At 37.4% G+C, this 144,179-nt stretch overlaps 1 protein-coding gene and 1 pseudogene across 3 annotated transcripts; one reads left to right on the top strand and one right to left on the bottom strand.

Annotated features, from left to right (window-relative positions):
* Positions 1 to 468: 468 nt before the first annotated feature.
* LOC137241830 (uncharacterized) lies at positions 469 to 1,807 on the bottom strand (annotated as a pseudogene).
* Positions 1,808 to 36,490: 34,683 nt separating this feature from the next.
* Positions 36,491 to 124,317, top strand: LOC137240747 (alpha-tocopherol transfer protein-like). 3 transcript variants are annotated; one of them, XM_067767421.1, is made up of 8 exons: positions 36,491 to 36,734; positions 117,831 to 118,063; positions 118,116 to 118,207; positions 120,097 to 120,250; positions 120,304 to 120,362; positions 120,442 to 120,687; positions 121,679 to 121,829; positions 123,828 to 124,317. In XM_067767421.1, the coding sequence occupies exons 2-8, from the start codon at positions 117,877 to 117,879 to the stop codon at positions 123,872 to 123,874; spliced, it is 936 nt and encodes a 311-aa protein (XP_067623522.1). In that variant the 5' UTR covers positions 36,491 to 36,734; positions 117,831 to 117,876; the 3' UTR covers positions 123,875 to 124,317. The 3 variants fall into 3 exon arrangements, with proteins under 3 accessions (XP_067623522.1, XP_067623520.1, XP_067623521.1); XM_067767419.1 differs by having other exon boundaries at positions 36,493 to 37,160; XM_067767420.1 differs by lacking the exon at positions 36,491 to 36,734 and adding an exon at positions 90,248 to 90,380.
* Positions 124,318 to 144,179: the final 19,862 nt, after the last annotated feature.

Genomic DNA, 144,179 nt, shown 5'->3' with positions numbered 1-144,179 from the left:
AAGCCACCGGATCCTTAAAATTAACCCTTTTAAAACTTAGATCCAAGATAGTGGATGCAGCTAAGAGGAAAGACTGTTCTATGGTCGCAAATCTTTTATCAAATTGCTTTAAAATTTCTTGTGTCAGTTTTTGTGCTGCTGGTTGATATGGGTGAATTTCCGAAATTTGCTCATGACCGCAATGAACTAGAGGTATTATTTGGCTGAGAGTTCCTTGTCGTTCGCCACTTATCTGCACTGTCATGACCTCTAAAGGTCTTAAAAATGTGCATATTTCCATTAGTTCATCCTTTTCTCTTGACGTTATCATGGGCGGAGAATCCGGGTAATTTAACAAAATTTGGCTGACGTAGGCGCTAAGTTTGATGAACCGTTCGATCATATAATACGTGGAATACTAAAAGTTTCAAAAATTTACCCTCTAGTACGCCAGCGGCTGCTCGCACATTTCGCATGTCGTCATTGGCTTTAACGCTGCGTTTGAACCATTTCACAATTGTTTTGCATTTTAAAATAATGCCTTGTAGCGCAGAAATATCTAATGAATTCGAACAAACCAAATTCAGCGTATGGGAGGAAACATGGAATATGACGCTTTTTTCCGAATGGTTCATATATTGCATTGACAATATTGCTTGCATTGTCTGTGACAACAGCCTTAAAGTTATCTTCCTGAATAGAACAATTTTTCATTGCATCGGACAAAATCTCAGATATATGGGAAGCTGTATGGGACTCACTCAATTCATACACACCATTAAATGGCTTTGTTTCAAGCAACCCATGAACGGTTATTCCCAACATGCTTTTCATGTCTATATTAGCCCATATATCAGTGGTCAGGGTTACACAATGCAGATTTGAAAGCAATGACACACATTTTTCTCCTCTTCATACGGTTTATCAATTTCAGCCTTTATCGTGTTCCTTGTTGGGACTTTGTAAAGTGGGAAATTTTGCTTCATAAAGTCTACCGTGGTGTGATGGTAGCGTGCTCCGCCTACCACACCGTATGCCCTGGGTTCACACCCCGGGCAAAGCAACATCAAAATTTTAGAAATAAGGTTTTTCAAATAGAAGAAAATTTGTGTAAGCGGGATCGCCCCTCGGCAGTGTTTGGCAAGCGCTCCGATTGTAATTCTGCCATGAAAACTCTCAGTGAAAACTCATCTGCCTTGCAGATTCCGTTAGGAGTCGGCATAAAACTTCTAGGTCCCGCCCGTCCAATTTGTAGGGAAAATCAAAAGGAGCACGACGCAAATTGGAAGAGCAGCTCGGCCTTAGATCTTTTCGGAGGTTATCGCGCCTTACATTTATTTTTTTTAAGTCTAAGAAACCAGCACGTTTAATAAAAGTTAAATTTCTTAGAAAAAAATAATATAATAATTAATGAACACAAAACATAACTCGGACAAAGGTAAACGGCAAATTATCTTTGACGATCATGTGCATGTTTCCATGTGTAATTTTCTTGTTTTTTGTACCGGAGAAATAGCTTTGAATGTTGGTAAATGCTTTTAAAATTAATGGCTAACTGACGGTGCTACTCAACTGACTTGGCCGGCTACTTTGCTGACTGGCGCTACTACTCGGCATTTCATCTGCGCTACCTTCGCATTCATTTGTCATATCGACCACAGTATACACATTATTTTTATCAATGGTTTCACTGTCATCGTCGTTTGTTTTGGAATCATGCTATAAAATAATACATTACGCACCCATTCTTTGAAGGAAATTAACTATTTTATCTTACCTTAAACTTATCAACTTCAGCTGCATGTTTCAATTTTAAATGCTGGAACATGTTTGATTTGTTGTTTGAAAATTTTAACTTTTTGTTACAAAAATTATACACAACCAGGTTGTTTTTTTTTCTTTAATAAAATATTTCAACGCTTTACTTTTGATGGGAGCCATTTTGCGCAATGTTAGTGAAGAAGAATCTTAGTGATGTAAGAAAGAACAAAGAAACAACGCTGCCAAGCACAGATAAAAAATACCAAAAATATTAAAAAAAAAGATTATTTTTCCAATAAATCGATGAAAATTGCAATTAATTTAAAGAAAGTCTACGATACAATTAAATCGTTGCTCAAAATTATTCGATTATTTCAACCTTTCCGATTAATCATGCCATTTCTATATATTGCACATACTGTTTTCTAACACAATCATAGAGATTGGTCTATATATAGCATATATCCCATACAACCCACTCTTCAGATAAGCTGCTTTTCGTGATTTCTGTCCAACTATAACAGTTAGACGCCGCAAATATCACCAAATGCTTACGTTAAATAATTACGTATATGGCATAATTTACTGTCCAAACAAATCATATAGATCGGTTGTTTATATAGCATGTATTCCATACAAACCGATTGCTCAGATTAGAAGCTTTTCGTAATTTCTGCCCCATTTTCGCAGCTAAATGCTTCAAGTTTCACCAAATGCTTACGCATATGACATACATTGTTGTTTGAAAAAGCCGTATAGATCGGTTGTATATATTGTAACGAATTTACTTGCAAATCGTCTTATTTGCAACCTTCTGTTAAGTTCGAATCACTAAACTGTTGAATAAATAACTCCAATATTTAATAATGCAAAATGGCCTTTATTAAAGTACTTCACAACAAATAACTCTACTATTGCCCGACAGATTGCGGGCTTAATCAAAACTGATTGTAGCGCCTCTACCGTTGAGGCCTTTTATACTCTTTGATTTCCTCGTTGCATCTTCTAGGCGCTTCTGTTCTAGAATCTACTAGTTGGTTATCTGTTATAATTATAACTACAGATGTATGTGTATAGCTCTCATATGCGTATGTGTTTGTGAGCGACACTTCCACAATTATAATTGCATATCTCAGATAAGATATCTGCATGTGTTTGTGCGTTGCTTCCCCGCTGCGTGCACGCACATATGTGTAGACACAATGATTGAATTATTGATGTGCATTCACGTCACCGCTCAGCATCGGCCTAGAGATGACAGTACCCCTTAGTGTTGCTAATATTCGTTACAATATATAGCTATATCGCATACAACCGATTCATAAGATAAGAAGCTTTTCGTAATATCTGTCCCATTTAACAGCTGGTAACTCCAACTTTTACCAAATATTTACGTATTGACCATATTTTCTTGTCTGAAAAAATTGTAGAGATCGGTTGTATATACAAATAGTATATTTCACATACAAACTATTATTCAGATAAGATAATAATGGTTATAGCTATCTCATGAATACAACAACGAACGTAAAACTTTGATGTTTATCGAAAATGTCTGTATGTCATTCTGCACATTTCAACTGTAGACCTGTAGTGGAATTCACTTATAACGATGCGATTTGTCGAGATTTTATTTAACGATTTTGTTGCTTGCCTTATCGATTGTACCATTCACTAACTTAGTTTTAACGACTCAAAATAGTTGACATTTAAATTTCGTTTCAATTGTAAGCATACATTTATATTGGGTACCAGGGTATAGATGGGAATAAAAAAGCGGATGACCTGGCTAAAAAGGGCGCATCGCTTTAAGCTTGCTCCGTAGACGACCCAATTAGATTGGGCCAGATTAAGAGAAGGCGAGATGTGCATATGATCGACCAAGCGGAAAAGGCGTGGGTCCAAGCGCAATGCTGTAAAGTCTCGAAGTGTAGCTCTTACAACCTTAGACTAACAAAGTTGCGTCTATTATTAAAAAGAGATGACTTTAAACCCATGACGGGTATTCTGACGTCGTATGCCTTTAAATTAGGCTTGATCAGTGAGAGCAGATGTAGGAAGTGCGGGTTGGAGGAGGCAACGATCGAGCACGTTTTGTGCTAATGCCCTATGCTTGCCAGGCTAAGACTCCTGCTATTGGGACTGACACAGCTGTCAGAAGCATCAAATGGCATAAGTCCTAGAAGGCTTCTAGTATTTGCCAATAGTAAGGAGTTATTTTAAAACATAGGTCCTGGTTTTTGATAGGGATTTTCCGTTTGGTCGTAAAATAAACTTATGGTAACACTACGGACCCATTCAGTCTATGTGAGGGCCTAATGGACCATCCAGTTCAACCTAACCTTACCTATCGAAAATGTGACTTACGCTCATTTGTTCTATATACATACATATGTACATATATTACTCCTGTTATACAGCCGATTAATCGGATATTACGATTGGGATATGATTATTGATCAGCTCCAATCATGAAAGGTATGAAGCCTTCGACACAGCAGAAGACAGTTCCGCTCTTACTTGTTGTTTTGTATTTTTAGGTATTCGATTACACAGTCTCAATATCTTCCATTGTTGTGTGTTTATATTTATATACTATATCAATGTACATTTGTACGTAGAAATATTGTTTGGATCATTAAAAATATTGCTGATAAGAAAGGGTGTAAAGTACGACATGTGTTGAAATAAATTAACTTTCAAAGGCTACTTAAAATTTGTAATTTCATTCTTTAGAGAATATTTCATATCGAAACAACAAATAAAACAACAGAATAATAAAAATTTGAGCCGCCACGGAACGCCTGGCACATGGGAAACAACGATTTGGTAAAAGTAATATGAAGAAAAGAACTGATTGCGATAGGAACCAAATATAACATAATGATAAAATAAAGTATTACGGCTTTATTTCGAAGAGATCCCCAAATGACCACTGGAGGATCCCGAGGAAGAATCCAAAATCATACCGAAATGATTCACAAAAGACGCCGAGAGAGTCCTTGAAATGACCACTAACGACCTCGAAGTTATTCCCAAATGATCCTGTAACGACCCCGAGAGCGTCCCCAAAATTATACCGCAATGCCGCTCTAATGGCCCCGAGACGACTCCAAGAGAGCCCCCCAAATCCTCCCGAAAGATCCCACAAATTACCCCATAAGGACCCTGAAGATGAGTCCCCAAGGTCGAATCGAAAGTACACCAATTACCTCGAGAGTATCTCGATTGGATTTCCTCAGTGCAGCCTTAGACCTAGTAAATATTCCGACCAGATTCTTAAGTGCTGTCCTACCACACCGGACATAATAGCTTCGATTCCTGAGAAAAGCAACATAAACTACTGAAGAAAACATTTTCTAAACAGAGCGCCTCTCGGCAGTGTATTGGCAAACTTTTCAATGATATTTATACCGTTGTTCGAGTAATCTCGTGATCGTTCTCTCAACTGTCACCGACTACCGGTCAACCTACAAAAGAGCAATCTCCGACTTTACTCTGGCCGTTCCAAACCAATAATCCAAGTCTCCTCGCTCTCTATACATAAACATTATAAACTTTGCACGGGACTTAAATTCATACATAGCAGATCCTTTTAGCGCGGTCAAAACCCGCCTTTAAGTTGATACGTTGGTGCGTATATTTTCTGTTATTGTAAGTCTTCTCCAGGATATGGCATAACGTGAAGATCTGTATTGTTTTTCAACTCTTATCTTAATCGCTATATTAGCGAATCGATAACTAAACTGATTTCGATATTCAGTTTTTTAACGCTATTCCTTAATCTACGACCAGTAGGCGAGGTTGCTAACTTTAACGATGAGTCTTGTCGAAATTTTAACCAACGGTTTTTTACTAGCCATAACGACTGTGCTACTCACTAACTCAATTTCGTAACCACAATTGTTATCGTAAGCGAAAAATCGTTAGTTAAAATCTCGACAAATCGTAACGTCAAAAATTAGTGAACTCCACTAACTATCATTATTGAAAATCGAATTTGTTATATTTATCGATTCGTTATATAGCTAATGAGAATGTCGTTATAAAAGTTAAAGAATTGCTAACTTTAAATGATGCGGCTTGTCGATAATTAACTAATGGGTTTTCACGTGTCATCACAGCTGCGCTATTCACTAACTCAATTTCGATATCGATAACGTGTTAACAATTTAATTGAGTTTAAATGAAGGTGAAATGGCTTCATAGCTAATTCCGTTAAACAAATTTAAATATTCTTCTTTTATTTACTGTCAATAGCCGAGTAAATTAACGAATATCGATAAAAATTTGTTAATCAAAATCGAAATCGTTATGTTTACAGATTCGTTATATAGCGGTGGCAAATGTCGTTAAAAAGTTAGAGAATTCCACCACTGATCGATAGTCTATTTACCAGCACTGGAATTGAATAACTTTTATCGATGCGATTTGTAAACATTTTAAAAACCAATTTAGCATCCGATAACGACTGTTCTACTTAGTTTTTACATCACTAAGTTTTTACATCACGAAGTTTAAATGAGAGCAAATTGGCATCACCTTTCTTTTTAAGGCCCTTGCATTCTAGGTCTATGCCCTAAAATCACAGTTCATAAAACGTGTTCCAGAATAATCATCCACCGATTGTCTTTGCTTTTACTTGGAAGTGATTTTTTCATAGCGCGTCCCTATCAAAGGGAATCACCCAAGGGCGGGATTGGATACTACACATTCATATAGCTAAACGATTGCTACAAGACAGATAACCGCTAGCAGCGCCACCTCATGGTCATGGCATAGTGAGCCCTTAAGTCGAGCTTTTCTGTGTGACCTCCAGAGATTCACTTGATTTTCCAGAAATTTCGTGGATTTTTACTTCTACAACTTTTTTTTTGCATGCCAGTCTAATGTACATATATTTTAAATATAATTATATTTTACTACTCTTATCGATAATTCATTTAATGAACATCAACAGTACTTATTTTATAATAGAATGTAAAAAACTTGCATTTAAATGAAAAATAGAGATTAGAAAATCATTTAGCAGAAGACTTGCCGAGTATCCTGCCGTCAGATTCTAGATTAAGTTTCTATTCAACGACGTTTTTTCCCCCACATGTAATGACTGACAGAGTTAAGAATCATCGCTCATATTTATATTACTTCGGATTGCCTTGTACCCTCAAACCGCTAATCGTTAAGTCAGGTGATCTTGGCTGCGACGAATAGTGATCTAATTCTTTTTGAGGTCGTCGGTTCGTACGCGCATCTAAAACCCTGAAAGTATGTCGCGCGTCTTTCATCACATAATGGAAGTGTGTTTTTCGATTGGAGGACGGTAGTGTTACTAGTACCTCGTTCTGGAGTTGAACATGTTTTAGGCACCAGAGAAGTCACAATTCACTAGGCGACGTCTCGATGTGCACGCTGAAATTTCCTTGCCGGTCATTCGCATATCTAAGATGATTTTGATAAGACCGGGAAGAGTCACTGCCCTTAAATCAAAACCTACTCATTTAAAAGCTACTCATTCATTAAAAACTCCCACTTTTCAATTTCCATGCTAGTGAATACTTTAGTTCCAACTAGTCGCTGGGAAATTAACCTTGAGTCGTTCTATTTTGAAACTCCAACTCGTTTACCCCTTTATCAGTAAGCATCACTCTTTGAGCAGAATGTATTGATAATTACTTTAATGAGTACATCACTAAGCAATAGCTGAAGATTGGACGTTGTGCTATGAGTGTTAGAATGAAAAGTTTGCAAAAAAACGTATTATTTATATGATAGATATTCGTATATCGAACGGATACTGAACTTTCATATACTCATACAGGCGTACATGTACTATATTAGGGCGGGTCGATAAAATATTAAATGATATTCCTGTCAGATGATCGCTGCTTTGCCTGTAATTAAAATCGTGTTTGGTACTTGCAAGGATAGCGTGTCGTGGAGTATATCTTCTGAAAGCAAATTTGGTAAGATTTTAGCAATGTTAAAAAAATGCACAACCAAATATTTTGCGGCTTAAAAGGATATTGACGGTTGAGTGAAATACCACCTCGTTTGACATTCTTTTATCTAGGAATTCTGAGATATATAGGAGTTTGCCAAGCAGGCGCCGGTATAGGGTGCTTTTCCATTTATTACATTAGGGTGATTCGCTTTGTCTTAGGTGCACGGATTGCATGCACTGTTTATACGACAAAGTATGCAATACTACGAGAGCACCACCCCATTGCTAAGTTATAGCTTGCATCAGTACGAAGCGTCAAAAAATTGGCACATAAATAATAAAGTATGACGAAAAAATATAAAAACAACTACCCAATCTTTTCGTGAGCGAAATGAGAGGATTGATAGTGTAACGAGTTTAGTGAAATTCCGCTTATTTGCAACCTTCTACTAACGTTGGTATCGCTAAACTGTTGAATAAATAAATCCAATATTCAACAATGCTTTTATACACTCCGCTGTCTTGTTCGCATACTTCTAGGCGTTTCTTCTGCTAGAATTTACTACTTAGTTACCAGTTATAAACTTACTAGCTATAAACTACAGATGCCCGTTTATAGCCTCTCGCATAGCCATATGCGCGTGGATATGTGAGTAATACTTCCACCGATGATTGCATACTTTTGTGAGTATCTCAGATATATGCACGTGAATTTGTTTATAGCCTCTCGGATAGCCATATGCGTGTGTATATGTGAGAACTACTTTGCTGATGATTGCATACTTTTGTGAGTATCTCTCCGCTGCTTGTATGTACATATGTGTATACATAATGATTGATTGCTTTATGTACATACAAGTGACTGCTTAGTATCGGCTTAGAGATGACAGTATCCCTTAGTGTTGCTAATATTCGTCACAATAGGAATACCGTTGAAGCTGGGTTGATTTTCATTTCCTACCATTCGTCGCACGAAAATATACGTAGGTTTGAGCATACTGGGATGGCATATAATTTTTTGCGTGTATTTTGTTGTAGTGACTCTACAATGTGGCCAATCCGTGCACAATTTGCAAGATAAAGCGAACCTCTTTATATGCGAAGTTGGCGTTTTAATAATGTGGAAGAACGCCTTATTTCAACAGTTAGTTGGAAAACACTATATCTTAAAACTTGTTTTAGGAAACCCCTAGCCCAGATTTTCTATTTAAAAATTAGCACCATACTTTAGCAAAGTTTTCCAGAATCTTATTCGGAATATTATTGAACACCGCACTATTTATAAAGTAATTAGGATTAGGGCTGTTTATTTGGTACTCCTCAACTGAGTTTTAAGATATTTCGTTATTCGATATACTTTTGAGATAAGATATTTTCGAAAGATTCTGAGATAGGGCGTTCTTCAAATACCAGCATTTATTTCTTTCGCAACATTTTTTTTTACTCAGCTTTTGATTCTTGAAACTTTTTCCTCCAGGATCAGATATTGCATTTAACGGTTTACCAGAAAAAGCAATTCGATTCATCACAAATAACAACCGATTCCTAAGCACAAAAAAGGACCTTCTCAGTGAGATGTTTCTTTTTTACTTATTTTTTTTCGGTTTTTATAGCGATTAATAAATTAATCAAATGTTTTCCCACCATCCCTGAGATCGTTTAGTGTGATTTATTGCTAATTAGTTTTTTAAAATGTTATTTTGCGATCGAAATAGGTTTTAGGCATGGTAAACCAGAGAAATCAGACTAAGTCCCGATCGTATAGTTATGTGGGAATGTGTGTTCTGGAATATTTGGGTATAGTTCGAGGCTTCTTTGTAGTAATGCCGGAATTATTCCGGTAGTATTTTGAGATTATTTCGGGACTATTTTGAGTTTTTGCCGTATCGTTTTAGGTACATACAAATATACTGGGAAAGTGTTAGAGAACATTTCGGGCTCAACTGGAATAACTTCGGCATTTAATATTTGGCAGGTTTCGGAAAAATCCATTAATGAGCTTAGAAAGTTGTTGGGCTGTTATTATTATTGGCTTGTTATTGATAACAACTGTTACTAAAGAGTACAACATACAATTATCGACGTGTTATCGGCTTATTATCGAAAAGCTAACGATTTCTCATCGAAAAGATAACGATTTGTTATAGAAAAGTCGAACAAATATCGATTTATTTTCGAAAAGTTATGGATTTTTTTTTCGAAAAAATTTTGTTATCGACTAATTATCAGTTTTTGTAAAAAAAAATTATCGATTTATTATCGAAAAGTAAAACAATTTATAGGAAACCTATCGATTTGTCAGCGGAAAACATTAACTTGTTATCGAAATGTTATCGGTTTCAATAAATTTTCGATAAAATCGATAACTTGTTTATAGCTCGTCAATAACAAATTTATAATGTGCCGATAAGAATCCATTAACAATTTGATAACTAACCGATAACACACCGTCTGCTTTCCGTTTTGGCTTTTCATCTTTCCCTTTCTTTTCCCATTTTCTATTTGCATTACCTCATCTTTTCTATCCTTTCGTTTTGTATAATAAAATGCATGCCGTATTGACGCACGCATATATGCGTATATATATCTTAATATATAAAAATCACGTGTCACTATGTTTGGCGCAAATGGACTCCTAAACTACTGAACCGATTTTGAATTTGTTTTGCACCCCATATGTAGTTTGATCTAACTTGAAAAACAGGAGAGGTTATTTCTCAGTTTATAGTGCAATATTATTTTATTGCAATTTTTTTATATGTTTATACGTAATAATAAAATTTTACGTATACGCACCGGCACTCACATTTTCAGGGGTGCGGATATACTTCCGTGTAATTGGTTGGTGTTTAATTAAACAACGTGCTTATCAATAAAAATATTATAGCGAATGATATCAAGTATAGCATATCACCAGCCCCGCCGAGAGGGTGGGTGGAGGGGGGAGGGGATTAGCCCCGGGCCCGGGGTTTCTGAGGGGGCCCGCGATTTAGAGGTACTATGACATTTTTTTTAATTCAGGTGAGTCTTTAGTTGTTCCATGTGCAATTTTTAAGCCGAATTTCAAAAGCAACGAAAATCTGCATTTCGTATTAATATTATAGTAAAGTGTAAAAAATAAAAATCTGTATATATATAAAGAAAGGCTAAAATGTGTGTTAGTTGGTCGCCGGTGTTTGAAGAGATGCGTTGGTCAATTTTGTTCAAACTTTCACACAAGTTGCGTAAACCTCACGCGGTGGTTACTGCATAGGTTTGGTTGCGTTCGATGTACAGGGTCTCGAGATATAGGCCGAAACGTGGACCCGGGGTACTCAGAATGTGTTTATAGAATATCGATAACAAATGAAAGTTGTTGATGAGTGCTTTAGTAGGGGGTAATTTTCATACCCCTGAGTGACTAGGGTTCGAGATATAGGCCAAAACGTGGGCCAGTGAATGCCTAGACGGTTTTTATACAATATGGATATCAAATGAAAGCTGTTGATGAGTGCTTTAGTACAGAGTAATATATTATCCAAAGACGGACTGGGACTGGGATTAGGACTAGGACTGGGACTGAGACTCGGAGTGGGAATGGGACTGAGACTAGGAGTTGGACTGGGACTGGGACTGGAATAAAATATATACAACCCTCTGGGACAGCCAATAAGGGATGCAGAAGAATGAAAAGGAATTGAGAGAAGAGAAAAGAAGGAAGGAGATTGAGAAAGAGATAGAATGAGACGAAGATGGAGATAGATGAAGCGAAAAAGACGGAGGGAGGAGTGAATAAAAGGATTAGGAAAAGTTGAAGAGGGGGGAGGGCAGAGTCAGATGGAAAAAGCTTATTAAAATGTATGCAGATAGGCCAAATTTAGGGCAGGACAACGTCTGCCGGGTCTTCTAGTATATATATATAACTAAATCTCAGGTACCTTATTCGTTGCTGTTGTTGTTGTAGCGATTAAGAGACTCCCCGAAAATTTGGGGAGTGTTATCGATGTCGATGATTCTTTGCTTGATAGAGATACAGTACATTCCAGTAACAAGCACCGTGAAGGTATAAGCCTGAAATTTCGGGAACGATTTGATATGACCACATGGAACCTTCTGGACCATCCCGCGAATCATTTCTTTGACGCTCGCTAATTTACATATGGAAGTTACGTATTTACCGCTGAAAATAATTGGTTTACTATTTCAATAAAAATATGAATAATATAGTAAAGTACATATTTTTTAATAAAGTAATGCAACAATAATAGCAGCAAATCAGAACTATGAAACATACTGACAAAACAACAAAGACATATTGGCGTAATCGATAATGACAAAAGTTCGTAAGGTGCTTGCATTCGTATTGCAGAATATTACGTACGTATTTACTTGAAAAAATTACAAAAACAATGCCGTGACAACAACATTTAATTAAATATAACAATTTAACACGTTCGTTAAATTCAGAATACAAAAATGTGAAAGAAAAATGTTCATTCGATAAGAACAGTCAAAGGAGTCATAATAGGCCAAAGGGTATATAATGTTTATCGATAATATATTTATTGATTAATGTATTGGTTGTACCCAGCGAGTCATTGTACTAAAAACTCGATCGATAATAGATAGTAAGATCGTTAATCAAGGAATTCAAGCAGATTTTATAGACGAGGTTAGGTAAGTTTGAACTGGCCTCCCCTAACGACTTCGTCATATGACATGAAAATCCATCTGAAATAAACTTATTAAATCCTAAGGTAGTAAATTGGAACCCAACATTATATGGTGCATGGATCGTTTCTATGCTCAGGAGTAGGGTCGTCGAAGCAACGGATCTGGCTCAGTAGGTAAAATGTCTACCAGAGGCATCCCCAGCGCTGCGTGCTAGCGCCTCTTCTATAGATACTGGTAGTTTATAAAATCATACAAAGCTTCGGGGCAGAAGGAACGAGGGTACTCGCATACGCTGACGAATTTGCGATTCTGATCACAGCTTAATTCCTGAAATAATACTTTGCGGCATCGAACAGAGTTCTAACAGTATACTACACATGCAAAAGGACTATCGGGAGGAACTGGGGACATATCATCCATGGCATGTACAACAAAGTCATTCGACCGATACTAGCGAAGGTGCTATTTATTGTGTGGTGGAAAGCGCTAGACAAAATGTGCAATAAAACGAGGGTAGTGAAGGTGCCAAGGCTAGCATGCCTGAGAATATAATTCTATGCATCTCAGGAACGCTTAAACGTAATTTTTCACTTGTTGTCACTCATGCAGGGATTGGTCGCGAAAGGTGCTTTATGACTTAGAAAATCTAACATGGTGAAATCAACCAAATACAAGTACGCGACGCTATTAGTTGATATTGAAAGACGAGATTAAAGCGGTTGTTAATTTGCAAGTACAGACAATAAAAAATATTCTTTGAGAGAGGAATGAGAAGAAGACCCAGACAGTGGTAGTGGTATTACAAACTACACAGATGGCTTGAAAATAGAAAAAGGAATTGGAGCTGCGCTATACTCAAAGCAAAGCGACTTCCTGACCCATGCAGTGTTTTCCAGGCGGAGGTCTATGCTATTGTGCGAGCAGCCAGACTGCTCCAGGACAGCATGGTTTCAGACAGGCATGTGGCGATCTTTGTCGAGCTTCGCTGGAATGCGTGAGACATCTCAATATCTCCTTTTGCTGAGTCCCTGGGCATAGCGATATTGAAGAGAATGAATTTGCGGATGAAATGACCAGGAAAGGTTGTAAAATAAACATAAGCGAGACGGACAGCTTTGTACGGCCACAGATCGATTATATTATGAGGAAAATCGATGAATATAAGATAATGACAACGGACATTCTGTGAGCCAAACGGGATGATTGCAAGGTCTCAAGATTCTTATAACCATGTTTGGATATTAAAGCAACTGGCGCCCTTCTCAAGCTAAACCAAACTTCAGCGCTATTGCACCGATGCTCCGAAGGTGGGGCACACCAAAAAGCTCCCTTTGCAAAAACTGTCAGGATGAGGAGGAAAAGAACTCAATTCATCACCCGTTTTTTATCGTCGAGAAAACTAGTTTTTTTTGTCTCACCACTGAAAACGTTGCGTATAAAAGCTCTCTCTAAGAATTTCAATAAGGTGCCGTATGGACATCATCTAAAACTCACATTTTACACATATCATTCTACTTACCTATCGGTAGATTTATAAAATGCATATGCAAATGGGAGTACATATGCACACACAGATAACCTTTTATAGGATTTGTTATTCCTTGTGCCAAAATATTTGAGGTTCAAAGTATATATTAATAAAAATTAATTTCAAGCTATTAAAAATTAACTTTAAAGACAGTGCAAAGAGATAAGAATATGCTAATAATTTCGGCATTGTTTACTGCAATTTCGCGTCATCTATTCAAAATTGTTTGAATTGAGTTCGGTGCTATTAAGGGACCACTTTAAGCTATTTTCGGATTAACTTTGGTGCTGTTTTGAGACTACCTTGGCATTTATTCGCTAGTACTTTCTAATAGGGTTAAATATTAAGGACTATTTTGGACAAGAAAAACAACAAAGCCGCGGGCGCAGATGGATTGCCTGCGCAGCTATTCAAATATGGCGGCAATGAATCAGCTTCTTCGCAAAATATGCCCGACGATTGGAATCTAAGTGTTCTTTGTCTAGTCCACAGGAAGGGGGATACTGCAAACTGCACCAACTATCGCGGAAGCAACCTTCTTAATATTGCATATAAGGTTCTGTCAAGTGTATTGTGCGAAAGATTGAAGCCAACTGTGAATCGGCTGATTGGATCTTATCAGTGCGGCTTCACACCTGGTAAATCTACCATTGACCAGATTTTCACAATGCGCCAAATCTTGGGAAAACCCCGCGAAAAAAGAATCGACACACATTACCTACTCATCGATTTTAAATCCGCCTTCGACAGCACAAAAAGGAGCTGCCTATTTGCCTCTATGTCTGAATTTGGTTTCCCCGCAAAACTTATACGGCTGTGCAAATGACGTTGAGTAACACCATCAGCTCAGTCAGAATTTTGAAAGACCTCTCCGAGTCGTTCGACACTAAACGAGGTTTCAGACAAGGTGAACGCCGATCCTGCGATTTCTTTAACTTGATGCTGGAGAAAATTAAACTAGCTGCAGAACTTAACCGCTCTGGAACAATATTCTATAAAAGCGTGCAATTACTGGCATATGCTGATGACATTGATATCATCGTCCTAAACAGCCGCGCCGTAAGTTCTGCTTACTCCAAACTGGAAAAAGAAGCGGTAAAGATGGGTCTGATTGATGGTGAATGAGGTCAAAACGAAGTACCTGCTGCCATCGAACAAAGAGTCAGCTCATATGCGCCTTGGCAACTGCGCTACTGTTGGCAACTGCGCTACTGTTGGCAGCCATAATTTCGAAATAGTAAAAGACTTCGTTTATTTGGGAACCAGAATCAACACTAGCAACAACATCAGCTCTGAAATCCAGTGCAGAATCACTCTTGCCAATAAATGCTACTTTGCACTAGGTAGGAAATTGAAAAGTAAAGTCCTCTCTCGGCAAACGAAAGTCATACTCTACAAGTCACTTAACGTTCCCGTCCTGCTATATGGTGCAGAAGCATGGCCCATGACAACATCAGATGAAGTGGCTCTGGGAGTATTCGATAGAAAAGTTCTTCCAAAGATTTATGGACCTCTACGCGTTGGCGAGTACCGAAGAAGATTTAACGACGAGCTGTACGAGCTCAACGCAGAAATCAACATAGTACAGAGAATTAAAACGCAGCGGTAGCGCTGGCTAGGCCATGTTATGCGAATGAAAGAGTGAGAAGTGTTTCTATCGGAACCCACCTATGGAAGCAGAGGTAGAGGGCGGCCCCCACTCCGCTGGAAGGACCAGGTGGAAAACGATTTAAAGTCCCTTGCTGTGACCGATTGGCGCCGGTTGGTAAATAGAAGGAGCGACTGGCGCGCCTTGTTGGACGGCCATTACCGTTTAAATGGTTAAGCGCCAATTAAGGAAGGAAGGATTTTGGACAAGAAAATTTCCTCGAGACCAAATGTAGACGAAAGGCAGCTTTCGCCAAGAGTAGTACACTGGTTTCATGAGATGGTAGTCAAGCTGATTCTGTTCTATGGAGTGCTGGTCTTGTGGAATGCATTGGACACGGCGAACACCACTAAAATATTTGTGTCAGTACAACGGACGACGGTGATTGGTATAAACGGCGCACTTACAACCACACCTACCTTGGCATTAAATGTCATGCTGAACATACATTCAGTAGATATTGCGGAAAAGGCGGCCACGCCACCATTGGAGATAACGTTTCGTGATATGGGTTATGGGCTTTTTGACTTTGGTCACTCTAGCCTTCTTATCAGATTCGACTTTATCCCTGGCAGAATGGACTATTGTATGCCGATAACTGGTCCATGTGCAACCTTCACCCCAGTTATTCCCCCGGGAATACGGAAAGGGAGCAGTTAACTTGTTCATGGATGGGTCGAAGCTGGACGGAAAGGTTGGTGAGAGGGTCTTTTGTCAAGAGCTAAATGTAAGCCGCAAGTTTAAGTTGGCTGATCACTGCAGCGTCTTACAAGCGGAAGTTGCTGCGATTAAGGATGCGGCGGATCAAATGCTTTCTAGTGTTACTACGGCTAGGGAATTTAACATCTACTCTGATGGCCAAGCGGCTATCACGGCCAAGCGAGGGAGGCCTGGGAGTGCCTGACCTCGCTTGCGATTGCATCGAAATATTTTATGATTAAGATTATCTGGGTCCCGGGCCATAGTGATAAGCGGATCTTATTGCGTGCATCGCTACATTTTAACCGGATGAATATGGCTGTAGGGATTTCAAGACTCCGCTGTCCACCTGTGGTCTGCTCCTGCACAAACGGGCTTCGAGTCAGCTCAGCAAGCGTTGGGCGGACAAAACCTCTTGCAAGCTAGCACGATCCTGCCGAAATGATTGGGTTCTATCAATGGTCATTGGGACTTTGACAGGGCACTCTCCAATGAGAATCCATGCGGTACATCTCAATATACTGGAAACCCCATCCTGCTGCAGCTGTATGGAGGATGATGAGGTGGAATCATAGAGTCACTTTATGCTTGATTGCCAAGCTTCTGCCAGAACTAGCCGAAATTATGTATTTCGGTCGCGACTCACTTGGATTTCCGGAGGATTTATCCAAGGTTGAGATCGGTCTCAATAGAAACTATATAGTTGCTAGCAACGATTCTCTGAGTAACTATATCTACGTCACCGTTATATTTTATGTGATATCACAACGGACCATCATGCTGTCGAAGTGAGCTCCTATAGCAGGAAAGCTACCAGCTAACCAAATTTCACTTATTGTAAATACTTTATTAGTACGCTGAGTCTATATCCGATTTCAGAACTTTTAAATGGTTCCATTTTTCGAGATATTTTTACCTGAAAGTGCTAAAATCATGTTTTTTTGCTAAATTCACTACTCTTTCTCGTCACGAAAACTTCTTTTTATTAAAAGATAAAATATATAATTTTAAAGTGCAACTTTTTTCTATGAAAATGTTTTAAAAGGCTGCCTTTACGATTTGAATATTAGCTGTGTTTTTTTTTACATCTATAGACGTTTACGCTTAAACTTTATATGGACTGCTAAGCGTCAAACTTTAAATATAGCTCTGAAATTGCAGCGCATAAAATTAGTACTACTAATTTTTAATACGCATTATACTCAGATGTAACTGAAATATGTGTCTATGTTTTACCTCAACACTAATTCTATGTTCCACCTCTAAAAATAGTGTGTATCCACAATTCATCGCAACCGATTCAGCTATATGTTATATATTAAGGCCAACAGAGGTTTGTGTCTCCGATTTTAGGTACACCCTGTTCTGTAGCTAGTTATTTAACACTGCCGCTAGATGGGTGTCCTATCCATTATCTAAGCGAGGATAAGCGTTTTTTTAAGCGTAAACGTATACGCGTGTAAAAAAAAAACACGGCTAATATCGGCTTCTGCATCAACAAAGCCTGCCTGAAAGTATGCTACAAATATTGTGTAATAGTCCATGATCTTGAGGCTAGCAACAGTTTTTTGCAGATGGCTTATTTAAAATATAAAAACACCTACTGTTGATTTTTTAACTAGTGAAAATCTAGCTTCTATCGAGCTAGTTGTTATTTGGTAGATAAGGTCTAGCTCTATACCAGAAGTTTCTATCACCGTTTACTGGCCATGGGGAAAGGTACTATCAGATTACCAAATTCAACACAGACTGATCCGTATAATCGTTTAAGGTAAAGATGTGATAGAAACTGAAAATGAAATTCGAGCTGTGTAGAAGGTGGTCATTTTATCGCGTTTTATGAATTGTTTGAGATCTAGATATGAGCAAAATTAAGTTCGTAATAGATCCACCGTTTTATATATTTTTAGCGATGGAATTTTAGCGTTAGCGCAGGCTGGAACTTGGGTGCTGGTACCCCGTACTTTTTTTACGTTAAAAAGTTAATGAATTCCACTACTGTGGTGGAATTTTCTAACTTTTAACGATGCGATTTTTTATATAACGACTAGAAGACCCGGCAGACGTTGTCCTGCCCTAAATTTGGCTTATCTGCATACATTTTAATAAGCTTTTTCCGTCTGACTCTGCCCTCCCCCCTCTTCACTTTTTCCTAATACTTTTATTCACTCCTCCCTCCGTCTTTTTCGCTTCATCTATCTCCATCTTCGTCTCATTCTATCTCTTTCTCAATCTCCTTCTACTTATCTCTTTTCTCTTCAATCAATTCCTTCTCATTCTTCTGCATCCCTTATTGCCTGTCCCAGAGCGTGGTACGTATTTTATTCGAGTCCCACTCCGAGTCTCAGTCCCAGTCCCACTCCGAGCCTCAGTCCCAGTCTTTGTCCTAATCCCAGTCCCAGTCCGTCCTTGGATAATATATTACTCTGTACTAAAGCACTCATCAACAGCTTTCATTTGATATCCATATTGCATAAACACTGTCTAGGCATTCACTGGCCCACGTTTGGGCCTATATATCGAGACCCTGGTCACCCAGGGGTATGAAAATTACCCTCTACTAAAGCACACATCAACAGCTTTCATTTGTTATCCATATTCTATAAACACATTCGAGGGGTACTCAGGTCCACGTTTCGGCCTATATCTCGAGGCCCTGTACGTCTATCGCAACCAAACCTATGTAGTAACCACCGCGTGAGGTTTACGCTACTTGTTTGAACAAAATCGACCGACGTATCTCTTCAAACACCGGCGACCAACTAACACACATTTTAGCCTTTCTTTTTATATATATAGATTTTTATTTTTCACACTTCACTATAATATTAAAACGAAATGCAGACTTTCGTTGCTTTTGAAAGTCGGCTTAAAAATTGCACATGGAACAACTAAAGACTCCCCTGAATTAAAAAACATTTCATAGTACCACTAAATCGCGGGCCCCCTCAGGGGTATATCCTGATTCTTATAGCGCATAATCTTTCTCCGCATATCGATCCTGATGTCATGGTCAACTAAAAAGTCCACTCCCAATATGACTTCATCAACAATCTCCGCCACAATGAATTTGTGTAGAACCATGACCTTTCCAATTAATACCTCACATACCACTTCTCCTTGGACTTGGTTATACTCGCCAGTGACCTACGCAACCTTGCTCCAGGTAACTTTTTTACTCTCCTGTTGGCCAAGTCAGATCGAATTAAGGAATGAGATGCGCCCGTATCTACAGTCAGTACACGCTCCTTGCCATCCAGCTTTCCTTCGACGGCAATACTGCTCGATTTTCTTCCAATTTGCTACACAGATATCACAGGACATTCAATAGCTGGGGCAAGTTTTAGTTCTTTACATCTGACACGCTCTTGCTCATCTCCTTCAGCTTTGCGTTTACGGCCACCCACATTGTTGGAAATACTAGGATCAAGATCGCAATGACGTGCAATGTCACCGGACTTCCCGCATTTGAAGCATTTGATAACTTTTTCACTCCGCTTTTGCGATCCCGTCAGCGCCTCCAATATTGCGTCTACCCACTCTGGCCTTTCTACTTCCACACGGCGTGCTTTAAAAACTGGCTTACACAGAAGCGACGCTGTTTCCTGAATCAGAGCTTGTGACACCGTTTCTGCGAATGTTGGCTTTGGGTTTGCGTATGTAGCTCGCTTTGTTTCGACGTCCCGTATGCCATTTATAAATCTCTGAATCTTTAACCTTTCAGTGTATTCCACGGGTGCGTCCGCATTCGCTAAATGTGCTAGCCTTTCAATATCCGACGCAAACTCTTGCAATGTTTCAGCAGGCCTCTGGAAGCGGATCAGCAACTCCATTTGGTATATCTGTCTCCTATGCTCAGTTCCGTATCGTCTCTCTAGAGCACCCATCAATGCTTCATAACAGTTCCGTTCGCCCTCTGGAATGGTTTGTAAAATCTCAGTTGCAGGCCCTTTCAATGCGATGAACAGTTCAGCAACTTTATCTTCAGCATTCCAGTTGTTCACTGTTACGAACTTCTCGAATTGTAGCTTAAAGACCTGGAAAGGAACAGACCCGTCAAAGGATGGTGTTTTTATTCTTGGATTACTCGTTGAAACTGCTGGGCGATTTAGGTGCAACTCCTGTATACGATCTTTCAAAGCATCCATCTCGGCCTCCATTTTATCTTGTCGTTCACTAAAAGCCTCCAGCCGCGATGAGACTTTTGTTTTCTGTGCCTCCAGCTTCGTTGAGATACGCTCTTTCTGGGCTTCGAGTTGTAATATTATGCGTGCCTCTTGCTCTTTTAATTGTTCTGCAATTTGTGACGCCATGTGTGTTTTCTGTTCATCCAATTGTGCTTCAATCTTCGCTGTTAGATGTTTCTTCTGCGATTCCAGCTGAGATGACATTTGCGACGACATTTCGGATATACGTGTCTCCTGTGCTTCAATCTTGGATGTTATACTGTTCTCCTGGGATTCTAGTTGGGATGCCATATTTGTGGATATTTGTGATGACATTTCTGTTATGCGTGTTTCTTGGGTTTCCATTTTTGCCGATATCTGTGATAACAAAGCCAATATCGCATTATTCTCGCCGCTTGCGACTGGACTCGGACTTCCGTTCTTCAATTTTTGTTGTTGTCTCGTCCCCATCAGGATAAAAGACTTACTCACCCACATCAATTCCTTGCGACTCCATTACCTCTCGTAGCCGTGCTTGAAGTTCGATCGTATTGCCGGTTGTATTCAATCCACGGCTCTCCAACTCCTTCTTCAGTTGCTGGATCCTCAACTCACTCAACTTTGCCATGTCCAAGTTGTATTCGCAATCTTCGGAATTTATTCAACAATTCCTCTTTTGACACCAATTGTAATGAATTTGCTGCAATTCCCCTTATTTGCAATTTTCTGCCAACGTTCGTATCGCTAAACTGTTGAATAAATAACTCCAATATTGAATAATGGAAAAATGGCCTTTATTAAAGTACTTCACAATAACACTTATACTTTGCAACGAATAGCTTGCTTAATAACCAAACTGCTTGATAGCTCAAATGAAACTGATTTTCAAAATAATACTGCTATTGCTCACTAGATAGCGTCTTAATCGAAACTGCCCATAGCGCCTCTACCGCTGATACTTTCATACTCTGTGATTTCCTCGTGGCATCTTCTAGGCGCTTCCAGAATTTGTTTAGCTATAAATTTCTCAGCTACAACACAGATGTATACTTTTTATAGCTTCTCTCATACCCCATGCGCTTGTGTGAGCGACACTTCCGCAATCACAATTGCACACCTTTAGGAGCATTTCAGATAAGATATCTGCATGTGCTTGCGCGTTGCTCTCAGCTGCGTGTATCTACATACATATGTGTAGACATAATGATTGATTCGTTTCTGTAGATACATAAGATTGATCTATGGATGTTCATGCAAGGCGCTGCTTAGCATCGGCTTAGAGATGGCAGCACCCCTTAGTTTTGCTAATATTCGTAACAGTATAAACAAATAAAAAATTTGAAATAAAATAATATTGCGACTATAAATTGAGATATATCCTATCCTATATTTCAAGTTAGATCAAACTACACACGGGGTGCAAAATAAATTCAAAATCGGTTCAGTAGTTTAGGAGTCCATCGCGGCCAAAGATTGTGACACGTGTTTTTTATTTATTAAGGTTTTTCGCTTAAGATGCCAATTTTGCTATTCACTAACTCAACTTTAACATGGCTAACGAGTTGAACTTTATTATTAGTTTAAATGGAAGAATAATCCAGCTAATGCCTTGGATAATCCTAATATTATCTTTTGTAATTTAGCGAAATCAGCTAATGATACTTTAACGAATATCGATAAAAAGTGGTTAATGAATATCAAAATCTTTATAGTTACCGATTTCGAAAATCTTCAAAAAAGTTAGGGATTTCCACTGATGGATTTCCATTTAAAATAATAATATCAGTCACCTTATTAGCCGTGTTCAAACTGAGTTAGTGGATAGCACAATCGTTATCGTAAGCGAAACATCTTTAACTAAAATCTTAAAAAATCGCATCGTTAAAAGTTAGTAAATTTCAACGCAGTTATTGTTGCTAAATATTAGAAAAATGTTGTTATTTTTTTTAACGGATTAGCGGATGACGTCGAAACTGAGTTACTGAAAAATGAAGTCGTTATGTACATAAGTGAAAAATCGTTAGTTAAAATGACGACAAATCTTATATTTAAAACTTAGTGAATACCGCTACTCAAAAATTTATTAATGGTATCGCTGATGTACGACAGTTCCAATGGGATAAATCTAATATATGTTTCTAATACATATTTATCTTATCAATATATCAAGAATGTCATAAATTGCTGATCAAAGTTCAGTAATGATTTCACTAGCCAAATTTGTTCACTTCATCCGTCAACCTACAACTAGTGATGAGAGTGATAAAAGCAAATCGATTAATTTGTTTACTCGATGCTAATGATATTTTCAAATGAGCTAAATATGACTCACTTACTTTTGCCGTTTCTTCGATTGAAAGATTTATTAACTTCTTTTTACAGTACTTGTTAAGTATTTATTAAATGTGAGGAAAAGTGGTATCTCTGGTAATGAAATGTCAAAATTTCGAAAAGGCCAAAAGTAATTGAACAAAATCAACTAATTACTTTTAGGGTCACACATTTTGTGCAGGATTCAGCAAAGCTAAATAGTTTTGATATTATTTGAACATTTAAATAGCGGAACCATATAATAAAAATTCCTTTTGCTTTTTTTATAAATCGTTGGACTAATATCAAATTCGTACGGCGCCGGAAGTTGAAGTGACAAATTGTATTAAAAAGTACCAATCAGCTGATTTCCGGCAGTTAATTGTTAAATTGCCAATTGGCCAATCGATAACGACCTATTTGGTCGAGTTTGGGGTTGACAAAAGTTAATGAATAGCAGAATGGTTGAAATTATTGTTGAGCTAATTTACAGTTGTTAAATGTTGTTAAAAAAGTTATTGAATATTGCAACTGCTTTCGCTTTGTTTTGAAGTACTCCATTAGGTAAAATTTTGAGATTTTTTGAGAAGTACTTCTATGTAGGGTTGAGTCATTTTGAAATGAAACAAATCAATATAAAAAATAAAAAATTATTCATCATTTTAAATTTTCTTATTGATGAATAAAAAGTTATTTTTTATTCAAGCATTTCTTGAATAATGAATAACATTTTATTCATCAATAAGAAAATTTAAACTGACTGGTAATGAAATGTCAAAATTTCGAAAAGGCCAAAAGTAATTGAACAAAATCAACTAATTACTTTTAGGGTCACACATTTTGTGCAGGATTCAGCAAAGCTAAATAGTTTTGATATTATTTGAACATTTAAATAGCGGAACCATATAATAAAAATTCCTTGTGCTTTTTTTATAAATCGTTGGACTAATATCAAATTCGTACGGCGCCGGAAGTTGAAGTGACAAATTGTATTAAAAAGTACCAATCAGCTGATTTCCGGCAGTTAATTGTTAAATTGCCAATTGGCCAATCGATAACGACCTATTTGGTCGAGTTTGGGGTTGACAAAAGTTAATGAATAGCAGAATGGTTGAAATTATTGTTGAGCTAATTTACAGTTGTTAAATGTTGTTAAAAAAGTTATTGAATATTGCAACTGCTTTCGCTTTGTTTTGAAGTACTCCATTAGGTAAAATTTTGAGATTTTTTGAGAAGTACTTCTATGTAGGGTTGAGTCATTTTGAAATGAAACAAATCAATATAAAAAATAAAAAATTATTCATCATTTTAAATTTTCTTATTGATGAATAAAAAGTTATTTTTTATTCAAGCATTTCTTGAATAATGAATAACATTTTCTCGTTATTCAAAATATTCTAATTGATGATAACCGCCAATTCTTATTTTAGCAAATTTTAAATAAAGAGTTGAGTTATTATTCAATATTTACAAAATATGGAATAACAATAAAATTTTAGTTTTTATTCAGTTATTCAAAAATAAAAGAAATAAACCATCGAGATGCCCTGAAAATATACCCATATGCGTAGCCAGTTCGCGTGTAGTTCTGAAGCTTCTTAGGGTAATATTGAGATGATTTTGGGGAGTATTCGCGGGTTTTTTGGGGGCCGTTTGGGGGTAATTTCTGGGACACCTTGGGGATCCTCCCGGGGCCTATTGGGGTTCATTTTAAAAGAAGGTAATTTAGAAGTTTTGCAAGCTGTAATTTGGCAGTCGTTGAAAATATCATAATGAAATTTGGCAGGAACGTTACTCTTATTACTATATGTCTGCTTAATAAAAATTAGCAAAATAGGATAACGACCACGCCCACTTTTTAAAAAATTTTTTTTAAATTCAAATTTTAAAAGAAAAGTTAATATCTTTACAGTATAAAAGTAAATTATGCCAACATTCAACTCCAGTAATGATATGGTGCAACAAAATACAAAAATAAAAGAAAATTTCAAAATGGGCGTGGCTCCTACCTTTTTCATTTAATTCGTCTAGGATACTTTTAATGCCATAAGTCGAACAAAAATTTACCAATCCTTGTGAAATTTGGTAGAGGCTTAGATTCTAGGACGATAACTGTTTTCTGTGAAAAAGGGCGAAATCGGTTGAAGTCACGCCCAGTTTTTATACACAGTCGACCATCTGTCCTTCCGCTCGGCCGTTAACACGATAACTTGAGCAAAAATCGATATATCTTTACTAAACTCAGTTCACGTACTTATGTTTTTGTAAGGTTGGTGTAAAAAATGGGCGAAATCCGACTATGACCACGCCCACTTTTACGATATCGAAAATTACGAAAAATTAAAAAAAATGCCATAATTATATACCAAATACGAAAAAAGGGATGAAACATGGTAATTGTATTGGTCTATTGACGCAAAATATAACTTTAGAAAAAAAATTTGTAAAATGGGTGTGACACTTACCATATTAAGTAGAAAAAAATGAAAAAATTTTGCAGGGCGAAATCAAAAGCCCTTGGAATCTTGGAAGGAATACTGTTCGTGGTATTACATATATGAATAAATTAGCGGTACCCGACAGATGATGTTCTGGATCACCCTGGTCCACATTTTGGCCAATATCTCGAAAACGCCTTCACATATACAACTAAGGGCCACTCCCTTTTAAAACCCTCATTAATAACTTTAATTTGATACCCATATCGTACAAACAAATTCTAGAGTCACCCCTGGTCCACCTTTATGGCGATATCTCGAAAAGACGTCCACCTATAGAACTAAGGTCCACGCCCTTCTAAAATACTCATTAGAACCTTTCATTTTATACCCATATCGTACAAACAAATTCTAGAGTCACCCCTGGTCCACCTTTATGGCGATATCTCGAAAAGGCGTCCACCTATAGAACTAAGGCCTACTCCCTTTTAAAACACTTATTAACACCTTTCGTTTGATACCCATATTGTACAAACGCATTCTAGAGTCACCCCTGGTCCACGTTTATGGCGATATCCCGAAAAGGCGTCCACCCATAGAACTAAGGCCCACTCCCTTTTAAAACACTTATTAACACCTTTCGTTTGATACCCATATTGTACAAACGCATTCTAGAGTCAACCCTGGTCCACTTTTATAACGATATTCCGAAAAGGCGTCCACCTATAGAACTAAGGCCCACTCCCTTTTAAAATACTCATTAACACATTTCATTTGATACCCATATAGTACAAACAAATTCTAGAGTCACCCCTGGTCCACCTTTATGGCGATATCTCGAAAAGGCGTCCACATATGGAACTAAGGCCCACGCCCTCTTAAAATACTCATTAACACCTTTCATTTGATACTCATATCGTACAAACAAATTCTAGAGTCAACCCTGGTCCATCTTTATGGCGATATCTCGAAAAGGCGTCCATCTATAGAACTTAGGCCCCCGTCCTTTTAAAATACTCATTAATACCATTCATTTGATACACATGTACACATGTCATACAAACACATTCCAGGGTTACCCTAGGTTCTTTTTACAACAAGGTGATTTTCCCTTACTTTGTCACCACAGCTCTCAACTGAGTATGTAATGTTCGGTTACACCCGAACTTAGCCTTCCTTACTTGTTTTCAATGAAACCGTTTAACTAAAAAATTTTTTTTAATTATTTTATTTGTGATAATTACATGAATTGCAAATACATTTCTTGCCACCTCTTCGATTTATGCTCTAATCTGCAGCTTATGATGACCCATAATAACAGGATTCTCATTAAAACAGAAAAGCTTTATTTTAAAGTATCGATTGATTGGGTTATCGATAGTTTTAAAGCTCTAATCGGCACTGAAATGCGAGGGAACAAAATGAGCACAATTTTTAATTTTTTAATCTTGCTGCTTTGCTAAGTAATTGCTTATCAATAAAATGCTGAATTATTTGTAAAAAAAAAAGTGTATGCGGTACACAAATCATACATAAAATTTGTATTGACTTTTTTTCTCTGTGATAACGACACTGCAAGCGTACAAATGTCACAAAATGTGGAGCAACGACCAGACGATAATGAAGCAAAAAATAAATGGTGATTTGAGTGGGCAACAAGGAATCGAGAAGAGTTGTGTGATAAGCATACTGCTCATTATATTATAATTTTTAATATAAACAGTTGTATGTAATAACGACAATGAACCCGGTTGTCTCCTATAACAAAAAAAAACCGTGTAGCCACTGCATGACTACTACGCCTAAAAGTAGTCAATGCTTTAAATATAGAGATCGTTAAGTACCAAGGATACCATACCTAATATTTCTTAGAGACCAAAATTGTTTTGGAAAATTACCAAACTAGTTATATAAATGGTCGGCAGTAAAAATGGGGATTTTTCGAGTGAAATAAAGCGAAACTTATGAACTTATACGTAAAAGTGCGGTAAAATAAAAAAAGGCGGTAAAAACGTGAGTTATCGGGTTTTCCCATTAAAATGAGGATGCTTCGATTCTTACAATAAAACTGCGTCTCGAATTCTTTTTTTTATACTCAGCTGAGCAGAGCTCACAGAGTATATTAACTCTGTTCGCATAACGGTAATCCGTAACGGCATAAACTAATCGAGATAGATATAGACGTCTATATATCAAAATGATCTGGGTGAAAAAAGAAATTAATTTAGTCATGTAACCACGATAACTTGAGTAAATTTTAAAGTATCTTGATGAAATTTGGTATGTAGGTTCCTGGGCGCTCATCTCAGATCGCTATTTAAAATGAACGAAATCGGACTACAACCACGCCCACTTTTTCGATATCGAAAATTTAGAAAAACCGAAAAAGTGCGATAATTCATTACCAAAGACGGATAAAGCGATGAAACTTGGTGTGTTGACCTTATGACGCAAAATAGAAAATTAGAAAAATTTTGGACAATGGGCGTGGCCACGTCCACTTTTAAAAGAAGGTAATTTAAAAGTTTTGCAAGCTGTAATTTGGCAGTCGTTGAAGATATCATGATGAAATTTGGTAGGCACGTTACTCCTATTACTATATGTGTGCTAAATAAAAATTAGCGAAATCGGAAGACGAACACGCCCACTTTAAACACATTTTTTTTTTAAGTCAAATTTTAACAAAAAAATGTATATCTTTACAGTATAAAAGTAAATTCTGTCAACATTCGACTCCAGTAATGATATGGTGCAACAAAATACAAAGATAAAAGAAAATTTCAAAATGGGCGTTGATCCGCCCTTTTTCATTTAATTCGTCTAGAATACTTTTAATGCCATAAGTCGAACAAAAATTTACCAATACTTGTGAAATTTGGTAGCGATATAGATTCTATGACGATAACTGTTTTCTGTGAAAATGGGCGAAATTGGTTGAAGCCACGCCCAGTTTTTATACACAGTCGATCGTCTGTCCTTCCGCTCGGCCGTTAACACGATAACTTGCGCAAATACGATATATCTTAACTAAACTTAGTTCACGTACTTATCTGAAGTCACTTTATCTTGGTATAAAATATGACCGAAACCCGAATATGACCACACCCACTTTTCCGATATCGAAAATAATGAAAAATGAAAAAAATGCCATAATTCTATACCAAGTACGAAAAGAGGGATGAAACATGGTAATTGGATTGGTTTATTGACGCAAAATATAACTTTAGAAAAAACTTTTTAAAATGGGTGTGACATCTACCATATTAAGTAGAAGAAAATGAAAAAGTTCTGCAGGGCGACATCAAAAGCCCTTGGAATCTTGGCAGGAATACTGTTCGTGGTATGACATATATAAGTAAATTATCGGTACCAGACAGAAGATGTTCTGGGTCACCCTGGTCCACATTTTGGTCGATATCTCGACAACGCCTTCAAATATACAACTAAGGGCTACCTTTTAGAACCCTCATTAATACTTTTAATTTGATACCCATATCGTACAAACACATTCCAGAGTCACCCCTGGCCCACCCTTATCGCGATATCTCGAAACGGCGTCCACCTATAGAACTAAGGCACACTACGTTTTAAATAATCATTAACACCTTTCATTTGTTACACATGTTATACAAACACATTCCAGGGTTACCCTAGGTTCATTTTGCTAAATGGTGATTTTGCCTTATTTTGTCTCCAAAGGTCTCAGCTGAGTATGTAATGTTTGGTTACACCCGAACTTAGCTTTCCTTACTTGTTTTCATAAAAATACGACATACCAGTTCATTCAATTAAAAGTGGCACATCATGTTATTCAGCAAAGGGAAGAGCCCATGCATATCAATTTATACAGAGCCAAGTGCCACCTTTGTTCATACGTGACAGATTGGCGGACTAACACCAAATTAAGAAGCGTATGGAATTGTAATGCACATTCTTGGACCATTTTGTGAATACTTCGGGACTATTTCGTGAACTTTGCGGAATGACACCAGGCACACTTAGGGATTATTTTAACAATCCTTACGAAACTATTCCGACGCAAGCTTGTGGCAATTACAAGATCACTTCTAGATTATTTGTGGAATTAATTCGAGACTCTTTCGGGAATGATTTGGAACAATTTGAGGATCTCTTCGGTACTATTTTGGGATCCATTCGGGAGTATTTTGAAACCATTTTTTCATTTTGTGATCATTTTTGGAATCATTTCGAAACCACTTCGGGACCAATTTGGAGCATTTCATTTCAATTTATATTATTTTAGGTATCATTTCTGGACAATTTATGGATTATCTCGAATTCGTTTCGTTGCAGTTGGAGGAACGGGTCCGGATTATTTTTGGAGTCATTTTGAAATTGTTTCGCAATAAATTTGGGACAACTTTAGAATAGCATCGGGATTATTTTAAGTATCACTTTGAGGCTATTTTGGTACCAGTTTGGAACAATTCCAGGATCACTTCAGGATTATTTCACGTTCATTTAATTTTGTTTCGAATTGTTCATTTGTAGTAACTTTACTTTAGGTAATTAATAAACCGGGTTAATTCTCACTGAACGTATCTGGATTCAATAACACTTTCATATATTTTTTACTTTTCAAACCTTGTTTCATTTGACATTTATCTTGTCACCACTTTAAACAAAATAAACAAATGAGGCAAAATCCCTTAACATAAAAAAAAGTTCGTGACGGCGTGCGCCCGCAAAACATAAAAAATCTAGGAACTACTTATACCGAAAATATCTCATAAACAATCTTGAAGTGATCCAAAAACTGTTCTAAAACTGTCCGGAAATAATCTCGAAGACATATTGTAGTTGTCTCGAGATGAGTTTACAATAGTCTCGAAATGATTCCGAAGAATCACTTCTGCCAATAAATACTACTTTGGACTATGTAGTTAGGCAAATGAGTGAGAAAGTAAAGACATCCCTCGGCAAGCGGAAATCATGCTCTGCAAATCACGTATCCGTTCTGCTATATGGTTCAGAAGCATTGCCCACGACAACATCAGATGAAGCGACTCTGGGAGTGTTGGAGAGAGAAGTTCTTCGAAGGATTTACAAACCTCTATGCGTTGGCGAAGGCGAATACCGAAGAAGATTTAATGATGAGCTGTACCAGCTTTTCGCAGTCATCAACATAGTCCAGCGAATTAAAACGCAGCGGCTTCGCTGGCTAGGCCATGTTATAAGAATGAAAGATGACGCTCCGGCTAAGAAAGTGTTTCAGGCTGTTTAGAGGGCGGTGGAGGAAGCTAGAAGAAGCAGATAATAAACGATTTAAATTTCCTCGATGTAACCAATTGGCGCACAGCGAAGAAGCGACTGGTATGTCTTGCTAGACGGCCATAACCGTTTAAAAGGTTAAGCGTAAATTAAGCAAGTAACTAAAACTCCGAAAATGGTGCCGAAGTGAACAGTCCTAAAATGGTTTCGAAATAAGTCCCGAAAAGATCCTGAATCCTGAATTATCCCTAAGTGTTCCGAATTGGTTCCGAAACAGCCCTCAAACGATTCCGAAAATAATCCAGAAGAAATCCTAAAATTGCGGCAAAATTGCATCGAAATAGTTTCAAAATTGTTTTTAAAATAATCCCGAAGTGTTCCTGAAACCATCCCGAAATGTTCAGCATCCGAATTTTGTTGAAATGACGAACATATAAAGGGGCGGTGACACTCCCATTTTTCAAAAACTTTCAATCCTTGTTGGCAACCTCACAGTTAGTCTAAATAAAAAATTTAAACGAATTAGCTCCATTTATCACTTATCTAGGAAGAGCCAAAATTTGAGCGCTGTAACTCAGATATGGTTGAACCCACGAAAAGGTACTTCAGGCTGAACTTATAAAGAATTCCATCATGTTCAACTTGCTGCCTTTGACCTCTAGCACCTGTCCCAAGACGCTAACACGCGATTTATTGTGACTTTTAATGTCTCCCTTTGCAAAGCCAAAATAAAGGCATACGAAAGTTTTCAGCTTTGTATCACAAAATCTGAGGTGATCTTTCTAATATGACTGGAGTATGAGACAAAACATGGCCAAGAAGTCGGTTTTCGTATAGAATCAGCTCTGTGACTCGTTCCAGTCAGAGCAATGAGTAGATGCGCTCTGGGAGAAGTGATCTCACAATTGAGTTTGCTATCGAATCTAGTTCGAATGGCCCCAGCTCATTCATGTGAGCATAACAAGGTCTCTTTGAAGGTACTCAAATAATCTTAGAAAGCGATAACGATATTATTAGATTCTATTAACGGATTAACTAACACCTGCAATAATTTAGCACAAAGGCATAAACTTAATCATGAAATTAGGTTTTTTTTTATAGAATGGAACTAGTTATCAATCCGAACAAAGTATTTTTTTCGATGCATCAGACTTCAGGTTCGATATTCATTGCATTTTTCATAAACTTTGCTTTGTCGCAGTAGCTGCAGTTTCAGCTTTGATAAAGTCGTAAGATAGTATACTTTCAATACAAGCCGATATACCCGCTATTGCCAAACAAGTTTTTGGGGTTTGTCCGAGTGTGTTCCTGTCATAAAAATGCAAATATGTTTTTGCTGTTATTGTACTAGCCCGACTACCTCGACAGGCATTCCTACAGCAGGAATATTCTAAGCTCCTTAACCCACTGGGGTGCTCCTCCAACCATATTCATCCGTAGTACAAGCTAGCTGGCTGTCTCTTGATCGAAAATCGAAACGAAAACGAAATCGCTCGCTTGATAGTTCCGGCTGTTTGCACTACCCTAGATGACAATATCAAATACCACGTAGTAGGTAGTATGACGCGAAGTCGTCTTGCGCTTGAGCAAGAAACAGCTGATAGATGCAGCCGGCTCCCAACCTGCAACAGAAGTATATTTCTTAATCAATCCCTGTCGCTGATACGGAGGTGAAATAATAACAGTTAGCCTACAGACGACAAAATATAAGCCTTGGCAAGCTTCCATTGGACCTTCCAGTTCTGTATAACTGTAACTAGACTAAGAGAGAGAGTCAACGTACTGGAAAGGGAAATAGTGAACAGACTACTTTTCGCTCCCACTGGATTTCGGGAAAAACGACAATTCCACCAGGCCTCGATGCACTGCGGCCTTTATTAAGATCCATTGTGATTTTGGAGGTAGTTCAGGTGTTCGGCTCTAAACTCATTCCACAGAGATGGGTTCAAAATACACTGCGTTATGGCAGCTGATTGCTTATCTTAAAAACAAAAGTCTTCCCCTCCGCCCGTCTTTTGTATGGCCTTTATGTTTCTGCGAGCTTATGTGCGTGAAAATGCATCTGCCTTGTGGCAACCGTTCGGAACTACATAAGACCTGTAGGAGAAATTAAAAAGAAGCACGACGCAAATTGAAAGATGAGTCAGCCTAAATCCCCACATAGGCTTCAGTTTATTGCCTGTTTTTTTTTTCAGAGATTTCAGTGGAGGACAGAGGGGGATAAAAGAACTTCGGTATATGGCTAAGTATCTTAAAATCGAGATGTTTTGGCAGTGCAATATGAATTGCCGCTAGACGAAGCACAAACACTTTTTAAGTTTTAGGTCTTTAGGTGCTCTATCCACTGCGTTCTCCCGAATTGCACTTATGTTTTCTTTAGTTAGGATCCGTATAAAGAGAAAAAAGTGGCTAAATGAGCTCACGAAACTCTTGTTCCAAGAATTACCTCCTGGGGTATCGAAGGATGTCTGTGTAAGTTCTGGAAGACAGAACGAATGCAGGTAGGGCTAAAGATAGCAATAAAGGTTGAAGAAGAGGTAGGTTAGGTTGAAATGGCTGGTCAATAAAGACCTCGCATAGTATGTCCATAGTGTTACCAGAATTTGTTTAACGACCAAACGGATAACCCCCAATCAAGTGCCAGGAGTTATGTTATAAAATCACTCCGTTCACTTGGCAAATACTCGAGATCTGGCAACTCTGCCGCCCCTAATAGCTGGAGCCTTGACCTGGCGAGCGCAAGATACGAACACAGAACGTGTTCTACCATTTTTTCCTACACCTGATGAGACCTAACTTATAAGCAGAGTGCAGTGTCCAGTTAGTATGCAGCTGTGATAACAGCACCAAGCTGCGAGCTGGCACAGCTAAAATTAAACCAGGTCATGCGTAATGTAAATATGTGGATGGCTGAGCACGGTCTCCAGTTAACAACAGTAAACACGGAGATCGTCATCCTCACAAAGAGACGTATTCCCACTACCAGGAACATGATGGTTGGGGACCAGCCAATGGAAACACTCGCTTCAACGAAACATCTGGGAGTGAGGTTAGACAGCAAAATCAACTTCTCGGATCACATAAAAGGAGCCTGCGAAAAAGCTGCGCGCACAAAAGTGCATTTGAGTAGATTAATGGCAAACACAGGTGGCCCAAAGCCATGTACAAGGAAGTTGCTTGCATCAGCCTCGGATTCTATACTCTTATATGGTGCAGAAATCTGGGCGAACGCAATGAAATACCGGAAGAACCGAGTCGCCCTCACCTCGGTCCGACGCAGAGGGGCGCTGCGAATATCTTCGGCTCAACGCACGGTATCGGCTGAAGCTGTCCTGGTCGTTGCGGAAACCATACCGATATATCTTCTCGCTGAGGAGAGAAAAGCAATATACGACAACGAATCGCAAGCAAGTAGAGCTTCTGTTGCCATGCAGGCGCGAGAAGAATCGATCCGACGCTCGCAAGATCAGTGGAGCAACAGCATTGTAGGAAAGTGGACTAGGGAACTAATCCCTGAACTGAATCCATGGTTGAAGCGACCACACGGAGAGGTAGACTTTTACCTGACCCAGTTTCTAACGGGACACGGTTACTTCCGCAAATAGCTACACAGAATGGGTAAGGTTGATACCCGAGCTGCCTGTAATGTGGGAAAATAGATGATGTACGCCACACCTTCTTCGAATGCAGGCACTTCTCCGATTAGCGAAGGAGGGTAGAAGAGGTACTTGGTGACCTATCCCCGGGCAGTGTCATTAATAACATGTCAGCACATATGTGAGGCATATACTTATCAGTAAACGAGAAGACGAATGCCTAGCCCATTAGTGTGAGAGTAGCCGTAGAGCTCACATAGCGCGCACCCGTACCCGAAGTAATGCTAAACGCGGTCCCAGGTACGGGGATTTGCGCGGACCGTGGGAGGTTAGGTTTTAGTGGGTAGGCCTTCATGGAAGAAGGGAGACCTACACTCGGAGAGTCTCGCAGTGAGGCTTAAATATCCCGGTCAGTGCATCCTCCTTCCACGAAACACAGAAAAAAAAAGTTAGTATGCCCATTAACCTGGGTCGATTTGTATTTTTGTAAAAACGCTGGCGATAACAGTTTTTGACCATTTCGCCATTTTTTTTCGCAGGCTCGAAAATTATTTTTTTGGGAATGCGTAGTAAAACTTTTTTCCTGAGCCCAAATCCTATCGAAAAATCGATGGCGCGATATCGGTTAATAAATCGACCCAGTCTAATGCCCATCGTGAGCCTTAAGTCTTTTCTTTTCAGAGATATGAGCCAGTTGTGAGGATTTGAACATAATCTTAGAAATATTGCAGCTCCGAGCTTTTGCCCACGCCTTTCCAGCTTTATGGATCAAAATGCAACTCTTATCTCTTTTGATTTCTTCCAAATGGATAGGGACATCTATTATCGTTTGCCAACGCATCGACCTTTTCGTTACCTATTATCCTTTTATGACCAGGAACCCTACATAGATGTGTGGTCGGTCTGAACGAAGTTTTTCCAATGCTTCTTTCTACATTCTAGAGCACTTCTTGATGAAGTACTGTGTCAGATTATTGAATTAAGCGCCGACTGACTATCAATATATACATATATATATGGGGTATTCCATCCCATTTCGACCAATTTTGAACCCGACCCCTTTAGAATTGGCTGAAAGTTTTTCTTCTTTTTCTAGCTTACGAAAGACGTTTTTTCAAATTTTTTCAAATTTTTTCATCCAACTCAAAAAAAGTTATGAATTTAAAAAAAAACACCGTTTTTGTTTTCAAAATGCTATAACTTTTTCAAAAATTTACCGTTTGAGAACTTTTTTTTTTTTAAATTTGTTTTTAAATGTACTTTTCGGAAAAAATACAAAAAAATTTTTAAAGTTTTTGTTTTTTTCAATTAAACAAAAAAAAAAAAAAAAAAAATCGGCCCACTCCGGGATTAGTGGGGATGATTGCAGAATTGATTGAAGTTTTTTATGAGAAAAAAAATGGCGAAATTCAAAAAATCTCGAAAAAAAATTACAAAAAAAAACTTTAAAATTTTTTTGTATTTTTTCCGAAAAGTGCATTGAAAAAAAAAACTAAAAAAAAAAAGATCCCAAACGGTCAATTTTTGAAAAAGTTATAGCATTTTGAAAACAAAAACGGTGTTTTTTTTTAAATTCATAACTTTTTTTGAGTTGGATGAAAAAATTTGAAAAAATTCTCAAAAACGTCTTTCGTAAGCTAGAAAAAGGAGAAAAACGTTCAGCCAATTCTAAAGGGGTCGGGTTCAAAATTGGTCGAAATGGGATGGAATACCCCATATATATATATTATTGACACGACTGCAGTTCAAGCACGCTTCCTCCAGAATTTCTGCTGCTTTCTTCACAGCTATAATTTCCGCCTGAAAGACCTGCAGTCATCTGGCAGCCAGTAGCATATAATTATTTCTGGATCGTCACAGTAAACAGAAGACCCGACCCCTCCCGTTAACTTGAAGCCAACGGTATACACGTCAATTATATATTATGTAATTTCTGCACCCTGGCGCCAACCCTCCAGCTTAATTGTGGCCCCAAGAACTCTTTCGAAGCTCAGGTACGGGACCATTAGGCACATTAATAAATAACTAAATATAAATATTGGCTTGATTTGGATATACAAAAATACTAACAACAGTCGACCCTAACCTTAACTTAATAATTTAGCTTTTACATGGAAGAGTTATGTTGTGTAAGTGAAGAAAAAAAAGCTCTTCAAAGCTTAACGCCTGCAGATCCACCGCGATCATCGTAGGGCATGACAACTTAAGCTCAGCTTCAAAGCTGCAACTCAAGCAATACTTTTAAAACCCAATCAAAACAGAAAGCTTTGGGCATACGCTCAAACATATATTTTACTCAAATGTCAAAAGTATAAAAAAAACCCAAACAAAAAGCCTGCACTGTCGAACGGCGCGAGCGCTAACTCGAGCTTAACTGAGGCTTCTTTCATATCTAAATGTGCTCCCACAAACTTCAAGCGCTCAAATTGTTATGTGACGCTGATGCATATGAAGGTTGGATACGTGAGTTTGTGTGTTAGTGTATATGGCAAGTAGCCCACAGAGCAGAACCCAACAAAAAGCCAAAGCACGGAGTATTTCGCCACACAAGTAACGCTGCGCCATCGCATTCTATTAGTACAGCGAGGAGGCACTCGCACATGATATTACAGGCCACATTTCGGCTACTACTTAGTTGAATTTGTGCCAGCGGTCAAATACCAGTTAGCAGCGTACAATTGAAGTGAATACAACGTAACGAACTCAGTGATCTCGACGACGATGGGGTGTAGCTAAAGCAATAAAACTATAAAAAAAGGGGATATCAATTAAAATAAAAGGTAGAGAGATTAATTGTAAATCTAAAGCAGTCAGTCGCATAAATAAAAAATTGCAGATAAACGAAATTTGAGAATTTGCAAGGTTTAAAAAAATTTAGGGAGCTTGTAAGTGTTGACGATTTCATTGCCGGTGCAAATTCGTAGAAAAATAAAAAAAATTGTGCAAGTTTTGCAAATTAATTTTTGCAAAGTGTAAAGAAAAACGTTTTGTTTATAATATATATATATGTATATATTGTTATAAATTTGCATTTCTACACGTGGCTAAGCAGGCGTGTCATATTGCGTTCAAGTGCGATACAGAAAGTGGTGATGAAATAGCGAAAAAAAAATCACAAAGAAAAATAAAACGCATAATTTGTATAAGCTGGACAAAGACGAAGCTTTACTGCAAGTAGGAAAAAGTAAACAAAATTTTTAATTTCGGTAAGTCAAGTGAATGATGTACGATTAGTTTAAGATGCGCTATTAAAAAGTTTGAAAGTATAAATGCACATTAGACTGATTTTGTATATATTTTTCCCATTCAAATACAACTACCCAACTATAAGGGCTCTTGTTTACAACCGATTATTCGACTAGGCGACTAGTCGATTAGTTCAGCAGCAATATGTGCATTGATTGAAAACCGACTAGCAGAGTTGTTAAGGAATGCATTCTATTTGAAATTATTATTCAATTGGTTTCAGCTGCAGAGGATTGCAATACTTTTTTGTTAGTCCGGCATAATGTATAAAAAATTTTTGTCACAATTCTTTTATACATTCCGAACTAATTATTCCTTCTATTATTCGTCTTTTTTTGTTACTCCATGGATTGCATTCATTGGACTGCAAAACTCAACGGAATTCATTCCACAATCCTTTGCATTCCTTTTGCTTTTTAGTAGTATTACTCATTTGCGGAATACTTTCAATTTTGTTATTCCAAAAGAGTACCTAATGCTTTTAAAATTGATTATACAACGTAAGGAATGCAAAAAGTAATAATTTGTCTGAACTAATAAAAAGAAAAATTTCTAAAAAATTTATTAATTATTTCAAAAAAAGAAATAGGCTTCAATATAAAAGTATTGGTTCAAGAATGGGAATGCATAGATTGCAATTTGGGGTGATTGCATTCATTAACAACTCTACCGACTAGTATACGACTTCAACATAACATTCAATCGACTAACTGTCGTTATTCGAATACTGACGATTTATAAACTACATTTTTTATCATAAACAATATTTTCATATTTCTTAAATTCCAAAAAAATTCTAATAACTGAAATTGTTTCCTGCAAAATAAGCTTTCGGAAACGAGCATAGCTTTGTATGGAATATCTTTTCTAGTTCTCGAGACTGCCAAAGAAGCAAAGTGCAAAATATGTGAGCTGCAGATGACATAAATTAACGCAACAGGCCTCTTAAAAAATTATAAAAAAAAAACCTATTCGAATAGTCGAAGCTGTCACTGATCGAATATACAAACAACTAGTCGATTAGTGAAAATCGAGTATTTAACTGAACAACTTTTCGTAAACGCCTAATCGATTTATTGAATAGTTGGTCAACAAGAGCTCTAATTGACTAGTGCCTAACCACGATAATTGAATTCGTTTAACTCAATTGTCAAAATAATCAGGTAGCTATTGAAATATTAACGTCAGCTTGGTTATCAAGTGAAGTATCGGGTGAAAAATTTTATGACTTTAGTGTATTTGGTATAGTACTGAACAGTAACGAAGAAAAAGTACTCGATACTCAAATCTTCGATGCCAAAATCATAAGAAAAAGGAAGTCTGGCAAATTTTAGCGTTATAACGCCTTATAAATTATACATCTACTGGATGCTGGGGGGGGGGGGGGGGGGGGGGGGGGGACGTTAGGATACACATCTTGACAGCACGACCTTAAACAAAAAGGTTTGCAGGAAGAGGTCGAGGTACAGGAAGAGGGAGAGGTAGAGACAGACATCAAATTTGTATGACCATCACAACACGAAATTACATAAATTAATTAAGGACAATATGAAAAATGTCCAGTGATGGCACAGCAATTCAAAAAGTGATTTTTTTTAAGAATACTCAAGTAGAAACATTTAAGTGAGAGAACATGAGTGTAGTCCTTTTCGAGACTTACTTGATTGACGTTTGAACGTTCTAACGGATATGATCGTCCAACAAGGCGGCGTGCCGTCGTTTGTTCGTCGGGCTAACTGGTGCCTATTAGTAAGAACATGGAAATTTAAATCGTTTCCCAATTCGTCCCTACAGAGGAGTGTAGGCCGCCCTCTTCCTGTACATCCATAGGTGGAGTCCGATAACACCTTCATGGCCGGAGCATGATCTTTCATTCGCATAACCTGCAGCTCCTTTTATGGCTGGGACAGGACAGTAGAATTCAATCCTTTGCACAATAAACTTAACAGGTCCGTATATACAATACTAAGCAGGCTGATTCCGCGATAGATTGAGGAGTTTGCAGCATCCTGCTTGTGGATTGGGCAAAGAAAAATTAGATTCCAATCGTCAGGCCTTATTTTGCCAAGAAGTTGATGCATGCGCTTTAGGAACTTCTTAGCGCCGCATTTGAATAGATTCGCATGCAATCCATCAGCGCCTCCTGCCTTGTTGTTTTTCAATCTCGTTATTACTATTCTGACTTCGTCATAATCGGAGTTTGCCCCGTACTTAAAGCGTTCCTGTAAAGGCGTCTTGTGGTAGCGTTCGATTTTAACGTAGCCCTGTAGATAACGTCCTTTCTTTTGGATGCAACGCGGCTTTCATCATCGTACCAACTTTTCTTGTGTCTTGCTTTTAGCCGCACAGAGGCGGGTGTGAATAGAGTCGATGTCAGATCCTCTTATTGTGCGCACATCTAAAACACGGGTCCGTATGATTGCGTGTATTCCGAGCGAGCGACATCCATATAGCTTGATAAATATTTTTGTGGATGCGTCTCATGCTAAATATGTACATATTTCGAGTACCGGCGAAGTCGATAAGTCTCATTCCATTAGGAGAGGTTTCTTTGTTAAGGCTGAACCTAAAAATTATCTTCTTTGTCCACCCTGGTATTAAATTCACCAAGCACGAATTTTATATCGTGGTGAGGGCATCATGGTTTTAGGCACTCGTAGAATGTCTGCTTCACCTCACCGTCCTCCTCCGTCGGAGCTTGGGCGAAGATCTAATCAAATTTCGATTTTAAGCGGATAACGGCGAGGCGTTCGTCAACATGCGTGCGCGGGTGCCATTAAACTATTGGCTTTAAAAATCCAATTCCAACACGATTGGTGACACTTTTCAAAAATATGTCTTCCAAACAGCGCACGGACTTTACCACTTTATTGGTAGATCTACCAACTTTTTAGCCCATTTTCATTTTCTACCACTTCTACCACCAAAACCCGAAAATCTACCAACATTTCAATAGATTCGCATTGAAACTAAATACTGCGATCATTAGGTAAACGTATTTAATTGCCGAGCACACCCAATTAACATTAAGAGGTGACACTAGCCACACTAGCCAAACTAACCAATTTTGAAAAATTTGTGCACAAATTCAAACAAGAAATAAATTTGTTTATGAAATAAATGTAGTAACTGTGCACGCAAATATTTTCCTGCGCTATTTTCATCAGTTTTTTGTAAATAATTATGAACGAAAATAAAAAAAATGTTAAGTAAACGATAACATGCCGAAGTCGGTTATTTTGTGGCAGTATTTTGGATATATTGGAAAATTGTTGTTGTAATTATACGTTTCGGTAAATTTTCGTCAGTACTTCAAGCTCGAAATACAGGAAAAAGCAAGTATCTTATCGGCATAAGCTATGTATGTACATGGGGTATTCCATCCCATTTCGACCAATTTTGAACCCGACCCCTTTAGAATTGGCTGAAAGTTTTTCTTCTTTTTCTAGCTTACGAAAGACGTTTTTCAGAAGTTTTAAACATTTTTTCATCCAACGCAAAAAAAGTTATGAATTTTTAAAAAAACACCGTTTTTGTTTTCAAAATGCTATAACTTTTTCAAAAATTGACCGTTTGGGATCTTTTTTTTAAAAAATTTGTTTTTAAATCTACTTTTCGGAAAAAATTCAAAAACATTTTTAAAGTTTTTTTTTGTAATTTTTCAGTTTTTCGAGATTTTTCGAATTTCCCCCTCTTTTTTCTCATAAAAAACTTCAATCAATCCTGCAATCATCCCCACTAATCCCGGAGTGGGCCGAGAATTTTTTTTTTTATTTAATTGAAAAAAAAGATCCCAAACGGTCAATTTTTGAAAAAGTTATAGCATTTTGAAAACAAAAACGGTGTTTTTTTAAAAATTCATAATTTTTTTTGAGTTGGATGAAAAAATTTTAAAAACTTCTGAAAAAACGTCTTTCGTAAGCTAGAAAAAGAAGAAAAACTTTCAGCCAATTCTAAAGGGGTCGGGTTCAAAATTGGTTGAAATGGGATGGAATACCCCATATACAAATTTATACGCATTTTTTTGTTTTGTTTACTTGTTTTTTTTAAAGTGTTATTTCCGTGAAATGTGCTAAACTGTAGCTATTGTTTTCTTGGAAAAAAATCTACCACTATTTTAATTTCTCGTCTACCAACATTCTCTTTTTAAAAGTCCGTGCACTGCTTCCAAAGCTGATATACCTATACATATGGGGAAATCCGCCAAACTTTGATTTTTTTTGGAGAAACAAATTTTTTTTGGAAACATGGTATCACGCAAATATCTTTTTGTTAGGAACATTGAGGGGTAAATTGGAGCTATAGTGCATCGCCGTTACTCGTCTTACATAATGCCTCACAAAGATATAGTCAAAAGATCGAGCAAAATATATATAAATTGAGGTCGCAATGTTAAATATACATTTATTTCAACACTTCTGTACCGATTATATCGAAATTTTAACAAAATATGGAGATATATGCAGCTGTTAGCTATGTAAAATTTGTTTGATACACGAGACCCGGTTTTGTAGATATCGTTAAAAATATAAAACCGAATAACCGCCAAAAATTTTTTATTGCAAAGTTTGCAACACATTTATTTTAACACCTTTCTACCGATCCTTTTGAAACTTTAAAAACATATGGATATGTAAACAAAGTATGTTTAGGTAAAAAAGTTTTAATACCTGAGATCTGGTTTTGGAGATATTGATAAAAATATAAACCCGGAAAACCTTAATTTTTTTTACTTATTTAAACACTTCTTAACCGATTGTCTTGAAATTTATCAAGGATGTATATTTAGGTAAAATTTTGTTGATACCCGAAACACGGTTTTAGAGATATCGGCAAAAATATGAAACCGGGTAACCGTCAAATATTTCATACCCGTTTGTTAATTTTTTCTCTACACCACAGTAGTATACCATCAATTGCCTCATCTTGGAATATTCGCTCAAGAAAAGTTATTGATGTTTGTACATTGGGCAAATATACGAAATTTTCGCCAAAAATTGGCAATCGCCAAAAAGTGTAGAAAAATTTTTTTTTTTTTTTTTAATTTTTGTACAAAATTTGTGTTTATTTTCATTTACTTTTAAATAAAAACTGGTTTAAAAAAATACAAAAAAAAAAAAAAATTGTTTGCACTTTTTGACGATTGCCAATTTTTATCGGAAATTTCGTATATTTGCCCCATGTACAAACATCAATAACTTTCCTTGCGTGAATATTCCAAGATGAGGCAATTGATGGTATACTACTGTGGTGTAGAGAAAAAATTAAGAAACGGGTATGAAGTGATAAAAGTAAAATTGTAGCTGTGCCCACAAAAAAAACATGCTCCTGAAAAAAATTTACGCAACCAAGTGCTTCCACTTTTCTGCTTCTACCTAATTTGAAGCCCCACGTATTTTTAGTCCCTGATAGGCTATTATCGTGCATAATCCAAATTTCAATACTCAGTTGCCTCAAAAAGCTACATATAAGCAAAAAACTGTCAATATTGAAAATGACAAAAAAAAAGTATCGCTACTTTGATCGACGATAGTTTTGAGTATTGGAGGGGCACATTAATTTTGCCCATATCTTTAGAATCTCCGTGAAGGGTATCGCTTGAAAAAGTGTAAATATCGACGTTTTTTACGTTTCGAAGTTCTGCAAAAACTTACTATCAACTTCCCTGATTTTTAAAATTATCAGATCGGATAGACAAAAGGTCAAACTTAATGCCCTTGTACTTTTTTCTGGCCTTAAGTTTTTTGGCCGTGTGTAAAACCCGATTATCCAAAAAAGTAAAAGTTTTTGGGATTTGCTCATATACATAATCTGGTCTATTTTGGTGCCATTAAATGCAAGTTTCCAGCACCATTGGCTGCCATACAGCGCCACCTTGCAACTCCGTTTTCATCAAGTTTCGCAGTTGAACCCTTGATAACAGCAAAAGAGATGAGAAACCACATACTGAGCTAGGAAAATATGGAAAAAATCGAGTTAAAATCCCTTGGCGCCTCTAATTTGCGTCAGTTTAGGCAAAAAAGAATAACTGAGTTGTTACGAGACTGTTAGTTCAGTCAGTTTATAAAAAAAAAAATTTTACTCAGTCTAATGCAAGTACAACATTAATATTATATGACCTAAGGCGTAGAGACCGCAGTATAATTAAAAGGGAAATGCCGAAAGTCATACAAGTAAAACAAGTAAGGAACGCCAAGTTCGGGTTTAACTGAACATTACATACTCAGCTGCCAAATTACAGTTTGCAAAACTTATAAATTACCTTCTTTTGAAAGTGGGGGGTGCCACGCCTATTGTCAAAAATTTTACTAATTTTCTATTCTGCGTCATAAGATGAACCCACCGACCAAGTTTCATCGCTGTATCCGCCTTTGGTAATGAATTATCACATTTTTTCGGTTTTTCGAAATTTTCGATATCGAAAAAGTGGGCGTGGTTATAGTCCGATTTCGTTCATTTTAAATAGCGATCTGAGATGAGTGCCCGGGAATTTACATACTAAATTTTATTAAGATACCTGAAGAAGACAATAAAAGAGCAAGGACACAAACAATAGCTAAGTGGCAAGAACGGTGGGAGGCCTCGAGTAAAGGGCGTTAGTTTGGAACGTAGCTCAATGGAATGAGCGAAATCATGGCGAACTGAACTACCATCTCACGCAGATAATGAGTGGACATGGCGGTTTCAAAGAGTATTTATGGAAGCGTAGGATAGAGGAAGATCCTCGTGTACCACGGAGTTAGAAAACGCAGAACACGTTATGTTCCACTGCCCCCGTTTCCACGAAGAAATACTCACCTTGCATGGAGTCTTTGGGGAGGAACCTACCACGAGAAATTTAGCATCACATATGTGCAACAGGAAAGAGTGCTGGACTGCAGTGAGCAAAATGGCATTTATAGTAATGACACGCCTGATGGATGCTGAGAGGGAGCGCAGAGAAATGCGCATGCGAAGCAGTGGCGATTAAATGGACACTCAGAGCAAATAGCGGGAACCTGGATGCAGGGACAACAGTAGGCTCTTAAAAAATGAGAAATATGGAACGCCACCCTGAAGTAATGCGAAAGTGGTGCCGGGGTGGGCGACTCAAGTTATCGTGTCTACGGACAGACAGACGGACGGACGGACGGACATGGCTAAATTAATTTATTTTTTCGCCCAGAACATTTTGATATATTTATCTCGATTAGTTTATTCCGTTACGGGGTACCGTTATGCGAATAAAATTAATATACTCTGCGAGCTCTGCTCATCTGAGTATAAAAATAGTTAGGTACATTAGCTCATTAGAAAGCTATTTAATGCGTAAGCTCACTCATGCACATATGTACACTTACCTACAACCATTCTCAGTTAGTATGAAAAAGAAAACTTGCAATAAACAAAACGCATGCGCAACAGTTGTGCTTAATAAAGCACAAATCCGATGCCAAAGACATGAAAAGCAAAATGAAAATAAAAACGAAAATAGTAAATGCAATTATCATTACAATAACAGTGGTCACTTACGCAGAAAGTGAGCTTAACAACAATAACAACAATAACAAAATCACCAACAACAATCGAAATAGACGTAATTGCAACAACAACAAACACTACTATGTATCCATCGAAATGTGTGAAATTTGGAAATGAAATGCGTAATAGCAGGTAGAAATGTGTGTTGTGCTTGTGCTAGACCAAAGGTCATTAAGCTGAAAGTTCAGAGCACAGTTTACTTGCGAAATGCCTGATTAAATTTGGCTCAATCCCAATGATACCAAGAGGCGATCGAAATGGTAAAGAGGAGCATGTACCAGCTTTTCTTTAAAATTAGCGATTTAGGCTGTGCTTGGGGAAGCCGAATCTATGAAGACACAAGGACCGTTTCATCGTCTGTTATATTTTATGATTTAAGCTTTTGAACCGGACGTGCGGAGAGGGCACCTTTGCAGCAAACATTCCGCGATAAGGAGGAATAGAAGTAGCGAATTAGATGTCCTTAAATCCAAACATAAACTCGACCGCAGCGTTCTTTTGTGCCGTCATTTAAGTACAGTCCAGTGAGAGATGGGAATGAACTCAGATTATCATAAAACTAAACATTGAAAGGAGCGACGCTAGTAAAATCAACCAATTTGGTTTGCTGAATTTGATTTGGTTAATTTAACAGACATTCGGTAAAATTGATCGCATTATGGTTAGTTCAACCGAGTTGTTTTTGTCAAGAGAACAAATTTATTACTTAAATTCAACAGAAGAAAAACCACTGGTGTCAAGTTAACCATATTTTATAACAAGTAAGGAAGGCTAAGTTCGAGTGTAACCGAACATTACATACTGAGCTGAGATCTTTGGGGACAAAATAAGAGCAAATTACCACGTAGGTAAATGAACTTGGGGTAAACCTGGAATGTGTTTGTATGACATGGGTATCAAATGAAAGGTATTAGTGAGGGTTTTAAAAGGGAGTGGCCCTTATTTGTATAAATGAAGGCGTTTTCGAGATATCGACCAAAATGTGGACCAGGGTGACCCCGAACATCATCTGTCGGGTACCGTTAATTTATTTATATATGTAATACCACGAACAGTATTCCTGCCATGATTCCAAGGCCTTTTGATTTCGCCCTGTAGGACTTTTTCATTTCCTTCTTCTTTATATGGTAGGTGTCACACCCATTTTACAGAGTTTTTTCTAAAGTTATATTTTGCGTCAAAAAACCCATCCAAGTTCTGCAAACCGAGACGCGCAAGGTAAACAAAAAACAGGTGAGCAGCGTAAAGCAGCAAACTGCGAAAATTTGGATGAAGGTAAAAAAACTCTTCAGCTTTTGTACGAGGAAATACTTAAGCGGCAATTACCCACCGACGTGTGCCGTACGTACGGACGTTTGTCGTACGAAACACGTTTGACCGAACCCTCAAGCCCGTAGGAATCAATGTGTGCATCTGTGTACATGTACATAACATCTTTGCGTGTGTGTATTGTTTACAGATAAGCACTGTTGCCATTAAATGTATGGCGAAAATTTTCAGTGATGCATTAAATGTGGAGTTAATGAACGATGATATCGAAAACATTAGCATTAAGCATGTCAGTGCACGGCGATCCCAATCATCAAATGTCAATGACAGTAAGATTGTCTGCGTAAAATTTAAATCGTTCGAAGGCAAAAAGAAAATGGCCCAACTAAAAATTATGAAAATCATGATGGCCAAACGAACTGCAAGGAAAAAGTTAAATACGTCGCATTTTTCTGATGACCGAAGTAAAAATATATACATAAACAATAGCTTTACAAGTTATTTTAGAGTTCTTTTTTCAGCTGCAAACAAAGTAAAAAAAGAAAAAAGATTTAAATACTTATGGTTAAAAAAATCGAGACTGCTAATGAAAAAAAATGAAAGCGATACTGCTGTTATTATAAGAACTTTTGACGATCTTGCTGATTTCAATTTAAATTGTACCTTTTATTATACATTTTTGTTTTATTTTCTTTTACTTTTAACTTTTTATGAATTCAAGGTCCGTTTTTATTGATAACAGCCCTATCGCAGGTGTCATCAATGACTCTAATTTATTAACCTCTGAAGATAAAATCTTTACTGTTGTTCACCAAAATGTAAGAAGTCTAAGACGGAATTTTGACTCCTTGGTTTGCAACCTTGAATCCCTTGTTAAACTTCCCGATATAATATTTGTTTCAGAAATTTGGATTTTTTCCTACGAAATTAACGATTATAATATACCTGGTTATAATTTTTCTGCTAATGCAAATGACTCGTATTCTGCCGGAGGTGTTGGTGTTTTTGTGCGGGATATCTATAAGTATGAAGTGACATGCGTTAGCTTATCAAGCGCTGATTTCATAAAAATTTCATAGCTAATATCCAATGTTCAATACACTTTTATTTGCCTGTATAGGTTTCATTCAATTTCTTTTAAACTCTTTCATGAGCAGTTTTCTCTCTTTTTAAGTAGAGAAAATGCAGCAATAATGGGTGATTTTAATTTTGACTTACATAGTCATAATGTTTTATTAGACAATTATCTTACACTTCTTGCGGACCATGGTCTAGTTTCATTCATTCATGAGACTACCTGCCCAGATTCAGGAACCTGTTTAGACCATGTATATGGTAGGTTAAATAATTTGGAAGAAAACATACATATGGGTATAAATATTGATTTCGAAATCTCTGATCATTGCATGACTGGTATTCAACTTCAAAACATAAATGTAAGTAGACGTATTACCAATTTATATACTCCATCAGGTACCAGGAAAATAAATTTTAACGTTCTCAATGAATATCTTCGCGAGGAAAACTGGGAAACGGTTTATGGTGAAACAGACGTAGCCAAGGCATATAATTTATTTATGAATAAACTCACGGTTCACATTAACAATTCGAGTATTTGTTTCTTGCCAAGACCATCATCTTTAACTCTCAAGCCATGGATAACTCGTACTTTGTTACATAAGATCCGACTGAAGAATAGGTTACGCAAAAAATGCAAAAGAAATCCCGCCAATACTAAGCTGAGAAACCGTGTCCACCGGTTGACATATAATCTTAATAAAGAAATAAGTTCAACTCGGGAAAAATATTATCAAAATCTCTTTCTATCAGCACAAGGTAACACGAAAAAAGAATGGGCAGCTGTAAATAGAATAATGAACCGAAACTATAAGAAAAGGTCCGACTCGCTTGTGTTAAGTGTGGATGGCGTGGATACATCGGAGACTCTGGTAGTAGCTAATGAACTTAATAATTTTTTTGTAAATGTAGGAGCAGCTTCTAATACAATGAGGAATCCAAATATCTGCATGTGCCGTAAAAATCGAAACATCACAGAATTCAGAACTCCCAGTAATAGTTTTTTCTTTGATCCAATTACAGGATCAGAAATTCTTAAAATAATTCAAACTTTGAGCAAGTCTGATTCAAGTGGCAGTGACAACATTTCAAATGGGACCTTAAAAAGCATAGCTTTTAATATCGTTGATATTTTAAAGCATATATTTAATTTGAGTATAACCTCCGGAGTTTTTCCAGAAGATTTAAAATGTGCTACCGTGAGATAAAAAAAACAAGAATAATTACAGGCCTATATCCTTGCTATCCTCAATCTCAAAAATCTTTGAAAAGGCAGTTAAGGCTAGGGTGTTAACTTATCTCAACAAAATTAAATTTTTTAGCCCCAAGCAATTTGGTTTTATGTCAGATATCTCAACTGAAGATGCGCTTTTAGACCTTTCTTCCTTTATACTTAAGGCGATTGACGAAAAAATGTGTTGCGCTAGTCTGTTTGTAGATATTACTAAAGCATTTGATATGGTGGATCATAATATTCTACTGAGTAAGCTTAGCTCCGCTGGTTTTCGTGGCAACGTTTTTAGTTGGTTTAAGTCATACTTAACGAATAGAATTCAGAAAGTTAAAGTCGTAAATATTCAAAGTGAACCCAGACCTCTTACCTTAGGGGTGCCATAAGGCTCGGTTCTTGGACCTATCTTGTTTCTAATATAAATTAACTCACTATTCTCATTGCCATTTGTTGGTAAAGTAACGGCATTTGCAGATGACCTTGCCATTGCATATGGATCTACAAATGAATTTAATTTTTTTGCTGATATCAATCACGATGTTTTTATGCTGAGGTCTTGGTTTGCTAGCCACAAACTCGTGGTAAGCAACAAGACAAAGTTGATGTATTTTAATCAATGCGGAAAGGAGTTACCTAGAAACGATATTTTCTTTCACGGATCGAACTGTATGCGGTTTCGTATGTGTTCAAGTAATTGTACTCATCAAAACTCTGCCAACACCTTTGACGAGACAATAAGTTGTGACAGTAATTGCTTTAAAATTGATGTGGTCCCTAATTTTAAATATTTAGGAGTTATATTCGACCAAAGCCGAAGTTGGTCATCACATATTTTTGCTTTGAAACCGTACATGTTGTCAGCGGTTCGCTCATTCTTTAACCTAAAAAGGCTGTGCTCAAATCGAATGTTAGCATTGATATATCATGGGCTAGTCCACTCAAAATTACAATATGGAATCAGTTGCTGGGGTGGAGCGTATGCTATTAAGTTAAATGCGCTTTTAATCCTACAGAAGTACTTTATCTGAAAAATGTGTAACGCAGACCATCTATCACACTCTATGAACCTTTTCAAAAAATTAAACATATTTCCAATTCGACACTTGTACTATTACAAAGTTTTGAAAATTTTTTTTATAAGGAGTGGGTATTCACAATGCCCGATATATAACCTTACAGCCTAAGAAGTAGACCGTTATCAAGTGTAAAAATTCCTCGTTTTCGGACCACACTTTTCCGTAACTTTTACATAATCGTGTCATGTAAACTGTATAATAAATTACCTGCTGTAATACAACTCATTAGAAAACTTTCTAAAGTTTATGAGGGAAGTGAAACGGTGGCTACTTGGTTTCAATCACGAGGGTGTAGAAATTCTGTTGCGACCCATCGTATAAATTCCGCTATGTAATATTTATGAAGTTTTTAGCTTTATATGTAAGTACTTTGTCATTTATAGTATTTCTTTTTGTTTAATATAGTATTTTTTTTTTATTTAAAATAGTTATTCTCTGGTCTTTACTTTAACTAGGGATTGTAGCAATTATATCTTGTGATTATTATGCGCCCCACAAGCATTTATAATTATATTTAAAGGAAATGACATTTATAATAAGCATTTAATGTCATTAACTATTTTCTTATTTGAATTTGTTACTTTTTTAAATTGTACTACTTGGAAAATTGTACGTATTTATAAGAAAATAAAGAATATACAATACAATATAATACAATAAAATGTTTCATCCCTTTTTTCGTATTTGGTATAGAATTATGGTATATTTTTCATTTTTCGAAATTGTCGTTATCGAAAAACTCATAGTCGGATTTCGCCCTTTTTTAATACCAAGATAAAGTGAGCTCAGATAAGTACGTGAACTAAGTTTAGTAAAGATATATCGATTTTTGCTCAAGTTATCATGTTAACGGCCGAGCGGAAGGACAGACGGTCGACTGTACATAAAAACTGGGCGTGGCTTCAACCGATTTCGCCCAATTTGACAGAAAACAATTATCGTCATAGAAGCTATGCCCTTACCAAATTTCACAAGGATTGGTAAATTTTGGTCGAGCCACGCCCATTTTGAAATTTTCTTTTATTTTTGTATTTTGTTGCACCATATCATTACTGGAGTTGAATGTTGACATAATTTACTTGTATACGGTAAATATATAAATTTTTTTTTTTAAATTTGACTTAAAATTTTTTTTAAGTGGGCTTGTTCGTCATCCAATTTTGCTAATTTTTATTTAAAACACATATAGTAATAGGCATAACGTTTCTGCCAAATTTCATCATGAAATCTTCAACGACTGCCAAATTACAGCTTGCAAAACTGTTAAATTACCTTCTTTTAAAAGTGGGCGGTGCCACGCCCATTGTCCAAAATTTTACTGATTTTCTATTTGGCGTCATAAGGTCAACCCACTTACCAAGTTTCATCGCTTTATCCGTCTTTGGTAATGAATTAATGCACTTCTTCGAAATTTTCGATATATAAAAAGTGGGCGTGGTTATAGTCCGATTTTGCTCATTTTAAATAGCGATCTGAGATGGGTGCCCAGGAGCTTACCTACCAAATTTCATAAAGGTACTTCAAAATTTACTCAAGTCATCGTGTTTACGGACGGACGGACGGACATGTCTAAATGATTTTCTTTTTTCGCCCAGATCATTTTGATACATAGAAGCCTATATCTATCTCGATTAGTTTATGCCGTTACGAGGTACCGTTATGCGAACAAAATTAATATACTCTGAGCTCTGATCAGCTGAGTATAAAAAATGTCGATTTTCCAACAGCTCAACTGATTTTTCATTTAAAACTGATTTCATTGGACATATCAACAGCAAAAAACTGTCAATATTATGCAAATGCTTCAGCTAATTTAAAAAAAAAACTTACGTTCACTACTTTGTTCTTATGATCATGCTGCCAGAGAAATCTCTGTCATATTACAAAAGACTTCACTGTTATACTAATGATGAAAGGAATCTGTTATTTTTCAGTTTTCATTGGTATTTTTAGGTTGAGAGTAATAACTGTTAATTTAGCAGAGCTATGGCCTGCGTATGAGACGTTTTTTTGTTGACTTGAAACGGTCAGTTCGGAATCAACAAAGTGACTCAACAGCTACATATTTGCGATGGATAAAAATTTACAGAAATTTCGGTTGAATTGACCCGTAGTTCGCCCGATTTCACAAGCTTTTCTTTTAAATGGACTCAAATGCACGGATTCGGTTTGAAAAAATGTACAACGTACTAGTAGGCACGGGTTAAAACAAAAAGGTTTGCCTGCTCTTAGTCAGACGGCTTGCAGAAGATGCAAAGTCGATGGGGAGCTGAAATAAATATCAGATTTCTCTCAAATGACGCTTTATGGTTAGTGGAAGACTTTGGGGAATTAATGACTAAATTTGAGTTAGTTTGGTCAACAAGTTCTTAAGAGGTGCCGTTGCAATAATAGAAATAATTTTCAAAAGTAGAGAAGGGCTTTACAGATACAAACGATCTTTTGCCGGACATTAATCTGGCACGTTTCTGTAAAAACCTTTCGAATCCTTCTGGTCAACACTTTTCCAAAACAATATGTTGGATAAGACTTTCTGTATCACAATGAGTCAGTTAGTATTTGATCTAAGTATGTAGCTACCTATAAGTCGCTCAATATACATATGTGTTATGATCTATCCTTTGGAATCATGGGCGGTGTCTAGAGAAGATGGGATGGCATTGGGAGTATTTAAGAGACAAATTCCCCAGAAAATGGATGTTCCTTCCCGTGATGTCAACCGACGTTTATTGAAAGATGTTTTAATTATGAACTATCTGAGCTCTATGCATACAAAGAGCACAAGCCGAGAGGCTTCGTTGGGTAGGTCATGTTATGCAAATGGGTTGAAGTACCATAGCACAGAAAACAATAAAGTTTTTAAAGGCCTCTCAGTGCAGGCCTTTGGGAGGCACTGGTGGAAACAAAAAAGGTGAAAATATAGGCAACATACCATTTAACCTTTGTAAATTCACGCAGCAATTATTTTTTCTTTTTGTCAAGCATTGTAGACTGTAGTCTACGTTTCATTCTTTCTACGAAACATGTGTTTGCTCATAAAGTACCGTTAGCCTTTTTAAAATAAGTGATATTGCCAGTGAAGTGGAAAATTTCGTACACTGAAAAAAAAAAAAAAAAAATAGTTTTTGAGGATATTGTGGATAATTTTTCTAGAAATATATAAGGTAAGAGTTCAGAGTTTATTGTGACACTATTTGTTTTAGATATATCCTCAGTATTTTGTCAGTGGGTGGTGTTTAGTGTTTGTTGCTTGTAGGCTACATTATGTAAAAAGAGGAAATATCTTGCATGAAAACCGTGAATGGGTTAGTTATTTTTTTTTTAGGATGTCTCGTCGACTACGATCTTTCACTGACAGCGAGATTGCCTGCGCCCCTTCATGATGATTACGCAAGTGAAGATGGCCTCGACTTTGATGATGATAGTTTGGCTGACCCTGATTTCAACCCAGATTTGATGTCGGATTTCGGAGAGCGGAATGAAGACTCTTTTGAAGGCGAATTATATGTGGATGAATTAGTAGAGTACGTGAACGATGACGACCGTAACTTCATTCATGAAGAAGTAGCAGAGGTCGCCGCATTTCGGTCAGAGATCACAAGTACTTCAGCTCCTCCATCAAAGCGACAAAAAACTGAAAAGCTACCGTTACTTTGGAAGAAAATGAGTTTAGAGCTGAGCTCAGAGCGGCTGTCGTTTGCTGGAAACGATTCATTGACATCTGATATCTTGGAGCTTGAGACTCCCCTTCAGTTCTTTTTTTACTTATTTCGACCAGAACTTATAAAAAAAATTTTGGATGAGACAGCCCTCTATTTGGCACAGAAAGATCTATACAATAATTTTAGAGTATCTGAGATAGAAAACCGGCAGTTTATTGGTGTCGGATATCGTATGCCACTTATCGAGCTACCCAGGGTAACCAACCATTGGAGTTCCATCCTAGGCACAACTCTAATTCCACAGGTTATGTCTTGTAACAAATTTGAAAAGATACGGCAAAATCTTCATTTCAATGACAATAGCAAATGTCTCAAATGACAATAGCAAATGTCTCCTTGAACGAAGCATACGCGAAAGTTCCAATAGAAAGAAGTTTCCACCTTTCCTAATCGCTAATAACTTTTCTGATAATTTTCTTTCCACTGTTGCTCATTTTTGCCTGTCGGCTACACTCCCTTTTTTATAATAGTATCAATACAAAATAAATAACTTAGAAATAAAAAAAATTAAAAACCGACTATTTTTTACGAATCTATCCGATTAATTGAAATAAAATTATTTCGAGGTGATGAGTTGTAGAGGGTTAAGACACCACCAAAATCTCCATGAATGTTTCAGTGTTGTGCCACCTTTAGTGTCATATTCCGAAACCGTTTTGAATGAAAAAGAAACCGCCCTTTTTGCGACGGAATGATAATATGTTCCAGCATAGAAGAGAACGTGACTAAACGTAGCTATTCCATGTGACCATTGGAAGAAGCATAAGCTAGCGCTAACTCGATTATCGAATGGAATGGAACATTGTCGCCTACCAAAACAAAGCCGTTTAAATGGTGCGCATGCTGTTTTCAACATTGAACAACTGATCTTACCTAAGCAGCGCATGTGCTAATCCTAAACGAACCAAGCTGTCCGCCGATCGAGCCGCTCCAGACACTGATATCTTGCTTACGTAGTGAATGTATAGACATTTAGGACCAATTTTTCACTGCGAGTTTAAACTTCAGTTAAAGTTAACTAGAGTTTAGCACTGCCACTTCGACCGCTTAAGTTGAGATGAGCAGCAAAATTGAAAGTTATCGAACAAAGTGGCAAGGTTAAACTGTCCTCAGTTTTAACTGCAGTTTAAACTCATACCGAAAAACCCTGCCTTACAATTACAAATGACGCTTTTGCATATTCGAAGATACGTTTTCGCATATTCGAAGAGACGCTTTCGCATATTCGAAGAGACGCTTTCGTATTAACAATTGACTATTCCCAATTTACAATTGACGCTTTCCTATTTACAACTAGAACTGTAGTGCAAATTCACTAACTTTTCTAACGACATTTGCCATCGCTTTATTTGCGAATCGATAACTATAACGATTTCGCTTTCAGTAACTATTTTGTATCATTTTTTTATCGACGATTAGCTGTGTTGTTAAGTAAGCGGCAAATAAATTGGCTGCGTTAAAAATAACGAAAATAATATTTCTGGCAATTTTAGTTATAAAAGAAAATCGGAACTTTAATTAAATACTTTCAAGCACGAAAAGTTGCTTTATATGTAAATCAAATGGCATTTGAGTACTTGGAGTACGTTTCATTACAAGATGAAGAATTACTAAGTCCATCGCCAGTGGACAGACCCCTTCTTAGAGAAGTAGATAACACATTCCACTTGAATGTAACAGAGTTTCGAAAGCTGTACCGACTAACCCCAGAACTGGCTCATGATATTATTTCTCAACTTGATGGTCAAGTCACAAGAATAACTGCGAAATCAGAGAAAAAAAATGAAATTAATACCGCATTACTTACCTTTTGTTAAAATAGGTAAAAACTTGCACAATAATGACTTTTAAAAGCGGTAAGTATACGGAATATATTTCTTTTTGGAATTTCTTTTGTGTTTTTCACGTTTTTTAGCTTTCGTTAAGCTGTGCTGGCACCTTTCTACTATTAAAACGAAATATAAATGTCATTTATTTCGAGTCGTTAAAACAAAGTTAGTGAATAGTAAAATCGATATAGCAAGCTACAAAATCGTTAATTAAAATCTCAACAAATCGCATCGTTATAAGTTAATGAATTCCCCTAGAAATAATGAAATGGTGTAGAAATAATGAAATGGTATGTGAAGTAAATGGATACAAAATTTGAGGTTAGTTTTTGAAACACACTGCTTTATCGACCTCCAGTTATTTATGTGACGTAATGAAAGCGCCTGTGGCACCCAAATGAACGCTTAGTTTAAGGAAATTTTTGATGTAAGTCATTTTGACCTAATGAAAACAAAGTAAGTTTTCTGCTTTATTCATACTTCACATAATAATTGTTAAATCATCGAGGCGAATACCCCTTTTGTGGTCACATAAAAGTTTTTCACGACTACGCCACTAAATATAATTATTTTTTATATCTTCATTTACATATAGAAATATTTAAAATTAAAAGTACGTGCTTTATTTATCATCTGCTTAGTCTCTGATTTAATGCCAATCTCAAGATGACTCAAATCTTTTTGCGAAGTATTAATATGTAGGTATCTCGTACATCTGAAATGACCTAGTAAACATTGGAATACAAATTAACTATGCTGTTATATGAGATATGTTTTCAGACATATTAAATTTCGCTAAGTCGCAGTAAAAGATCAGAGATATCTTGGTAACCTTAATCATAAAAAATAAAATTGGTCTATAAGCTCTTTTAATAAGAAATTTGTATTGAAACATATTATAAATAGATTCTCTTACCTGAGTACACATGCGATCATTAAAATTGCATTATATCTATATAGATATATGTTTATATTGAAACTAAGTAATTAGACGTACACAAAAGAAGCTATATTGTACAATTACCAGTTATTATTAACATAGGCTCGTAGGCTCTGGTGTCTGGTAATTATTTTACGCTTTTTAAATTTTCAAACTGGGACTAATCTTACTCTTAATTTTAATCTTGCAACCCTCGATTTGCTCGTGCACTGCAATGGACTATATAATACATCCCTCTTTTGCCCGCCCGGAATCGCTTTCGTTTTGCTTCCGGGGGGGGGGGGGCGTTCGATCTTTCTGGAAACTAGCATCATCTGGAAACTTGCACTAGCCCGACCATGGGGAGGTTGTTGTTGTTATTTTTGTAGCGATAAGGACACTCCCCGAAGGCCTTGGGGGGGGGGGGGTCCTTTGCCGGATACAGATCCGGTACGTTCCCGTAAATAGCACCATTTCATTTCCAGGTAATTTACAAAGGACTAGCCCGACTATCACGGGAACGATTTGATATGACCACATGAAACATTCTAGGCCATACCGCCTTCCAACCCCCTATATCCATGAGGAACTTTGGGTCGCCAGAACCTCCGCTGTTAAAGAAACAGGATTCGCCATGGGTAGGTGAGGTTGAAAATTGGGTTGGAGAAGCTATATATTGCGCTGGCTAATATCATCGGCCTAAACACCCGTGCCGTTATTTCTGCTTACTCCAAACTGGAACAAGAAGTGGTAAAGATGGGTTTGATGGTGCACCACGCTACTGTTGGCAGAAATAATTGCAGAATAGTAAAATACTTCTTTTATTTGGGAACCAGCATCAACACTAGCAACAACATCAGCTCTGGAATACAGCGAATAATCAATCGAATGAAAGATGACGCTCCGGCCAAGAAAGTGTTTCTATTGGAACCCGCCTATGGAAGCAGAGGTAGAGGGCGGCCCCCACTCCTATGGAAGGACCAGGTGGAAAACGATTTAAACTCTCTTGGTGTGACCAATTGGTTTCGGTTGGCAGAGAGAAGGAGCGACTGGCGTGCCTTGTTGGACGGCCATAACCATTTAAACGTTAAGCGCCAATTAAGTAAGTAAGTAACCCCTTGAGAGGGTTGCGTTGCACCACGCCTTGAATCAATTTGGTATTTTAGTCGTCTCTTACGACAGGCATAACTGCCGTGGGTATGTTCTAAGCCCCCTAACCCACTGGGGAAACCATGGGGAGGTGGATGTGGATTGCTCCGACGTTCACATTTAAGAAGGGAGGTCGATGTGGATTGCTCTGATGATCACATTTAAGGATTCTTCTAGGCGGAAACTATTTTCATCGCTACAAAGCAATGTATGCAGGGCCTTAAAGCTATTTATTCGTCTTTTGAAGTGTATTTGCCTTCAGCCCTTCGATGTTAGCCAGCGAGACCCATTTATATATAAACATCTTTTTTCTGCTGCCAAATAGAGCCTGCGAGAATCTAGCTACTATTTCGGGTGTATCATGGCATCACCCAGTGTGCTTCTACCGTGTTTCAGGCTGTAATGGCTGCGCCAATGTTATCTGCGTATCCGACTTAGAATGTGTCATCCGGCATATCTAGATTGAAAATTTCGTCTTGGCTGCCGTTCCATAGATCAGGACCAAGTCTTTCATGGCTGTAGTTAGTGTGTAATTTGCGCCATCTTAGGCATCGATCAGGTCTGCCTATCTCTAGCTTTTCTTACCTCTGACACTGATGAGAAGGAGAGCTCGCCTGGATTTAATGTTGCCTTTCTGATTCTATGCTAGCCTTTGTCTACACCTAAAATGCATGTTCTAGGTCTAAAGCCACGTTGTCTGAGTGATAGTCCTCCTGCTGGTTCTATCGCGGTTACAATGCGTGGTTTAAGGAACGCACTCAAAAATTTATATAGCTGTATCGAGCACACTTAATGTCCGGTATAACTGAGTCCCCTTTACCAGTCCCAATTAATCGAACTCTTGCTTCTCCCATGTGTGAGAGCATTATCTGCTACATAGGTATGTATCGTATATATTTAGCGACAGGAAAACGTCGTAGCTAACTGTGATGACATCTGCATCTCGTTCGCAAATTTTTACATTTACCTGTATTTACCTGTTATTTACCTAAATAACTGCAATATGAACCAAACAGCCTCTGATTTGTGCTGCGACTTAGCATTGGTAGATGCCGCATTAAACTGCATATTCTGCTATATTGTAGTCGGCAATGCAAACGCCCACTAATCATAAGCTGTGTTTTTAATACGTGCATATACATCTGCACTTAAACTTTTCGTGGACTGCTAAGTGCACAACTTTATCCACACTTTTGAAATAGATGTTTACAAAATCTGTACTTCCAAGTTACATTACAACAGGTGAAATGTAAGTAGTGTAGTTGTTTTGACACTTGCGGGGCAGTGCTGCCAAATGTTTTATTGAGCTATGCGCAAATGTCGATTAGCATTTTTTTAATTGCATATTCATGTGAAAAGAAACACGGTTAATGATTCATTAATTCATATTGTAGCAGCTAATTTTTTTGCTATAACGAGAGCTGTGAAATTCCAAATAGATTCAAGGGGTTGTGTAGCGCAACCCTTTCAAGGCGTTGCCAACGAAATATATAGCTTTTCCAACCCAATTGTCAACCTCACCTATCCGTGGAGAATCCTGTTTCATTAACAGCCGAGGCTCTGGCGACCACGAACTTCTCAAGGATCTAGGGGGTGGGTGGGGGGTATGGCCTAGAAGGTCGCATGTGGTCATACCAAATCGTTACCGAGATGGTAGGGCTTGGTACCGGAACGTACTGGATCTGCATCAGGCAAAGGACCATCATCGATAACACTCACCAAAGCCTTAGGGGAGTGTCCTTATCGCTACAACAACAACAACCCGTATTGATTCTGAGAGCAGTGTTTTGGCAGGCCTACATTTAATTCCAGTGAGTAACCTTTGGGCTTGGCGGTCATATCGGCGACGCGTATCAGCAAACGGCCTGCCAATAGCTTTAAAATTTGTAATGAGCGTCGTTTTGTCTTTACCCCAAGTGTTGCCGCCAGATATTTTGAGGATTTTATTACAGCTTTGGATCTTAGGTACGCAGGCTATCAACGTTTAGCATTACGGGAGCACTGAAAACAACCCCGACGGCTGCACTGTATGCCGTTCTGCACATTCCACCTGTAGACTTGGTAGCAAAGAATAGAGCGTTAACAACAAGGAGGCTTAGTGCCTCGGGGCAGTTTGAGCGCAGACCATACGGCTATAAAAGTACAGCGGCGTCAAATACAGGACGAACAGACTACCTAATTCTTAATCTGCGCTTGGAGGGGCTTTTAAAGCCACAATAGAAGTGGATGGTTGGCGCAAGGGTGCTCAAATGGCACACGAGCCGATACATGTGTACACAGATGGTTCCAGAGTAGTGGAAGAAATAGGGTCTGCGGTATACTGTGCTGATCCGGAAATAAATAGATCACTGTAGCATTTTCCAAACGGAAGTATTCGCCGTAACAAAAGCAGTAGAAACACTGGAAGATAACATCTTAATTTGCAGCAGTGTTAAGGTCTTAGAACCTTAGACTAACAAAGCTGCTTCTATCATTAAAAATAGAGGACTGTAGACTCATGACGTGTATTCTGACTGGACACTGCCTTCTAACATCACACGCGTTTAAAGACGACTTGGCAGTGATAGCAGATGTAGGAATGGCGGGTTGGAGCAGGAACAGTGATAACATCAACAATGCCAATGGCCTACAATTCTTACATAGTGCTGTCTTGTGTTAGTGTGATGGAAAATACAAAGAACAATAACCACGGGCTGCTACAGCTGCGCTTTCGTCTTTGCTGTTGTCTTATACATTTTCTGTTTACCCTATACCTACAATGTTATCACCTATTTTTTGCAATGTCAACGGCACTTCGCCATCCGTACTGTCAAATGGTGTGAGTGGGCAAAATACATGTTCTTTAACAGATGTTACTAAGAGTCATGCAACGTACCTTCTGCCGATGGGACTGTTATTGCTTCGACTGGTGCTCAACCGTTTGCCTCTGTTGTTGGCTTCTTCAGCTGATGATGTTTATAATCGTAACAAGGCTACTTATACTTCTACGAATCCTGTTAAATCAGATGCTGCTGATACTGCTAATGCTAAAGCGTCAAAATCTACAAAGAAACGCACACTTAGGAAAAACCTGTTGCTATTGCTGTTAACCCTGATGAGTTAAATATTACTGCTAGTGGTGGGAATCCTTATATGCAATCAAGTACATCGTCGGGATCGGACATTCAACCTAGCTCGCCTAATGACAATAATAATAATAACAATAACAAGAATGCCAACAACAACAACAATGTCGGTAACAACAACAATAATGTTAATAACAATCATAGGCGTTCACGGAGGCGCGTGATTGGCTCTTGTGTGTCTACTGAACTTGGGGTAGCTGCTCGTTTCAGATGGTTTCATCTTTCTTCTTTTTTACCCCCGGTCAAACCTGAGGATATTATTGAGTATGTGATTAAACATACTAATCTAAATAAGCATTAACTGCATAGTTCATAGTGCCAATCACATGCCATGCAAATATATCAATATCTTTTTCAAAATGTTTCTGGCCTTAGAAGCAAGCCGAAAATGTGCGCCTATTTAGTTCTTTATTGGAGTATGATGTATTTGTCATCATTGAGACTTGGATGAATAGTAATTTCTTAGATGCTGAATTTTTTGATCCTAATCTTTATCATGTTTTCCGTAAGGATAGAGATGCAATAAATACTGGCCTAAATAGAGGAGGTGGTGTGCTGATTGCCGCCTGGGTCGGTATCCAGGCCCCGCTTATTTCTTTAACTGTTAGTGTTAGTGATACGCTTCTTGATCAACTTTGTGTGCGGATTCATGGCTCTTTGGGTCAACTGCTCATTTGTGCTTCATACATTCCGCCCTCCAGCCCAGAAAGTATTTATAAGGCTCATGTAAATAATATCTTAAATCTTAAGCAAAGTTTAGGTGAAACGCAGCTATGTGTACTGGGGGATTTTAATTTAAGTAATGTTAGCTGGATCTCTCTTGAAAACGATTTCTATTTAACTCTTACTAATATTAACAGCTCTTATGAATCGTATCTTATTGATAATTTTGGTGGGGTTGGTTTATCTCAAATTAATAGTTTCCATAATTCTTTACATCGCACTCTTGATTTAATTTTTGTAACTAACAATATTAGTTTTGTTATCTCGGAACCTGCGTCTTCAATTTCGCCACCAAACTTGCATCACCTACCCTTAAAGCTTGAAATTCAGTTCTTTGAGTATTTCTGTATTCCTACATCAAATATGAGAACATCGTTCAATTTTCGAAGATGTGATTTTAATCGTTTAAATTCTGCTTTACGTGGAGTTGACTGGGATGCTATGCTTGGCGAAAGTGAAGTTGGAAAGTCTTTCAATGTATTTAAAAATGAAATTCATAAGATTTGCGAAAAAATCGTGCCGGTATATAAAAAGAAAATTTATAAATCTCCCTGGCACAATAGTGAGCTCAAAGATCTAAAAAATTTGAGAAACAAGTTCTTTAAAAAATATAAGTTTACTAATCAGCGTCGATTTTATGATTTGTTTATGGTTTATAAGAAAAAATTTAACAATCTTAATAAGTATTTATATGCTAAGTACGCCAGAAATTTTGCGGTAAACATCAAGAGCAATCCGAAGAACTTTTGGAATTACATAAACTCCATGAAGAGCGTATCTAGCATACCGAAATCAGTATGCTACAATAATATTATTGCCAACTCTGTTAATGAGGCTGCTAATCTCTTTGCTGACTTCTTCTCGGCAAACTTTATCACAGATAATGATTTAACTGTGGAAGATACAGATAACATACACAAGTTTATTAAGCCTCCCTCCGGTAATAAATTTGGGTCACTTACTCTCACTGAGGCAGACATAGTTGAGGGGATTATAAAACTTAAAAATTCCTCCAGAACTGATGTTGACAATCTTTCAGTTATTCTATTGAAAAATTGTCCTTCGCTAGTACGACCGTTAATGATTATATTCAATAAATCATTGGCATCGGGTATTTTTATCGAAGACTGGAAACAAGCATCCGTCACTTCCATTTTTAAGTCTGGCAACAAAAGTAACTGTTCTAATTACAGGCCTATTTCCAAATTGTCTACAACTTCGAAGCTTTTTGAATGTGTTGTCAATGACAAGCTTTACTTTAGTATTAAGCACCTGATTTGCGCCAATCAACATGGTTTTGTCCCCGCCAGATCCACATTAACGAACCTCGCTGTCTTTTCTGAGGATTGCTACGCGGTATTTAGGCGGGATTTTCAGGTTGGTACAATATACTTAGACTTCTTCAAGGCATTCGATAAAATTTCTCATAAAATTTTAATTGCGAAATTAGCTTGTTATGGGTTCCACTCTACGTTCCTACAGTGGATTAAATCTTACCTGCACGACATAAGTAATGTTGTAAATATTGACGGTGTTTATTCGAAACCATTTTGGGCCACCTCTGCAGTGCCCCAGGGCAGTATTCTGGGCCCTTTACTATTTATCTTGTTCATTAATGACATTAGCTCTTGCTTCTCATCTACCAAATTGCTGCTTTATGCTGATGATCTCAAGATCTATTCTGAGATCAGTTGTTATAATGATGTCGTTGTTCTTCAATCTGAGATAAATAAGCTTTATATCTGGTGTGTTAAGAACCGTCTTTTCCTTAATATAAGTAAGTGACGTATGGTAAACTGCTGAGGCCACTTCATACCTCCTATCATATTGAAGGCACTTTTCTTCGAACGACTCTTGAAGTTAAAGGCTTGGGGGTATACTACGACTCAAAGTTTAATTTTAACACTCACGTCAGCTTCACAATTTCTAAGGCGCTTTCAATGCTTGCTTTTGTCAGACGCCATTCCGCAAACATCTCTGACCCCTACACAATCAAAGTTTTATATACGTCCTTTGTGCGGTCCAAACTTGAATATGCGGCTTTCATTTGGCGGCCTTACCACGCAGTTCACATCAACCGCCTGGAGCGGGTTCAAAAAATCTTTATGCGCTTCGCGCTTATTTCATTACGATTCTCTGAACCGATCCCGTCCTATGAGTCTCGATGCCAACTAATATCCTTACTATTCCTAAACAATCGCAGAATTCTTTTGGCCCTGTTGTTAATTTTCGATCTTTTCACGGGCACCGTTTTTATACCTTTCATGAAAATGAAATGGTATATTAATTTCGTCACGAAACCCCAAATTGTAAGTCCTTAAAGGAAATTAGATAGACCCACCATTAAGTATACCGAAATAATCAGGTTGAAGAGCTGAGTTGATTTAGCTATGTCCGTCTGTCCGCTTGTCTGTTTGTATGCAAACTAGTCCCTCAATTTTTGAGATATCTTGATAAAATTTGGTGAGCGGGTGTATTTGAGTGTCCGATTAGACATTTGTCGGAACCGGCCGGATCGGACCACTATAGCATATATCCTCAATACAACCGATTTTTCAGAAAAAGAGGATTTTTGTAATATCTTACTCAATTTAACAGATTGAAGCTTCAAACTTCATCATATAATTTCGTATATTGCACATATTGTTGCCTGAAAAAATTGATGAGATCGGTCGTATATATAGCATATATCCCCCACAACCGATTGTTCAGATAAGAAACTTTTCGTAATTGCTGCCCTATTTTAAGCGCTAGCATATATTGTTGTTTGAAAAAATCATACAGATCGGTGGTATATATAGTATATGTATATCTCATACAACCGATTGTTCAGATAAGAAACTTTGCGCAATTTCTTCCCCATTTTAACAGCTATAAGCTTCAAATTTCACCGATTGCTTACGTATATAGTATATATTGTTGTGTCAAAAAATCATAGAGATCGGTGATATATATAATATATATGTATATGATGGTATATATAGTATATATATAGTATATATATATATTTTTTTTTTGCGATTTCGGCCCCATTTTAACAGCTTCAAATTTCACCAAATGCTTACGTATATAGCATATATTGTTGTCTGAAAAAATCAAAGAGATCGGTGGTACATACATATATTATATACCCCATATAAGCTGTATTTTTTGCCCCTTTTTTACGGCTAGAAGCTTCAAAATTCATAAAATTTCATCAAATAGTTACGTTTACGTCGTATATTGTTGAAATACGTGATTCGTAGTCATAGTTTTTACACGCAGACCACAAAAAATCTGAAACTTTGCATCCTAACACAAAGTACCCACCTATTTTTATACTCAGTTGAGCAGAGCTCACAGAGTATATTAAGTTTGATTGGATAACGGTTGGTTGTACATATATAAAGGAATCCAGATAGATGTAGACTTCCATATATCAAAATAATCAGGATCGAAAAAAAATTTGATTGAGCCATGTCCGTCCGTCCGTCCGTCCGTCCGTCCGTTAACACGATAACTTGAGTAAATTTTGAGGTATCTTGATGAAATTTGGTATGTAGGTTCCTGAGCACTCATCTCAGATCGCTATTTAAAATGAACGATATCGGACTATAACCACGCCCACTTTTTCGATATCGAAAATTTCGAAAAACCGAAAAAATGCGATAATTCATTGCCAAAGGTGGTTAAAGCGGTGAAACTTGGTAGATGGGTTGTCGTTATGACGTAGAATAGAAAATTAGTAAGATTTTTGACAATAGGCGTGGCACCGCCCACTTTTACAAGAAGGTAATTTAAAAGTTTTGCAAGCTGTAATTTGGCTGTCGTTGAAGATATCATGATGAAATTTGGCAGGAACGTTACTACTATTACTATATATGTGCTAAATAAAAATTAGCAAAATTGGATGAAGAACACGCCCACTTTTTAAAAAAAATTTTTTTTAAATTCAAATTTTAACAAAAAATTTAATATCTTTACTGTATATAAGTAAATTAAGTCAAAATTCAACTCCAGTAATGATATGATGCAACAAAATACAAAAATAAAAGAAAATTTCAAAATGGGCGTGGCTCCGCCCATTTTCATTTAGTTTGTCTAGCATACTTTTAATGCTATAAGTCGAACAAAAATTTACCAATCCTTCTCAAATTTGGTAGAAGCATAGATTCTGTGACGGTAACTGTTCTCTGTGAAAATGGGCGAAATCGGTGAAAGCCACGCCCAGTTTTTATACACAGTCCACAGTCTGTCCTTCCGCTCGGCCCTTAACACAATAACTTGAGCAACAACCGATATATCTTTACTAAACTTAGCCCACATACTTATCTGAACTCACTTTATCTTGGTATAAAAAATGGCCGAAATCCGACCATAACCACGCCCACTTTATCGATATCGAAAAATACGAAAAATGAAAAAACTGCCATAATTCTATACCAACTACGAAAAAAAGGGATGAAACATGGTAACTGGATTGGTTTATTGACGCAAAATATAACTTTGGAAAAAACTTTGTAAAATGGGTGTGACACCTACCATATTAAGTAGAAGAAAATGAAAAAGTTCTACAAGTTCAACAGCCCTTGGAATCTTGGCAGGAATACTGTTAGTGGTATTGCATATATAAATAAATTAGCAGTACCCGACAGATGATTTTCTGGATCACCTGGTCCACATTTTGGTCGATATCGCGAGAACGCCTTCACATATACATCTAAGGGCCAGTCGCTTTTAAAACCCTCACTAAACTTTTAATTTGATATCCATATCGTACAAATACATTCTAGAGTCACCCTGGCCCACCCTAAAGGCGATATCTCGAAAAGGCGTCCACCTATAGACCTAATGCCCACTCCCTCTTAAAATGCTCAGTAACACCTTTCGTTTGATACCCATATCGTACAAACATTCTAGAGTCACCCCTGGCCCACCCTAATGGCGATATCTCGAAAAGGCGTCCACCTATCGACCTAATGCCCACTCCCTCTTAAAATGCTCAGTAACACCTTTCGTTTGATACCCATATCGTACAAACATTCTAGAGTCACCCTTGGTCCACCTTTATGGCGATATCTCGAAAAGGCGTCCACCTATAGAACTAAGGATTCCTCCCTTTTAAAATACTCATTACCGCCTTTCATTTGATACCCATATCGTACAAACATTCTAGAGTCACCCTTGGTCCACCTTTATGGCGATATCTCGAAAAGGCGTCCACCTATAGAACTAAGGATTACTCCCTTTTAAAATACTCCTTACCACCTTTCATTTGATACCCATATCGTACAAACACATTCTAGAGTCACCCCTGGCCCACCCTAATGGCGATATCTCGAAAAGGCGTCCACCTATAGACCTCATGCCCACTCCCTCTTAAAATGCTCAGTAACACCTTTCGTTTGATACCCATACCGTACAAACATTCTAGAGTCACCCCTGGCCCACCCTAATGGCGATATCTCGAAAAGGCGTCCACCTATAGACCTAATGCCCACTCCCTCTTAAAATGCTCAGTAACACCTTTCGTTTGATGCACATATCGTACAAACACATTCTAGAGTCACCCCTGGCCCACCCTAATGACGATATCTCGAAAAGGCGTCCACCTATAGACCTCATGCCCACTCCCTCTTAAAATGCTCAGTAACACCTTTCGTTTGATACCCATACCGTACAAACATTCTAGAGTCACCCCTGGCCCACCCTAATGGCGATATCTCGAAAAGGCGTCCACATATAGACCTAATGCCCACTCCCTCTTAAAATGCTCAGTAACACCTTTCATTTGATTCCCATATCGTACAAACACATTCTAGAGACACCCCTGGTCCACCTTTATGGCGATATCTCGAAACGGCGTCCACCTATGGAACTAAGGATCACTCCTTTTCAAAATACTCATTAACAGCTTTCATTTGATACCCATATCGTACAAACACATTATAGAATCACCCCTGGTCCACCTTAATGGGGACATCTCGAAAAGGCGTCCACCGATAGACCTAAGGCCCACTCCCTCTTAAAATGCTCAGTAACACCTTTCATTTGATACCCATATCGTACAAGCAAATTCTAGAGTCAGCCCTGGTCTACCTTTATGGCGATATCCCTAATGGCGTTCATCCATAGAACTATGGCCTACTCTCTCTTAAAATACTCTTTAATACCTTTCATTTGATACACATGTTATACAACCACATTCCAGGGTTACCCCAGATTGATTTTCCTTATTTTGTCTCCATAGCTCTCAACTGAGTATGTTATGTTCGGTTACACCCGAACTTAGCCTTCCTTACTTGTTTTTTTTAAATATTTGTTTTTAAATGTACTTTTCGGAAAAAATACAAAAAAATTTTTAAAGTTTTTTGTTTTTCAATTAAATAAAAAAAAAAAAAAATCATCGGCCCACTCCGGGATTAGTGGGGATGATTTTAGGATTGATTGAAGTTTTTTATGAGAAAAAAAAAAATGGCGAAATTCGAAAAATCTCGAAAAACTGAAAAATTACAAAAAAAAAAAAATTTTAAAATTTTTTTGTATTTTTTCCGAAAAGTATATTTAAAAAAAATTTAAAAAAAAAGATCCCAAAGGGTAAATTTTTAAAAAATTTACAGCATTTTGAAAACAAAAACGGTTTTTTTTTTTAAATTCATAACTTTTTTTGAGTTGGATGAAAAAATTTGAAAAAATTCTGAAAAACGTCTTTCGTAAGCTAGAAAAAGAAGAAAAACTTTCAGCCAATTCTAAAGGGGTCGGATTCAAAATTGGTCGAAATGGGATGGAATACCCCATATGTATGTGCCCGTGTGTCGTAAGACACACAAAATCTTAGCTTATCATTGTGCGTATTAAAGTTGTATGCCTTTAAAACTTGTTTACCATTTAATATCAACGCTATTGCAAAGTTTATGTTTTACGGACAATGTTTAATACATAATGACTGGTACTGCCTGTTGGCCTTGGCTATTATGTTATGTTGCCAAAAAATACTCAAAACGTTGAAAATAAATAAAATAAAATTAAATTAAACAGATACTAATATACCGTTCAGACATAAATGTATATGGCTGGCTGCTGTCAACGTTAAACGAGTTTAAATAATTTGTTCACGTAAAGTCGGTCAAATAACAGGAGTATCAAAAATGGCGAATTTTCACTTTACCGTTTAACGAGTATGGTGGAAAAATGCCAAAAATTTTGCTCCATTAGAACGTAAATAGTTGAGGTAGCATTAAGAAATCTACACGGCGTATATATGTATATATTTTTTACCTTTCATGAAAATGAAATGGTATATTAATTTCGTCACGAAACCCAAAATTGTAAGTCCTTAAAGGAAAATAGATAGACCCACCATTAAGTATACCGAAATAATCAGGTTGAAGAGCTGAGTTGATTTAGCCATGTCCGTCTGTCTGTTTGTATGCAAACTAGTCCCTCAGTTTTTGAGATATCTTGATAAAATTTAGTGAGCGGGTGTATTTGGGTGTCCGATTAGACATTTGTCGGAACCGGACGGATCGGACCACTATAGCATATATCCTCCATACAACCGATTTTTCAGAAAAAGAGGATTTTTGTAATATCTTACTCAATTTAACAGATTGAAGCTTCAAACTTCACCATATACTTTCGTATATTGCACATATTGTTGCTTGAAAAAATTGATGAGATCGGTCGTATATATAGTATATATCCCCCACAACCGATTGTTCAGATAAGAAACTTTTCGTAATTACTGCCCTATTTTAAGAGCTAGAGGCTTCAAATTTCAACGAATGCTTACGTATATAGCATATATTGTTGTTTGAAAAAATCATACAGATCGGTGGTATATATAGTATATATATGGTGGTATATATAGTATATATATATAGTATATATATATATATTTTCGCAATTTTAGCCCCATTTTAACAGCTAGAAGCTTCAAATTTCACCGAACGCTTACGTATATGGCATATATTGTTGTCTGAAAAAATCATAGAGATCGGTTGTATATATAGTATATATCTCATACAACCGATTGTTCAGATAAGAAACTTTGCGCAATTTCTTCCCCATTTTAACAGCTAGAAGCTTCAAATTTCACCAAATGCTTACGTGTATATTATATATTGTTGTCTGAAAAAATCATTGAGATCGGTGGTATATAATATATATCTCATACAACCGATTGTTCAGATAAGAAACTTTGCGCAATTTCTTCCCCCTTTTAACAGCTAGAAGCTTCAAATTTCACCAAATGCTTACGTATATAGCATATATTGTTGTCTGAAAAAATCATAGAGATCGGTGGTACATATATTATACACCCCAAATAAACTGTATTTTTTGCCCCTTTTTTACGGCTAGAAGCTTCAAAATTCATAACATTTCATCAAATAGTTACGTTTACGTTATATATTGTTGAAATACGTTATTCGTAGTCATAGTTTTTACATGCAGACCACAAAAAATCTGAAACTGCATCCTCACACAAAGTACCTACCTATTTTTTATTTTATATTTATCTTAAAAATCGTTAAGGTATGCAGATCTGTCCACTAGATATTTCTTATCTTATACATCCGATTATTCGGAGATTACGAACGGGATAAGATTATTGTTCAGCCCCATTCATGAAAAGTATGAAGTCTTCGGAATAGCCGAAGACAGTCCCGTCCTTACTTGTTTTGTATTGCTTTTGCACCTAGAAATAAGAATATGAACATAAAAAAGTTTTTGATTTGGTTTTGTTCGAAAAAAATGAGATAAACGAAAAACACGAAAATTCATCAAAATTTGACATAGATTTGATTTATTCTAGTATAGTAAAAATCAATTTAAGATTTATTCTTATAAATTTAGTTTTAGAATACAGTTTAAATTTTTAAAAATGCTTTTTCCTGCTTTTCCTGCCATATTCGGTAACACTTTCTCTTATTAACGGCCAAATATAGTCCCACATCATGCTTTCCGTATACTGGCCTTGGTAGCGTTTCTCAAACACCATTATATCTTGATGGAATCGCTCCCCGTGTTCTTCTGAATAAGCTCCCATATTATCTTTGAATTTATCCAGATGTGAATGTAACATGTGCATCTTTAGCGACATTCTATATCTGATGGCGGAAAAATTCGTAATCATGCCAATTATCAGCTCATCATAATTTGTATCCCTATGATTTCCAAGAAAGCCATGAACTACGGCCTTAAAACTGTTTCACGCTAGTTTCTCCTCATTGCTAAGTAGGTCCGGGAAAATATCGCAGTTGATAATTTTTTTTTATTTGAGGGCCAACAAAGACTCCAGCTTTAATTTTCGCCTCTGACAGCTTTGGAAAAAAAGTCTGCAAATATTTGGCGGCCACCGTGGTGTGATGGGTAGCGTGCTCCGCCTATCACACCGTATGCCCTGGGTTCAACTCCCGGGCAAAGCAACATCAAAATTTTAGAAATAAGATTTTTCAATTAGAAGAAAATTTTTCTAAGCGGGGTCGCCCCTCGGCAGTGTTTGGCAAGCACTCCGGGTGTATTTCTGCCATGAAAAGCTCTCAGTGAAAACTCATCTGCTTTGCAGATGCCGTTCGGAGTCGGCATAAAACATGTAGGTCCCGTCCGGCCAATTTGTAGGGAAAATCAAGAGGAGCACGACGCAAATTGGAAGAGAAGCTCGGCCTTAGATCTCTTCGGAGGTTATCGCGCCTTACATTTATTTATTTTAAATATTTGAAAGCTTTAGTCTCAATATTAAGAGCCTTCACAAATTGTTTAATAAGGCCCAATTCAATATGCAATGGCGGCATCAATATTTTTAGGATCGACAATTGCTTCGTGTTTAATATTAAATCTTCCCACTCCATACTCATTACGTTCAGGCCAATGTTTTTGGCGATAGTGGGCGGCATCATTTCTGCTATCCCATAGGCAAAAATAACAGGAGTGTTTGGTATATCCACCTTGCATTCCAGTAAAAAAACAAACCATCTTGAAGTCTGCAATAACTTCCCACTTGTACTCCGTATATTTGATTGCAGTTAATAGCATTTTAATACTGTCATAATTTTCTTTGAGATGTATGGAATGTGCCAGTGGAATAGATGGAAATTTGTTCCCATTGTGTAGTAGAACTGCTTTTAGACTTTTTGCTGAGCTGTCGATAAAGAGGCGTCATTCATTTGCATTACAAGGAATACCAATTGCTTCAAATAAACCTTTCACGTCATAGCAAAAACAGAGTCCATCTTCCTTACTGTAGAAACAAGAAAATTCTTCATGACGCTTTCTTTGCCGAGATATTCGAACACCAGAAATAAGTAAATTTCGTTGGTTAAGCCGCGATGCTAATAACCCTGCTTTGTCTTTTGATAGATTTAATTCTCTTGTTAAGTCATTGAGATCTTCAGAGTTGATGAGATGTGGTATTCCTGGTTCAAATTGAGGAACAAATTCGCAATGTACGGATGCAGATGAACTCGGTGTTTGAAAGCTGCCTTGAGGGAATAGTTGCTTTTTTTTTTTTGTTTTTTTTTTTTGCTCGGACGTTGTGGCAGCGCACTGCCCTCAAGTGGCCCGATGAAACCAGGCTAATCATGTTTTTTTTTTTTTAATTCATACATACTTTTTTTTTTTTGTTTTTTTTTTTTTTTTATCCTAATTCTTATTTATGTGTTACTTATAAGTTTTTTGTTACCGAGTCTTTGAGAGGCAGTGGCTTCTTAAGCGCCGATGTCTAAAACCGCTCAGCTACAGAGAAACTCATCAGCTGAGAAATATAGATTCACAAAATACAATAGACTAAAAGTATATATATAATTGTTTAATTATTAAGAGAAGATAGAACCGTCTTTTCCAACACAGGTGGATCAGGTACAGGATTTTGTTCCGAATGTGGTACTGGAGTTGGATGTCGATGGTAGTTCCGGATATATTGTTTTCTTAAACGTTTCCCTTTCAGTGGTTTTACTACACAAAAATAGCAATAAGTGTCATGATTACACGGTTCCCTCCAAATCCTCGGCACTGCGAACTTCATGGCTCTTTTCTCACCCTGGTAGCAAACTATAATAAAACTTAAAGCATTTCATAACAATTTCAGTTATTATGCAATTATAAATATGTAGATATATGTATATATATGAAACAGTTAGTACAATAAAAAAGGGAAAATAAACTTACGCTCCAGAATGCTTCTGCAAGAGTTACATGAAACATGTGGAGCCCATTTTTTGTCCTGGTTTTTAACAGGTAGACCAAAGTAGGCTAGGTAGGTCTCGCAAATCCTTGTGTTTTTAGTTGAATCAAAATTTTTTTGTCTTCTTTTAATACATTCGCCACATATACAGCAAAACGAATTAGCCGCTCGTTTACAACTTCTCGGAGACATCATTCCTCTGTGATATGCAAAAACATAGTGTCGCCCACAACGAGTGACCCAAGAAACTACAGCTTCTTAAAAAAAATTTTACTTACATAAACGCTATCAGGTAGCTGGCATGCTCTATTGCTAGGCCTGCCAATTCGTTTCTTAATATGTACTTAACGAATTGCCAAATCTACCTAAAATCATGTGTATCTGGGACCTTTTATCTCCTTTTAACTGTTTCTCAGCCACATTTTTTTGGTTTTTTTTTTAGATGAGTATGTATGATCTACTTAAAGATCTTTTTTCGATGCATCGCTGCATCAGGTAGCTACCCGCCGCCCTCTATCGACCGAAATAGCGCGATTGGCCTGGTGCAAAAATGCAAAATTTTCAAATCGCTATAACTTCTACAAAACCAAATATTTTTGATTCGTAATTGCATTTTTTTTATAGAATTAAACATAGAACCCGAATAAAATTTTTTTTGTTGGCCTGTGTTATCGGCGTTTTATGTCAGCAGCGGTGGCGGCGTTCTACTCATTTAAGACTGTCTAGGCGGTTTGTTGTTCATGTCGTTATGGTCAAAAGGGGTATCAATATTTAATATTTATATTATATAATAAATTTAAATGCTCACTCTCCATAATTTTTTCAAAAAGTTATTAATGAAGAATGCATTCAAATAAAATGACCCCAGTCAAACGGGTTTCTAAATTGTCCTCAAGTTGTTAAAAAAGCAAGTTATCCGAAAAAGGTGCCGATATTTTCTAAAGGTCTATACCCCGTTTGGCTAAACGAATACGCGAAATCAGTGATGCAAAGTCCTTTAGTAGATTCCAGGGGTTTAAGTACTCCTTTGAAATGATAAAACGACGTCATGTTTAAGTTGAAGATATATGTACGTATGGTTAGGTTAGGTTGAACTGGCCGATCAATAAAGACCTCACATAGATTGAATGTGTCCATTAGACTTGGTCGATTTATTAACCGATATCGCGCCATCCATTTTTCGATAAGATTTGGGCTCAGGGAAAAAAGTTCCACTACGCATACCCAAAAAAATAATTTTCGAGCCTGCGGAATTTAATTTTTTTTACTTTTTTCGACTTTGATTTTTAAGGTTTTTTTCATGACCTGCTAAAAAAATTTTCATTTGATTATAAAATTTTCAAAAAAATATTTTTTTTTTATCAAAAAACTGTTATCGACAACGTTTTAGCGGACATTTTTGGGTCGGACAGGGTATACATATTTGCGAAACTACAAAATGGCGTTTAGTTGGTTTTGATTTTCACACTTCATCATTCAACACCCAAGCCTCCCGGTCTCTCATTTCCTAAAGTTGGCAGCCCTAACGCCAACTAGTCCCTTGGAGTAACACACATAGAGTATAGCCTATCAATTAAGTTTAAATACAACCTACAACGTTACGGCTTTTATTACAAATGTGAATATGTAGGCGCATATATTTACCAGGTGAGGCTTTGTCCATCGCAAGAACACTCAAAGTGGTGAAGACAGTCAAACAATTGACCGAGTGTGCTACTACCCCAACGTAGTGGACTGCCGAACTAGTTTGAAAACTGAAGCTACGCGGTCATCCGTAATGAGCTCTTATATCCCCTGGCCGGAAGAAAACAGTTTGGACTGAGCTTGTAACATAGACATCTTTCAACTTAAAATCGGTTGACTTTCATTCTTTAATTTCAAACACAATCGTCTGTGAGTGTTAGTTACGCAATGATACTCCCCTAAGGCTTCAAGGTGTTCCTGTGCTGTAGCTCGGCAGTAAAGCGCTTCAAAAACATCCGTCAGAAAGTCTTCGGAGCTACACCTAGAGCTTCAGTTCTATAGATTTTGTGCTGGCATATGGTGTGAGGGCCATGAGGCGTGTTAGCGACTGGTGGTCGGGATTGCTACTGTTCGCACTTCGGATATTATAGCTCTTAAAAACAGCCGAAAAACTGGAGGCTAATAGGCTATTAATAGCAACCGTAAGTCGCCTGGTGTGGTGGTGGCGTGCTCCGCCTACCACACCGAAGATCCTGAGTTCACGCCCCGGGCAAAGCAACATCAAAATTTAAGAAACTAGGTTTTTCAATTAAAAGAAAATTTTTCTAATCGCGGTCGCCCCTCTGCAGTGTTTGGCAAGCACTCCGAGTGTATTTCTGCCAGGGAAAGCTCTCAGTAAAAACTCATCTGCCTCGCAGATGCCGCTCGGAGTCGGCATAAATCAGGTCAGTCCCGTCCCGCAAATTTGTAGGAAAAATTAGAAGGAGCACGACACAAATTGGAAGAGAAGCTTGGCCCAAAATCTCTTCGGAGGTTATTGTGCCTTAAATAAATTTTTCTGAAGCCACAAATGATTTAAATAAATCGTGTGGACGACGGCCTTTCTACGAGACATACAGTAAGAGACTTGCATTAAGTGAATGGAGGACAGTCCCTCCACAAGGATCTTCTTCTGAAAAGCATGTTTTTTTTTTGAGTTTCAGACCCCCATAATAAGCATTCTTAAGATTTTTGGTTGAAAGTTGGCAGAACTTACACTATGGACAAGTTACAATCTATGTGATGTCTTTATTGACCAGACAGTTCAAGCTTACCTGACACCAAATGTTTACTTTACTGTGCAGAGATCCTTTGACCACCGTTGTACCTATATACATATGTATGTATTTATAAATGACCTTGAAAACCCTAACCAGGACACTCATCTCGTTATTTGTTTAAATTTAAAGTTGTATGTAAAATTTGTGTCGACTTCGCTGTATTATCGTGCAATCCGGTTGCAAAAGAAGTGTAATACGAAGAAAATAAAGACAGCACGTCTTCAACATAATCTTATTTTAATATATGATAACTAAATAAAAAGTGATAATTGGCTAAGCTGCAATTACCTGCAAGCCATGCTTGAGTATAATATACAAATATAGTAAGAAGTAATTTACATTAAAGCATATAAAACACATTTACATATAACTGTTTCAAAGCAGAGACAGAAACGATTAGTATTTAAACAAACCCACTCAGCATTTAGGTGATTTAATTTTAAATTTCCCTACATATCAATACAATTTGATTACTCTTTCTGACTAAATAATGAGTTATCATACAATTGAACAAAAGAAATAGCAAAATATGAATAATTTTGATGATGAAAAACTAAAAAGCATTTTTCGATCACTTTTTGGAATCATTTTTGAAGTCCTTTAATGACTAAATTTTAATATTTCATAAAAAGCAACAAAAAGAATGATCAAATATGCTTATCTTTCATGATCAAAAACTGAATAAAGTTTTTCAATCACATTTTGGAATCATATCTGAATCAAATGTGTTTACTTTAGGTGATCAAAATTTTATAATCACTTTTCATTCAGCCTTCTGAATCTTTTATGAATATATTTGTTGACTGAATAATGAATTTTATACTTGTTGAAATTTTACTTTTCATTAAAATTTTTTATTTTTTTCACTTACACATATTTTTTCAATCATGAAGCTAAGAAAAAATATATACAAATTTTATTATTTATGCAAAAGATTCTCTTCAAGACAAAAATAAGGTAATGCTGCTCGTGAACGAAGATTTCCCCAACCATTTCTGCCCTTCAGCTTCCCAGGAAATACATAATGATTGTACAATACATAGGTTGTGAGCTATTTGAACCCCAGGTAAGTGAAACTATCTTGACATACCTGGATACGGCTTCAACATCCCGTATCGTATCCGTATTTTAAGATGCAGACGATAATGCTGATGTTGGATGTTGTGGTCGCAGGTGTATATCGGTCAAGTTTGTTCGCAAGTTAGCTGTGGTTCGAAAAGCTCACTTTCACATGCTTTCTTCCCCTGATGAAAAAAGATTATTATGTAGTATCCTATTTTGAATGAGATATGAAGAATAAATGCATTATAATGGCATTCAAAAATGATTCAAAAATCTCAATCAAAACGATTGAAATATATTCACGAATATGATCAGAAAATGACAGTGAAAAGCAGTCAAATATTACTCTAAAACTATTCAAGCTCAATTTTACAATGATATCAAATATGAATAAAAAGCGTTTCGAAATACGAATCATAAATGATTATTCAAGAATAATCACATTTATGGTACATTTTTCTCCCGACGATATGTTAATTTTCGAACAGAAAATGCTTTTAAATTTGAACGTTTTTAATCATCTTGGGGTATGATATTTAAATATTTTTTGATCAAAATTTTTAAAAAATGCTGGCTGGGAAGAAGATTGCGTTATAGTCATAATTTCATGATCATGATTGGATTTATATTTCTTCAACGTTGAAGCTCATTATAAATACATACATATTGTATCGAATTTTGGGAAGTTCCTGATAATTATGCACCTTCTGCTAACGTTCGAATCGACGAACTGTCGAATAAATAACTCCAATATTCTGTATCGCAAAATGGTCTTTATTAGACTACTTTGATAGTACTTCACAATAACACTTATACTTCACAGCCAATAGCGTACTTAAATCAAACTGATTACTGATTACTCAGCTTTCGCTGCTTTTATACTCTCTGTTTTCTCGTTCATCCATTTCTCCTAAGGTCTAGTAACTTCGCGAACTTCACGCTTAGTTTCCAGCCATATATGTACATGTATATTTGTAGTTTATAGTCTCTCGCATAGCCATATGCGTGTGTATATACCACTTCGGCTGATGATTACATGTGTTTGCGAGTATCTCTTCGTTGCCTTGTATGTACATATGTGTGTAAATAATGATTAATTTGTTTACGTACCATGAGTGGCAGCTTACTTTATTGTTGTTGTGCCTTTATTTACTTAGTATCAGATTAGTGATGTGAGTATCACTTAATGATATTAAAAAAAATATTTAAAAAAAATGCACTTTCTCAGAATTTATTTCAAAAAACGCGCTACCTCGGAATTCGGTTGAAAAAGCTCTGTCTTACGTTTTTTTTTGCAAAAAGGTCCCTGTTAATGCTAAAATATATTGCATTTAAGCTCAAATAGGGCGTTAATTAAAACAAGTTCTAAGATTCTTCTTCAACCGAATTCTGATGGTGTTTTATTTTCTTTAAATAATGTTGATTATTCTCAGATTTCCTGTCAGTTTGTGAATTTTTTTTTCAAAATATTTTCCACTGAATAGGAAAAGAGCCATTTTGCCTAGCGCTAAGTGTCCTAGTTCAAAAGTTAGAACTTGAGAGTGCAATATGAGGGTAACATTGTCTACTCTTAATTTTTATCCTAAGATGATGCTCATTGTTATCATAATTAACATTATTATGATCACTATACATACACCTTTACTTCCTCTAATACCTCTTATTCTCTTTCGTCATCTTTTACCTTCTCTTTTTTATTTATTTTCTTTGATTTTACCTTACTTTCCTATTATTTAAAGTTTCACACTCTTTACCTTCCCACTTTCCTATACTTTGTTTATTCTATTTATCAGCTCTTATGTTTTTCTTTCGTTCACGGGCACTCGCTGAGTACTTTTCTTGGTATCTAGCAATCTTATAGTTACGCGTAGCTCGCTGAATTTAACGTTACCATGAGCAAAGATGTAATTACAATTATTTTCGGTCCCTACCTGTAAATAGTGAATTTTGAAATGTTCACAGCGAGTTGAGGATGCACGTGTTGATCAGGTTATCAAGTGCATGTGAATATTACAAAAACCTAATTTAATTACTTGAAAAAAAAAAAAAATAAATATAAAATAATGAAACTGACACAAATTCATTAAAACTGCTGACTTACAAAATTTTAACTTAAATGCTGGTACTAAGTACGTCAATGCAAAAGTTGACTGGTTTTGAGTAAATGAAATGGAGCTTACCTTGATCAGCGACTCATCAGCGCGAGTTCAGCAGGAAATCATTTTTCGTGATTTTGTTACTCCACCTACAATGAACACATACGTACTAAATATATACAAATGTATTAATAAGTGTAAATATGTAAGTTGTTATTGTAACGTATCGATTATATATATGCTTTGAAATCATCATCTACAAATCTGTGGCAATTTGAGAAAACAACCTAATTCGAGTTAGGATAAAAGTGATATTCTGGCTTCATAACAGAAATTCGTTACAGATCTCCCTGTGTTACTTACTCATAGCCCTAGCGCCAAATGGCTGCTACATAATATAGGAAGTTACAATGGTGAATTGTGGCTAGCTTTTCAGATAAAGGTCTATGTATCGCCATTATCTTAACTCGAATTAGGGTGTTTTTTCAAATTGCCATAGAAATGTAATAACCAAAACTCGTTTATTGTTTGAATTTTATTGCTTGGGGACGATATTCCTAGACTTATCTGACGGAATATTGCCATTACTTAAGCGTTGCAGGATCAAAGCTAGAGAATTGCTAAAAATAATTTAAGAGAACATAATTTAATTTTATTTATTACTTTTATGTTTCAAAAGAGTGCTTTTTCTGAGAAGTGCAGTAAAATACTTGAATTAATCTAAAAATTACTGATATGTATATCGGAGCCATCCTGTGCTCAAATTTATATAACAGTTTTTGTAGCAATTTTTGATGGAAATTGAACTCGCATGCAAATAATTACTATATATCAAAGTTCGATTGAAAATTTAATGATTATTAAAAAAAAAAAAAATAATTTATTACAAAATATATTAGTTATTCATATGTATGTATATTAGACTTTGTCGAAAAAAGATGGAAAAGTTCGCCCAACGTAGTTGAAGGTTATATATCAGGCGTTCCAACGAGCCTTCCAACTCACGTATGCTTGTCCCTCCTCCAACTCCAAAATATTTTGATGTCACTTATACAGGACTGTATGTAATATTTGTTCCAAATATGAGCCAAATCGGACGTCATAGGTCGCTTTCTATTCATGTATGTATTATGTGCTCCAAATACGGACCAAATCGGACCACAAATACGATTTTTTTAATATCTCAATCCTCGCGCCACCTAGCGGCGTTTTTTTGTTATTATTGCATTGTCATCTGGTTCTGAACTATATTACAAGATCCAATCTTGTAGCTTATCGGGAGGTTACTTAAATTTCAGTTACAAAATTCGTGCCAGCCAGCCAGCCAACCAGCAAGCCTGTCAAGTTTAGCTAAATAAAACCGTTTAAAAAGCTAGAGCAGTAATGCTTAACTAAAGGATGGACAGTTATAACACGGCTAACAATGTCGGGAGAAGTACCAAAAGAAGCGTTCTGAACTAAATATGTAACTATCGACGCAAGGCTGATATTAAACATTTTATTTCTGTCAGAAGCTTTGTGAAAAAGCAATTGCACATTATGTTGTTGTTCTTGTATTTTTCAAATAAAAGATGAATAGTTTTTCTATCATTCTTCAAAAGGAATATAATGTCATTGCCTATATCATTGGTTTTCAGACTTGAAGTAAAAATTTATGGGTTGTCGAATGAAAAAAATTTTTTTTAAATATCGAATGCCCTAGTGCATATGTCTGTAAGTGTCCTGCAAATCGTTGGATCATGTGGTCCAATTGTATCATACTGAAGCACTCCATGGATTACTCTGATGTAATGCTGAGCTGGAGTATATGGTCCAGTCCTAGGACATCGCAATGTTAATTGTGTCATACTGGAGTACTCCATGGATTACTCTGATGTAATGCTGAGCTGTGGTATATGGTCCAGACCTAGGACATCGCAATGTTAATTGGACTATATTTTTTGTATGAATTGTGGTTAATTTTGGAGCACTCGCTTGGTTCATAGCGAGTACTCCATACATGCATGCATAGAGTGCTCGCGATTTTTGCAGGGCGCTAAAAAGTAAAGAGATACTTTTTTCGACTTTGATTTTTAAGGTTTTTTTCATGACCTACTAAAAAAATTTTCATTTGAATAATATTTTTTTTTTTTCAAAAAACTGTTATCGGCAACGTTTTTAGGGGATATTTTTTGGTCGGGCAGGGTATACTTATGAAAATTTTTTTAGTAGGTCATGAAAAACACCTTATAAAAATCACAATCGAAAAAAAGTAAAAAAAAATTTAATTTCGCAGGATCGAAAATTATTTTTTTGGGTATGCGTAGTGGAACTTTTTTTCCCGAGCCCAAATCCTATCGAAAAATCGATGGCGCGATATCGGTTAACTTTCGTCCATACAAATCGACCCACCCTAATGTACATATAAATATGTGGAATCTAAATAATTAGTAAAACAATTTTGTTTTAAATTATGACTTTAGCAAGATATTCAATGCATGCAATAAATGTACAATCAATTAAAATTAAAATTTACAAAAATATTCCATAAATTTCATTTAATGCAAGTGTTTAGCTATATTTATAAAGTTATTGTTTTTATAATGTTATTATATGCATATACAATAAATTATTTTGATATAAGAAAATTATGGGACGCATCCGCGTTTAAAAGCTATTGCTTGATAGTTTTAATCAATTTATTATTATTGATCTTATAAAAAAAAACCGTCTAAACAGTTTTGGCCGTGCAACAGTCGCTTCTTTGCTGCCCTTCCTGGCGCCACTTGGAAACACCCACGAAACTGAAACCGCATGCCGCCTATTCCTTTCAACAAAGTGGGTGTCTCAATCTTCCGCTGCTTCCATAGACGGATGTCAGCAAGTAAACCTTATGGCGCGGACTAAAATATACATCGATCCATTCGAACAATATTAACGGTGCAAATTTCCTCTTAGTGGGGATAAGTGGGAGGGCGTTAGTGGAGAGAAAGGGAAAGAATCCAGAAGGGGACAAATAACTTAGAAATAGTTTACAAGCTATCTTCAATAATCCCTAGTAAATCATTCCGATACGATGTTTAAAATAATTCTGGAGTTATCCCGAAAAAATTCAAAATAATCGCGAAAAAGTTCCACAAACTACCCCCAACCCCCGTCCAGATATACACATGAAAAGACCCAGAAATAGTCCCGAAAAAAGTACCGAAAAGGAAACCATTACTTTCTCCAAATCATACTTAATTAAAACAATTAAAAAAATGACTAAATCATCGGTGGATACCTCGAAAATAGCCACGAAGTTATTCCCGAAAAAATATCCATATCATGAAATAATTTGGACATGATCGCGAAATAGTTACGGTATATTAAGAAATTATGAAAAAATCCAGAAATGAGCAGTATTTGGTTCTTAAAAGATTCCGAAATGGCGCCGAAGTTATATCGTGATATTCCCGAAATGATATGAAGATAGTTTCGAAATGTTCCGGAAATGACCCCAAAAACAGTTCCGAAACTATTGCGAAATAAACCTGATACGATCCTGAAAGCAATTAATTAAAAACCAAGCCTACAAATGATTCCGGAGTTGTTCCTCTCCCCGAAAGGCTTAAGAAAATCGCACTGTTAAGAATAATACTGAAAGTTCAATACGGAAATTATTGGAAGATGACTCCGAAATAGTCCCGAAATCAATGCCGAAATGAGGGAGTGATAGTTGCGGCATCATCGCTGAATAGCACCGAAGTTTCCCCAAAACAATTCATCAAGGGTCTGGATATATACATGAAATGCTCCAGAAGCAAAATATGACAAAATAGTTCAAAATAATTCCAAAATGATCGGAAGGTAACTCCGAAATTGTTAAAAAAAAGACTAGAATTAAATCCCGAAATGAGCGAGAGATAGTTCCGGAATGATCGCGAAAGAGCCATAGTCATGAAAATTGTCCTGAAGCAATTCCAAATGCATCTTATAACAATTTCGACATAATCCCAAAAATATCGAAAGTTGGTCGGAATATTCCTTGTATGATTCCGAAAACAATACGTCAATTATCTCAAATGTTTTCTGACACAATCACGAAATAGTTTCCAAATAGTGCCCAAATGATTTCGAAATGCTTCCAAAGTGCTTAGCCAATGAACCTAAAATGATATCGTAATGATTTTAAAAGCGATTCGGAAACTATCACGAAATGATCCCGAAAAAGTTGCGTAATTTACAAATAAATCCCAAAAAGGTCGTGACAATAGACCCTGTATGGTTAAAGAAACTACATGATCTGAACATGAAATAAAAAAGGACGGTGTTGAGGGAGGCGAGAGAAATTAATTCTAAATTAATGCTAAAACAATTTCAATATAAAAAGATTCTGTAATGATCCCGAGTTATTCCCGGAATCATATGGCATAGTTTCGTAATGTTTCGGATCCCCAAGTGCTCAATGTGGTTCAATGAATCAAAAATGATATCGTAATATATCAAAACAATTCGGAAATTATCACGAAGTGATCCTCAAAAAGTTACGTAATTAGAAGGTCGCGACAGTTTGCTTTTTGAACTTGATCTATATGACAAAAATGTCCCCAAGATTTGGATCTATGTAACCTAGGTAAAATGGATTCAGAGCTATAGCTATTAAAAATAACTGTTCCCAGTAGGCGTAGAGGTTAGCTCAGCCAACTGTCAAAATTGTTTAGATCTTTATTTATGCGACACTCTCTAACCGAAATCATTAGTCTAAAACAAATTATTTAAAGTTATAACGACAAAAATATAATTAAAGGTAACTGTTCTCAATGGGGCGTGTAACCTCCTTTATGCCAAAAAAAGTATAGAAAATGTTTCGCGTTTTTCTGTGTTTGGGTTAGGCTCCGATATTTAAGCCCCGAAATGACTTTATGATGCACATTTGTAGGAACTCCCAGCAAGCTAAGAAAAATTATCAAAATCCGTTTGCCCCATTTATTTTGTAGAAAGACTCGAGTCTAGTCGGGGTTAAATCAGAGGCAATTAATTTTTAGTGGTAATAAATACAAAAATATTTTCCATGAATTCACATTTTTTTTAAACATACTTTTCGCTTTTAGCTTGAAAAAGAGCTCAAAAAGACATTTAACGTAAAAAAGCTGATTCTGCATAATATAAATTACAGTGAGCGTCAAAAATTAGCAAACATTGCAAAATAGAAAAATATTTTTCGTTGATTTCTGTAGAACCAATATTCTAAATATATTTATTTGAGCTTCCAGGTTAGTAAGCCATTTACACGTTCTGGTACTATTTTGCACCATCCACAAGGAGGCCTCTGTAATTAAAAGAACATAAAGTAATAGAAACTGTCAAGGTATGTGTGTATTTCGACGCCTGATTGAGATATCACCCTGTCTCGGCTATCAGTTCGAAAACACATATATGAGATTTTTTTTTCAAAATTACCCACTAATTCGTTTCAAAAACCTTCTATCTCAGAAATCGGTTGAAGACCGCCCTATTTGGGAATTTCTTTTCATAAACGCCTAGCTTACGTCAAAATGTATTGAATTTAAGCCCAGGTAGAGCGTGTTTGTAACAAATTCTGATACAGGGCGTTATTTAAAAGTTTTCTAAAATCGGGCGTCTTAGAAACGTCAGATTTGCATTCTTTTTGTAAGAAAAATGTCTGAGGACGGTGTAATATAATACCGAAACGCGTAGGAGGCGGCCGCGATGGTGTGGTGGTAGCGTGCTCTGCATACCATAGCGAAGATCCTGGGTTCATGCCCCGGGGAAAGCAACATAAAAATTTTAGAAACAAGTTTTTCCAATTAGAAGAATGTTTTTCTAAGCGTGGTCGCCCCTCGGCAGTGATTTGGCAAGCAGTCTTGAGTGTATTACTGCCATAAAAAGGCCTCTACGTGAAAACTCATCTGCCTTGCTGATGACGTTCGGAGTCGGCATAGAATATGTAGGTCCGCCAATTTGTAGGCAAAATTAATAGGAGAGAAGCTAGTTTGACGCTCACTGTATTTTCCTACATATGAAGCGACGAGTATTCTCTTTACAAAGCTTAGCTCAACATTTTATTTGCTAAGTCAAAAAACTTGTAGCAAAAAATATATTCAAGTGAATTAACTGAAATGATTTTTTTGTAGCTCTCTTCCATCCAGTTGAGTCTCTTTCGCTAAAAACATTTGGGTCAGTTTTTGAGTAAATTTCAATTACCACCAACGATGTCATCTTTTTGCCCATCGTCAATATTTGCACACTTCGCGCCACAAATACATACACAAAGGTGTGTACAGATAAATGTGTTTTCAATCAGATGCTTAGGTTTTGTTTTTGTTTTGTTGTATAATTGGCTGGTCTAGATCTTCTTTACTGATTTTCATTGTACTATTTAAAATTGTCATTGAAGAAAGCAGCTTTCAACTGACATTGGTAAGAAGAAGTAAGTCGAACGTTATAATCTATTTCCGAGCGGCTTAGGCGCTGCACCGCCACTTTTCCGCTTCATAAACGGGCCGTGGGATGTCCGTGATAAAGAACTGTCAACTCTTCTATTGCAGCGTGTTATGTGGACGGTGTCTATTGGATGGTTTTCTGCCAGCGGGTATACTAGTCTTTATTTGTAAAAAGACCTCCCGACACCGTATCTCCTTGGGAAGTAATTGTCACTTTGCCGCAGCCAGGTGCGCTGCGGATCGTTAGTTATCTCGGTGTGGAAGTATGAAGAGCTGGTTTGCCTGAATAATGACAACGAGCGAGCAACTGAACGCAATAGAGAGGGAAAGGTAGTAATATCGGACTATCGGTCAGCTCGAAGTATTGTCCAGCGCTTGGGAGCCATCGTCGATCTCAGACAATGACAGTTCATCGATAATAACTTTGCTGTGAGAAACTCCGGCTTACGCGGAGCAAGGAAGATAAAACTGGGACCCTGGATTATTCTTGAAAGAATGGTAGCATTACGAAACCATGCCTGAATTTGCAACTCAGCGGGGTATGTGGCTTAGAATATATCACCGGAAAGGCATGCCTGTCGTAAGCTGCGACTAAAATCCACAAACCCTAAATGTTGTAGTGCTCAAAGCTAACCATTCTCGCGACATTTGGAATATTATAAGAAGCGCTATTTCCGAACTGTACCATATTCATACCAGCCAAAAGGTTGCCCATATCCATAGCATATCTCTAAGCCTTCCAGCAGTAAAAGCCCTACTTGTTCGCAGAAATATCCATGAGCAGAGTCCCTTCGCAACTCGAAGATTTGTAGAGAGTGATTCTGTCGTGTTGTAAAAATGATACGGTGTTAGGATCTCCTCCTGGTTAAACGGCATTCTAAATGTACTGTTCGCAGTGGTAAACACAAATCTGGTCTCCATGATACTCCTTTGCGGCAAAGGAACGTTAACATTGATAACATTCCCCAAAACCTTCGGAGAGTTTCGACAATGCTACAAGAAGAAGAAGAAAGACAATTATAACCGGCTAGATGGAGAGACACCTCAAACCTTTGAGATTTGTAGAAGAAATTAGAGTTTAAAGAATACACCAAAATTATGTCCGAGTTCTAAAAAAATTTCTGATTCACTTACTTGTTTGCCGCTTAACGGTTTATATAATTTTGGCCACCCCAATTTGGAATGGTAAAGGATATTAGATCGCTCTTTATTTGGTCCATCCAACAGAGTGAGGGTCTCCCGCCTCCTCTGCTTTCACAAACAGGTTCTGACAAGAATATCTTCTGAGACGGAGCGTCTTCATCCATCCACATCCATATGGCCAAGCCGACGATGTGACTGGATCTTGATTCGTTGCATTGCTTATCTTCAAAAACAGAGATCCTGCTTGATTTAAATTATTTTTTATTTTAAATTATTTACAAAATTCAAAATTTATTCCCTAATAATTAATAATTCGGGAAAAATGTAAACAACATGACATCGGGACGGACAAGGCGACAGCTGTTTCAATTATACCTTGTAAATCCCTTCAAAGCCTTTTATCACGGGAGTGGGAGTGCCTCAAATAATTATTTTCATTTCACAATTAAAAGCAATAAGAGCAACCCCCGCTTAATTCATACAAATATTCCCTAATATTTGTCAGAAAAATATTTTGTTTTGGAATTTCAAAGTAAAAAAAATATTATTAACCGACTACTAGCGCCCTTACCCTATAACTATTTACTTCTTTATTATTGCTCTTAGAGATTTTATTAACAACAAAATTTTTTTATTATTATTTCAAAATCATTCAAACTTAATGAATTTAACCTCAAAATAGAAGAAACACCGCCAGGCAATTTTTATTCATTTTTAATTCACTTGCCATTTCACGCCGTTTGACCTTGACTTATACCTTAAAATATCTAAAAGTCACCCAGCTCACAAAAAGTATGAACTTAAAAAAATAAAATAAAATACTAACAACAACAACAATAATTACTAATAGCTACAAAAAATACGACAAAATATATTTATGATCGGCGTAAGCTAACTAATGGTTATACGGTATCTGATGGCATACATGCACATACACACATACATACACACCCTGCAAAAAATAGTGCGACTAGTCCCTCAGATTAATCTCTTTTGTCTACATTGGGGTATATTTGATCCCCTCTAGTCCCATTGGGATTAGTCAGATTGAAATCTATGTAGCCCATTTTAAGAAACATAAAAAAAGCGACGAGGAAGTGAGTTAAATAAAAAATTTATAGGTGACTAGCAGACCTGGCAGACGTTGTTCTGCCCTAAATTTGGCCTATCTGCATACATTTTAATAAGCATTTTCCGTCTAACTCTGCCCTACCCTTCTACACTCTTTCCTAGTCTTTTTATTCACTCCTCCCTTCTTCTTTTTCGATTCATCTCCATTTTCGTCTCATTCTATCTCTTTCTAAGTCTTCTCTCTTTTCTCTTCTCTCAAGTTTTTCTCTTTCTTCTTCATCTCTTATTGCCAGTCCCAGAGGGTTTTTTTATTTTTATTTTAGAGGGTGGTATGTATTTTGTTCCAGTCTCATTCCGAGTCTCAGTCTCAGTCCCACTCCGAGTCTCTGTCTCAGTCCCAGTCCTAGTCCTAATTCCAGTCCCAGTCCATCTCTGGTATACTTCCCTGAAAAACGCATCGTAAATACTAATATAGGCAAATTTAGATGCGAAATTTCAGGCAAATCGAATAGGACGTATGTAAATAGGTATGTGGGTATTATTAATTCTTGTTTTTATTTCGGCTTCGCATGCATATTTATTTATCAGTTTTGCCAGGCTGATGCGATTAAATCGAATATGTCAATGAACTATAGATCTCTCAGAAATAGCTTTCATTTGATATTCATAATACACACACATTCTAGGTGTATCCGTGTCCATGTTTTGACCTATATCTCGTGACCGTGGTCACCCAGCGGTGTAAAACTTACTCTGTACTAAAGCATACATCAGCGGCTTCAATTTGATATCTGTATTGTATAAACACACTCTAGGGGTACCTGGGTCCACGTTTTGGGCTATATCTCGAGACCCTAGATTCCCAGTTGTATGAAACTTATCCTGTACTATAGCACTCATCAACAGCTTTCATTTGATATCCATATTGTAAAAACACATTCTAGGGGTACTCGGCTCCACGTTTTGGGCTATATCTCGAGACCCTAGCCTCCCAGTTGTATGAAAATTATCCTGTACTATAGCACTCATCAACAGCTTTCATTTGATATCCATATTGTATAAACACGTTCTAGGGGTACCCGGGTCCACATTTTGGCCTATATCTCGAAACCCTAGTCACCCAGGGGTATGAAAATTATCCTGTGCTATAGCACTCATCAACAGCTTTCATTTGATATCCATATTGTATAAACACATTCTAGGGGTACCCGGGTCCACGTTTTGATCTCAAGACCCTAGGCACGTAGCGAAAAAAAGGTAGACGTTGGCCGATTCTCAGACCTACCCAATATGCTCACAAAATTTCATGAGAATCGGTTCAGCCGTTTCGGAGGAGTTAAGCCCCTAAAACCGTGACAGAAGAATTTTATATATTAGATTGGTTCGAATTATTTAAGAAGAATACGGAGCCCCAAACCGAACCTAAATGACTTGGACCATAAGTTCCATTATCGTCCACCCATATCTCTTGTACTGAGTTGGCGACTTAATAATTTTTTTACTTAGATATATTTAACAATTTCTTGCAAGTTTTAATATTGCGCTTAAAATGTACATAACCTCGTACTATACGAAACCTAACACTTTTTGTTTTGGGATAAAGGGATTAGTCATTCGTTCGTTCTCATATGGGTGCAAAGGTCCTATCGTTCCCGTTCGGGTATAAATGGGTACAATTAGTCCCATGCTCAAACAAAAGGGAACAGTTCAACGCATACAAAGAGACCAAAATTGGTATTAGTCGCATAATCCTTTGCGGCACATCCCGGACTCCTCTTAGACTAATCGAATTTTTTGCAGTGTATTCTTTTATTAGGTACATGCATACATAGAGTTTATGGCGTCACATATAAACAATGTTATTGTTTTGAGCCCATTAACACCAAATTATTTGCCGTCACGTTTACAACAAACAACAATAAAAAAAATAAAAATAAAAGTGATCAAAAGATCTTAATAATCGCTTGAGCATGTGTATGAACAAAATGCAACTGAAGGGTCGCGCATGCGCATTATGGTTTAAAAAAAAAAAAAACAGTTTTGGGTAAGAACTAATCATATGAAATAACTCCCTGTAGTACAATTGGCGATATTGTGTGAAATTGATAAAATATCGACAGCTTTTTGACAATAAATCGATAACTATTTGATGAAAAATCTAAAGTTTTCTATAACAATTGATAATTACTTGTTAATTTTTCGAAAAACATTCGATAACTTTTTGATGGTTAATCGATAAATTTTCGATAAAAAAATTCATAGCACGCTCTTAAAAATTGATGTCATTTCGATAAAAAAAACTATATCTTCCTGGTAACATATCAATTACTTTTCTATAAATGAACGATAACTTTGCCACGCCCATTTTCAAAAACTAGAATTTTTTCCTATTTCTTGTTATACTTTCACTTGAGAAAATAAATACTATTGATATAAAGATCTGTATTGCAAAGATATTGCTTATTTTATTCATCCACGGCCCTTTTAAAAATCTTTCTTATAATAATGGGCGTGGTGCTTCACTGATTTCTTTGAAGCACTCTTTATAGTAAAGGCAATTTCTTTGCCGAATTTGGTTATGATAGTTTTAACGGGTTTTGATTTATGATTAATAATATTTTTAAAATTGATTTTATCACAAGTGGGCGGAGCCACGCCCATTTTCAAATTTTTATCAAGAGTCTCAATATCAGTCTGCATATAAAATTTAAACTTTCTAGATGTATTATTTACTAAATAAACAGGTTTTTTGTGTTTGCTGGGTATGTAATGTTCGGTTTCAACCGAACTTAGACTTCCTTACTTTTTATCGTTTATTTATCTTAAAAATCGCTGATGCTTTTACATTTGTTCACTATATATTTCATATCTTATACACCCGATTATTTGGATATTACGAATGGGATAAGGTTATTTAATGTTCAGCCCCGTTCATGAAAGGAATGAAGTCTTCGACAGTCCCGTTCTTACTGGTTTTAGAATAGGATATTCTCTTTTTGTGATATTCAATATTACAGCCTAATTCAGGCTCGTATTTACCGACAGTTGTTAATCACATACGCACATTTAAACCTACTCCAAATATATTCGCAAAAATCTAACATTCGCCACATCCCTAGCAGCAGCATATTCAAATATAGCACATACACCACCCAGAAATCCGTCAAATACACTTGACCGTCGCATAGAAAATATTTCAAGTGAAACCCTTCAGCAAAGTGAATAACCTAATTTTTATTCGATTCAAATCGAACGAAAATGCAAAACGTAACATACAAATTTTTTACTTATTTTTTACAAATTCTTTTTTGTTTTATTTTAGACACATGTCTTATTTGGTTTCTGTGCTTTGGTATGTGAGCAATGTTGTTGACCGCTGCTGTTGTTGCTTTTCTTACTATTTTATTACTTTATTTAAAATTAATGTGAATCAATTATAAACAAAAGTTCCAATGATAACAAAATAGCAAATGACAACAAAAAGTATTAAGAAAAGAAAGAAAACAAATAAAAAGTTTAAAGTCTAAGATAGTTGTGATTGAGTATCGACGGCGTAAAATTGTTATAGTTCTTAGTTCGGTTGTGCGGCTTATTTGCGGAAATTTTCAAATTGTTCAGTCTACAAATAGCAAAAACAACAAAACGGGAACGGAACAATGCGAATAGTTGGCTAATAAATTATTTACATTTTTACACACCTGTGAGCATTATTTTTGTATTTTTTTTTTTTTGTTTTGAACGAAGATCTCACTCACTGATATCGAACAGCACCTACTAATCATAAAAGCCTACGTACTTGTAAGTGTGTAATTTTTATTTATTAGTCATTTATTACTCTTATTGAATACTTAAGAAAAGTCATTGAATAGGTATCTATCATTAAAAAATTTGCATTAAAAACCAATAACAGGAGTATGTGTTGATAGATGGAATTATTGTATAATAAAACAAGTAAGGACGGGACTGTCTGCGGCTCTGCCGAAGACTTAATACCTTTCATGAATGGGGCTGAACAATAATCTTATCCCATTCGCAATATCCAAATAATCGGGTGTATAAAATATGAAATATATAGTGAACAGATGTACATACTAGCCGTTGAAAAGGTAGCAGAAATGGCAATTTATATAGTGTATATAATATATAAATCACCGATCCCGGTGATTTTTGTAGGGGACATATGCTATATATTAGACTGGGTCGAAAAAAAAAGTTGACAATGTCCGCCCCTAAATTTGATGATTATGTTGAGAGGGTTTCCGAAAATATATTTTTTTAATTTCCTTTGATCCTTCGAAATACAGCCGAAAATGTTTTTTCGTTGTAACTTGGTTATTTGACGTCCGATTTTTAAAATTGATACGTCATTATTTTGGCCTTGAGAAGCTTCACATTTCCGTTTAATGTTCTTTTAAGCTATGAAGTCGTTTTCACATGATTAGGTCAGCTAACAAAATTTTACCCCCAACCTTTTTTCTGGGTATTGGACAAAACCCACTTTTTTGTAGAGATTGGGGCTTAAGTAAACAAAGTACTATCTCCGTTTTTCGAACTTAGCCTCCAAAAAATAGATATCGGCTTACGAAGTTCGAAATTCTACATTTCGAAATTTTATTTTTTTGTTAACGCGTTCAGCAAATTGAAAGAGTTTTGTTAGCTGACCTAATCATGTGAAAACTACTTCATAGCTTAAAAGGACATTAAACGGAAATGTGAAGCTTCTCAAGGCCAAAATAATGACATTTCAATTTTAAAAATCGCATGTCAAATAACCAAGTTACAACGAAAAAACATTTTCGGCTGTATTTCGAAGGATAAAAAAAAATAAAAAACATTTTTCCGAAACCCTCTCAACATAATCTTTAAATTTAGGGGCGGAATTAGCAACCAACCCAGTCTACTATATATACGACCGATCTCTTCGAATTTTTCAGACGACAATATTTGCTATATATGCGACAATTTATTTATTAGTCTACAATTTAAAATTTATACAGTCTAAAATGTTCAATTTACTTAAAATATGTAGTATGTGCGATATAAATAACATATTTATTCTACAAATTTATAAGTAGGATAGATTGTTGTGCATCATTTCTTATAAGTATGCCCAAGCAGGCAGCCGTCGTGAGGATCTCTGAAGGAAGGAGCTGTGTGCCCATTAGGGAGCCGATGTGAAGCGCTCATAAAGGAGCCGACGCGAAATGCTCATGAGGGAGCTGTTTGCCCAGTAGGGGGCTCTCGTGAGATGTAATGTATGTTGTAGATGACGCAGTGATCAGTACGTTTTTGTAATATATTTATTAGGCGTATGATCTTATGACACTTTTATGTGTTTTGATTTGCCTTTGCTTGCATTAGATAATCATTTTCTAATTTACGTTAAATAGTATACTTTTCTTTATTAAGAAAGACGAGTCTGACGTAAGCATTTGGCGAAAATTTGAAGCCTCTAGCTATTAAAATGGGGCATTAATTACGAAAAGTTTCTTATCTGAACAATGGGTTGTGTGGGATATATATTCTATATATACCACCGATCTCATCCATTTTTTCAGACAACAATACGTGCAATATATGAAAGCATATGGTGAAGTTTGAAGCTTCAATATGATAAATTGAGGAAGGTATGACAAAAATTCTATTTTCTGAAAAATCGGTTATATGGGGGATATATGCTATAGTGGTCCGATCTTGCCGGTTTCGACAAATGTCTAATCGGACACCTAAATATATCCACTCACTAAATTTTATCAAGATGTCTCAAAATTTGAGGGACTAGTTATGCAAACAAAAACAGAGAGACGGCCATAGCTAAATCAGCTCTGCTCTTCATACTGATCATTTCAGTGCACTTATTTGTGGGTCTATCTATTTTCCTTTAAGGACTTAGAATTTTGAGATTCGTGATGAAGTTAAAATACCATTTCATTGTCATGAAAGGTATAAAAAACATCCAGTTGTCAAGTACTCGTGAAGCTCGGTGTAAGGATTGGTACAGAAAGTTCTAAAAATTTAGAACTCCCTAGTAATTTTTTGTACTCAGCGTGCTTTGCACACAGAGTATATTAACTTCGGTAACATAACGATTTATTGTAACGGCATAACCGAATCGAAATAAATATAGATTTCCACATATCGGTGCTTAATGTGAAAATGAGCTAAGTCACTTTTTTTGAAATATTTTATTTTAATGCAGTTTTAAAACTGAATTCAAAATACATCGATCAAAAAAAAAAAAAAAAAAAAAATTTTTAGTTTTCATTTTTACGTGCTGTGGGCAATTATGTGTAAATGTGCTAAGTCGTCAGCTGTTAAAAAAAAATGTGCTAAGTCAACCAGTTAATAATATCAATCTGAATTACTAGTCATTTCTTTGTGCGCGCATTTTATTTACTTATTTAATTCATTCAGTCTAAAAGTACATGCTTTGTTGTTGTTGCTGTCGTACTAACGGTAAAGATACTCCCCGAAGGCTTTGGGGAGTGTTACCGATGTTGATGGTCCTTTGCCGGATATAGATCCGGTACCTTCCGGTAACAAAACGGTAAGGTACTAGCCCGACCATCTCGGGAACGATTTATATGACCGCATTAAACCTTCTAGGCCATTCCGCCCTCCCCACCCCTAGTTCCATTAGGTACTTGGGGTAGCCAGAGCCTCGGCTGTCAATGAAACAGGATTCGCCAGGGTTAGAAGAGGTTGAAAATTGGCTTGGAGAAGCTATATATTGCGCTGGTAACCCCTTGAAATTGGATTCACCCAATTGAGACATGCCTTTGGTGTTTGATAAATGCTTTGCGCTGACTATAATCTACTTCAATTCTTACATGTCGATAACTACATGCTTTCTTACAGACTCGTTAAATTTAGAAAACAATTCAAGCTTAAACTTATATAAGCTGTTATTAAAATTAATAATATTACTGAATCGATTTGCTAGATGTATAGTCCTAGTTATAGATTCATTCATAGCATAATTCGTTTTATGAGTTATTTAGATAAATAATCTATTATGCCGAAGATCACGCAGTGGAATATATGGAATGAACAAATTATATAAATCAGAGCAATTAGTGCTAAAGTTTATTACATTATAGGCAAGCATGAGTGAGATAAAAGTTCTTCTGTCATGCAAAGCTTGAAGACCAAGCAATTTGTGCCTGCTGGTATATGATGGGAACCCGTCTGGCCAGTGAAGCATACGTAAAGCAATTTTTGTAAACATTTTTTGAACTTTCTCAATTTTATAGGAGTTAGATTCATAGAAAGGATTCCATATTATTGAGCAATATTCAAGGCCACTTCTGACCAAGGATATATAAAGTGCCTTCAACGTCATAGGGTCCTTGAAGTCACTGGTGTTACGCCTACTGAACCCAACCACTGCAACAAATTTTGAAACAATGAAGTCAATGTGACTAGAAAAAGAGAGTTTGGAGTCAAAAATTACACCCAAGTGTTTACTTCCTTGACAACGATTAAGAGATTTAGCATTTAGATTATAGATAAAGTATGTGGCAGTTGTCTTTATGGAATAAGACACAACACAGCATTTGTTTGAATTTAAAAATAAATTATTGTCTGCGCACTATCCGGCAAAAGTGTCCAGATCAGAACCGCTAGAAATAGTTTGACAAATAAATAGTATTTTTTGTGAAATATATGGGTTTAGTGTTATATTTCAATCATTAATGGGGAGGTTAGGTTAGGTTGAACTGGCCGGTCCATGAGGACCTCACCTAGACTGATTGAGTTCGTAGTGTTACCAGAAGTTTGTTTTAAGGACCAAACTGAAAAACCCTATCAAAAACCAGGACCTATGTTATAAAATAACTCCGTCTTCTTGGCACATACTAGAAGCTTCCTAGGACTTAAGCCACTTGCTGCTTCTAGATCTGACAGCTGTATCACTCCTAATAGCTGTAGTCTTAGCCTGGCAAGTGCAGGGCACGAGCACAGAACGTGCTCGACCGTTTCCTCCTCCAACCCGCACTTCCTACATCTGCTATCACTGACCAAGGAGAGGAGTGATGGGGAAACATATTGAGTAAAAAGTGCTAAGTCAGGAGAAAAAATTAGTTTTGAGTGCGTAAATTGTGCTAAGTCATAAAATTGTAGCTGGGTTAGCATATATGATTTTTATTTATCTTCTTCTACACTCAAAAGTATTGCAACTAAGGTATCCTCATTCACAGTTTTGAAAAAAAGTTTATTTCAAAAACAAGTAAAGGTGTCTAAGTTTGGGTGTAACCGAACATTATATACTCAGCGTGAGCTTCAATTGTACATTTCATTTCAGATAAATTACTTTTCTACATAACACGTGGTACCGCCCGTTAAAAAAAAATGTCTCCTCATTTCCTCTTACAATAAAACTAGATAAGTGAAATACTATTGATTCAAAACTATTTTTTGTTAAGCTATAGCTTATTATTCTAGTCTACGACACTTTTCAACTTGTTTTATATCTAAGTTGCCGTGGTCTTTAACCACTTCCGTCCATTTTTACTAGAAATATTTTCTGCTATAAGGAAAATATGAGTACACAATTACATTACGATATGTTAATTTTTCTTCGAGTTATGGCTCCCGAAACATAGAAAATTGCTTACTCATAAAAGGGCGGTGCCACGCCCATTTTTATAAATTTGAAAATTTTCCTATTTATTGTTATAAATCCACTTGGGAAATGAAATACCATTGATATAATCTTTTTTGCAAAGATATAGCTTATTTTATTCGTCCACGACCCTTTTAAAATCCTGTATATAAAAGTGGGCGTGGTCGTTAACCGATTTCGTTAATTTTTCTCCAAATCATTCCTTAGAGTAAAGGCATCCTCTCTGCCGAACTTTGTTACGATAGGTTTAACGATTTCTGATTTATGATTAATAATATTTGTAAAATTGATTTTATCACAAGTGGGCGGTGCCACTCTCATTTAAAAATTTTTTTTCAAGTTTTTATCAAGAGCCTCAATATCAATCCACACGTCAAATTTCAACATTCTAGGTATATTATTTACTAAATAATCAGTTTTTTTGTGTTTTCTAAAATGTTATATATATAAAAATTTTTCTGGGTCCAGATAAGCTCGTATACCAAATTTGGTGAAGATATCTCAATATTTACTCAAGTTATCGTGATAACGGATAGACGGACGGATGGACGGGCATGGCTCAATTAATTTTTTTTCCATACTGATGATTTTGATATATAGAAGTCTATATCTATCTCGATTCCTTTATACCTGTACAACCAACCGTTATCCAATCAAAGTTATAATACCCTGTGTACAAGTACAGCGGGTATACAAATTTGGCAAAACTCACAAGATCATCCCATGCTACTGCCCGAAGAACAGTTTTGCGTAGAAAAAAATTTCAAAATTCGGAGTATTTTTTTAGATCTCTGCGCCACGTAGCGAAACTTTTTCCCTCATATAATCGGGTCCTGAAATATGTGCCGAGTTTTAAGACTCTAGCATCACGGGAAGTAACTGAGAAATCGATTGCAAATTTCCAAATTTTGTTCTGAAATTCGCAAACAAACATGAAACCGACTTAATATAAAGGCACCTTTGGCCACGCTCATTTTCAAAAATTTTCAAGATCTCGTAGTTTGCCCTACCAAGTCACATGCGGTAAGGACGACTAATTTTTTCTTAGGATTCACCTTAAAAAAAATTTAAGATAGGAGTGGTCGTCAACGAATTTTATTCCTCTTTATTTGGTGTATGTATTTAAAATGGCAATGGAATGTCGCTGCCAAATTTCAACACGCTATCTTCAATGGCTTGTAGAGCTTTCAAATTTTCTTTAATGAATTGTGGGCGGTGCACGCATATTTGCTATTTTGCATCATAAAGTGAACCAACTTACCAAGTTTCATAAATTTATCAGCCTTTGGTAATGGGCTGTCGTTTTTATTTTCGAAAGTTTCGATATCGAAAAAGTGGGCTTTCGATTTCGCTACGCTAATTTTTTATACTAATTTATTCTGGGTTAGGATGAGCTCTCTCACCGAATTTAAAAAAGATATTGTAGCGAATTTTGGGGATTCCGATATTGTAACGAATTTCCGCTTATTCCAAACCTTCTGCTAACGTTTGAATCGCTAAACTATTGAATAAATAACTCCAATATTCAATAATGCAAAATGGTCTTTATTATACTACTTTGAGAGTACTTCACAATAACACTTATACTTCACAACCAATAGCGTGCTTAAATCAAAAGTGAATCGTCATTCCTCAGCTTGCGCTGCTTTTATACTCTCTGTTGCCTTGTCCGTATACTTCTCCTAAGATCTAGTTGTTTCGAGAACAGGTGCATGTCATGCTTGATTAGTTACTAGCTATATATATGTATATCTGTAGTCCACGCCTCTCGCATAGCCATATGCATGTGTATGTGAGTAACTACTTCAGCTGATGACCACATGTGTGTGTGGAAATATCTCTCCGTTGCCTTGTATGCATGTGTGTAAATGATGACTGATGTATTCATGTACACGAGTGTGGCTTGCTTCATGTTTTTCTTGTTGCGCGATTATTTACTAACAGCCTAGTGATGTCAACATTCGCCACAATATCTCCATTTTTGCTCAAGTTATGGCGCTAACGAATGGACAGAAGTACAGACGAAAATGGTTCAATCGAAATTTCATTTGACACTGATTTGTTTTATACATATCTGGAAATCCATGCTGGAAGTTTATATCTATTTCGATTTGATTATTATTGTTGAAAGAAAAATTACACTGAAGATGGCACAATGCCTAAACCGATTTGTCTGCAAACGAAATTTGACAAGCGACTGAAAATCGTTCCAATAAACATCAATTTCGAGATTTCCATATACCATTACAACCTTCTGTTATACTATTAAAGTAATAATAGCTTGTGTATAGGTACAGCTAGGTACTAATGAGCTTATGCTTAGTTGTACATTTTCGTTTATACGATTTGATTGGGTATATAATTATGATGTCTGTCTGCTTGAATGATATGTAAATTTCCTTGACTTTTGGCATTAAGTGAAGGCAAACCTCGGCATTGATATTGAAATGCTTTATCTTAATGATTAGTCAAAACTTTGAAACTGGTTGTTGTACGATTGTTTTCGTTTTCCGCATGGATAGACTCCATTTTGGGCAAATCTTGAAAATTTGAATAAAATTTTAGTCATAATAAAAAGTAGCGGAGCTGTTGTTTGCTATATTTCTGCCAACAATATTTTAATAACTTTGGAAGTAAAAACAGTTATGGTACTTGATTTCCCTTTAGAGTCATATCCGTAACTGTTTAATTTTGGAGATTCGGGAGATCATATGAATTACATTCCATGCTGTCTATTTCGGCTTTTATTATTATTTTTTTTTTTGGAAAATCGTAGTAATCTACAATAAATCCTCAATAGATAATCTACGCGTTTACCTATGTTCCATCCCTGGGAACTCCCCCCCTGCGGGTCAAAAATATACCCGCGGTAGGTATACCAATCGTAAAAGGCGATCATAATACCACAGGTCCCTGTACTGTTAGTTAAATTAGTTTATGTTGATCATTTATATTTTCATACTCTAAACTAACAGTGCACACTAACCGTAACAAATTGGTGTCATCGTATTAGTGACGAAATATAAGGCTAACCAATCCTGGAGTGATGTTTACTCGAAAGAGAGCAGAGTGTACGATGTGTACCGCCTGCGAGCCCTATCACGGTCTTTAAAAATTGTACCGCGGGGTGTAGGACAAGCCAGTTGTAATCTGATGCAATGCACGGTATGATGCTTGTCAGGTTCAAGGTTCTACCTTGAGGATTTGTATGAATCGCGGGGGTTGTGGTTTCGTGTCGTATTCCTTTGGTTTGTCCTTAATACGACGGATTTACTTTCTTGGAAGTTGACAATAAAGCATACTTAATCAAGCTATGCACTCGTTTCTTTGTTGGAGTCGGCAATAATATATTCCCTTCGGAGTAATGCGGTCTTCTTCGATGGAAGGTTGGCATATAGTTTACTCGTGGTCTTTCCACATGGGTAAACTGCCTCACTACTCATTCTCTTCTATGCATAAAAATTTCAAATACTCTTCTGTGGAAAGTAAAAGAAAAGGTTGATAAATAAAATAAAAAATAAATAAATGTAAGGTGCGTTAACCTCCGGAGAGATCTAAGGCCGAGCGTCTCTTCCAATTTGCGTCGTGCTCCTCTTGATTTTCCCTACAAAGTGGCCGGACGGGACCTACATGTTTTATGCCGATTCCGAACGGCATCTGCAAGGCAGATCAGTTTTCACTGAGAGCTTTTCATGGCAGAAATACATTCGGAGCGCTTGTCAAACACTGCCGAGGGGCGACCCCGCTTAGAAAAATTTTATTCTAATTGAAAACCTTATTTGTAAAATTTTGATGTTGCTTTGTCCGGGGTGTGAACGCAGGGCATACGGTGTGGTAGGCGGAGCACGCTACCATCACAACACGGTGGCCGCCAAAAGGTTGATCACATCGCTAAAATTGTGAATGGAGTTTAAAAATACTGTTAAAAATCGAGTGTTTTACAAAGAAGTCTAAGTACATGCCTATCGTTTGTTGATTACAGTTGATAATTGTAAGAGTGGGTCTGTGTCCACGTTAGGCTGTGCTGAACGTTGGCATTTGATCTTCAGTAAATGTACCTGTTATTAATGAAGATGTATCTTGAGAGTAGGTGTGTCCGTGTCTGACACCTTGGGGTTGAGACTAGATTATTTTCTGTAAAATTTTAACGTGTCTCTTTTATTTTGTTCCTTCAATTAAAGATTACACTCTAGAGGTGGAACATTTTCTATGAAAAAAAAAAAAATCGCAGCTCTAAAGCTTGTTCATAATTACCGATTATCGAGGGGAAAATCTATATGGGAAATCTAGTTATACAATTAACGAATAAGAGTTAAGTACGAAAATGAAGAGAATCCCGTTATATGTAGACTAGGTCTAAGACCCAATTTATCAAATACGATACAATACATCATACAGGTTTGGACGATGGAATCGTTAAAAACTTCACACCGATATATCTGGAATTTCCAATTATATCGAAGCCATACAAATGACAGCTGTTTATATTTCCCGAGAAAAATGGGAGGCAGGGGGATTAAATGAAGTGATGCTAATGGGATGCAGAGTGGGACAGTTCGTGCCCACACTTGTACCATCAGCACTTAAGTCTGGGCTATAGAATTTGAATTACCCTGCAAAAATCGTTGGATCATGCGGTCCACTTGTGTCATACTGGAGTACTCTATGGAATACTCTGTTGTAATGCTAAGCTGGAGTATATGGTCCAGTCATAGGACATCTCAATATTAATTGGACCATATGGACAGTTGCCATTTTGTAGGACATCAACGAGCTAGGACCGTCTCTTAATGATATAGTTTTGCGCTAGTTCGGAACTAATGTAATTCGCTGCAGCGTTGTTTATGAGCTACCAAAAATACAATTTTCTAAGTTTTATCGAATAAAAGATATTAGCAAAATCAATGGCTTGTGATTTCAACAGAGGCTTGAAAGCTCTCTCCTTTCTGTAGGAATTCTTACGTGAAATGAAAAAAAATTAAGCCGTTGAATTTTACTTTTTTTAAAGACATTTAAAAGATTTTACTTCTTTTAAATACAACAAAGGTGAGTCTGGGAATTTATAAATATGATATAAGGATAGCCAAGCGAGATTCAAGGCGAAGCTTCTGCGAAAACGTAGAAGGCTGCAATGAATCCGCGAGGCTTCGAAAAATACTCTCTAGGAATCTCCCTCCTCTGGGGTATCTGAGAGATGTTGGTGGGGACTGGTCGATCAGTAGCGAGGAGTCCCAGAAGCTTTTACTGGACAATCATTTCCCTGAAGTCCCAATTGCACAGGGATCTTCGCCTACATGGTCGGCGGTCGTTGGCCATGCAGAAGTCCCTGCCATTCCAATACGGAAAAGTCAAATAACTTGGGTTATAGGGTCGTTCAAGTCCTATAAGTCTCCGGGCCCGGATGGAATAATTCCTGCGCAACTTCAAAAGTCTTTGGGGATTTCCTGCCGCTGGTTGGCCACCACTAACTGCCTCAGGCATAACTATATCCCGAAGTCTAGGCACACGGTTAGGGCTATTTTCATTCCGAAGGCCGGCAGAAGCTCTCATGTATCACCTAGGGATTTCAGGCCAATCAGTCTCTCGTCGTTTCTTCTTAAGACGTTTGAGCGGTTGATTGACCTGTACCTACGGGACAGGATACCTCGGGGGTTACTGTCGGCTTCACAGCATGCGTACTGCAAGGACAGATCGACGGAAACGGCTCTCCATTTTACTGTAAAGCAAATAGAGGGGTCCCTACAACACAAAGAATATGCTCTGGGTGCCTTTTTAGACATCGAGGGGGCTCTTAACAATGTCTTACCGGGGGCAATCGAAAGAGCTCTGGTGGGCTTAGGAGTCGGGGCGGCTCTGGTTAAATTTATTAGCAAACTTCTATGCGGCAGAATTGTCGCAGCGTAGTGGGGAGGGGCCATAATTAAGAGGAAGGTGTGGAGGGGCATGCCACAGGGGGTGTCCTATCTCCTCTGCTCTGGGTTGTGGTAGTCAACGAGCTTCTTGTGGGGCTGGAAGCCAATGGTTGTCGGGTGGTTGCCTATGCAGACGACCTCGCTATCCTGGTCAGAGGCAAATTTCTGGGCACCCTGCGCGATGTTTTGCAGGGCTACCTGGATACTATGGCTAGGTGGGCTGAATCATGTGGATTGGCGGTCAACCCGGGAAAAAGGGAATTGGTTCTGTCTACAAGGCGATATAAGATGCACGATTTCAGAACTCCCTTGATTGGAGGGGTACCGTTGGTACTTTCTAATAGGGTTAAATATTTTGGGACTGTTTTGGACAAGAAACTGTCCTCTAGACCCAATGTGGAAGATCAGGCCAGGAAGGCCGCCGTTGCCTTGTACTACTGCAGAGGCGCTATCGGAAAGAGATGGGGACTCTCGCCAGGAGTAGTACACTGGCTTTATGACTGAGTGCCTGACCTCGCTTGCTATTGCATCGAATTATTTTACAATTAAGATTATCTGAGTCCCGGGCCATAGTGATATCCCGGGTAACTGTCAAGCGGATCTCTTAGCCCGCATCGGTACGACTGAACCGGATGAAGATGGCTGTAGGGATTTCGGGATTCCACTGGCCACCTGTGGATTGCTCCTCCATAGCTGCGCCTCGAGTCAGCTCAGCAAACGTTGGGCGGACATCACGTCTTGCAAGATAGCAAGATCTTTCTGGCCGAAAGTGGATGGCAGGAGGTCTGCTGAAATAATTGGGTTCACTAAGGCTCGCCTATCAATGGTCATTGTGGTTTTGACAGGGCACTGTGCCATGGGTATCCATGCGGTACGTCTCAATTTACTGGAAACTCCATCCTGCTGCAGCTGTATGGAGGATGATGAGGTGGAATCACAAAATCACTTTATGCTTGATTGCCCAGCTTTTGCCAGAACTAGGCGAAAGTACTTCGGGCGCGACTCACCTGCATCTCCCGAGGATTTATCCAAAGTTGAGATCGGTATCATTCGGAGCTTTATCGTTGCTACAAAACGATTCTCTAAGTGGTTAGATCTAAATCACCGTTATTTTTGGTGCATGCGGTCCTCCGTGTTGTCCAAGTGAGCTATCCTTATCAGGTACCTAACCTAAAAACAACAAAAATAAATAACACTTGCAAAACCAGTTTATTAGCGCGGGATGAATTGGCGGCTCAGTAAGTTCGCACATGCATCGGGCTCATCAATGTAGAACGTCAAGTATCTATAATCTTTCACGAGACCCGGCAGCTTGACCTTTCAGGGCTGTAGTGCTAGTGACTGGATAATATTTCTGCAAATTTCGATCATCGGAGAAGTACGGTGATCCTTTGTTACAGTTTTCCACTATTCCGGTGGTAGGATCAGTGCAAAGTTATTGTAACTTCAAAAACATGCCTGAAAGATTTAGGGGAGTATTACGCTGTTGATGCTTCTGATACGATCTAGTACAAGACCTAGCAAGACTGCGGCCGGAACAAGTTGTTAGGCCCTTGGAATCTTTGGGTCTTTAAATTTTAGCCGCCTCACCCAACCTAAACATCGTGTTCACCAGTTTTGAATAACTGTTTAAATAGATCTAAAAAATGGCGCGATTGGTATTAAAAGATGTGCTTTGACCTCGACATCAATAATCCGTCAGCGAAAATTAAAGATTTCATGCCTGCCAATAGATATTTTCCACAAAACAGATGGCAAACATGGAGTTTGAGTTTGGTGGAAACGTAGTATAATATGTTTACCCTTGGCTTGTGCTATGAAAATAGCTGGCGGGTGTCCTGATGCAAGGGCACATATAACTATCTTCTTCGTCGAATATGGATTCAGCGTAATTTATAATCAGTTGAACTTAGTAGTTGTTGATAAAAAAAAGTTCTAGGTTACAGTTCTTTCTGGAATTATTCTGGCTGATACCGCTGGCATCAATATAAAAGTTGACGTGGCTGCAGTTTAAGCTATTTTCTTTCAGTGTTTCTACTGCTTTGGTTACAGGTACTACTTCCGCCTAAAAAACTACACAGTGCTCTGGTAGCTTGTGACATCTTTTCATTTCTGGATCAGTACAGTATGCCGCAGACCCTACTCCTTCCACTACTTTGCAACCATCGGTGTACACGTTTATCTCCTCGTCCGCCATTTGGTCCTCTTTGCGCCAACCATCCACTTATATTGTGACTCTAATAACCGCTTCGAAGGGCAGATACGAAATTAGGCAGTCTGTTCGTCCTGTAATATCCTCAATTACTACTACTATTACTATTACTATGTAATATCCTATACTACTATGTGACTGTATGGTCTGTGCTCAAGTTATCCCGAGCCACTGAGTTTCGTGCGAAATGTTGAGTTAATACTAAATTCTATAACCGTGGTAGCACTCCCATCCACCGCTCCCTTTATTGTGGCTACTATTTTATTAACAATATTTATTTACGCCAACAACAAAATTTAGTTATTTACTAAAGCTGACTTTGTTCTGTACTTGAAATAGTCTATTATTTAAAAATGACTTATTTTTTCAAGCAAATCAATAACAATCCAACAGCAGAAATACAACTGTGATAATATTATGTTTCAATATGCAATTATAGCAATGTTCCATTCATCCGTTAGAACTAATTACTAATCTGTGTATTCACCTTGTATTTAATTAAAAAAAGTTAATCTCTTTTTAACATAGCAATCAAATTTAAAACACTTAATAATTGAAGAGCATCTTACTCACATATCTATTTTATTACTTCCTTTATATTATTTTCGTTTGGTGCTTTTCCGCTAATTTCTAGCTAGATTTTTGAACACACTTAAGAAATCCATAAAATGCAATATTAACGCCACGATTCTAGTGTGGTAACAACATTCTTCACCACGGTAACGAAATCATGTGGCAACTTTTACACCCTTTTGGTATTCTACCCGCGAAAGTAGCCGGATAATTTTTTACCCACAAAAGTAGGTGGTTAAATCAAAATAACAACAGAAAATGCAAAACTGAAAAATAAATAATTGTAAGCGCAAATAAGTAAAGATAATAGTAAAAAAGTGTTGCCTCTTGCTATACATATTTATTTACATTATGTAATTTCACAGAATAAATTACAATATACCCATCGTCCCGTTTATTCGTTAACCTCGTATCTACAAGTGAGACATTTTCGGTAAAGCGAACACGGTTGCCACACCATGTTTTCAGTTGGGACCAAAATTCATCGAAAAAAGGGCCACATATTTGTTTTATTTTATTACTATCAAATACAAAATTTTAGGATGTTTCCATATAAAATTTTACTAAACATAGTGAAGACATTCCTTTCATTCAAGCTGAACAAACAAATATATGTGCATGCAACCAAAAATGGTACTATATTTTGACATAGAATAAGTCTTTGTCTTTCACCAACCAAACGTAGTGAGCCTAGTTTTTGTCACAAAGCTCTTGGTTCTGGCATTATGTTGTTGATTGCAATGAAATAAAATGTATAGTGCAGTTAGGTTTTAGTAAGAAACGGTTCAAAATTTGCGTTCTGGTGTTGCCGAACTATGTATGTGGAAAACTCAGTAAATCATAAATGAAACTAGGCAATTTTGTTAGTGCTATTTTTATAAATGCTTACTTTTTCCCTTAACGTTTAAACTTCATATCAGAGCCTAGATTCAGTAAGTGTGAGTTTTGATACGGGAATAATTTTATACAAAACATTTCTTCCGAAATCAAATCTCTTTACCAGTTGCTTCCTTCTGTCTTCGAGTTAAAATATTTCTTGTGCCAAGATACTTAACACCACAATAGTCCTGGAATTCCTTGAACTCATTGAGCTGGGTGAGAAAGATTTAAATATCAACGTGCCAAATTTCTTTGTATAAGTTTTGAAAGTGTTAGGCTCACGGCAGAGTGCTCGCTATAAGCTATGCTAGGCGAGAAGCAATTTTAATTTTCATATATTTTACATAGTGTTGTATAACCGATCGAAATATCTAGCCGTTATTAATATTATTATATAACAAGAGTTTTTTTTGATTAGTCGGTTATTTCATCAACAATTAACGACAATGTGTTTGCCAACATTTTTATTTTTAATGCCTGGCATAGTTTATCCTTGGTGAAATGTTATTATTCTGGTACATTTTATTGATTGAGCAATTTTTTATGGTGAGAGTAGAAGTAAATTCAAAATTATATGCGGGCTAACGAAAGTATGGCGAATTTTTGGGCAATATTGTGAATTTTTACCTGAGTGAAAAAGAAAGAAAACAACCAATCGTGGCTACTGCCTAAAAAGGACCAAAATTGAAGAAAAGGGACCAGCGGACCAAGACCAATTTTGGTCCAAATGGATCAAAGTGGCAACCGTGAAAGCGAAGAAAACTACCCATCAAATTTCTCCACAGACACTGGTGAGTTTTTCGGTGATGACAGCGTTACCACTTGGGCCAGAATCGCGGATAAAAGAACTGGTAACGATATTCGGTTACATAATGTTCTGGGTACTATTTTACCGGTAACGCTCAGAATCGGGGCGTAAGGAACAAAATTTTCGCTACGTGATCCAGGGGCGTGAAAATTCAAAAAAATTATCCGATCTTGGAAAGTTTGCTTTTGAGTTTTAAGGAACTTTCCGATAACCAAGAGACATGGAATTTTAAAAGAAACTTTGTGCTCTTTTAGGTGATAATATTAAGGATAAAAGAGTTTTCTGTATCGGCCAGGTATTGAGTTATTTAGAGGTATTAAAAAGTCCATTGAGAATTGTGGAGCTTTGCAATCGATTTTTAAGTATCTACTCATTGAGCTAAAAACATGAAACCCCACAAATAGTACATATGTAGTTCAGATCACCTTGACCATGTAGCAAAAGGAGACAATTTATTTATTTATTTATTACGACTCTATTAAGTCTAGATCAAAACAAATTTCTTACAGAGTAGGCTTAAAACTAATTATAAGTAACTTAAGCCTATAGGAAGTACTTAAAAGGTAATTATCGCAAGACACAATATACTTCTTTAAGCGCATTCTTAAAGATTTTTCACGTTTAACAACTTCAGAGCTACATTCATTCGTATCATGATTTCCTGAAGAAGATAAATAATTTTAAAGTACTTCCATCATAAAAACGGACCAGAAGAAACAAAAAATGTATCTTTAAACAATGAAATAATCTCGTTGAATTTTGATTTTAAAATTTTAAAATAATTACTGTAAAAACTGGTAGGAGTAACAAAAATATTAAATAAAATAAAATTACATGAAATAGTATAAACAAAATGTAAAAATGTATAAAATAAGTAAACAAAATAAAAACAAGTAAGGAAGGTTAAGTTCGGGTGTAACCGAACATTACATACTCAGTTGAGAGCTATGGTGACAACATAAGGGAAAATAACCATGTAGGAAAATGAACCGAGGGAAACCCTGGAATGTGTATCAAATGAAAGGCATTAAAGAGTATTTTATGAGGGAGTGGGCCATAGTTCTATAGGTGGACGCCATTTAGGGATATAGCCATAAAGGTGGATCAGGGTTGACTTTAGAATGCGTTTGTACGATATGGGTATCAAATGAAAGGTGCTAATGAGTATTTTAAAAGGGAGTAATCCTTAGTTCCATAGGTGGACGCCGTTTCGAGATAGCGCCATAAAGGTGGACCAGGGGTGACCCTAGAATTTGTTTGTACAATACGGGTATCAAAAGAAAGGTGTTAATGAGTATTTTAAAAGGGAGTAATCCTTAGTTCCATAGATGGACGCCGTTTCGAGATATCGCCATAAAGGTGGACCAGGGGTGACCCTAGAATTTGTTTGTACAATATGTGCATCAAACGAAAGTTGTTAATGCGTATTTTAAAAGGGAGTGGGCCTTAGTTCTATAGGTGGACGCCGTTTCGAAATATCGCCATAAAGGTGGACCAGGGGTGACTCTAGAATATGTTTGTACGATATGGGTATCAAACGAAAGGTGTTAATGAGTATTTTAAAAGGGAGTGGGCCTTAGTTCTATAGGTGGACGCTATTTCGAGATATCGCCATAAAGGTGGACCAGGGGTGACTCTATAATGCGTTTGTACAATATGGGTATCAAACGAAAGGTGTTAGTGAGTATTTTAAAAGGGAGTGAGCCTTAGTTCTATAGGTGGACGCCTTTTTGAGATATCACCATAAAAGTGGACCAGGGGTGACTCCAGAATATGTTTGTACGATATGGTTATCAAATTAAAGGTATTAATGAGGGTTATAAAAGGGTGTGGTAGTAGTTGTATAGGAGGTCGCCTTTTCGAGATATCGCCATAAAGGTGGACCAGGGGTGACTCTAGAATGTGTTTGTACAATATGGGTATCAAACGAAAGGTGTTAATGAGTATTTTAAAAGGGCGTGTTGGTAGTTCTACAGGTGGACGCCTTTTTGAGATATCGTCATAAAGGTGGACCAGGGGTGACTCTAGACTTTTTTTGTACGATATGGGTATCAAATAAAAGGTGTTAGTGAGTATTTTTAAAAGAGAGTGGGCCTTAATTCTATAGGTGGACGCCATTTCGAGATATCGTCATAAAGGAGGACCAGGGGTGACTCTAGAATGCGTTTGTACAATATGGGTATCAAACGAAAGGTGTTAATGAGTATTTTAAAAGGGGGTGGGGCTTAGTTCTATTGGTGGACGCCCTTTCGAGGTGTCTCCATAAAGGTGGACCAGGGGTGACTCTAGAATGTGTGTGTACGATATGGGTATGAAATTAAAGGTGTTAATAAGGGTTTTAAAAGGGAGTGGTTGTAGTTGTATATGTGAAGGCGTTTTCCAGGTATCGACCAAAATGTGGACCAGGGTGACCCAGAACATCATCTGTTGGATACCGCTAATTTAGTTATATATGTAACACCACGAACAGTATTCCTGCCAAGATTTCAAGGGTTTTTTATTTCGCCCTGCAGAACTTTTTCTTTTTCTTCTATTTAATAACCACACCCATTTTACAAAGTTTTTTCTAAAGTTATATTTTGCGTCAATAAACCAATCCAATTACCATTTTTCATCCATTTTTTCATAGTTGGTAAAGAATTATGGCATTTTTTTCATTTTTCGTAATTTCCCATTTCGGCGATTTTTTATACCAAGATAAAGTGAGTTGAGATAAGTATGTGAAGTTTAGTAAAGATATATCGATTTTTGCTCAGGTTATCATGTTAACGGCCAAGCGGAAGTACAGGCGGTCGACTGTGTATAAAAACTGGGCGTGGCTTCAACCGATTTCGCCCATTTTCATAGAAAACCGTTAAAGTCATAGAATCTATGCCCCTACCAAATTTCAGAAGGATTGGTCAATTTTTGTTAGACTTATGGCGTATCCTAGACAAATTAAATGAAAAAGGGCGGAGCCACGCCCATTTTGAAATTTTCTTTTATTTTTGAATTTTGTTGCACCATATCATTACTGGAGTTGAATGTTGACATAATTTACTTATATGCTGTAAATATATAAAATTTTTTGTTAAAATTTGACTTTAAAAATTTTTTTTTTTAAAAGTGGGCGTGATCGTTCTCCGATTTTGCTAATTTTTATTAATAATACATATAGTAATAAGAGTAACGTTCCTGCCATATTTCATCATAATATCTACAACGACTACCAAATTACAACTTGCAAAACTTTTAAATTACCTTCGGCATAGCCGAAGACAGTACAGTCCTTAGTTGTTTTCATTCATTCAATCATATTTATTATTCAGTTATATTGATTAAAAGTTTTCCTTCGTATTACATTTAAACACTAACAATAATTTTAATTTCATATTTTTTTGAATAATAAATTATATTGTCAAATAGGAAATTTATAGAAAAAAGTTTTAATATACTACTAGGTATTTAATGGGTGTCTATTAGAATAGCAAACGTAATTTAATTAAGACGATACAATTATATATAATTTAATTTTAATTTTCTAATTTTATTTATAAACAACGATTGCAAGTAATAAATGTGCATGTTTTATTATTTTTTTTTCGCTGTAACCGTAATATGTCAATGAAATTGCGTCCGACATCGGGCATTTGACAAATGACAATAATGCCCTGTTTAATTGCCCCAAATCTGCATATTTAAGTAAAATTTATGTCCTTTTTTATGATTATCAATTTTTTCTTTAACGTTTTTTGACGTGCTTGTTTTCTAAATCACTCATAAGGTTGATTTACATAATTAGTGGATTAGATCTGCAGTGACGCAAATCGTTTATAATAAGATGCTTGTTTTTAACTTAAGTTGGCACAACTAAATCAATTTGTTCAAGAATAATCATAAATTTAAAATCATTTCATCATCATCAGCTCAAACCCTTTGAGAGGTCGATAGATGTGTACTTAAAGTCCAACTTGGATAGCTCTCAACAATACAACATGCGTACACCAATTGAAAGTCGGTACGCACTACACATCATAGGGTGGTTATAAATAGAGAAAGCTCTGGAAATTGCCGGGCTTTCAACAATGTTTCTATGCGGGCGATCATAGGTGGTCTTAACTACACTAAAGTACATCCAGCCATAAACAGATGGATCCCCTGCGAGATAAATTATAGGAAGATTACTTCACAATAGTTATAATATGAGGCCACGAAATCAGTGGGCAGGGGTATGCCGCAGGGCGGAGTGCTATCACCTCAGCTGTGGAAGCTGGTCATAGACCAACTGCTCAGACAGTTCGATGAGATACCCGTCAAACTTACGCCACATGTCCAACAATAAGCTTGACCGCAAACACTAAATAGACGAATACGAGTATGGTCCAGTTGAGATATAGAGCAAAACGTGGATCTGGGTAATACTAGGATATGTTTGTAGCTGCTGATGAGTATTTTAATACGGGGTATTTTTTGTACCCTTGGGTGACTTTGGTCTAGAGGACCAAGTGTGGATCCGGGTACCCCAATAATGTGTTTATATACTGTGGATATCAATTGAAAGCTGTTGGCGAGAGTTTTAAAGTAAAGTAATTTTTATTGTGATATTCGGTTTAGTTGAATCGACCTGGCAAAACGGATAAATATTGATGCGAAGCCGAAATAAAGACATAAATTGATAATACCTAGATACATATTTACATCCAACCGAAATTAAATATCCGACTTAAAACGCAAAAAATCCGTGTTACTATTATCGGAAATTCTCTTTTGGTGTCGCATAAAGTGTTACTCATTTTTGGGGGTGGGACTAACGGGACTTGGGCTGGGACTATGACAAAAAAAATTAAGCATGTAGAATAATAAAAACAACTACAGAAAAGAGAAAAGTACTTCACAATTATATTTCACAACCAATAGCGTGTTTAAATTAAAACTGATTAGACATGCCTCAGCTTACGCTGCTTTGATACTCTATGTTTCCTCGTTCACCCATTTCTCCTAAGGTCTAGTAGTTTCGTGAACTTAATGCTTGGTTAACTGCTATATACATGTATATTTGTAGTTTGTATCCATATGCGTATGTATATGTGAGTACTACTTCGGCTGATGATGACATGCGTTTGCGAGTATCTCTCTGCTGCCTTTTATGTATGTGTTTACATGATAATTGATTTTTTACGTACATACGAGTGGCTGCTTAGTATCGGCTTAGTGATACTAGTATCGCTTAGTGATGATAATATTTGTCACAATATATGTGATCATATTTCGGACTCATATCGGATTCCTAAACATTGAGTGCTCTTAGAATCTTTGAGGGGTAGAACTTATATTAATTAATATTAATATTTATGTGAGCTTAATAACTAATTGCTGTTCATCGCTAATAAAAGATTAAGTAATCAAACCTGCATGACATCCCTGTCACATGCAATACAAATGCGATATTTATTTATTTGCAAAATTTTTATATAAACGAGTAGTTTTTATATAAAATACCTGATATTTGCGCAGACTGGTTCCATTATAAATATTTCCTCTATTAAGCATGACCATGCAAACAGCAATTTCGTTTGACAAGACTTAAGCGCTTAAGCTATTATTAAGAAAAAAGTCTAATAATACCATTAATTTATTGCATTGTTTGTAGTTCTTTTAAAAATTGAATATTAATTAATTATAAATGCATATTGTTCACTCTTTAAGAGCGCATTAATATTAATGAAATAATTAAATGTTTGTGCTTTGTTTTATAATAATTGTATATGAATGATATATATTTTTTTGATCTCCAGGGCCGCATTAGCCCTCTACGGGCCCTAGGCAACCAACGATTTGGGGGCCCTTTTTCACGACCGTTCCCTTCTTTTTTCGATTAAAAAATACAAACTTATATCTTTCATAAACACTTTATTGTCAAAATGTTATAATACCAATAAAATTACTATCTACATTTTAAACATGTCATTTTCTACATTTTTTTTCGGCAAATTAATCAATTATATCATTAATATCAATTTTGTTCAATAAATCTGACTCAATGCAAAGTATACCAAACATCTTGCGTCGCTCTTGTCGCGTTGTAGCGCTCTTTTAGCAGCTTTAATTCATTTAATTGCGAGAAGGATCGTTCGGCAGAACAATTTGTGATCATTAATGTTAAAAAAAAATCCGAAGAGCTATGTCTGTGTCAGGAAATACATCGGCTAATCGATCTTCCATTAGAATATTATACAAATGACTGTGATTTTTTGTGCATCAGTGTAGATATCTGGAGTTCACGTAACTTTGGAATTGTTTCATTTCAATGAAAAAATCTTCCAAGTCTATAGAATAAAAACGAACTAAAAATTATTTATAGCTTCGTGGAGGTCTCTATCACTTAGAGAAAAGTTGATGAGAAATGCAAATCTCTCTGAAACTTCCATATGCACTTTCGCACGTCGTTTGATTTCACTGTGAAGATTGTCGATGATTACGAGGAAAACTTTTGACCTAAAATCATCGCGAGGCGAAAATTCTACTTCTGGAGCATTTCCGTCATTAGGATGTTTTTTTTTACGACGAGTAAGTTTTAAGATTTCTGTATAACCTACACCAGGTAATAATTGGTTTGTTTTTTCCTCGAAATCATTGCACTTTTCACGGAATCAACCCAAATTCTCTTCTAACGATCCGTACAAAAAGCACACGTTTTCAAATCGGCTTTTTCACTTTGCAATGACTTACTCACTGAACGAATAGCAGTCAAAATAGAGTTGAAGGCTTCTACACCCTCTGTTCCAAAAATAACTAACATTTTTCAAAATAAAAACAAGCAGTGTACATTTTGAGATAATTCTTTTTTATTATTCAACTAGAAGATCCGGCAGACGTTGTCCTGCCCTAAATTTGGCTTATCTGCATACATTCTAATAAGCTTTTTCCGTCTGACTCCGCCCTCCCCCCTCTTCACTTTTTCCTAATTCTTTTATTCACGGGGCCGGGGGGAGGGTCTTTTTCGCTTCATCTATCCTCATCTTCGTCTCATTATATCTCTTTCTCAATCTCCTTCTACTTCTCTCTTTTCTCAATTCCTCCTCATTCTTCTGCATCCCTTATTGCCTGTCCCAGAGGGTGGTATGTATTTTATTCCAGTCCCAGTCCCACTCCGAGTCTCAGTCCCAGCCCTAGTCCTAATCCCAGTCCCAGTCCGTCTCTGGATAATATATTACTCTGTACTAAAGCACTCATCAACAGTTTTCATTTGATATCCATATTGTATAAACACTGTCTAGGCATTCACTGGCCCACGTTTTGGCCTATATCTCGAGACCCTTGTCACCCAGGGGTATGAAAATTACCCTTTACTAAAGCACTCATCAACAGCTTTCATTTGTTATACATATTCTATAAACACATTCTAGGGGTACTCGGGTCCACGTTTCGGCCTATATCTCGAGACCCTGTACGTCGATCGCAACCAAACCTATGCAGAACCACCGCGTGAGGTTTACGCAACTTGTGTGAAAGTTTGAACAAAATCGACAGACGCATCTCTTCAAACACCGGCGACCAACTAACACACATTTTAGCCTTTCTTTTTATATATACATATTTTTATTTTTCACACTTCACTATAATATTGTTACGAATGTTAGCAACACTAGGGGGTACTGCCATCTCTAAGCCGATGCTAAGCAGTGACGTGAATGCACATCAATAATTTAATCATTTTGTCTACACCTATGTACGTACACGCAGTGGAGAAGAGATGCACAAACACATGCAGATATCTTATCTGAGATGCTCCTAAGGGTATGCAATTATAATTGTGGCAGTGTCGCTCACAAACACACGCGCATGAGCTGTGCATCTGTAGTTATAGCTGAGAAACTTATAGCAGATAACCAAATAGTAGATTCTAGAACAGAACCGCCTGGAAATATTAACTAGTAAACCGAACAGTATAAAAGGCGACACCGGTAGAGGCGCTACAATCAGTTTTTGATTAAGCACGCAATCTGTCGGGCAATAGTAGAGTTTCATATCAGTCAGTTTGGTTATTAAGCAAGCTAGTTGCAAAGTATAAGTGTTATTGTGAAGTACTTTAATAAAGGCCATTTTTCCATTATTCAATATTGGAGTTATTTATTTAGTTTAGTGATTCGAACTTAGTAGAATATTGCAAATAAGGGAAATTGCAAGTAAATTCGTTACAATATTAAAACGAAATGCAGATTTTCGTTGCTTTTGAAATTCGGCTTAAAAATTGCACATGGAACAACTAAAGACTCTCCTGAATTAAAAAAAATGTCATAGTACCTCTAAATCGCGGGCCCCCTCAGAAACCCTCCCCTCCACCGTCTCGGCAGTCCTGCTGATGTGCTATACTTGATATCATTCGCTATAATATTTTTTATTGATAAGCACGTTGTTTAATTAAACACCAACCAATTACACGGAAGTATATCCGCACCCCTGAAAATGTGAGTGCCGGTGCGAATACGTAACATTTTATTATTACGTATAAACAAATAAAAACATTTGCAATAAAATAATATTGCGACTATAAATTGAGATATAACCTATCCAATATTTCAAGTTAGATTAAACTACACACGGAGTGCAAAACAAATTCAAAATAGGTTCAGTTGTTTAGGAGTACATCGCGGCCAAAGATTGTGACACGTGATTATACTCAGTTGAGCAGAGATCACAGAGTATATTAAATTTGATTGGATAACGGTTGGTTGTACATATATAAAGGAATCAAGATAGATATAGACTTCCATATATCAAAATAATCAGGATCGAAAAAAAATTTGATTGAGCCATGTCCGTCCGTCCGTCCGTCCGTTAACACGATAACTTGAGTAAATTTTGAGGTATCTTGATGAAATTTGGTATGTGGATTCCTGAGCACTCATCTCAGATCGCAATTTAAAATGAACGATATCGGACTATAACCACGCCCACTTTTTCGATATCGAAAATTTCGAAAAACCGAAAAAGTGCGATAATTCATTACTAAAGACAGATAAAGCGACGAAACTTGGTAGATGAGTTGAATTTATGACGCAGAATAAAAAATTAGTAAAGTTTTGGACAATGGGCGTGGCACCGCCCACTTTTAAAAGAAGGTAATTTAAAACTTTTGCAAGCTGTAATTTGTCAGTCGTTGAAGATATCATGATGAAATTTGGCAGGGACGTTACTCCTATTACTATATGTACGCCTAAAAAAAATTAGCAAAATCGGAGAAGGACCACGCCCACTTTAAAAAAAATTTTTTTTTAAAGAAAAGTTTTAACAAAAAATTTAATATCTTTACAGTATATAAGTAAATTATGTCAACATTCAACTCCAGTAATGATATGGTGCAACAAAATACAAAAATAAAAGAAAATTACAAAATGGGCGTGGCTCCGCCCTTTTTCATTTAATTTGTCTAGGATTTTAACGCCATAAGTCGAACAAAAATTAACAAATCCTTTTGAAATTTGGTAGGGGCATAGATTTTATGATGTTAACTGTTTTCTGTTGAAACGGGAGAAATCGGTTGATGCCACGCGCAGTTTTTATACACAGTCGTTCGTCTGTCCTTCCGTATGGCCGTTAACACGATAACTTGAGCAAAAATCGACATATCTTTAATGATCTTAGTTCACGTACTTACTTGAACTCACTTTATCTTGGTATGAAAAATGAACGAAATCCGACAATGACCACGCCCACTTTTTCGATATCGAAAATTACGAAAAATAAAAAAAATGCCATAATTCTATACCAAATACGAAAAAAGGTATGAAACACGGTGAGGTAATTGGATTGGTTTATTGACGCGAAATATAACTTTAGAAAAAACTTTATAAAATGGTTGTGACACCTACCATATTAAGTAGAAGAAAATGAAAAAGTTCTGCAGGGCGAAATAAAAGACCCTTAAAATCTTGGCAGGTATTACATATATAAATAAATTAGCGGTATCCAACAGATGATGTTCTGGGTCACCCTGGTCCACATTTTGGTCGATATCTGGAAAACGCCTTCACATATACAACTACCACCACTCCCTTTTAAAACTCTCATTAATACCTTTCATTTGATACCCATATTGCACAAACGAATTCTAGAGTCACCCCTGGTCCACCTTTATGGCGATATTTCGAAAAGGCGAACACCTATAGAACGAAGGCCCACTCCCTTTTAAAAATACTCATTAACACCTTTCATTTGATACCCATATCGTACAAACAAAGTCTAGAGTCACCCCTGGTCCAGAAAGGCCAACTCCCTCTTAAAATACTCATTAACTCCTTTCGTTTGATACCCATATTGCACAAACGAATTCTAGAGTCACCCCTGGCCCACCTTTATGGCGATATCTCGAAACGGCGTCCACCTATGGAACTAAGGATTACTCCCTTTTAAAATACTCATTAGCACCTTTCATTTGATACCCATATCGTACAAACGCATTCTAGAGTCACCCCTGGTCCACCTTTATGGCGATATCTCGAAAAGGCGACCACCTATACAACAACCACCACTCCCTTTTAAAACCCTCATTAATACCATTAATTTGATACCCATATCGTACAAACACATTCTAGGGTCACCCCTGGTCTACCTTTATGGCGATATTTCGAAACGGCGTCCACCTATAGAACTAAGGCCCACTCCCTTTTAAAATACTCATTAACGCAATTCGTTTGATGCCCATATTGTACAAACAAATTCTAGGGTCACCCCTGGTCCACCTTTGTGGCGATATCTCGAAACGGCGTCCACCTATGGAACTAAGGATTACTCCCTTTTAAAATACTCATTAACACCTTTCTTTTGATACCCATATTGTACAAACAAATTCTAGGGTCATCCCTGGTCCACCTTTATGGCGATATCTCGAAACGGCGTCCAACTATGGAACTAAGGATTACTCCGGTTTAAAATATTCATTAACACCTTTCATTTGATACCCATATCGTACAAACGCATTCTAGAGTCACCCCTGGTCCACCTTTATGGCGATATCTCGAAAAGGCGACCACCTATACAACTACCACTACTCCCTTTTAAAACCCTCCTTAATACCTTAATTTGATACCCATATCGTACAAATAAATTCTAGGGTCACACCTGGTCCACCTTTATGGCGATATCTCGAAACGGCGTCACCTGTGGAACTAAGCATCACTCCCTTTTAAAATACTCATTAACACCTTTCTTTTGATACCCATATTGTACAAACAAATTCTAAGGTCACCCCTGGTCCACCTTTATGGCGATATCTCGAAACGGCGTCCACCTATGGAACTAAGGATTACTCCCTTTTAAAATACTCATTAACACCTTTCTTTTGATACCCATATTGTACAAACAAATTCTAGGGTCACCCTTGGTCCACCTTTATGGCGATATCTCGAAACTGCGTCCACCTATGGAACTAAGGATTACTCCCTTTTAAAATACTCATTAACACCTTTCATTTGATACCTATATCGTACAAACGCATTCTAGAGTCAACCCTGATCCACCTTTATGGCTATATCCCTAAATGGCGTCCACCTATAGAACTATGGCCCACTCCCTCATAAAATAATATTTAACACCTTTCATTTGATACCCATATTGTACAAACAAATTCTAGAGTCAACCCTGATCCACCTTTATGGCGATATCCCTAAATGGCGTCCACCTATAGAACTATGGCCCACTCCTTCATAAAATACTCTTTAATGCCTTTCATTTGATACACATGTCATACAAACACATTCCAGGGTTTCCCTCGGTTCATTTTCCTACATGGTTATTTTCCCTTATGTTGTCTCCATAGCTCTCAACTGAGTATGTAATGTTCGGTTACACCCGAACTTAACCTTCCTTACTTGTTTTTATATATTAAGAAATACTCTCATTTCACTTCGTTACACTTCTTTGCACGCTCATACAATTTGTCAAATGAGTTGGAAATGTCCTTTTTAGGAACCTTGTCTAGTTCGTCGGTCGTCGCCTTTTGAATGCGGTCAATTGAGTTTTATTTATTTGAATAAAAATTATTTTCAGTTCTGATTATAGTTTTCTTTCACTCTCTAGAATTTTATGTTTGTATGAAAATTTTAGAAGTCTTTTTCATTTTTCGGGCCCCATAAAATCGGAGGCCCCTGGCAGCTGCCTACTTGTTAATTCGGCCCTGTTTATCTCTTAGAGTCATCTTTGTAGCATTTTCATTACCATCAGCTTTTAATATTTTTTTTTGAAATTCATTATATTTTTTTAGCATCCGGATTTAATAACCTCGCAAATCTATACCGTTAACCAACAAGATGGTTAAGGCCGATAGCGTACAGTACGATGATAATAAAGTACCGTACATCGATTTGGGTACAGCTGTAATTCGCATGGAAAAGGAAGAAGCACCAGAATGGGCGTTAGAGAAAGCGCGTGAAGAATTGCGTGAGTTGCCTGAAATAATGGAACCGGCCATCAAAAAGCTACGTGAACTGATAGAGGGTAAGGGTTTGTGTGAAAGCAGCTTCCTTTAATTAATATTTTTTTGGTATAGATGAAAAATACTTAAAGCTGCCGTTGGATGATGAATATATGAAAATGTTCCTGCGTCCATGCCATTACTATCCCGAATCTGCCTTGAACAGGGTAAGTGCACAAATTAAGAAAAAAAAAGGAGGGATATACAGAAGATATAAATGTTAAGCCTCCAAGGTAGGTTAGGTTAAGAAAGCGTGCATGGAATTTCCCACGCAACATTTTTGTCTATTTTGAGTGCACTCAGTGAGTGCCGGGTGACGGCACAATCGTCCAACCACATTACTTCCTACTGGTTGTCAGCGAACCAATTGCTTTCCCTGATGATCTTAAGCAGGAGTGAAAGAAAGTGATGAATTGTCGCCTCTTCCTCCTCATGTTGACAAGCTTTTGCAGAGGAAAATTGTTTGTATGCGCCATCTTCGAAGCATTGATACAATAATCCGTTGACCTGTGTTGTCACCCGTGCGTACTCTCACTGCAGATTTGTTTAGCTTGAGAAGGAAGCTAGTTACTATGTAAATATGGAAATAAGAACCGGTAGACCTCGCAGTAATCCCAGTTTTCCTCTGGAGTTCCTTTCCTTGCCATCTCATCTGCAATTATTATTCCTTTCAATATCGCTGTGTTCAAGGATCCAGCACAGAGAGACATTTCGATGCCTCATGGACACCAGCGAAGCCCAACACTTACGCATTACATCCGACTTTATCACATTCGATTCGAATAATTTTAAGGCGGCCTGGCTGGCGACAAAGATTTTTACATTGATGTTTCGGACCGTAGAATCTTGGAGCAGTCTATCTGCTTTCTGAGGGCATATACCTCCGTCTGGAAGACTCTGCATGTGTCAGGAAGCCCTCAAGTTACTTTATACTGACAACAAAAGTGTGGTAATAATTGAACTATCCGTTATTGTTGTTTTAACCGCAAAAACACTAAGTGAAAGCCTGGGGAGTGTACGGATGTGGGCAGTCGTTTGATGGATTGAATGCGATACGCTCAAGTACTAGCTCGACCGCCGCGGGAAGAAATTTTTGTCCCCGTGAACCTTCCGGTCTGTGGATTTAATCAATTCCTATGACAGGAATGTCTAAGGCGGTTATATTCTAGGCCCTTAACCCGTTGGGCTGTTGCCAATATGGTTTTTTATATGACATTGCAGAAGAGCCATTCATTCACGAGGAATTTTACAACCTGTCACTATTTGACCAGCAGAAACTTAATAATGGCTAGTGATACCGTTTAACAACTTTCCAAAGCTTCAATTCAAGGAAGCTACGGGATCCAAATATATAAATAAAGTTTTGGTTGTAAAGATGGAGATTCGGTCTATTAGCGAGCTTTGGGCAATTTTGGTCGTAGTGCTCTTGCTTAGCTATATTTTATTAAAATAAGAAATCTACTTGTTCTATGGCACTATTGTGAATATTTGCACTGCATTACCGGCAGTTGCTATCGTACGCTAGATGGCAGCGCAAGCTGTAAGTTAATAGAACAGCTGATTTCTGTTGATATTTGATAAGAGACTTTTATATTGGTTGCGAAAGATGCGCACGGGTCAGGCTCGTATATATTATTTCTAATTGCTGTTTTTATATACGGGTATCTTTTTCGGTCTTCTTTGGAACCCAATTCTATAAACACAGTTTTGGTTGCAAAGAAGGAGATTCGGGCTATCAGCGAGCTTTGGGCAATTTTGGTCGTAGTGCTCTTGTTTACCTATATTTTATTAAAATAATTTGTTAAAACTAACTAAACGATTGTGAGCACACAAAGAAATCTTTTTGTACTATGGCACTATTGTGAATATTTGCACTGCATTACCGGCAGTTGCTCTCATACGCCAGATGGCAGCGAAAGCTGTACATTTTAATTGATTGAGAGAACAGCTGATTTCTGTTGATATTTGATAAGAAACTTTTATATTGGTTGCGCAAAATGCGCACGGTTACGGCTTGTATTTTATATTCTGTTCAATATTTTTTTTTCTTTTTTAGCTCAAAAACTTCTACAACATGAAAGCAAAATATGGTGCACCCTGTTCAGATATCGTACCGAGCAAAGTTCGAAATGTTTTTGAGGAGGATCTGCTATCGCTTTTCCCAAACAGAGATCAACATGGACGCCGCATACTTGCTATTGAAGCTGGAAGTAAGTTTGAACTAAATTTAAATCAAAAATGTTATAGACATTTTTTCTTTTAGAAAAATGGAAACCTTCACGTGCCCCGCTAATTGATCTCTTTCGCACCATACAGCTGACAGTGAGTGTACAAAATATTGCATTCTCTAAAACTATTTAAAAACGGCAAGTTTTTTCATCATTCTTCTTCCTTTCATTAGGTCTTAGGTTCGATGGCTGAGCCGCTATCGCAAATTTGTGGTGCCATAGTCATTATCGATATGGAAGGCCTACCCATGAGTCATGTTATGCAGTTTACGCCCTCATTTGCTGCTATGCTTTTGGATTATGTGCAAGAATGTATTTGTGTGCGTCTGAAAGCGGTGCATATTGTGAATAATTCATATATTTTCAATATGTTATTTGCTATCTTCAAGCCATTCATACGCGAGAAGCTGCGGAAACGGGTAAGAATAAAAATAAATGTATCGCCCCAACAAGCGATAACATGACCCCAACTAAAATAAATGTATCGGTATAGGGTGGCTCAGTTGAACTACAAGGACCTAATTCTATTAGTAATAAAAATCTTAAAAAAATATGAAGGGAAAACAAATCTGAAAGTTGAAAACCATGGCGGAACCATACAAAGTGTCAGCAGGGCGGCTCACATACAAAAAAAAAAAAAAAAAAACAAGTAAGGAGCGCTAAATAATGGAAGAAGAAGGGGAGAGTGGGATAGAGAGGAAGAGGCGTAGATAGAGCTATGAGGGATACGGTAAGTGATATGAAGAAAGAGAGAAAGTGGGAGAAAAATGGGGGATAAAAGGTAGTGTGAGAGGGGGACAAAGAGTAGGAGTGGGGAGCAGAAAATCAGTGAAAATATTTTTAAATTTGCAGATAAACATGACTAAGGGTCAGACGTAGCAATCTTTCTTTCCCTGAGAATTGTTATAGGGAACAATCTATTCGAAAAATCGTATTTATGGTTTGGGGTGGAGTGGTGGAAAGGGGGGAAATGGAGTGGCAAAGAGAGCGGAACTGGGATGAAGAGAATGAAAGGTAAAAGAAAAGGAACGGGAGATGCAAAGGGAAAGGGAATGGTAAAGAGGAAAGAGAAGGAGAGCGATAGGGATATCGTGAATAGGATGCAGAGAGAGAAAAGGGAGATTGAGAGGTAGGGTTAGAGGAATGGAGATAGGTGTGAGGATACAGTAAGGCGAGAGAAGAAGTGGGAGAAAGCTGAGGGGAGAATAGACTACATTCAGTAAAAAATTCGATTCGCCAAATTAATCCGCTTAACCAGAGATAGTAGCAGTCTTAATCTTGATAGGGCCACCCTGTAAAAAAATTCTAATAACTGAAAGAAAAACTAGTTTGATAAATTATCAATAAAAAGCTTCTTAATACGCAAACATTTAATTTCAATTGAACCATTAATTCTTCTTTATTTTTTAGATTTTCTTCCATGGCAAAGACTTCAAATCGCTAGCGTCGCATATCGATAAAGCATCGCTGCCAGTAAAATATGGTGGCACTGGTACTTGGGAACTGCCTTCAGGCAAATTGTTATACGATTTCTTCGAATGTTACTCAGCGGATTACCAATGTAAGTAAGACGTAATTAAATGAATGTTGTGCTATAAGTGTGAACGATATTTGTAAATATATTTTGATGATAAAATATGTATTAGGGCGATTCCGCTTTGTCTTGCAAGATGCACGGATTGTTTATATCCTACGACAAAATATGCAAGACTACCAGAGAGCACCTCATTGCGAAGTTATAGCAAACATCAGTAAAAAAATTGCACAAAAAATAACAAAATATGATAAAAAAATATGGAAACAATTGCTCAATACTTTCGTGAGCGAAATACCGTTGAAGCAGGGTTGATTTTCATTTCCAACAATTCGTTACACGAAAATATGCATAGGTACTATGAATTCCCAGTTTTGCATATAATTGTTTGCGTCTATATTGTTGTTGTGACTTTACAATCCGTGCAATCCATGCAATTGGTGCACCGCTTGCAAAGCAAAGCGAATCCTCTTTGTATGCAGTGCCGCATTAGCCCTCAACGGTGCCCTAGGCAAACATCAATTTGAGGGCCCTTTTTCACAAATTTACAAACTTATATCTTTCATAAAAATTTGATTGTCACAATGTAATAATATCAATAAAATTACTAACTACATTTTAACAAACGACATCGTTTTCGGCAAATTCATCAATATCGATTTTGTTCAATAAATCTGGCTCTTTTAGCAGCTTTAATTCTTTTTAATTGCGAGAAGGATCGTTCGGCAGAACAATTTGTGATCACTAATGTTAAAAAAAAGCCAAGAGCTATTTTTGTGTTAGGAAATACATCGTCTAATTCATCTTCCATTAGAATCTTATACAAAGGACTATGAGTTTTTGTGCATCAGTGTATCTGGAGTTGACGTAACTTTGGAATTGTTTCATTTCAATAAAAAATTCTTCCAAGTCTCTAGAATAAGAAATAACTAAGTTATTTATAGCTTCATGGAGGTCTCCATCACTTAGAGAAAAGTTGATGAGAAATGCAAATCTCTCTGAAACTTCCATATACACTTTCGCACGTCGTTTGATTTCACTGTGAAGATTGTCGATGATTTCGAGGAAACCTTTTGTCCTAAAATCAACGCGAGGCGAAAATTCTACTTCTGGCTCATTTCCCTCATTAGGTTGTTTTTTCTACGATGACTACGTTTTACGATTTCTGTATAACCTACACAAGGTAATAATTGTTTTGCTTTTTCCTCGAAATCATTGAACTTTTCACGGAATGAAACTAAACTCTCTTCTAACGATCCGTACAAAAAATATCAGGAAATTCCCAAATTCGTTACAATACATTCATTTAGTTTTCATCCATCATTAATCATTCACTCATTCCTCATTCTAGTTGAAATTTAGGCTTCAAGGCTTCTACACCCTCTATTCCGAAAATAACCGAACATTTTCAAAATAAAAACAACCAGTGTACGTTTTGAGATAATCCTTTTTTATTATTCAATATATTCTCGTTTCACTTCGATACACTTTTTTGCACGCTCATACAATTTGTCAAATGAGTAGGAAATGTTCTGTTTAGAAACCTTGTCTAGTTCGTCGGACTTCGCCTTTTGAATGCGGTCAATTGAGTTTTATTTATTTGAGTAAAAGTTATTTTCAGTTCAGGACCCGTATTACGTGTTACGATCTGTGACTGAAAACCATTTTCACTCAAACGATAACTATGCAATTGCCAAACTATTTCTAAAAATTATAATAAGTTATGGATCTAACGAGTACTATTTGTCGCTAAATCGCATATGCCATTAATCTGATACACCATTTCAGAGCTAATGTTATTTAAAAAAAGAGTTTCGATCACGGATCGTAACACGTAATACGGGCCCTGATTATATTTTTCTTTCCATGTAAGAAAATTTTGTAAGTCTTTTTTTCATTTTTCGGGGCCCCCTAAAATCGGGGGCCCAGGCAACTGTCTATTCTGCCTACTTGTTAATTCGGCCCTGGTTGTATGTATGTAAAACAACAACACAACAAATAACACTTTTTTTTCTTATATTACAGTGGCGGACACTTATGGCTTTACGGAGGGATATCAATTGAAAAAATAATGCAAGGCAGTTCAACATCCAAATTTATTTAAAAGTTTTTTTTCGGCACTTTATATAGACTTATATTAATTAGCACGAACAGTAGATACCTAACTATTGTGATATTGTAAAATTGTTTTAGTAATTATTTTTAGGGGTTTTAAAAGTGCGCATAATTTATAGAAATAAAAATTTTAATAGCCCAAAGAAAATGCTTGCCCTTCTGTGCCACTTTGCCCTGAAATAAAAAGATAAATATTCAGTATGATTTAAAAAACAATTTAATTTGTATGTATTTAAAAAAAACTAGTTTTAGTATATAGCTATTAAGATTTGTGGTGTTTTTGTAAAATTTGTAAAGAATTTTGTATAAAAGTTTGTATATGTACGTATAATCCTTATACATACTTATAAATAAAAAAATCAACATACTTTTGTAAATGAATTGCAAAAGAATACAGTAACTCGGTTAAGATTCTGCAAATAAATGTCCACTAGTCATCAAGCGATGGCGATAAGCCTGCTTTGAAGAGGCAGAAAGGATCGATCCCCAGGACTGTTCGAAAGGCCAACCGCACCAACAACACATGCAGGTCTGAATTTGAAAGTCACGGTGCGGTAATAAACAAGCAGGGGAGAACATCTTGTACACAGAGGTTGGTAAAATGACTTTTGATACGAGCCACAGAAACAGAAGTTCTAAAGGAAAAACTTAAGACACGCTACTCCCCTACTTTAAAGCAAATTTGCAACTAGCCTATCATCAACATACATAGCACAACCACCGCGCTAAATGCCATTAGTAGCCAGATAAATTGCGGTTTAAATCAAAACCCCCAACATAGAACAGTACTCGTTGCGCTAGACCTATCAAAATCTTTTGATACGGTCAAGCATGGCACGTTACTGCGAGACCTGGAAGGGTCTACCTTTCCCCCAAGTCTTAAAAGGTGGACCGCAAATTATTTGGGTGGTCGGCAGACATCGGTGCAATTTAGAAACGCAACATCCAAACCAAGAAGAATTAAACAAGCGGGCCACAGGTGTCCTATCCCCACTTTTGTTTAACTTCTATATATCAAAGCTACCTTCGCCACCAGAAGGAGTCACTATCGTTTTCTACGCCGATGACTGCACAATAATGGCAACAGGTCCAGGCCCACAGATCGATGAGCTTTGCAGCAAAATAAATGGCTACCTCCCTTATCTCTCCAGTTTTTTCGCCTCGCGAAACCTGACATTATCACCGACTAAATCATCGGCGACCTTATTTACAACATGGGCGTCCTAAATGTCGACGATTTTGAACATCCACGCCAATGGCACTACGCTACCGACTGTCTTGCACCCCAAAACCTTGGGTGTGACCTTTGATCAGGAGCATGCAGCCGCAATTATAACGAAAATCCACAGCCGCAATAAAATCCTCAAATCTCTTGCTGGCAGTACTTGGGGTAAAGATAAAAAACGCTCAGTACCACTTACAAAGCAATTGGCCAGCCGACTGCATGCTATGCGTCCCCTATATGGTCGCCAAGCCTAAAGGCTACTCACTGGAAGAAGTTACAGGCCTGGCAAAATACCGCCCTCAGAACCGCCACGGCTTTTCTTCTTATGTCCCCAGAACACCATCTACATAATGAGGCGAGAATACTCCTCATTAGGGAGAGAAATGAAATGGTAACCAAACAGTTCCTGCTGAATACCCAGAAACCTTGGCATCCCAACAGACATCTGATTGATGAGTCAATAGCGCCCAGGGGCTTAAGGAGTCCGTAAGCATTATGACGAAATACGGTACCTGAGAACACAGCCGTATGGAGCTAAATACACAAGCAGGTCTTCAGTGAACTCCACAAACAGGCGTCGGACCTCTATGCCAGGAATTGCCCGGTGAATCCAGTACTCAAAGAACAACACCCAAAACTAGCAGAAGAATAACGCACTCTCCCTAGGGAAACGCGAGTCACTGTAGCTCAACTTCGATCTGGATACAGTAACAGGTTAAACTCTTACCTATCCAAAATCAACCCGGACATACAAAACATATGTCTTGCTTGTAATGTGTCCCCACATAACACCAACCATCTCTTTAATTGTATTGGATGGGGCGAAGCACTGCTACAGCAACAACAACAAGACACGCTAGAAGCAGGCGAGACAGAAAGATACTTTGAGCAACTGAAGAAGAAAACGTGGGCCCAGCGGGTTAGTGTGCTTAGAACATAACCGCGGCATCTATACCTATCGTAAGAGGCGACTAAAATACCCAAATGCTTCAAGTGGTTGCCAACGTCATTTAAAGCTTCTTCAATCCGATTCTCAACCTCACCTCCCTTTGACGAATGCTGCTTCTTTAGCAACCGATGCTCTGTCGACCAAAACTTCTTCAAGGAAGTAGGAGGTGGATGGCGCGACGGCCTAGAAGGTTGACCATCAACATCTATAATACTCCCCAAAACCTTCGGGGAGTTATCGCTACAACAACAGCAAGGGTTCGTTCGATTTGGCTCTGATCTGCAGAGAAGGTTACTGGGCTCAGTACCAGCAGTATCGGCATGCACTATACATCGAAAGGCAGGGTGTGAGCTGTACTTAAAGTAAGGAAGCTCCTTCACCGATCAATCCTGATTAGTTAAAGAACTGAGAATCTATCGCTTGTCTACAGCGATTGTAGACTGTAAGCTCAACGTGTAGGAGAGAGTGAAGAAGGCTTCGACGGCAGTTTATGCATGTAAAAGAATGCTGGGGTGTACTTCAAGCCTATAGTCCTCCCTTTCTCATTAGGTATATACAGCAATTTTTAAGCATATCCTATACTCTAGAGTATTTGTTTGGTGGACGACCACACAATAAAAGAATTTACCCCAAAAAAATTAAAGGGCGTATGCAGGTCATCAATGCTTTGCAAAACCGGGGGCCTGAAAATTACCACGACGGTTACTTTTCAAGCGATTCTGAGCATCCTACTGTGGACGCGATGGTGAAGAACACATCGTTAACATTTCAAGATTTGGCGCAGACCATACAGTTATAGTAGTGTAGCGCCATCAGGTGTCAGAAAACTTGTGTATATTCAAGAGGGTTGCATCATATAGAAAATGTCACTTGAGTTTGCAGTTGAATTATGATGTTTTATTTTGAACCTCAAAAATTTTAGCCTTTTACTCATACTAAGTATGGCCCAATATCGAATCGACCACAGGCCTTAAGAAACTTTGTAGGGTCGCTATCGGTTTTCTCAATTTTTTATTTCGTTTAGAATAGATCGTAGAGGCAACGATTGTTGTAACTTTGTTGTTAAATAACATGGATTAGACGATTTCTTGTGAGTGGCGAAATGCATGGACATGACATGCCATCAGTCATTGAGTTGAAGATCTCTACCCTTCTTGTTGTCAAGCTAAAAATATATGTACATAGGAAAAATATATTTTTTGCCCCAATTTTATTTCCAAAAATGGTCACCATACATACATCTTTAATTACAATTGATCGTGTGCGCCTAAAAGTATATACCGGTTTTAAATAAACTTTGTGTGTTTCTCTTATATACGGATCGAACTGTAGTTAGCGCTGCCAAGCAGCGCGTAAATCCATCCAATTTAATTATTCAACTGTATTATGTGCGGTGACCAGATGTGAGTTTTTGTATACATATTTAGTAAGTGTGTATCTACATGATTTTTGCCACCTAATTTTTTTCAAAAAACAAAAAAACTACGCAGATATGCCAATATGGATGTAAGGTTTGATTGAAATGACCGTCCCGTAAAAAGACCTCACATACATTGAAGGGGTCCATAGTGTTATCAGAAGTTTGTTCCACGACCGAAAAAAAAAAACCCTATCGAAAACCAGGCCCTTCATAATGAAATAACTCCGTTCTCTTGGCAAATGCAAAAAAGTTTCTAAGAGAAGAAGTAAACAAGACAATATCCGTCTCCTCCGCGTTTGCGAACAACTCGGAAATAGATGCTGACCCATGTATATCCCGAAGCTCCCATCCAACATGGATGTCAAACGAATGGTAATTTACGCTGTATTTAAAAAAAAGTTTAAAGTTTCCCTAATAGTAGAGATAATTTCGAGTTTAATACGGGATCACTTAAGGACAATGAATTTCGGGATAAGTAATATACTATTTCGCTATTGTTTCGGTATCGATTCCAAACTGTTTCTGAATTGGGACTGTCTTCGCAACTATTTTCGTTTGCTTCCTGGCTGCCTCCGCATTGAGTTCCGGATAATTTTTAACCCACTTTGGCACTCTTTCTGATCGATTTCGGGTTCATTTGGAAATCGCTGGGAGATTATTTCGTGATTTTTTTGAGAATTTTTAAGGATATTTTTGGGAGAGTTTCGAGTCTGGTTTTCTTTTGGAATTGTATTGGGGTTAACTTTTGACTTTCGACGGAACTGTTACTGAAATACTGAAATATTTTCTTTCTGGACTTTCTTTTGTTTGGGACAATTTTGGCATAATTTTAAGTCCTGTGTAGTTATATTTGGAAATAATTTCGGGACTTTTTTCGCGGTTATTTTTAGATTTTTTTCGCTGTTAGTTAAAATAGTGACAGTCAGTCTGGGGATATTAACTCACTTTCTAAGCTTAGTCATCTTAGAGCGTTTGAACGTTCGACAAAGTGCAGAGGCCGCTCGCTACCTTGCTGCGATGCCATATGCCGATCGTAAGCTTCATGTGAAAGGAATAAAATCGCACAAACTATGAATTCGAGAAAAAAAAAAAAATAAATGTAAGGCGCGATAACCTCCGAAGAGATTTTAGGCCGAGCTTCTCCGAGGAAAGCCGAGCAATATATACCTGCTTGTGGATTTTACCCACAACTAATATTATCATTAATTGATGTTTAGCCCCTTTGGTGATTTTGGCGATATCGAAGTATGCTCTTAACGATACCTGTCGCCAAGAGGATACACCATTGAACACAGAATTACTTTTCTTCGATGCTATAATATCGTAAGATATGAGGAAAACAGATTTCAGATGAGCTGACTTAGCGCTGATCACTTCCTGATGTAACAGGAGCGGGGAACCTTAAGTCGTATTAAGATTTGAATCTTTGAGCGTCTGTTTCAAAGCTACTGGCTCGCTGTGCTAGGCAAGCCGTACCCGCGTTGAATTTCGATCCGCCACATAAAACAAACTACTTTATATAATAAAATAATTAAAAACATTTTTTTAAGTTAACGGTTTTATTGAAAACAATACTTACATGAAGTAATAATAATACTAAAAGATAGAAAATAATTATGTAGGTCCTAAGTACTAATCATCACACTCCTCATCAATCTAGGGCGTTGTTCAGACAATTAAATAAAAGCGTTGGGCGCGTGAACTTTTGTATCTTTGTATTTTAGTCGACTCTTACGACGGACATGTATATGTACTATCGTTGATCCCTATGGGTGAGCGGGTCGTCTGCTTCAAAGCTAGTTTTTTCATTAACTAGCCTGACAGGAGTAAAGGTCTATCGATCAATTGAGTCAAAACTGAACTGGTTCTGTTCACCAGGAAATATAAGATACCTGCGCTGAAGCTGCCGGTGCTAGCGGGTATGACCCTGACGCTGAGAGACTCTGCCAAATACCTAGGAGTAATTTTGGATAGGAAACTATCTTGGAGGGAAAACGCTCAGGAGCGTGTGAAAAAAGCAACGGGAACTGTACAGGTGTAGGGGAGCTGCTGCGCGAAGATGGGGACTATCGTCGGATATTACACTGTTGTGGTTAGACCAATCCTTTTATACGGGGCAGTGGTCTGGTGGACGAGCTTAGATACTAAATCAAACATTCGAGGTACAAAGAATCTGCGTGAGGGGGGGGGGCTCTGCGCACCACCCCTGCGGAGGCCCTGGACACGATTTTTAATGTGTTGGCAATAGATTTAATGGCCAAGAAATGTTCGGCCTTTTCTGCTCTGCGGCTGCGAGAGTTATCCGGATGTAGAGACAATGTGGATGTTCATGCAGCCATCCTTAAGTATATGAATTCGCCTTCGTCGGACTATTGCGCCCCGACTGTACTTTTCAATATGAAGTACGAGGTTATTATCCCAGATAGGGATTATTGGTTGAAGGAGCAGCTGGACCTGAGCGATAAGCTGCAGATATATACACGGCTCCAAGCTGGATAATAAGGTGTGTTGCGGTGTCTTTGCACCTCAACTAGTGTGGAATCTATCATTTAGCATACCCGATCATTGCTGCGTCTTTCAGGCGGAGGTGGCTGCTATAAATGAGGCTGCTCATCACCTGGGGAAGGCTGCTCACGGTTATAACCAAATTTGTATTTATTCTGACAGCCAGGCTGCACTAAAAGCACTTGGATCGGCCACATGTAGGTCCAGGACAGCAGATAAGTGCCGCAAATCTCTTAACGAGATCGCTGAGCGAACTTCACTCAGTCTGCACACTCGGATATACCGGGCACTGAGATGATTGACGACCTTGCAAGAGGGGCACATTCGCTCCTCTTTCGTCGTCCTGGAAGGGATTGAGCGTGCCGCTCGCTACCTATAAGCTCATTTTGAAAGGGATTTTCCTTAGGGAAGCGGGTGTGAGATGAAGCAATCTTGAGTCTTGCTACCACTCTAAGCTCGTGTGGCCTCAATGGGATGCGAGGCGTACAAAAAGTCACCTTCTTCTTGGATGGGGGGGGGGGCACATAGCAATCGGGAGGCACGCACAACGGCTGGGTGCTCCCTATAATGATTAATGCAGGAGCTGCAAAGACGAAGAGGAGATAGAACAGTCAAACATTTTCTGTGAGATTGTCCCGCGCTTTGGCACAAGAGGAAGAAATCTCTGGGATCTCCCTTCTTTGACGATCTTTGTGATCTGGCTAAGTTGGAACCTAAGAAACTTTTGACGCTTGCTGTATCGGCCTGTTGGTTTGAGTAGGGGAGAGATCTACGTGGTATCACAATGGGACCTTTTTGGCCCTAAGTACACTGGTGATCGCACCGGTGGCCACTCTAACCTAGCCTAGCCTGACAAGGGCTCTTTAAGAAATACTAGAAAATACTACTATTTGCTCCTGCACTTTGATGGCACTTAGTGCAACGATGTCATCAAGAAGTGGGAGCGTCAGATATGACTCACTACGTACCATCGCTTGATGATACTGTAGGTTTACGGCGAGGTTGAAAAAACGGTTAGTACCATTCGCGGTCCACCTTTGGTCTTTAGATCTTGCGTAACGTTTCAACTTCTGCCTAACATTCCTTACTCCTCCCATTTATTTTGTTCATATAAAAATGTATATACTGGGTTCAAAAATCTTTACAACGAATCCTGTCGCCTCTGCAGCCGTCAATAAATAGTTTAAAATCTGTGCGGCAGGTCCTTATTGTCAGCGTTTATTTTTTCAACTTTGTCAATTTTTTTTTGTTGTTTTTGTTTATAATGATTTCCTTTCAATATATTTCTCCCCGACAACGACCTCCTCGTAGCCGTGCGATGGTATGTTGTTGCAATTACTTGCTCGATCAAGGAGAAAAAAGAAAGTGGAAACCGTGGGAACCGATAACGCGTGTAACATAAAGACCATTAGAGAGCGTAATGACATAATGACGTTGAAGGGGGAAGGTGATGCACATGTGCAGACACTACAGGAGTAATAAAACAACAACAAAAAAAACTTAAACAAAATACTAAAATAAAAAAAAAATTATAAAAACAGAAAAAGACTTGAGCATTTCTTTGAAAATCAAGTAGAACAAGTAAGGAAGGTTAAGTTCGGGTGTAACCGAATATTACATACTCAGTTAAGAGCTATGGTGGCAACATAAGGGAAAATAACCATGTAGGAAAATGAACCGAGGGTAACCCTGGAATGTGTTTGTATGACATGTGTATCAAATGAAAGGTATTAAAGAGTATTTTAAGAGGGAGTGGGCCATAGTTATATAGGTGGAAACCATTTAGGGATATCGCCATAAAGGTGGATTAAGGTTGACTCTAGAATTTGTTTGTACGATATGGGTATCAAACGAAAGGTGTTAATGAGTATTTTAAAAGGGAGTGGGCTTTAGTTCTATAGGTGGACGCCGTTTCGAGATATCGCCATAATGGTGGACCAGGGGTGACCCTAAAATTTGTTTGTACGATATGGGTATCAAATGAAAGGGGTTAATGAACATTTTAAAAGGGAGTGGGCCTTAGTTCTATAGGTGGACGCCTTTTCGAGATATCGCCATAAAGGTGGACCAGGGGTGACTCTAGAATGCGTTTGTACGATATGGGTATCAAACGAAAGGTGTTAATGAGTATTTTAAAAGGGCGTGGGGCTTAGTTCTGTAGGTGGACGACTTTTCGAGACATCGCCATAAAGGTGGACCACGGGTGACTCTAGAATGTGTTTGTACAATATGGCTATCAAACGAAATATGTTAATGAGTATTTTAAAAGGGCGTGGGGCTTAGTTCTGTAGGTGGACGCCGTTTCGAGATATCGCCATAAAGGTGGACCAGGGGTGACCCTAGAATTTGTTTGTAAGATATGGGTATCAAATGAAAGGGGTTAATTAGCATTTTAAAGGGAAATGGGCCTTAGTCCTATAGGTGAACACCTTTTCGAGATATCGCCATAAAGGTGGACCAGGGGTGACTCTAGAATGCGTTTGTACAATATGGGTATCAAACGAAAGGTGTTAATGAGTATTTCAAAAGTGCGTGAGGCTTAGTTCTGTAGGTGGACGCCTTTTCGAGATAACGCCATAAAGGTGGACCAGGGGTGACTCTAGAATGTGTTTGTACGATATGGGTAACAAATTAAAGGTATTAGTGGGGCTCTTAAAAGGGAGTGGTGGTAGTTGTATATGTGAAGGCGTTTTCCAGATATCGACCAAAATGTGGACCAGGGTGACCCAGAGCATCATCTGTTGGATACCGCTAATTTATTTATATATATAATACCACGAACAGTATTCCTCCCAAGATTTCAAGGGTTTTTTATTTAGCCCTGCAAAACTTTTTCATTTCATTATACTTAATATGGTAGGTGTCACACCCATTTTACAAAGTTTTTTTCTAAAGTTATATTTTGCGTCAATAAACTAATCCAAATACCATGTTTCATCCCTTTTTTCGTATTTGGTATAGAATTATGGCATTTTTTTCGTTTTTCGGAATTTTCGATATCGAAAAAGTGGGCGTGGTCATAGTCCGTTTCGGCCATTTTTTACACCAACACAGAGTGACTTCAGATAAGTACGTGAACTAAGTTTAGTTAAGATATATCGTATTTGCTCAAGTTATCGTGTTAACGGCCGAGCGGAAGGACAAACGGTCGACTGTGTATAAAAACTGGGCGTGGCTTCAACCGATTTCGCCCTTTTTCACAGAAATAAGTTACCGTCCCAGAATCTAAGCCCCTATCAAATTTCGCAAGGATTGGTAAATTTTTGTTCGACTTATGGCATTAAAAGTATCCTAGACAAATTAAATGAAAAAGGGCGGAGCCACGCCCATTTTGAAATTTTCTTTTATTTTTGCATTTTGTTGCACCATATCATTACTGGAGTTGAATGCTGACATAATTTACTTATATACTGTAAAGATATTAAATTTTTTGTTAAAATTTGACTTTAAAAAACAAATTTTTTTTTAAAGTGGGCGTGGTCGTTCTCCGATTTTGCTAATTTTCAAAAGCATTTTCTTATTTTTTTTTTTTTTATACATATAATAATAGAAGTAACGTTCCTGCCAAATTTCATCATGATATCTTCAACGACTGCCAAATTACAGCTTGCAAAACTTTTAAATTACCTTCTTTTCAAAGTGGGCGGTGCCACGCCCATTGTCCAAAATTTTACGAATTTTCTATTCTGTGTCATAAGTTCAACTCACCTACCAAGTTTCATCGCTTTATTCGTCTTTGGTAATGAATTAACGGTTTTTTTCTGTTTTTCGAAATTTTCGATATCGAAAAAGTGGGCGTGGTTATAGTCCGATATTGTTCAATTTAAATCGCGATCTGAGATGAGCGCTCAGGAATCCACATACCAAATTTCATCAAGATACCTCAAAATTTACTCAAGTTATCGTGTTAACGGACGGACGGACATGGCTCAATCAAATTTTTTTTCGATCCTGATGATTTTGATATATGGAAGTCTATATCTATCTCGATTCCTTTATACCTGTACAACCAACCGTTATCCAATCAAAGTTAATATACTCTGTGAGCTCTGCTCAACTGAGTATAAAAAGATCGTTCAATAGCTGCGCCTGCGCACAAACAGATTATGAACGTTCGATTTAGGGGTGGAGCTAAGATATCGAATATTTATGACTGCATTTTTATATGGAGCAAAAAAAGTAGCTATGCTAGGCTTAGAATGTTGGGATTTAGTTTGTGTATGTGTGTGTGGGTGTATGAATGTGCGCTTGTCTGCTGCACCGGCTTCATATAACCAAAAATTAACCAAAAACGGCGGCTCGACTACTCGACGCAATCATGGCGTTGTCGTCATCCGCATCGCCGTGATTTGAGCACCTTTTTTCAGACAGAGGTATTCAATTTGTTGTATGGTTTCAAATTTCATTGGAAAAAATGTGGAGAGCCAACCAACTCGATTCATAACTTCGAGTTTCATAGAGGATGTGAAGATATTGTGGGAGACATACAGACAAACACGTATGTCGATGCTTTTATACTCAAATGCCGAAGTATATTCACACTATAAATGATGTAATAATTGACAAGTCCAGATAGATGTAGGCTTTCTTTACCAAAATGATTAGCTTCTTCTGCGAAGCGAGGGTGGTTGCTTGCTTCTCTTCGTAGAGATCATCGCGCGCACGTTCTATTCAGCAGCGTCATGAACAGCTCTAGGCTGAAGTCGCAAGGGAAGTAGAGTGCTTGGGAAAATTGAGTTGATGATTGGATTAAAGAAATAGGCTCCTTAGAGGCCTTGGGGAGTTCTCTGAGAAAATCTAGAATGGCGCTCGGTTTGCGTCCACTTTTTAATTGTAGCGATTCAAGGATCTTTAGTATTCGTCTCGCAACTGAATCGCTCTCAAACAGGAGGGCAGAGGCCATGCACATGTTGCTCTTCAGTCTGCAGTAGCCTGTGAGTTTGCCTGTTGGAACCATAAAGCTGTTTTTTGGAAGGTTAATCATGGCTTTATATCGCCTTTGACTGACGAAGTCCTTTGTGGCAGTGTCGTTCTCTGATGGACGCCTCCTTTTGCCTGAGCTCTTTCCTTTTAGTGTGTGACGCTATCGGCATAATGGGTTCAGGCCCTATTGGCGTTACGGCCGCTGCTATCATTGCCAGCCTTTGCGCTTGTTTGTTTCCATCCACTCCTCTGTGGGTAGGTCACCAAGCCAAACGAATGGTGTTATTGGCCTCTACGCACTCAAGAACTGTTGATGACTTATTGTGATGTCAACTAAAGATATTGCGTCGAGCGCGGCCTTACTGTCGCTGAGTATAACAATTTTCTGATTTGTGCATCCCCGCTGTAGATTTATCTCTGCCCACCGGCTTGCGGTGATGACTTCGGCTTGAAAAATGATCGGATATTTTCTAAGTGGTATGGAAATTTTGGTTCTGGGGCCAAAGTTCCCCACTCCGATGCCCTCCGGTGTCTTTGAGCCATCGACGTACTATGCGTACTTTTGTTCCCTAGCTCTTTTTTGAAACGTTTCTCAAACATAATCAATTTCATCGTGTCATCCCTGGGAAGTTTGGTGAGTGAAATCTGCTCTTTCAACTTCTCCATATTTTGTGACTGTATCACGTTGCCTCTTCCACGTGCTCCCGGCTGCCTGCTCAATTATTATGTGTAGAGGCAGCACTTCCATTGCCGCCCTCGGAATCTCTCAAAGCAGACACACGCCAAGCGTTGAAGCTTGGTGACTGATTTTTGTACGGTCACCATAGTGGCTCTTGAGGGCACTCGCAGCCTTTGATACCGTTTTGTCGACGAGCTTCCTCCACAGTAGCTTAGAGTCGAACGTGGCTCCCAAGTACTTCATCTCGGTCACATGCTCGAACTGTACCCCATCGGAAGATGTGCCTCATTTATTCCGCTGTCACTACTAGGTGGGAAGGGCTTACATAGATAAGCGTATGTCAGAAACTGAGTTCCAAAACCACAACTCGTGATTTGGTTCTGCGTACCTGTACTAACATATGCGGAAAGAGAATGATAGCCTTGAACATACAATACAACATTAACAAACCGAATAAGGTAATGGAAGTAGCCATTTGAGTGATATCAGGCACCAAAGTCCAACTGATGGACTCGACGTGATGCTTAGCCAGTTACGCCTGAACCTTTGTGTATGGGAAACTGCAAACTGTTCGGCAGTAAAACTTTGTTAATCTGACTGTTGTCTCCGTGTGGTAATAGTGTACCATATGCAAGGTTCTCAGTGTGGCTCCCAAATCAGCTTATCACATGCCCTCGGTATGTTTTGACAGGAGGTATAATCTGCAGTTTCCGTTAAGAAGGGCTTCGAAGGAAGGTGAGCGTGCAGAAAGGGAGTTGGCATTTTCTTTGAGCATCTAAAGATATGGCTTTAAGTACGTCTTCCTTACTCGCCTAGTATCTTCCAAGCTGAAGTACTGCGTTTAGTGGGGGCCTATAGGTAGCTAGCTACGCATTTAATCTGACCATCAAGCACTCTCATTTGAATTTTCCAGGACCATCACTAACTGTAAGAATATACTTCATGCCTCAGGAAACTTCTCTAACATGACACTACCGGTATAGGGACATTGAGGGAAACGATGAGTCAAACGAACTTACCATGGCAGTACATTACTGGATGGTGGTGATGGGATAGAGCTGAGTTATTGACCTAATCGAATAAAACGAAACTGTCTTATTAGATTACAGGACTACCAGTTCCAAATTACTATTGAACTGGTAGTCTTCGGATGCCGTAACACAACCCAATACGAGCTGTCGATTTACGATATAAAGAATGCTAAACAGGCCAAGAATAGGAATCTTTACAATTACTACTACAATTACGAGGCACTTGCCTCTGAAAGAATAGAGATCCCAATCAAAAAGTTTAATCTTATTATGGAAAAACTAACAGCATCCAGCGAAAATTGTTTTCAGATGAAAGGGCATCAAAATGACTTTCTGTGCGCTACTTGGACCCGGGTAGTACAGCGACCATCCACATTAACAGCTTATTAGAATGCAGAACCACCTTAGCCGGATACACAAGTTTAGGTTAGGATAGGTTTGTTGGCAGCTGCCCAGTTAAGGATCAGCCTACTTGGACACTTTATGGCTTCCACTTATTTAGCGAATCGCTGCGTAGCAACAATAATGAATGCTACGAACAAGGCGCATCCTCTCAAAGGCTGAACAGCTGAGCATAAATTGACTGGTTGATTCCACTTTGTCGTCCTCCGTACACCTCAGAAAGCTGGGGGTTTTCAGTATATTAATGCGTACTGTATGGACTCCCATCGGGCAGTGCCCTGTGAATACTCCAATAACCAAGGATAGACGAGTGTTTGTAACCAGGGACCTAAAGGTCTGAGGGAGTTAAATAAATCCTTACAACTTTCGAGATCACTACAAAACCGTTATTTTGATAATACCTGAAATAGGTTACTTTTCGGGTTATTTCATTACGGTTTTCGGGATAATTTCGGGAGTATTTGGCGATCGGTTCATGTTCATTTTTAAATTTTTCGGATATTGTTTCGCTAACGTTTCTTTTTTATTTGCGGCAAAATTTCGCGATCATTTCAAGATCACTTCGGTATGAGAGAACCGTTATCTTGGTAGTTTCTGAACTAGTTCGCGGCTGTTTTAGAGACTATTTGGGAATATTTTCGAAATACAATATTTTTCGAATTCGAATCAGTTTGCGGTTATTTCAGTATTGTTTTCCGGGTCATTTCGGGAATATCTAGCGATCTAAATTGTTTCGATATTATTTCGGAAGCATTCCCTGTTTTGTAAGTCAGAAAGGGATCATTTCAAGATCAGTTCGGTAATTTTCGAAATATTTTCGGGATTCGTTTTTGGAATAATTTTGTGGCGATTTCGTTTAAATTACTGGCGAAATTTCGTGAAAAAATCTCCACATAATCGAGAAGTGGTTCCGAAATAGTTGCGAAGATATCCTGATACAAATACCGAAATGATTATAAAGAAATCCCGATTTCCCGGAAAAATAAAAAAATATTTTCGTATCCCCAAAAATTTTCCAAATGTGTACTTCCGAAATTATTTCGAGAACTATTGCGAAATAATCCCGATACGACTCGAAATCGTCATAAAAATACGTAAAAGCACCAGAAAATGTCCCGAAGTGGTGCCGAATTGATCTAGGATTAGTCCCGAAATAATATCGGTACAAAAAAAAGGTTCCAACGGATGAAACAGAGTTGGACAAAAATGAAAAAAATGTTTTTGTAAGGGTTTTCTTAAATGATGACTTGACTTTGTGCCAAAAAAATACGAGTCAATCAAAATTGCTCAGAAACATATTTCCAAAACCAGCTAATCCATAAAAATTGCCAAACCTTAAACTTGGTAAGGTGGTATGAAAAAACTTCCTTCTTTTCACAGAACGTCAAACGACCACTTGAGCTTTTAATGTATGTTAATATAGACTAGAGTACCTAGAAAACTTTGTTCTGCCCGAAAATGGGTTTGAATACATTCAACATTGTCTTCCATTGTTCTTCTTTCCCATCCCTTATTTCGTCTATCTCCCTCTCAGTACCAAACCCATTCCCACTTCCGCTCTCATTCCTATTCATACTCAACCTTCCTTTCCGATCCCACTCCCAATTCTACTCCCGCTTCCACTCGCACTGCTAATGGTACTCCCATACCATTCCCAATTTTACTATCAAACCCACATCCCAAAGAAAATTTCTCAAAAATTAAGCTTGTCCAAGGAGAACCTCTGTCTAAAATTTAAATAAACGTACTTACTTACTTAATTGGCGCTTAGCCGTTTAAATGGCTATGGCTGTCCAACAAGGCGCGCCAGTCGCTTCTTCGCTCTGCCAACTTGTGCCAATTGGTCACACCATGGGAGTTTAATCATTTTGCAAATGTTCCTGGACATGGTGGGGCCGCCCTCTTCCTCTGCTTCCATTGGCGGGTTCCTATAGAAACACTTTCTTAGCCGGAGCGTCGTCTTTCATTCGATAACTTTTCAATTGCCTACCTAGTCCAAAGTAGCATTTATTGGCTAGAGTGATTCTTCGCTGGTTTTGATTGACAAAATTTCAAGAAAACCGCACCATTAATGGAGTTTTTTTCGAATAGGCCGGCCACTGGTCAGCTGCCCGGATGGAAAGTTTCTCAAATATTAAGCTAGGCAAAAAGGTGCCCCTGGTCCACTTCCTAGAAGGTTTCTCAAATAACGGAAGTACCACAATACCAAATTTCAAGCAAATCGACCTGTTTTTTTATTTACAGTAGATCGACCTTGGTCCAATATATGGAATGAAAGGTTTCTAAAATAATATCTTCGGTTATACCGAATTCCAAGCAAATCGCACCACAGAGTATATTATTTAAAAAAAGTCAGTCCCTGGTCCACTTCTCGGACGAAATAATGAATCTTTAGCATCCTCAAATCCCCCTGAATAGGTCTGATCGTTTATTAGGAGTTCAGTCGCAAACACACGTACAGAAGAAATGTATATATTAAGATGAATACTTCTTCAAAGCCACAGCTGGGTATACAGTGCTCATTTCATACCGAACTTGACTTCTTTCCTTGTTTCTTTGTTTGTATTTATATCTATGGCTGGGATAATCAATTGATGCGAGCAACAATTTTAAGAATGTAGGCCTTTTTTTCAATTGTGTAGGTGCAGCCATTAAAGGCGAAAGGAGACAAACGAAAACGCGCGCGCGCGCAAAGCCATATAAATACACATAAACATACATACAAGCATCTTTGAAAAAAATAAACGGAGTAAAATAATATTTTAAAGAAACTGTTACACCACATCACGTGCATCCTTTAAACGAGATTAATTTTGCTACTTAAGCGCAGAGCAATGAATTTAAACATCACCCCTCAAAGCGGACGCTTCATAACATCACATAATATCCGTCTAAGAGAGATTGCTTCCAAGAACGACACAGCTATTAAGAATTTGGCGCTTAAACAAGTACTTTTGTTATTACATTTCGTTTTTTTTTTGTATAAATGAAAAAATGTATTGAGCCTTCATAACTGGGTGACGCAGGAAGTAACGATCATCAATTATTTCTGGTACTTGTTGTATGTGTACGAGTACATATCACATCACTAACGATCCATGTTATTATTTGTGGTGGGAATTGAAATTTTTAATGTTAATCGTTGAAAGGTGGTAATCAATTTGTGAATTTCCCATGATTTAAAGACATCTGCCTCTTGAAAAGATTACAAAAATTTGATGCCTTTTTCTGCTTGGTCTTAATTGCTGCTTTATTATTGAGACAGTATTTTCCTTGAACAAATTTAGAGTCTTTCACTATGCCGGGGATCAAGAGACATAGTAGGAAGCTAGATAGGGCTCTTATCTGTATAACAGGCCCCCAATGGTCCAATAATGTTAAGAAATACATCCTTCTTACTCTTCCCCTTAGAGCCGACACACGTGCCACCCTTCGAGATTCCTTATTTATGATTTCAATCAAAGGGCTTTTTTACTAGTAGCTCATAGCTATAATCAAGTAAGTTTTCTCGCTCCGTATCACGCACAATTCTCACGGAAATGCTCTGGATCATTGGGAGACTTGAGAAGTAGAGGTCGCGATATTTTTGTTCACATGAGTTGTAATAGGCAGATGTCGCCGTTGTGTTCCTATGGCGAAAGGCCAAACAGCGACATCAATTTTTGAAAACTTAGGTTTCTTGAAAGCAGCGCTGCCAAACTCAAGACAAGATGTAAACAAATTATCTGGCTCACAAATTGAACCGACTTTTACCTGGATTTATTTGGCTCAAATTGGTGTTGTTGCAGGATCCTCCCGACGTGATGATGGCTAGTATTTATCTGATGTCCATGAATTCATAGTTTCTTATCCCATATATAGTTGATTGCGTTCAGTTTTTACTGCGTGATTGATGCTTGCCGTATTCCAGTGAGTTTTACAGCTCCGGCTCACGCTCAATTCTCACGGGAATGCTCTGGATCATTGAGAGACTTGAGAAGCAGATGTCGCGACATTTTCGCACACGTGAAATGTGATAGGCAGATGTCGCCGCTGTTTTTCATTTAACTCATACGGCGAAAGGTTAAGCAGCGACATCTATTTTTGAAAAAGTAGGTTTATTAAAGGCATCGTTGCCAAACTAAAAAGAAGTAATTAACAAATTATCTGGGTCACAAATTGAACCAGACTTCTATCTGGATTTATCTGGCTCAAATCGTTGTTGTTGCATTTACATGCAAAATTATTTATCTGCCTCAGGATTTTACCACCGGATGACGGTAGCTGTTGTTGTAGTAAGTGCAAAAATACGCCCCGCAGATTTAAGGGAGTATTACAAAAGTTGGCAGCCCCTTACCGGACTGAAATCTGTACGCTGTGATACTGCCATGGGAACGTAAAAGAAATCAGGACATTGATATTGAGAGACGAGAGAAAACTTGTTCGTAGATCGGCAGGATCCCTCCTCCTCCGTAAAGTGTTATTTGGTCTACTGTTGTTAAGAAGTTATAGAGTAATTACAAGTTGCTGTGTATCTGAGTGAGAAGGAATATTAAGGCACCATTTAGCTGTCTCCTTATCCAATGAAGGAAAAAGCAGGTCCCGGCGTGGCTGTTTTTCGTGAGTCCTTTGCATATGAAAGAACTGCGGAGGCAATATAAAACAAATCTTAAAAAAAAAAAAGGTGAGCAAACATGAATCGAAGCTGAGATAGCCTTCACACTCATAGAAGGAAGGCTTTGTACTCAAAACTCCAAGTGACTTCAGGCATTACTTACAGCTTTCCAGGGTATATCCGCATCTTCTGACTAGAAGAACAATTCACTAAATTATGAAAGACACATGCATAATACAATAATCTTCTGGGGCACCTAAGGAGGTGTTCTATTCCGTATGCTGTGAAACCGTACTTATAAAATAATGAGTCCCTGGAGGGTTGTCCACATGAAAATCACCGAAGTACAAAGTTGTGACGGAAATATATTGAGCTAAATCCTTAAATAATGTGAGGCTTACATTTTTTTTGGTGGTAGGGGGTACATATCGAGTAACGCTCCAGAAAAACCGTTAACTTTCCTCTGAACCTTTAAAGCAGCTGTGCATAAAAAGTGTAGCTTCAAGGCGCTGGGACTTTCAGAAAGAAACGAAGCGAATAACTCCCCTACTTCTAATTTTTTTTATAATAGAGTCCAAAATGAGTTGAGGACCGGGTAACTGAATACCCGTGGGACAGTGCCCTGTCAAAACCCCAATGACCATTGATAGGTAAGCCCTAGTGAACCCAATTATTTCGGCAGGCCTGCTGCCATCCACTTTTGGCCAAAAAGATATTGCTACCTTGCAAGAAGTGGTGTCCGCACAACGTTTGCTGAGCTGACTAGCGCCCTTGCTATGGAAGAGCAAACCGCAGGTGGCAAGTGGAATCCCTACAGCCATCTTCATCCGGTTCAGTTGTACCAATGCGGGCTAAGATATCCGCTTGACAGTTGCCCGGGATATCACTATGGCCCGGGATCCAGATAATTTTAATTATAAAATATGCCTTGATAGCCTTGATGGCCGCTTGGCTATCAGAGTAGATGTTAAATTCCCTAACCTTAGTAGCACTGGATAGCACTTCATTTACCGCATCGCAGCAACTTTCGCACTGCAGTGATCAGCCAACTTAAACTTGCGGCTTACATTTAGCTCTTGACAAAAGACCCCAACACAATATCTCCTCTGCAACCCCTAGCAGTAGGTTGGTCTTCATTTTTCTAATGCGTTAGACGAAGCCACAAGCCATAATAATAACTTGCGCTGGGCACGGAAAATTTAAAACACGAATGGAGCTATCGTCTACTTCGTTTACATGGTGCTTATCTACGTCCTGTGCATCTCTCTTAAACTTTCATACCAACAGAGTGAACTCATATGCACAGATCGAGGTTTGTTTGTCTCTTGCTGCAGAAGTAGTAAAAGTTTGCCACAATTGAATGCCATATGATCTGATAGTAGCAACTTCAGCATACAAGCTCATTTGCCTTCCCAACTGAAGTGAAGTGAAACTGAAGTAAAATATTGGCTGTTTTTTCGCCTTTAATTTTAATAAAGATTTTAGGTCCGCCGAAGCCCCGTATGCAACATATGGGATAGGCATTGGATGGGCTATGCATATATGACGTTTCATAAACTCTTGCTTCTTCTGTGTGTCAGACCAGAATGTATCCAAAGATCTAATCAATGCAGTATGTCTGAGAAGCTTATTTTAGACTTCCAGTTCGGAGTCTCATCAACGCCGACCATCACCGCTGCAAATGCTTCCTCCTCAAATTTAACTGCAGTTGATCCATGCGGTATCAGACACCCGACATGTATACGTCGACAGTAGCAACACCTTAATTTTAAAGAAAACTCGTTTACTGGAGTTTTTTAGAGAATCGTTGGGTAGCACCGACAAAGTTCTGAAAGATACCGATCCCAACCTTGGATAAATCCTCGAGAGATCCATGTGAGTCTCGACCGAAGTACTTTAACCTAGTTCTGTCAAAAGCTGGGTAATCAAGCATAAAGTGATTTTATGATTCCGTCTCATCATCTTCAATACAGCTGCAGCAGGATGGAGTTTCCAGTGTATTGAGACGTACCGCATGGATACCCATGGGACAGTGCTCTGTCAAAACCCCAATGACCATTGATAGGTGAGCCTTAGGGAACCCAATTATTTCGGCAGACCTCCTGCCATCCACTTTCGGCCAGAAAGATATTGCTACCTTGCAAGAGGTGGTGTCCGCCCAACGTTTGCTGAGCTGACTAGCGCCCTTGCTATGGACGAGCAAACCGCAGGTGGCAAGTAGAATCCCTACAGCCATCTTCATCCGGTTCAGTTGTACCAATGCGGGCTAAGATATCCACTTGACAGTTGCCCGGGATATCACTATAGCCCGGGACCCAGATAATTTTAATTATAAAATATGCCTTGATAGCCTTGATGGCCGCTCGGTTATCAGAGTAGATGTTAAATTCCCTAACCTTAGTAGCACTGGATAGCACTTCATTCACCGCATCGCAGCAACTTTCGCACTTCAGTGATCAGCCAACATAAACTTGCGGCTTACATTTAGCTCTTGACAAAAAACCCCAACACAATATCTCCTCTGCAACCCCTAG

Source organism: Eurosta solidaginis, chromosome 2, assembly GCF_040869045.1.
Source record: "Eurosta solidaginis isolate ZX-2024a chromosome 2, ASM4086904v1, whole genome shotgun sequence".
Classification (NCBI taxonomy): domain Eukaryota; kingdom Metazoa; phylum Arthropoda; class Insecta; order Diptera; family Tephritidae; genus Eurosta; species Eurosta solidaginis.
This window is presented reverse-complemented; position numbering and strand designations above follow the sequence as displayed.

Coding starts and splice junctions, on each gene's coding strand:
- LOC137240747 (XM_067767421.1), top strand. CDS start 117,877: ATGGTTAAGGCCGATAGCGTACAGTACGATGATAATAAAGTACCGTAC. Junction 118,064..118,115: donor GCTACGTGAACTGATAGAGG/GTAAGGGTTTGT, acceptor TTTTTGGTATAG/ATGAAAAATACTTAAAGCTG. Junction 120,363..120,441: donor TTCGCACCATACAGCTGACA/GTGAGTGTACAA, acceptor TCCTTTCATTAG/GTCTTAGGTTCGATGGCTGA.